The following is a 144179-nucleotide window of genomic DNA, read 5'->3' on the forward strand; positions in this document are numbered from 1 at the left end:
AGATAGACTCTGAATTTCGTGAGCAGACTGATAGAGGAACTAAGAAGATACCTGAGGAAAAACATAAATTGTTGGAGAAACTCAGCAGCTCTGGCAGAATCCGTGAAGAGAGAAATTAGATTTAACATTGCGAGTTTGGTTACTCTTGAACAAATGGTCACCGGACTTGAAACGTTACGTCTGCTTTCATTCTTGCTGAGTTTCAACAACAATTCCTTTTTTTTTGTGTTTTTATTGTTTCAGACATCACTCGCCATGCTTTCATTTAGTTTAAGCAAATGCTGGAAGCTTCAATGGGCATAAACATGGACAAGTCCACAGGTCCGTGTCAGCAGGTTGTTGTGGAAGACAAGGGAGGAAATTACAGTGGCCCCGACTCTTAAATGCCACCGCATTCAAGGCGACGGATCAAGTGTTACGAGGTGGAACTAGTGCAATTTTAACAGTACAAACACAATGGGCTAAAGAGGTTTTTATGTACTTTAAGAACGTACCATTCCATGACTCCCCACATTTATAGTGATGGAATCCTGCGGGAAATTTCTAGCCCTCACTTCCCCACTCTACTTCCCGTATTTCAACACGTGTCCCTTTTCGCTCTTTGCTCCCCCAGAGCACGGTCAAGAGGTGAAGCATCTTGCGTTTACAGCTTTTGACCTGTCCGACGAACAGGTGCAGACCCAGAAGAGAGCCACCCTTGTCTGCCTGGTCCATGACTTTTTTTCCCGGGCTATGTGAAGTTCTCCTGGACTCCGGTTGGCGAGTAGGTGACGGGAAAAGATGTGGTGACGGAGAGAGATGCTCAGGAATTGGCTAGTCACTACAATGCAACCAGCAGGGTGACCGTCCCAGCGGACGGATGGGGACAAGAGAAGTATCCATGCAAAGTGACCCATTATCACAAAGACAGCCAAGAGGTACAATGGGAGAAATCAATCAGCAGTAAGAGAGGTATGTTTCCCCAGTGTCGTTGACAAAGTTTCAGAAAAGATTTGCAATGATGTTGCCAGGTTGGAGGGTTTGAGTTACAGGGAGAGGCCGAAAATGCTGGGGTGCTATCCCTGGAGCGTCGGAGGCAGAGGAGTGACGTTATAAAAGTTTATAAAGTCAAGAGTAGCATGAATAGAGTGAAGACCGAAGGTCTTTTTCCACGAATGGGGGCAGTCCCAAACTGGGGGACATAGATTTAAGGTGAGGGTAAAGCTCTAAAATGGAATTAAGGGGAAACCGTTTTGGAGAGAAGGTAGTGAGTGTATGGAATGAGCTGACAGATGAAGTGGTGGAGGCTGGTACAATAACATTTAAATTTTTAAACATTTATAAGGCATCTGGATGGGTATATGAATAGAACAGATTAGAAGGGTTTGGGACAAATGGTAGAAAATGTAACTCGAATAATTTCGGATATCTCGTTGGCACGGACGAATTGGACCAAAGTTGTAATTGTGTTGTATGTCTATATGCCTCTAGTACTCTGTAACTCACAAAGATTGGCTCTGATCACGTCCTTCTATCCAAGCTGAGCCCAAATCCAAATGTTGCATAATTAAAATTTTGTACAGTTTTTCTTTATAATCATCTGTGGGATTTGGATGTCGCTGGCTGGCCAGCCTTTGTTTTTTTACCCTAGTTGTCCTCGTCGGTGTGAGCTGCCTTCTCGAATCTCAGCAGTCCACCTCTTGTGGGTTGACTCACAAAACTCTTAGGAAGGGAATTCCAGGATTTAGACCCAGTGGCAGTCAAGGAACGGCGATATTTTTCTAAGTCAGGATAGTGAGTGACTTAGAGGAAAACTTGCAGATTGTGTTATTCCCACGTGTCTGGACCCTTGTCCTTCTGGATCGAAGTGGTAGTGGGTATGGAAGGTGCTATGTTTAGTGAATATCTGCAGTGTAGCATGTAGATATTCTAGACTACTGCTGCTAACCATTGGTGGAGGAGGGAGTGGCTGTGTGTCGATGTAATGTCAATCAATCAGGATCCTTTTAGCTAGATGGTGTCAAGCTTCGTGAGTGTTGTTGCAGAATCCATCATCCACGCAGCTTCCTCATTATTCCAATCAAAATGTGTGACTTCACACATATTGCATTAAAATGTATCTAAAAACTGTGCACCTATTCCACCAACGTCTTCCTATTCTCTTGAGATAAATGACGGTCTTCTTGAGGTGGTTGTTATCGGTTCAACCATTGTTCATCTGACTGTGTGAATAGACTTCTCCTGCTTTGCGTTGCTCGCCTGAATGAAAGTCACATTTTATACATCAATAATCTTTTTTCTTATTTCTTATAGGACTCTGTGAAGGGATAGGGAAGTATTTCTTCTGTTCCAGAGATGCATGCAGATCGAAAGAAACACGTACACAGACACGCCCACATGCACAGAAAAAGATACAGGACACATTACACACATAGGCAGACAGATGCACACACAAGCATACGAACAAATATACACACAGAAAGCCATAAACACACGTACACACACCCGCACACACACGCGGACAGATACACGCATCTATCATATTAGGAAGCAAGGCCAAGGTCTTCGTAACTAAATTACTACTATAATAGATAAATACTACCCTTTTGAACTTTTGCAGTCTGTTTGACGTAGGTAAGAGTCCCGAGATTTTGATACAGATTGCAGATGGAAGAGTAATATTGTCAGGATTGTGAGTGTTTTGGAGAGGAGCTTGCAGATTCTGATGTTCCCATTCATCTGCTTCCTTTGTCCTTAAGATAACATTTGTGGTGTTACCAAGTGTTGTTCTGGAGAATTGTTAAATTTTTGCAGTCTAACTTGTAGATAGTACACATTGCTGGTAATGAGTGTCAGCGATGGAGGGAGTGGATGCTTGTGGATGTTGGGCCAATTAAGTAGACTGCTTTGAACTGGAGTCCAGTTGAGTTATTCAGTCACAGAGTCATAGAGGTGTACAACATGGAAACAGACCCTTTGGTCCAACTCTTCCTTGCAGACCAAATATTCCCAGCCCAATCTAGTCCCACCTGCCAGCACCCGGACCATATCCCTCCAAACCCTTCCTATTCATATACCATCCAAATGCCTCTTAAATGTTGCAATTGTACCAGCCTCCACCACTTCCTCTGGCAGCTCATTCCATACACGTACCACCCACTGTGTGAAAAAGTTGCCTATGAGGTCTCTTTTATATCTTTCCCCTCTCATCCTAAACCTATGCCTTCTAGTTCTAGACTCCCCGACCCCAGGGTAAATGCTTTGTCTATTTATCCTATCCATGCCCCTCATAACGTTCTAAACCTCTATTAGATCACCTCTCAGCCTCCGAAACTCCAGGCAAAACAGCCCCAGCCTGTTCAGCCTCTCCCTACAGCTCAAATCCTCCAACCTTGGCAGCATCCTTGTAAATCTTTTCTGAACTCTTTCAAATTTCACAACATAGGAAGGAGACTACATTTGCACGCAATATTCCAACAGTGGCCTAACCAATGTTCTCTACAGCCGGAACATAATCTTCCAACTCCTCTACTTAATACACTGACCAATAAAGGAAAGCATGCCAAACGCCTCCTTCACTCACCTATCTACCTGCGATTCCACTTTCAAGGAGCTATGAAACTGCACTCTAAGGTCTCTTTGTTCAGCAACAGTCTCTAGGACCTTACCATTAAATGTATAAATTATGCTAAGATTTGCTTTCCCAAAATGCAGCACCTCGCATTTGCTACTTCTCTGACCATTGGCCCATCTAGTCAAGATCCTGTTGTAATCTGAGGTAACCTTCTTCGCTGTACACTACACCTCCAATTTTGGGAGTGTCATCTGGAAATTCACTAACCGTACCTCTTATTGCTCGCATCCAAATCATTTCTGCAAATGACAAAAAGCAGAGGAGCCAGCACCAATCCTTGTGGCACTCCACTGGTCACAGGCCTCCAGTCTGAATACCATCCCTGCACCACTATCCTCTGTCTTCTACCTTTGAGACAGTTCTGTATAAAAATGGCTAGTTCTCCCGGTATTCCAAGGGATCTAACCTTGCTAATCAGTCGAACGCCATACTGAAGTCCATATAGATCACATCTACCGCTCTCACCTCCATCAATTGTCTTTGTTACTTCCTCAAAAAACTCAAGCGAGTTTATGAGACATGATTTCCCATGAACAAAGCCATATTGACTGTCCCTAATGAGTACGTGCCTCTCCAAATACATGTACATCCTGTCCCTCAGAATACCCTCCAACAACTTGCCCAGCACCGACGTCAGGCTCACTGGTCTAGAGTTCCCTGGCTAGTCCTTACAACCCTTCTTAAACAGTCTCACCTCGTTAGCCAACCTCCAATCTTCTGCCACCTCACCTGCGACTATTGATGCTACAAATGTCTCAGCAGGGGTGCCAGCAATCACTCATCTAGCTTCCCACAGAGTTCTAGGATACACCTGATCAGTTCCTGGGTATTTATCCATCTTTCTGCGTTTCAAGACCTCCAGCAATTCCTTCTCTGTAATTTGGACATTTTGCAGGGTGTCACCATCTATTTCCCTACAGTCTATATCTTCCATATTCTTTTACACAGTAAATACTGATGCAAATTGCTCATTTAGTATCTCCCTCATTTTCTGTGGCTCCACATAAAGGCGTCCTTGCTAATCTTTGAGGGCCCTATTTTCTCCATAGTTACTCTTTTGTCCTTACCGTATTTGTAAAAACTCTTTGGATTCTCCTTTATTTTATTTGCCAAAACTATCGCTGTCCCCTTTTTGCCCTCCTGATTTCGCTCTTAAGTATATTCCTACTGCCTATATCCTCTTCTAAGTATTCACTCGATCTATCCTGTCTATTCCTTACATATTCTTCCTTCTTTTTCTTAACCAAACCCTCAATTCCTTGAGTCATCCAGCATTCTCTGTACCTACCAGCCTTTCCTTTCACCCTAACAGGAATATACTTTCAATGGATTCTCGTTATCTCATTTCTGAGGGCTTCCCATTTTCCAGCCATATCTTTACCTGTGAACTACCCCCAACCAGCTATCGAAAGTTCTTGCCGAATATCGTCAAAATTGGCATTTCTCCAATTTAGAACTTCAACTTTTGGATCTGGTCATCCTTTTCCATCATTATTTTAAATCTAATAGAATTATGGTTGCTGGCCCAAAGTGCTCCCCCACTGACACCTCAGTCACCTGTCATGCCTTATTTCCCAAGAGTAGCTCTCAAGTTTAGCACCTTCTCTAGAAGGTCCATCCACATACTGAATCATAAAATCTTCTTGTACACACTTAACAAATTCTTCTCCATCTAAACCCTTAATACTATGGTGGTTCCAGTCTATGTTTGGAAATTTAAAATGGCCTACCATAATCACCCTATTATTCTTACAGATAACTGAGATCTCCTTATAAATTTGTATCTCAATTTCCCTCTGACTATTAGGAGGTCTATTATAAAATCCCAATGACGTGGTCATCCCTTCCTTATTTCTCAGTTCCACCCAAATAACTTCCCTGGATGTATTTCAGGAATATCCTCCTTCAGCACAGCTGTAATGATTTCCTGGACAATGATAAACACCAGTGTGTTGATAATGGGGATGCAGCAATGGTAACGCCACTGAATGCAAAAAGTTGTTGGTTCGATTATCTCTTCTTGGATTCTATCAAAATATGTTGGACTAGTGTGGTGAAAAAGCTTATTTAATAAATCATAATTTTAAAGCTTTTGTCATGGGACAAAGAAAGGTAAATGTCATGGGGTTAGTGATGCTGTTACCTGGCCTAATCTCAAAGAACGATGCCATGATTGTACACAAGTATTTGCATTGTCTCCTGTTTTTTGGCAAAGGCAGATTCATCAGAGATCTGCAGATACTTTGAATGTTCTGCTGCAGGAAACATTGGGTATTCAGTCGTTGTATGTATTCCAGGCTGATAGATTTAAGATAAACATAGAACCAATACAATTGGCATAAGAAAAGTTAGTATGGAAAGTACAACATGATCTTATTGAAATACAGGACATTTTGAAAACTTCACCGGATCACCTCACACTGTTTGTTTTTTTATTTCATTCTTTGATATTGATGGCAAGACCGGTGTTTATTACCTGATCCTAGCTATCCCGTGAGAAGATGGGGGTGAGCTGCCTTGTTGAACCGCTGCATTTCATGTGCTGTCAGTTGACCCACAATGCGCGTACTGGGAATTCTAGAATGTTGACCCTGCAACACTGAAGGAACGGCGATATATTTCCATGTCAGATGGTGAGTGGTTGAAAGGGGAATTTGCATGTGCTGGCATTACAATGCATCTGCTACTCTTATCCTTCTAAAAGGAGATGACCATACTTTTTTAAAGTGCTTTCGGAGAATCTTTGGTGAATGTCTGCAGTGCATCTTGTAGATAGTACACTCTGATGATATTGAGTAGCGGCAGTGGAGAAAGTGAATGTGTGTGGATGTCATAGCAATCAAGTGGGATACTTTCTCCTTGATGAGGTCAAGCTTCTTCAGTGTTGTTGGAGCTGCACCCTTCTCGGGCAATATTCACTCACAATCCTGACTTGTGCCTTGCAGATTTTGAACAGGCTTTGGCGAGTCAGGATGAGAGTTTCTTGCTGCCGAATTCCTCGTCTTTGACGGCCCTGTATTTACATGGAGAATTCGGTTGAGTTTCTGATTAATGGTTTCCCCCAGGTCATACTTTTTTACATTCGTACATTATTTCTCTGTCTCACATCTGTGTTCTTGAATTCCACCCACTCACTTAGCACTGCACGCATCCACTCCGATAGTCCAAGGGATGTGCTGTTATTAAAAACAGGCTATTGTTTTTGAATGTGAAACTTTACAATGTGTTGTTGCTGAAGCGAACTAGCTGTTGTGTGTTTGCTTCTTTTGCAGCAAAGAGGATACAGACACAACAGGGTTTTGATAAATCAACCTATACTTTCCTCATCTCCAAAAGCATCTTATACATGATCACAATCATTATCGTATTGTTCAAAATGAGGGTATGTATCAGAGAAGTTCTGAAAGGATGAATTATTCTGCATTCGTCGAAACCCAAATTCAACACCCTTCATGCTTTTAGACTCCGGTGAGAATTATTTTTTTCACATGTCACTGGACGTAATTGATTCGAATTCAACTATCTCTAGCAAAGTGAGATAGTAATTAATCAATAAGTTGCCAATCATGTGGGCTCCTCTGTATTGAAGAGATAAAACACAGACAGGGTGACCATTTGCAGATTACCGGTTTTCTGCCCGTAAAAATGTTTTACCTGCTACTTGAACATACCGTCGTGTTCCTGGGCCCACATTTCTGTCTCGAACCTGCTGCAATACTCCAGCAAGCTCAGAACAAGCTAGAGGAACAGCGTTAATGTTCCGCATTGGAACCTGCGGCCTTCAGAACTCGGTCTGAAGTCCAATTATTTTAAGGCCTGAACACCTTTTGCCAAAGAAAGAGAGGAGCAGAGACAAAATTCAAATGGAGGAGAGATAGGGGTACAGCAGGTAAGATAGTGATTGAAAGGTTGCAAGTCAGCTGGCGAGCTGTACATGTGAGATAAAAAAAGATATGGTGGGGAAATGGAAGTCAAGACTACGAGAGGAATAGACACAGAGTGGGATTTAGAACAGTGCTGAAGGATATACGAAAGGTTGGGAAATCACACAGAAATCCTATTCTTAACAAAAAGAAGGAAATATGAATAAACAGTTAAGGCGAGTCCATAAGAGAAAGAAATATGGAATTTGCGAAAGGAAAACAGTCTTATTTATGTGGAATATATTTCAGACTTTACACCAGAAAGTCAAACGAAATGTTATGTTTCATGGACCACCTGTATTGCCCTATTGCCCCACTCTTGCCTCATAATCCAGCAATATTTGTTCCAATAGGCTTCTCTCCAATTGTCCACTTGCGATTTACAGTTGAGTCCATTTCCATGCCAATTCTGTTAAATGGGTCCTTTTCAAAACTCACCGTAAGACATGAATCACTTACTCAGATTCTTTCAAGAATCACATCGACCTGTTCCTCTGGTTTCTGCGATTCCATTCCACTCCTGTTTCAATTTGTTTCTCGATCCCTTCTAGTCTTCGGGAAAACTGGCAAGAAGTTTTGATTAACTAAGCCGGGACAGGAAGAAAATAACGAAACAAATCATGGATCAAACCATATCCTTCAAAACTATTTGCAAGTAGGAGGAGAGAAAATCAAATGTATTTACAAAGTTGATACTCTGTCAGTTTCTATCATTGATAAATGTCTTGAAATGTTACGTTCGTGCAATGCCATCGAAATTAAAATAAACAGTTATTGAACACGTGGGATTGCAAAACATTAGTATTTCTTCTTTTATTTCCTCACTCGTTAACCTTTCAACAGAGCAGATTTAACTTTTGCACTTGTTCCTATCAGTTAATACTTTCCCTTTTGCTCACTAAGTAGTTATGGTTAGATTGAATTATTTGCACACCTATTTCCTTGCTTCGATCTTTGGTATTTCATCATTGGAATTGTTAACAAACAAAGGATTGATATACTTTAATGGTTTGCATTTTTGGTTTGTTGATACTTGTAATGATTACGCCCTGAATATTGCCATTCAAACATACAAGATAGTTGTTGGACAGTTTGATTGAAAACAAGATATTTTTTAATGAGGAAAGTATTAGTTATCTATCTCATTTTATCCATTAATTGACTCACTTACTAAGCCATCTTAGGGGTCAGCCAAGAATCCATCAATTACTATGCATCTGATATCCTCAGTATGGAATTCATTATTATATGAGTTATGTTTAAAGGGATTAGGACTCTACTCACTGGGGTTTAGAAGGCTGAAAGGTGATCTCATTGAAACATATAAGATTCTTAAGGAGCTTGAAATGATAAATGAAATGACTTTTTCCGTTCACAGAGGAGTCTGGGACTAGATGGCATTGTTGCAGATTAACGGCGCACCAAATTAGGAAAGAGAAAAAGAGAAATCTCTGCTCTCAGTGGTTTTGTGAGTCTTTGGAAATTTGCCACAAACAATTGTTGGGCTAGTGTCCTTATGAATATTTAAAGTTGATATGGATAGACTCTTGATCAGTCTGGGAATTAAGTGCTACAGGGAAAACGTTGTGTGGACGTGAGGAATATTGAATCAGCCCTGATGCTATTAAAAAGAGAACAGGCTCGAATAACCAAGTCCTCATTCTATTCAATATGGTCTTTTGGTCTTATTATCACATATAGGTCAGACCACATAAGGAAGGCAGTCTGTCTTGCCGGAAGGGGATAGAAAGATTTTTTTTTGTTTTAAATTATTCCTTAGATTTGCATTCTATTGGTTGGCAAGATTAAATTTGAATGCATTGTCCCAGGTGCAAATATTAGGCTCAGAAAGTTTAGCTCCAGTAACACCACAAGTATTGCATGGCAGAAATGGATGAAGGGCTCTGGAAGCTGTAAGGCTTAATGTCATTTATTAACGGAGGTATCGAAGATAAACATAGAACATAGGAGCAGGCGTAGGCCCTTCGGCCCTTTGAACTGCTCCACCATTTAATATGATCATTGCTGATTATCCAAACTTGATCCCGCTTTCTGACTATATGCTACGATCAATAAATCCACCTCCTGCTTGTAAATATAAGAACTGGGAGGTTAAGTTGGAATTGGAGAAAAGGCTGCAGTCAGAGTACTGCAAAGAAATTCAGATCACGGCAGTCCCAAAATTATGTCAGGAGGCGATCTCTAGTGGTATTACTGTCGGAGTGTTAATCCAGAGACCATAGTAATGTTCTGAGCACCCAGGTTTGAATCCTGCATGGAATTTTATATCAATAAAAATCTGGAATTAGAGTCTCATGGAACTATTGCTAAGTACTAGGAAACAATCATTTGGTTCAATAGTGTCCTTAAGGGAAGGCAACTGCCATCATTATGTCGTCTGGCCTACGTGTAATTCCAGATCAACAGCAATGTGCTCGACACTTAATTGCCCCCTGCAATTGGAACTAAAAGCTGACTCAGCAAGCGACACCCTCATCCCGTGAGCCAAATAACAACGCGAAACCAGAAAAGTTACAAAGACTATTGACAAGGCATTGACAAAGCTGAAAAAACTCAGTTTTGTGGAGAGATGGCATAGTCTGTGGCTATTTGACTTGAAATGAGAGACGAAAGGGCAGACCGGTTTGAATTGAACAAAACTATTTTGTTCTAAACATGACAATTGGATGTCCCGATTTTACTTATTTAGGAAACCAGGAGAGATAAACATAGGCTAACATTTAGGAGGTTTAGCAGCGTTTAGAGAAGAAATTATTTGCCTAAACAAATGTGAATCTTTCAGCCAGAAACAGTGGCAGCAGCAGATATAACACAATGTTTGGGACACATTTGGATCTGCACTAGAAATGCCATACACTAGACGTCTGTGAACCAGCTGAGTGGGAATTGGCTGAATGGCCACTTATCAGACAGCTGGGACATCACAGGTTACTGTCACAGAAATGGAACAAAATGTCATAGAATCCCTACATTGCAGAAAGAGACCATCAAGATTGTGCTAACGATCTGAACACCAACTTACCCAAAATGACACTTCACTCTGTACCCGTAACCCTGCATTTACTATGGCTAATCCACATAGGCTACATATCCTTGGACACTGCCATGGCCAATTGACTTATCCAGCATACCTTAGAACTGGGGGACACCCTTCATGTCCAAGACTCATGAAGGATCTGAGATCACATCGTGCTTAAATTTTTGCTTGTATATCATTAAAAGTGGAGACTGATAGAAAGGAGCGAGGGCAGAATTTAAAACAGACTGGCAATCAATTTTCCTAAAAAGTAGGACAGAAGCAGCCAGTGAACAGGGAAGTAAAAGTTAACGACATTCTTGAGTGCCTGGAGTCGCCAATAGGGGAAATCCTTATGATCCAGGCTTTTAGTTTGACAAATAACCAGGAATGTCCTCAGCACTGTTAATACTAATAGCTTTTGAAAAAGAACACTCGACATTTCTTTCTTCAATTGAATGTTAACTCTATCTCCTGGTATGCTTTGAAAATATTGTTCCAGATCATTACTAAAGGCTGCAAAATATGGAGATGGAAAGGCACGGCAGGTCATACAGCTTCGGAGGAGCAGGTTGTTTCGGGTCAGCACATCGACTTTTCTGCTCTTCCGATGCTGATTGATCTGCTGTGCCTTTCCAGATTGAATTGACTCAAGTTCCGGCATCTGCAGTCCTTACTCCCTCATTACTAGAGATTGTTTGCTTCATATTATATTTGCACGACAACATGGCAGTTTTGTCAGTTAGCCTATTTTGGTGCCTTGTGTCACACGAAAGGAAAAATCCAGTGCCTGTGGTTTTCTGCAAACGATGTTTGATTTGCTCAATGTTCAAACCACACACTGGTCTGTTTTTTCCGCTCTTATATCTTTGACCTACTTAAATGCTAGCAGCTGTACTCTGGTAACCACACTCACAGTCAGCGTGTTTTCTGTTTCTCAGTGTGACATGATGATGTTTCTGTGTTTCTGCAAGGACATCAAAAAGAATGTTGTTCTTGGAAGCAAGCAGAGACAGAATTTGATGAATTGAACTGACAGGGTAGACAGAAGAGTTTATGTCAAACTACTGTGCTCATGAAATAGTCCGATGACTTTATGTGTGATGTTCTCATTGAAATCTGGTTTCGTAGCTCTGCCCTGATAAGTCCAGTAAGAAAACGTTCATAGTAATGGGGGGCTTAGAGGGAAAATTCTGTGAAATTTAGTTCTTTGTGCTGTTTCTGCAATTCATCGGATAAGAATTCTGGAATTCATTCCCTAAGGGCATTGTTAATCTACCTACAGTACATGGACTGAAGGTAGTTCACTACCACCTTCTCAAGGGGGCAACTCGGGATCAGCAATAAATCCAGGGCAAGCCAATGTCCCAATGAACACATATATATAAAAAGGCATACTTGATTTCTTAGAGGTCCTAGCTCTACTTTCCTGCCCAGAACTTTAACTGTCTAATGTATCAAAATACAATCTAATTTGATTGTGAGTGCGTTAAAAAACCCAGCCCCGAATATCATCTGATGAAGACAATGCATTGTTAGACCGATTGTGCCTAATTGGTTCTTTAAGATCTGATCAAAATGAATACAAGATCTGATCAAAATGTATACAAGAAGACACGAGCACTTTGATACACAGCAAGTTTATTAATTTTATCTACTTTATACACATATAAACAAATTAACGAATCTGTTAGCTTAACCTACTTTATAGCCAAACTAATGAACAAATGTATTAGCTGAAGCTACTTTATATCAATGCAAACTAACAAATGAATCTACAAGCTTAATCTACTTTATATACAAATTAATAATTGAATCTACCTGGTATTAACCTAGTTTATACAGATACAAACTCATAATAAAATCTATTAGGCTTTTTATGCAATTAATGATTGAATCTATTAGTTTATTCTACTTTAAACAGATTCAAACTATTGCAGAGGCACTTGAAACGTTATGTCATATTCCATGACTCCGGTCTCATGAATCCCAACCCGATGGTGAAATTCCAACAATTGTGACAACACATCCGATGTCAATACTATTCTGAATGTAATGTTACATGTTGTATAATAATTTCCTACTATTTTCCTAAATTTTTGGTTGTGCGAAAAGAGGTTGAAAAATACGTCCAGGTGGGTCTGTGTCATTACAGATCGTGCACGCTGTGATACGTTCACCTCTTGGTCTCCGAAACTACAATGCGTATAGGCCATCTTAAAACTATACGGTCCTAGCATTTGGCATTCCACCCAGCAGTATAAAAGATTTCCACATCTGCTTCCTTCAGATTTCCTCCCTTCTTTCATCAATATCAACCCAATTTAATTCCTGCCACGTTTTATCTCTCAATACCATATTTCTTACTGATCGCAGGCTGATTCATAGAGGACTTGACCGTGTAGATGTAGGAAAGTTTTTACTGCTTATGGTAACGTCTTTTCTTCAGAAACGCTCATAATAATATTGAAATGCCCTCTGATTGAGAAATTGACATAGATCAAATGGGTTGATAGGGGATGAGACAGAAACTGCAACCAGAAGGGGAGGAGAGGACAATGCCTCAGCCTGATGTTAGGTTTAACACTCTGCTAATCATGAATAGAATCCTTAATGTGTAGCAGCAGGCCTTTCAGCCCATAGAGTCCGCACTGACTCTCCAAAGAGCACTCCAACATGCTGCACTCACCTATACTGTGACACTGCATCTCTAATTCATCTAACGTGCATATCTCCGGAAAACTTTGGCAATTTCAGCATAGCCAATCCATCCAACCTGTACATTTTTGGATTGTGAGAGGAAACCATAGCACCCGAAGCAAACCCATGCACGCTTGGGGAGAATTTGTAAACTTCACACAGAGAGTGGCCCGAGTGCCGATTGAAACCCGTGTCCCTGGCGCTCTGACTTATCTGTGCTAAACACTGAACCATTTTGCCATCCTGGATGACAACAAGAATAATGTTATCACTGAACAGTGGTTAATGTATACTCTGTTTTGAAAATGTAATGATACTTGCATTCTGGCGGTCAATGTAACACATTAATTTGGCAGGAGTGTTGTTGGAATCATTTAAACCAGCAGCAGGCTTCTTTTCCTGGAATAACAGGTCACAGACAAGAAACATTTGCAAAGACAGCACACAAGATTCATAGAGGACTTGACCATGTAGATGTAGGAAAGTTTTTACTGCTTATGGTAACGTCTAATACCTTAGGGCCTGCGATCAGTAAGAAATATGGTATTGAGAGATAAAACGTGGCAGGAATTAAATTGGGTTGATATTGATGAAAGAAGGGAGGAAATCTGAAGGAAGCAGATGTGGAAATCTTTTATACTGCTGGGTGGAATGCCAAATGCTAGGACCGTATAGTTTTAAGATGGGAAGGAGAAAGTTTGAAGTATTTGTACGAGTCAAGGCTTTTGCATATAGGCTGGCAGGTGCCGAGAACGCGCTATAAAGGGAAGTGGTAGAAGTTGAAATGATAGCAAAACTTAACAAGCAGTTTGACAGCAACAGGCAGGCAAAAGCAGACAATGTGCAGACAGACGGGATTAGTTTCGAATGGCATCATGGTCGGCACAGTTATGTAGGACTGAAGGGCCTGCCCCTGTGCTTTACTGGTCGATGTTTTAAGTTAAATTGACTTAGAAAAGGGAATAAGCTGGAGGAACGTGGCAATTGGAAAGAGAGACAGGAAAAAAAATGTGGGGAAAAATAAGAAGTAAAGAGGTGGAGAGAAGGAACATACACCAAAGAGCAATGTAAATTAATAAAAGTGTTAAAAGAAAGAGGAAGATAACTGTAAAATTAACAGAATGAGAAAAGATGCAAAGAATGATAGAATCAAATGATGTAAGATACGTGACAGTTTGTTTCGAGGGAAGGAAAGAATGGGCAACTCAACGACTAAAAAAGAGCAAGGAAATATTCATAAATGAGTGAAGACTAAGATAACTTGTCAATTAAGGCAGAAAGACTTGTTAAGAGAAATGGCAGGAATATCTCTGAAGAAAGATGTTTAGCTGCAGATATATAGATTGACATTACCGAATGCATCGAGCAGCGACAGTTGGCAGGTGTTGGAGTCACAGAGACATAATCACTGAAGAGGAAATCGGAGCAAAGCAGTTAGGTCAACTAATCGACAAACAGAAACTGCAGTTCAACAGATGTTACATTCAGTCCAACCAAAATTGCACTTGGAAACAATGAGTTACTTCACACAAACCTGAGACACTCATTAAAATGGAAAGTTTCAGTGCCTCACTCGAACGTTTCAAACCCACATCTTTCATCTGACCTCTCTGTGCAGCTGCAAAAATCTTTTCTTTTCACGTCGAGCCTTGTTTTGAATTGCTGTTTTTTCAGAAAGAGCGAAAAATAACAAAACAAAATGGCACAAGACATAAGTTTGAAAATCAATACACATTGTAATGTCAGCTCCAACAGTTCTTCAGCCAACGTCTTTCAGTGGAATTAGATTTAGAATTAAGTTTATTGTTCTCAAATGCAGGAACACATGAGTAAAATGAGAAGTGTTCAAAGTCGCCATTTCCGTGGCCATCTTAGATGCACAGATACCTCAGTGCAAATGCTTTGGCAGTAATCAGAAAAATGAAGAAATTAATTTTTAAAAATCAGCACCGCAGTCATTATAAAACGAGGCGCAAAGATACCCAAGTGCAATGTTTTAGGTATAAATCATAAAAGTCAATAGGTAAAGGTAAACGTTCAGCACTGCAGATATAAAGGTCTAAAATGGTGTGTGTGTGCTTGGCTTCACATCAAGGGTGCGGGTTCATCGAGTCTGTCCGAGGAATGAAGGTAAGTAGAGAGAAAAAGTAAAGACAAATAAAAGAGAAAAGAAAATGAAAAGAGGAAAAGGAAGACAAGGCTACTCCGTCGCTAGAAATTCAATTTCATTTTGTTAATATTTTGAACGACTTATCTTTCCATCTCTTACTGGAATTTTGTTTTTCTTTCTGACTCTTTATGTAAAATATTTTCAACCTATCAATGAAAAGTCAAAGGAATATTTAACTAATTTTGCATGGAATTGATTGACGGTGACTGATAGAGTGAGACAGCTAGACTGTGAGAGAGAAAGAGGTAGAGAGAGTGACACAAATGTAGAATCGTTAAACAGTGAAAACCGGGTAATAGGAAAGAGTGAAAGACAACATTGAGTTAATGGGAAAGCGTCAGAGTAGGAGGCAGAAGAGACACAATGACAGCGAGATTAAATCAATGAAAGCGAGATAGCAAATATTTGGACCATAGAGGAGAGAAAGTCAGATGGATCATTGCCGCTAAAAATGTGGAAGGAATGACTTATAGCTGACAGAAAGGCAGGGTGTGGCAGTGGATGGAGTGAAAGAGCGTCAGGGAATAGAAAGAAAAAACAAGCAAGAGACATGCAAAGATAATGTAGAGAATTAAAGATTAAGCAGTGATTGGCCTTGCTTGTTAAAATAAGTCAGCTTCATCAAAGGGATGTCATGCCTGGAAAGCCGTTAGTATACTTTGAGGAGAAAACGAGACAGTCAGACAAAGGAAAACCTGTGGATGTCGTTTATTTAAATTTCCTGAAAGTCTTTTAGAATGAAGATGGTAAAGGAAGTTAAGTAGTATTAGGAGTTAATGAGGCTGGTTGACTGGCAGTCGGTAGAGAGAGTGGGCCTGCTTTCGGATGTCAGTTAGTGGCTACTGGAGATTCATAGGTGTCAGGGTTGGAAACACAATTATTCACATTATGTACTAATAATCTGTGATAAGGAACTGAGGGCATTATTACTTAGCTTGCAGATGATACAAAGGAAGACCGAGAAGCAAGTAGTGTTCAGGAAATGGGCAGTCTGCAGAAGGACTTGGATGGACTCAGGAAGTGAGCAAAGAGGTGGCAGATGGAAAACAATATGGGGCAGTATGCGGTTATGCACTTTGGTCGAAAGAATAGAAGCATAGGTTATTTGCTTCCTGGAGAAAGACTTTGAATATCTGAAATAGAAAATAATTACAGAATCGCAGTTTAGGATACTCCTAAAGTTCATATGCAGGTTCATGTGGCAGTCATGAAGGCCAAAGCAATGTTAGCATCCATTTGGAGAAGACTAGAACACAAGAGCGTGTACTGATGTATAAGCCTCTGATCAGGCCGGATTTCGAATATTGTGAGAAATTTTAAGATCCATCTCTAAAACAGGATTTGTTCACTTTGCAGTCGGTACAGAGGTGGTTTACGAGATGATCCCAGAGATAAAGGGCTTGTCATTTGAGGAGCAGTTGAGAACCCTGGTCTCTACTCAAGAGAGCTTAGAAGCATTAAGGGTGGGGGTATCTGATTGAAACTTACAGAATGCTGAGAGGCTAGAACAGATTGGAGTTGGAGAAGATGCTTCCAGTAGTAGGAGAGAAGCGTTCCCGAGGGTAAAACCTCAAAATGAAGGGACTACTTTTTTGGAGTGTAATGAGACTAAATTTATTCAGTAAATCTGCTGAATCATTGTCACAAAATGCTGCGGAGGCCAACTCATGAAATGTATTGAAGACAGACATAGATAGTTTCCTCAATAGTACCGGGATCAAGGGTTAATGGGGCAAGAGAGGAGAATAGGGTTGAGAAGCCCCCATACTAACAATGATCAAATGATGGAGAAAACAGAATGGGCCAAATGGCCTAAATCAGCTCCTATATCTTATAGTCAGGAAGGTATGGTAATTGCACGCATGCATCTCATGTATTTGTCTGGTGAGGGAGAACATAGAGAAATTTAAACTATACAGGCCAAATGGCTTAATTCTGCTCCTATATCTTATAGTCTTATGGGTATGCTGATTGCACGCATGCATCTCACGTATTTATCTGTAGAGAGAGAACACAGAGAACGGTAGACAGTATAGACCAATTGGTGTGATTCTGCTCCTATATCTTGCAGTCTTATGGATGTTCGAACTACATGTACACATCTCTCATATTTGTCCATAGAGAGAGAACAGAGACAAAGGTAGTCTGATCGAATGAGCGATGAAGATATTAAAAAAAAACAGATCTGAGAGACCTAGCGTGACAGACAACTAATGTTCCAAAGATTAAGAACAGAGGGCACTGCCTGAAGAAGTCGTATGGATTAGGATGAGACAGAGAGTGATCATCTCTGTCAAGCCGAATATTCTGAGTCATCCAAACATGCAGGGCTTGTATTCTAAAACTGAATAAATAAATACATTGATTGTACTTGCTGCACGCAGTGCCAGTCTTATTTGTTACCTTCTTGTAATGAGAACGTGGCTGTTTTCCTGAACGCCGTGTTAGTTTGTATTATTAGTCATCATCAAGCCAAATATGCAGGGCAGGTACCTTCGTGCAAATGAAGAAAACAATTTGCATGATAACGCAGTGAAGGATTACAAAGGAATTTGAAAACTTGGTCAATAAGAAGGTGATTCAATTTGCTAGTATAGAATGCAATGGAGATCATAGCTGACACAAGTATAAACAATGGTTTTAACAAGTGCAGGCGGGGAAATTGCTTTGACCAGAGAGTGATGAGAAACTGAACTTCTCCCCAAGGGCTCTGACTACATATTCTTTGCTCATCAGGTTGGGTAGGGCAAGATAGGCTACATTTTATTATTTATCCCTAACTGGCATGAGGAAGGTTTTTTTGAGCTTCCTTCTTAACCCAGCGGACGCTTTGGTAGACAAGAAAACGCAGCAAGCTGCAGGGAATACAGACAAAGATTTTGCCGAAATGAGAATGAAGGAATGATTGCGTTATTCCAAGTCAGGAGCGGGCATGCCTTGAAGTGGAACATCAATTGGGTTTGTTTGCACTAAGCTGTAGCCAAAGTAACATAGTGGCTCAGTGGTTAGCTCTGCTCTTGAAAGCACGAGTGATGCTCTGTATGGGATTGTTATGTTCGCACCCTGTCTGTTCAGTTTGTCCTCGGAATGCTCTGATTTCCTCTGACAAACCAAAGACGGACAGCATGAGTGGATTAATCACCCTGCATTGTCTCATTGTGCCGAAGGGTGTGCTGGCTGGTAGTTTAGGCATAGAAAATGCAGGATGACAGATTGGGGACGTCTGGGTGTGATTCCCTTTCGAAAGTTGACGAACACTTGATAGTCTGAATGGCGTCTTCCTACATTGTAGGCAATTTTATGGTGTTCTGCCAATAGAGAATTCGGGTTTGGAAAATGTCAGACCAGTTTCTGGCGAATTACCTGCAATGCATCTTGTCGATGGCACACAGCTCTAACGCAGTGCTTAGGTGGGGAAGGAAGCAAATGTTAATAGTGATGGATAGTGTTGTAATCAAGCTGGATTCTTTGCCTTAAGCGGCCTCAAGGTTTGATATTGTTACTCTGGCTGCAATCATTCTCCGAAATATTGTATTAGAATCCCAACGGTTGCCATGTGGCAACGAAAAAATGTGTCACGCAGTCTGGGATTCCAAACCCATAGCAATTTCTTAAGAAACTCAGCAGACCTTGTGTCATCTGTGGAGAGAAATAAAATAGATTCGAGCCTCGTGATCTTTTATCAGAAGTGACTTTAGGAAATGGTGGCAATTGTGTTGTTGATGTGGAAGGAAGGAGGGACGGGTGGGAAGATAGGCGTAGTGAATCCAGCATGTGGAGATGAAGCCCACAGTGAGAGAGGCAACCAAAGCGACTACTGACCATAACCCAAGGGAGGGAAAAGAGCTGGGTAACGTGCAAACAAGAAATGCAAATGATTTATAATAGGTTGGCTTGCTGGGATCAACCCAACCAATTTATGATTAGCAGCATCAATGGGAGATTTTCATACTGGCAATTCAATGAACGATGAACTGGATCAGTGTTTCAAATCTATATTAATGAAGTGGATGAATATACAGACAATTCTGGATCCAGTTGTTCAATGGTACAAGGCTGTTTGCAAAAGAGAGTTACAGGCTAGGCATAAAGAGGCAGAGATACATGGTAGATTTAATGAATGGGCTTAAATACATCAGAGGAGTAAAACGGTGTGGTGTAATGTTATCGAGTCATAACGTCATACAGAACGGTAACAGACCCTTCAGTCCAAATTATCCATGCCGACCAGGTTTCCAAAACATTTGCTTGCATTTTGCCAATATCTCTCTAAACAAGTCATATTCATGTACCTGTCCAAATGTCTTTTTAAATAATGTAACTAAGATTTACTTTGCTCAAAATAATACAGAAACAGAATGTTTTTGAAAATGTAGAAAGCATATTAATGTTGATATTCAAAGCAAGGTCGAAATGCTCAGGCAAGGATCGTAAAAAGTGTTTGCACAAAATATTAGATGCAGCATGTATCATGTTTAAAGTGCATGATTGCAGAATTAGCTAAAATATACAGACTCATGATCATACCACATATAAAACACTGTGTACGGCTTTGGTTATTAGAATAGAATATTCTTACATTTGAGGTGATACAGAAAGATAACTAACTTGGTACTTCAGATAAGGAAGCATTCACAACGATTGGCTTAGCAAATTGGGCAGAGATTCTCTGGTGCTTAGAAAAGTGGCAGTTAGTTCATTTGGGATATACATTATTCTGAAGAAGCTATTTGGGTTTGTCTATTACAAACTATTTCTGCTGATTAAAGAAGCTAAAACATGAAGAAACGGTCATAGGTGAAAGAGGGAGATTTTAAGGAATTGCATATTGAAGACTGGGAGAGCAAATGCTTCACTCAAAATTGGTAACTGTAAACCAAACAGCATAAGAAGCAAGTGGCTGATGGAACTAAATGATCCCACAGTCAATGGTGCCGATCTAAGCCCTACAGTTTTGTCACATCCTGTCGTGAATGGCGGTGAGTAATTCAACAACTCACTGGAAAAAGGGGAATCATAAGTTTCTTGTTCTCAATATTGGGGAACTTAAGCAAAACAGTGCAAAAATGAAGAAAGCAGAAGTTTCTGGAGGAACTGTGCAGGATTATTTCTGATGAAAAGTTACTGGACCGAAAATGTTAACTCTCCACAGATGCTTCGGGACTTGTTGATTTCTCCAGCCTTTTCTGTTCTTGTTTCAGATTTCCAATGTACACAGTTCATTTATTGTATTTTACTGCAAAAGATGTGGCTGTAGGCCGCAGAAATCTTCAACCTAATGTGCTGAGTGCTCGAAGCCTCTCAGTGTATTCTGAAAGAGCCGAAATATCATTTTCAGCTATTCCAATTCGCTTCATGTAACACTGGCTATTACCATGTCTGTAAGTCACGAGAACATTCGGAGACTTTCACTGGAGACTTGCATTCCAGAAGTTGTCGCATTCCAGTCCAGCTGTAAAACTGGCAGCTTCCTGGCCATGACCATGAGAAAAATTGCCCAGGTACATTTTGTCAATGAAAAGCTGGACAAACCTAAACCATTCAATTGCACTTCCATAAGTCTACTCTTAGTCATCAGTAAAATGATGAAAAAGGTCAACAACAGTGCTGTGAAGCAACACACCCTTATCAACAACATATTCATCAACATCAGTTTGCGTCCAATTGGATGAGAAGAAATTATGAATTCTGTAACTGAGTATTGCATTAGTTGTAATTAAGGAACACAGGGCTCAAATCTTAACTCTGCTTCCTCTGCACAGATACTGCTGCATCTGCTTATTTTCTCCAGCAATATCTATATTCCATGCTTTGATATGGCTGAAAGGGATAGATTTTGTTTTTATTTTCTCTCAAGCAGTCAGGAAACTGGCTATAAGGTTGAGTGAAAGACACAGTTCAGCTGTGATCACACTGAACCGTGGATGGGTCTTGACAAGTAAAACAGTCTATACCTGCCCCTCTTATAATCATAGAGTCACAGAGATGTACAGCATGGACACTGACTCTTCTGTCCAACTCGGCCAAATCAACCAGATATCCCAACCTAATCTGTTCCCATTTGACAGCATTTGGCCCACATCCCTCCGAACACATCCTATTCATATACTCATCCAGATGCCTTGTACAGGTTTCCACCACTTCTTCTGGCAGTTAATTCCATACACGCACCAACTTCTGCCCCTTAAATCCGTTTTACATCTTTTTCCTCTGACGTGAACCTATGCCGTCTAGCTCTGGACTTCCCCACCCTCGCAAAATGACATTATTTATTTATCGCATCCATGACCCCCATAATTTTATAAACCTCTATAAGGTCACCCTTCACCCTCTGACGCTCCAGGAAAAACAGCCTCAACATAACAGTGCACAAAGTAACGAAAACCGAAATTGCTGGAGAAAGTTAGCAGAATTATTTTGATGAAGAGTAATGGATCAAAAACGTTGACTTTTGACAGACACTGTGTGTCTTCCGTTAAACTGGCTCCAGTGTTATCCTGAGGAATACCACGTTGCATTACCACAAGTAATCTGCTCTGCGTATTAATATGTACATTCATAATTAACCTGCGTTGTCACAACGGAAAATAGAAATGAGAACATCCCATTCAGGCCGTCAAGCCTGCTCTGTCATTCAATATGATCATGGCTGATCATCCAACTCAGTACCCTGATTTCTGCCAATCCCCTTTAAACCTGTTAGCTCTAATGACTATATCTAACTACTTCCTATATACAGTCAATGACTTAGCCTTAACCGCTTTCTGTGGCACAGAATTCAAAAGGCTCATCACTCTCGAAATGAAGAAATTTCTCATCATCTCCCTCATAATTGGATTGTTCTCTACCATTAGGCTGTGACCCCTGATTCTGGACTCTCCAGTCATTGGGAGCATTCATCCTGCATATACTCTATCTAATCTTGATTGATCACCCCCTCGTTCCCTTAAAGTCCAGTGAATGTAATCCTATTAACACAAGTCTTTTCATATATCAGGTCTGCAGAAATTAGCCTCGTACACATGCGTTGTCTTCACTCCATCGCAAGAATATCATTCCTCCGATATTATTACATCTTTTGTATCCACTAATATCTGCTGTGATAGGGGACCTTAAAGCATCTTGTTTATCGCAGTGACACAACGAAATAGGACATTAGTTGTGAAATTTTCTCGTGAAAGTGTCCCTGTCTCTGAGTCAGGACAACCGAGTCCAAGTACTACATGCATCAGAGATGTGCAGTAGCATTTCTTAACAGGTTAATCAATAAATACTTACTATGTAAACTTTCATGAGTTCATTGATTCCATGGACATCATATTTAGTTACATAAAAAAGACAGAAAACATTATTCCCTCTGATGCCTTTTGCATCAGAACATGCGCATATTAAACCAGTTACTTGCGTTTTGGTATTTAAAAAACGTTATGTCTGTTGTGAACGTTAATACTCTGAGCTACCTTTTCTGGGTATTCTTCGACTCTGTCATCCAAACAAATGATTTGAATACGTCATCATTGTTCAAACAAAACAATATATGGTCATGCTTTGTTTAGCTGAAATAACATTGAAAAACACATTGCTTTCAAACTTCATCAATTTATTTCTTCTAAGAAAAAAAACAAGAATGAAGGCTGCAGAAATTTTCAAACAGGTTGTCAATACTAGCTCCATCAAGGATACCATACCAAATAATGATTCCACAATATTGAATAAAATCCCGGAATGTCACTCAAAAACTCATAATTACATTGATACATGATTGGAAGCGAGATAAAATAACAGCTTGCTTTAAAAAAACATTTCAATCACTTTCAAAGTTCAACGTCTTAATAATATGCACATGATAATACAGAATGAAAGAGAGGGGTATAGAAGATAAAGTTAAGATTTAATACGAAACTGTTTTATTTTGTGCCTTGGAAATGCATAAAGCAAATTCTGACACTCAGAGGACGTTTTTGCATGATGGATCAAATTGACTTGTACTATTTAGTGATTGTATTGAAAGTTTCAAACGATCCAAAAACAAATTGGCTATCAGTGAAATATCTTGCATTCCTCAAAGCTGAAGCTTATTTATATAATAAAAAACGTAAATACGTGTCAAAATATAGACACCTGAAAGCAGAAAGGGCTCTAATTCTGCTCTATCACTTCACATGACCACATTGTTGAGGGTAGTGTCTTGATACACTGCTTGGGCAGCAGACGTAAGCAAGAGCAAACCACTGTCTTAGCATTCACAAATTGCATACTTCCTCCTTCCATGCTGTCTCATGTGTTCCCCCGTCTTCATTGTGTTCAGTCAAATCTTTTGCTGCGGGAGATCTGGCATGAAATGAAAAGAACTGCGTTTGAGTCGTATAGAGAAATAGATAATAATCCAGTACGAAAGGAACAACACATTCTGCATAGAGATTTACAGCAAGGAAAAAGACTCTTTGGTCCAACTCATCCATGCCAACCAGTTATCCCAACCAAATTTAGTCCACCTGCCAACAACTGGCTCATATCCCTCCAAAACCTTCCTATTCATATACACATCCAGATGCCTTTTAAATGTTGTAATTATACTAGCCTCCATCATATCGTCGGCTGCTAATTCCATACATGTGCCACGCTCTGCGTGAAAGAGTTGCCCCTTAGGCCTCTTTTAAATCTTCCCTTCTCACCTTAAACCTATGCCCTCTAGTTCTGGACTCCTCCACCCCAGGAAAAATACTTTGTCTATTTATCCTATCAATGCCCCTCATAATTGTATAAACTTCTATAAGGTCACCCCTCAGTCTCCGACTTCGAAAGACCTTTTCCTGTTCACTGCTCCTTCTTTGTATCTATGGTTCTGCAAAATCAAGGATTGACCTTCCACGGATTTTAATATTTGAATATTGCGCCAGTTTAAAGTAATGATTCAGATAGTAACATCCCAGAGAATAGCATCGCACAGCTATAAAATAATAGCAGAATGATTCTCTCTGCTCCTTTAGTCATTCTGTGCCCTTTACTCCCTGTCCTTCAGCCACAGGGAACGTTTTATCCTCATTTCGGATTTTATAAAATTTCGTAAAGTCAGAGTCATAGTCAAAGGGTCATACAGCACAGAAATGTATCCTTTGGTCGAACCAGTCTGTGCTGACCATAATCTCAAACTAAATCGTTCCCACCTGACTGTGCTTGACCCATATCTCTCCAAACATTTGTCATTCATGTAGTTATCTAAATGTATGTTAAGCATTGTAACGGTACCCACATCCACCACTTCATCCGGAAACGCATTCCTCACACTAACCACTCTCTATGTTAAAACAAAATGTCACTCATGTCTTCTTAAATTCTTTCTCCTTTCATCTTACAAATATGTCCCCGGTCTTTCCTGAAGAAAGACTCATGCCCGAAACGTCGATTCTCCTGCTCCTTGGATGCTGCCTGACCTGCCGCGCTTTTCCATAAACACATTTTCAGCTCTGATCTCCAGCATCTGCAGTCCTCACTTTCTCCCGGTCTTGAAAACCCCATCGTGAGAAAAACACACTTGCCCGTTCACCTTACCTATAGTCTGCATGGTTTTATAACTCTTTAAAAGTCAGCTCTCAATCTACTGCTTTCCACTGAAAGAAAGACCTAGCCTGCCCAACATTTCCTTATAACCCAAACTGTCTATTACTGGAAACATCCGAGTAAATTCCTTCAAATACTCTACCGGTAAATAATCCCATTCCTTCAAAAGGGAGACCATAACTGGTCACAGTCCTCCATAACAGACCTCATCAATGTACTGTACAACCTCCACATAACGTCTCAACTCGTACACTCAGCGGTCTGTGCAATGAAGACAAACATGCGATTTTTTTTCCTTAACAACCCTATCTGTATGTGATGCAACCGTCAAAGAATTATGTACCTGAACATATGGGGATCTCTGTTCTACAATATTACCAAAGGCCCTGTTTATGTCCTGCCTTGGTTTATTTTACCAAACTATTTTAGTTCACATTTTTCCAAATTAAGCTTCATCTAACACTGTTCAGTACATTGACCCAAATAATCAAATTTCTTTGAAATCTTCACTGCCCATTGCACCACAATCTTGGTGTCATCCATAAACGTACAAACTCCTTAATCTCGTTGATAAGCTAAAGAGTTTTAGTTTCTCCAGGCTTTGCAGAAAACTGAAATTCTATATCGGCGATGCTATTTAAGCACATCAATTCTCGCACCCTTTCTGAGTCTTAGATGATTAATATTGTCTCTCCTGATATTCTATTTCTATATACCACCATTAAATTGCATCTGTTGTCCATTTGTCTATTTCTCTGTACTATTCCGGGGTAGGTAACAGAGAGAGTACTGCTGCACTGTGACGATACTTCTCCCTGCTACAAATGAATAGAGTCTTCACTTCAAACTCGCCAATTGTCATAGCAATAGCCAACATGTGTCGCAATAACCAACATGAATCATAAAAAATACCACCCAATTCCTGGACATGTAGCATTGTTCAACAACGAAAAGTCTTTAATATCTGATAAATATTAATAAGTGACTCAAAAAGAAAGATAGTCAAGATCGAAATTTATTCTCATGGGCATTGATTTCTGCAGTGGTATCACAAAATTGAGAATGTAATGAAATGTGTCTTTTAAAAAATTCACTCACAGGTTATGAGTATCATGAACTACGTCAATATTTATTGCCTATATCTATTTGTCCAGAAGGCAGTTTAGAGTCAACCATTTTGCTATGCTTCTGAAGTCACATGTGGGCCAGACCAGGTTAGGACAGACGTTTCCTTCCTTCAAGGGCCTTAGTAATCCAGATTTGTTTTCTCCAACAGATAACAATGATTTCATAGTTATAAAAAAATACTCTTAATCCAAGATCAATTTGCAAAATGAATTCAAACTCCACCATCTGCCACACTAGGTCTTGAATACAGATTCATCAGACATTCCCTGGTTCTCTAAAGTAAGAGCCTGGCAGTAATACCACAAGACTGACATTTACCCAGCTCAGATACTTTTAACTAACAGAACGCCACCAGGACCAGTGCCTAGATATTAATTAGCTACAATTTATACCTATGACTTACATGAATGGACTCAATATAATGCAGCTACACTTCGGATGCTGTAAAGCAAGCTAGGATGTAAGATACCTAGCTGGGTCCCAAAAACTTAGCAAAACGTAGACAAACTGTAATATTTGATAAGACAGAACATGATGAAGAGAATTGTGAAACTTACTACTTTGGCCAAAATAAACTATATTTATCAGAAAGTTGGGAGCAACAATTGACTGCTTGATGAGTCTGGTCGGTTTCTTTTCACACAGATAACAGAAAGTTAAACTGTATTTCTCAGTGTGATGTCCCTAATGATGATGGTGTGAATTATCCTGGAGATGGTAATCTCAGTACAATTAAATGGCCTGTGAGGCCACTTCAGTGACGGGCCGAATACCTCACGTTTTGTCTGGAAGCACAGGTAGGCCAGGTTATATAAAAAGTGCGGAATGTCTTGTATAAACAACCATGGACTTCTATGAAAAGTAATGGTCTTTTCATGGTACCATTACAGGGACTAGCTTTGAATCATGCATCATTTACAAAGATCAAATGGCAGTACAACAACGGAAGAACCCCTTTGGTCCACCAAGACTGTGCTGACACGCGATACATTTCTATAATAAAAGCTTTCTTGTTTTTGTGTGGCCGGTCTCCATTTTGTACCCTGCCTATTTATATATCTGTCAAAAATTCTCCTAAGAGCTGCTCGTGTATTTGCCGCCACCACCTCTTCTGGTAGCGCATTCCAGGCACTTACCGCCTCTATGTAAAACACTTGCCTCTGACATCTCCTTCAAACTTGCCTCGTTTTACCTTAAGCCTATATTTCCCCCTGATATTGGCATACCTGTATGTGAAAAAGGGAGGAGAAAGTGAGGACTGCAGTTGCTGGAGTTTCAAGTCGAAGAGTGTGATTCCAGAATAACACAGCTGATTGGGCAACATTCGATGAGCATAAAAATAAACATTTCAGGCACAAGCCCTTCATCAGGAATGAGCCTGATTCCTGATGAACTGCTTATGCTCAAAACATTGTTTTTTCCTGTTCCTCGGATTCTGCCTGACTGGCTGCGCTTTCCCAGCACCACACTATTCGACTCATAACTGCTCAGGAAAAATACTGCAACTATCCCTTCTGACAATGATTCATAAGGTTTTTTTTACAATTCTGTTAGGTCTCCCCGCATCCTTCAACGTTCAAGTGAAAATAAACCAAGTTTATCCAATCTCTCATCATAGCTAATGCCCTCCAACCAAGCAACATCCTCGTAAGCCTTTTTTGCACCCATTCCAAAGCCTCACAACCTCTGGCAGTGTGAAGATAGATTTCCACACAATATTGCAATGTGGCCTTACTGAATTTCCATTTAATCTATGATTTAATTCATTGACTGACTACGCTGATGGGATTTGAATGGAATCCGCCTAGTCGGTGACTTATTAACTTTGTTTCATTCCAATTCTTGTAATAGATATTATATTTTGCTTGACTCTCCTCTCTGATGCCAGTAGATCTCCATACTATTACATCCCAAATGGAAGTTTCATTCACTTTGAATGTTTTGACTGAACCTCCCTTCATCATATACTCAGGAATGTCGCTCTCTCAAAGATTCACTGAAGTTCCAATCTTCTTTGATTTGTGTTTGATTTTTATGTACATCGTAAAATGAAGGAATGACGTGTGACAATACTAGCAGGAGTCATAAATGGAAGAAATTATTCATATCATAGTAGTTCTATGAATGAGCATGAACTAGCCAATAATATAATTTACATTGGCAGCTCTTGAATGAACGTGGAATAGATGAAATTTTATGGGAATGCATCTTTGCATAGACAACCAATGGGTGAATATAATTTATTTTGTTGGACATTTATTCAGGATCAAACTTTATCGATATAACACAGACTTTTGAGTACTAATGTCAGTTTAATCTTACCTTGGACTTCCAAACAATTATTGACACGAACAGTGCATACAAGATGCTTTTGCAAAACATCATAAGATATGTCAATTTTGCTGTCCCCATGCTCTGGACTTTGGCTTCTGTGAAGTGAATGGAATGAAAAAGGTTGGTATTCCTCTTTACTGGCAGGTTAAAAAAATTGCTAAATTTGCTGAAGAGGAACATTTCCAAGTCATGAATCCAGGGTTATGTTGGAATAAGCAGGTTGACATGATCAAGCCATCTTGATTGGTACCACATGTACAAACAACAATTACCTTCACCGCCGGTGCTAAGTAAGATTAGTCTGCCCTATAAAAAATTCATTGAAGCAATTCATCAAGGATTCTCAGATCGCACCTTAGAAATCACCAACCACTGTAATCTGGAAGGAAAAGGACATCAAGTATGTGGAAACACCACCACCTTCAATTTCCCTTCCAAGTCATCTGTAGAAATACAGTGCTGAAACTGTGTTGCTGGAAAAGCACAGCAGGTTTGGCAGCATCCAATGAACAGGAGAATCGACGTTTCGGGCATAAGCCCTTCTTCAGGTTTATGCCCGAAACGTCGATTCTCCTGTTCCTTGGATGCTGCCTGACCTGCTGCGCTTTTCCAGCAACAGTGTTTCAGCTCTGATCTCCAGCATCTGCAGTCCTCACTTTCTCCTTGTAGAAATACAGTGCCTTTCCATCACTTGTCACTATGTAAAAATCCTGAAAATACCTCCCTCAGGAGACTGTGTGTCAACCTCCAGCACATGAACTGCAGTGATTCAACAAGGTGGCTCAACTCTATGTTCTCAATAGCGACGAGGCACAGGCAATAAACTTAGACACAGCAACGAAGTCAACATCTCTCAAAAATCAATTTAAATATGATTGAGGAAAGACTTTGTCTTTGATCCAAGGAAGAACTACGGAAATATTTCATGCAGCATTTCCACTGTGACATTATACCCAACATAATCAGCCAGTGGTCCCTCTGGGGCACTCTCAGCGATGGTAAGTTTCACCGCACAGTACAAGACAATGGTTGAACTGGAAATTTGAGCAGAAAACCAGTTTGAGTAAGGTGAGTAAGATATGCGTCAAAGTATTTGAGTTCCATAATCGAAATTGATAGCCTGGAAACAGGGCTCTACGCATGTGTTATCTTTCAGATCAAATGCAAAACCAAGGAGATGGCTGCTTTGTTGTCCACACTTACGAAAACTGCAGCAGTATTGGTTCTCTATAGTGCCTGAGGCATACATGTATAAGCCTCAGTAAATATCAACCACAATGGTCTGGACAATTAATGCTCTGCTTGAGGGAAATTTCTCAGGCTTTGGTCCCACAGTGGCTTTCGGTAGACCAGCAAAATAAGTTCATGTTTTGTTTCTTTACTCCCATCGCATTGTTGCTGCAATTAGAAGGTGACTTGAAGAACTTAGAACTATGCTGCTTGGAGAGAAGACGGCTAATAGGTGATCCAGTGGAGGTTTTCAAAACGAAAACAGGACTGGATAGGATCGGGAAGAATTGTTTCCACTCAGCAGATGGATCAGGGTGAAGATGGAACAGACTGAAATGTGGCAAAAAGAAAAAAACAATATTTCGCAATGCCTGTAGTTAGGATAAGAGACCATGAACATCGGAGCTGAATTAAGTCATTCCATAAAGATTGCTCAGCCATTCGTTCATGGCTCATTTGTTTATCAATACCATTTCTTGCCTTCTCCCCGTGGCCCCTGATTTGCTTACGATTATGAACCTACCAATCCCTGTCTTACATGCATTCACTGACGTGGCCAGCAGAACCCCCGTGGGTGAAAAAATTCCTCCGAGTCTCAGTTCTAAATGGTTGTCTTTTAACTTTGAGGCGAGAGCCTTGGGTCATAATCTCTCCTATTAGTGAAAAAATCTTTTGCACGTTCACAATATGTAGGCTTCTCAGGATTCTGTAAGGTTCAAACAGATTTCCCCTCATCCTTCTAATCTTCATCGAGTTGAAACCCAAATTCCTCAACCATTTCTCATATGACAAGCACTCAATCGCGGGATCCTTCAAAGAGCCAATACATTATTTCTGAGATTTGGGGCCGAGAACTGCTCACAATTTTCCAAACAGGGCCTGACGAGAGCTTCAGTGGTACAAAGCTGTTTTTGTAGCCTAGCCAGCTTGATGTGAATGCAAACATCTTACTTATCTCCCTTACTGCTAAATGAACCTGCATGTTAACATTAGGACAGTCCTGAACTGGAATTCCAAAGTTGTTTTATTCTTTGGATTTCTTCACCCTTTCCCTGTTTATAAAATAGTTACACCTGTATTCTGCCTGCTTAAGTGCGCAATTTCACACACATTAAATATACCATTCGAGCTGCTAGTTCTCTGCCGTCTCCAAGCCTGGTAGAAAACCACTGCAGCTTCCATGTTTGTTCAACATGACCTCCAGCTGTGGAAATGTGGTGGAGACAGGCTTAATTGAGTCATTGCAAAGGGTATTAGATGAATATTCTGATAAAAATGGCATTTAAGGCACTGATCTCCAAACAGAACAACCCTAGATTCTCCACCTCAACCTTCCAGCTAACACCACACACACCCAGAGCGATCTGAGAAACCGTATAGGCAGGTAAAAGACTTTACATCACGGATCGCAAGCAGGTAGAAGTAATTTTGAGGCTCACCTTTACTCATGCCGCAGATTTCTGAAAGAAATGAGATATACAAGCAATTAACAACAGAATGTAGAATCAGAAAAGTATACAATGTTGTCGAGTCCCTTCGGTTCATCTTTTCTGTACTTTAAAAAGAAAAACTAATACCTATACCACCCCATTTTCCATTTCTTTTTCTCCCTTATTGTATCTCGGCATCTTTCCTGCCTTTAAAAACATGCATTCATTACAATTCACTATGCCTCGTTGAATTGTGGCTGGGATAATTTTTGCAATCATCAAATAAAAGGAAATTGAAAGCTGGAGGATGCATTAGCTTTGATATGCTCTGACTGTTGTAACTTTATATAAATATACACAATGGATATACTATAACATTTTTATTGTGTCCTGTTTATTGCAAAAAAAAACCCACTGAAATAATGAATGGTGGACTTGATCTGCATTTCATTTAAAAGTGCATCCAAGTTTTCCAAATTCAAGTTTTTGCTTTTTTGGAGTCCAAAGTACAGCATTTTATTTCCTAATCATGAACATACCAGCATTGACTTCAAACTCTGACGTGTACAAAGTAGGGTCCGATCCTTTTGCATAATGATGAACTCTGCATTCAACGTTCTTCATCTTGACCCATTCTTCATCTACGAATCTTATCCGACTGCTGACACTGTAAGATTTGCCCCCTTCCTCTGCGACTGATTCGGGGTCTGACTGAATTTTAGTTTCACTTTCCTCCTTCTTACTATCGACATACCAGTGGATCTGGATGTTGTCGGGGTAGAAGTTAGTAACAAGGCACACCACTGTCGCTTTTCCTTTCTCTCTCAGCTCTGCTGGTGACGGTTTGAGAATCGTGATTTTGGGCACTCGAACCGGGTGCTCTGCAGAACGAATAATCAAAGAAAATATCAATGTAGATGACATAGATGTCAATGATTGCCATCCAAGAATTCTCAGAATGAATCCTTATGGGAACATGTGCATGAAAGGAGCAGGAGTAGACCGCTCCAACAATTTAAATATTCTACTATACAATAAAAATCAACACCAGTCTGAATTCCATCTTTAAAAAAATCAAAAACTATGCTTGAAATGCTCTTTGAAGGATTGTTACAAAACTCATCATCTGTGTGCAATAAGAAAAAGTGCTGGAGGCTGGTAAAATTGCAGCATTTAAAAGACATCAAGATATGCACATGAATAGGAACGTTTTCGAGATATATGGGTCAAATGCTGGCAAATGGAAATAGATTAGGTTAGGATATCTGGTCAGCACGGATGAGTCGAAAAGAAGGGTGTGCTTCCATGTTGTGTTTTTCTGTGACTCTGTCCCTCAAAGTGTCTAATATCTCTGTTTTAACGGGGCTATCCGATTTGTCTTTCGTCGGTGAAGGTTAATTTTAGATTCCTTGACAAGAGGAAATCCCCACCATCTACCTTGCGAATACCCCTCAAAATCTTATATGTTTCTTTCTTGTTAGTTTTAAACTCCAGTGCATACAAACCCAACCTCAGCCTTTCCAGATGCTAGTCTCGTAAATAATATCTGAGCTCGTTATAATTCATTACATCCCTCTTTAACTATCAGGAATAAAGAATGACTAGAATAGAATTAGGGCCAATCAAGGACAGCAGTGGGATTGGCGTATGGAGTCCGAGGAGTTAGGAGAAACGCTAAATGAGTATTGTTCGTCATTATTCATGCTAGAAAAATGTAACGTTAACGAGGAGAATACCGAGAAACAGACTAGTAGACGAAACGGGATTAAGGTACACAAGGTCGAGGTATTAGTAATTCTGGAAACAGTGAAAATAGACATGTCCCCTGGGCCTGTTGGGATTTTTCCTGGGATTCTCTGAGAAGGCAGGGAGGAGATTCCAGACTTTGATTTTGATCTTTGTTACGTCATTGTCTACAGGAAAAGTGCGAGTAGACTGGAGGATGTCAAATGTTGCCCCATTGTTCAAGAAGCGGAGTTTAGGCAACCATGTTAATTATAGACCAGTGAGCCTTACTTCAGTGGTGGGTGAAGTCTTGGAAAAGATTATAAGCGATAGGATTTGTAAATATCTAGAAAGAAATAAGTTGATTAGGGATAGTCAACATAGTTTCGTGAAGAGTAGGTGTTGGCTCACAAGCCTTATTGAGTGCTCTGAGAAGGTGAACAAACAGGTGGATGAGGATAAAACAGTTGATGTGGTATAGATGGATTTCAATAAGGCGTATGATAAGGTTTCCCGTGGCAGGCTATTGCACAAAATACGGAAGATGGGATTGAGGGTAATTTACCGGTTTGGATCAGAAACTGACGAGCTGAAAGAAGACAGCCTGGAGTCCAGTTACTAACTTTGTACCACAAGGATGTGTTTTGGGGCCACTGCTGTTTGTCACTTTTATAAATGACCTGGATGTGGGCGGAGAAAAATGTGTTAGTAAATTTGCTGATGACAATAAAATTGTAGATAGTATTGCAGATTGTTGCAGGTTACATTAGGACTAAGATAGGTTGCAGAACTGGGCTGAGAGGTGGCAGATGGAGTTGAATGCAGAAGTTTCAAATGGTTCATTTTGAACGGAACATCAGGAGTAAAGAGTATTGGGCTAATGGTTCATGGATTCTTCATAGTGTAGATGAGCAGATAGATCTCGGTGTCCATGTACATAGATCCCTGAAAGTTGCCACCCAGGTTAATAGGGTTAGTAAGAAGGCATGCTGTGTTATCTTTTAATGGTAGACTGATTGAGTTTCAGAGCCACGAGGTCATGTTGCAGCTGTATAGAACACAGGCCATACTTGGAGTATTGCATACAGTTGTGTTCACTGCATTATAGGAACGATGAAGAAGCTTTGAAAAGATTCAGAGGAGATTTATTAGGATGTTACCTGGTACAGACTGAAGTTCTTTGGAGGAAAGACTGAGGAAATTGAGGCTGATTTCGTCAGAGAGAAGAAGGTTGAGAGTGACTTAATTGAGATATATAAGAAAATAAGAGGGTTAGGTAGGGTGGAGAGTGAGACTATCTTTCTTCGGATGGTGATAGCTAGCACGAGGTGACAGTTTTAAATAGAGGACATATATCAGAGGAAGAGTAGGGAGTGGAACGACTTGCCTGCAACAGTAATAGACTCACCAATTTTAATGGTATTTCAATGGTCATTGAATAAACATATGGATGAAAATGGAATAGTATAGATTTGATGGGCTTTAGATTGATTTCACAGGTCGGCACAACGTCGAGAGCTGAATAGCCAGTACTACGTTAAAATGTTCTATGCTATATGTTCTAAGTAACGGGAGAAATACGGAAATCTTCATGTTGATTGCTTTTGACCAGCACAGATTTGATGGACAAGACAGTTTTTTTTTGTTACCTGTCGACCTCGATAATTCAATGACTGCACTTGACGTGGTCTTAACGCTGCCCTATATAATAGCAATATAAGCTCCCCAATTTTAGTCAATTGTTCTTTTAATATGAAATAACGTTCTATAAGTTTTCCTAATTTTTGCTGCATCAATGGAGCAATCTTTTGCAATTTATGATCTTTGACTTCGAGATCATTATGCATCTCAGAGTTCTGTAATCGTTCACAGTTTAGATGATATGTTACTTTACTGTTCCTGTTGGTCTATCATTATTGTCCATTGTTAAATCTGAGCCCATACAATTTATCGACATCCATTCGCACCCTTTTTGTCCTTTACGTTGTTCATTTACCTGCCTTTTCTTACATTGCTCGTAAATCTAGAAATGACACCTTTCGTCTATTCACACATCAACATAATTCACTAAAATAAATACTATGAAGTCAGGTCCCAGTACTGATCAGTGTGGCAGAATAAAAAAAAAATTGGAGCTGGAAGTCTGACAGATTCTGAGGAGCAGAGAGTTGACGTTTTGGAAATAAACCCTTCTTCCTAATGAAGGGCTTCTGCCCTAAACGGCGACATTCCTGCTCCTTGGATGCTGCCAGAACTACTGTGCTTTTCTAGTCGATACAGTTTGACTCTGACGTTACAGCAACTGTAGTCCTCACTTTCTCCGGATCCCTGTGGCACCCCACTTTTCACTTGTTGCGTTGAAGAAAGTGGCTTCATTATATATATTCTATCCACCCTGTTAGGAACTCCATCTTCTATCTATTTGGATATGTTAAACACAATACCATGAATTCTAATTTCTGTACTAACATCTTATTAGGTAACCCATAACCTGCCTTCTGGAAATTTCAAGCACAATTCAATCACTGCTTCCCCTTGATCCAAAATGCTTACTACCTCCACAAAATAAATTATTTTGTTGAACATGATCTTTCTTTCACAAAATGATACGCTACTCCCAGATCTTTTCTAAGTGCATGGTTATAACATACTTAATGATCGTTTTTAACACCTCCTTTTTGACAGATATTAGGCTATCTGATCTGTATTCTCCTGTTTTACCCATTTCAGCACAAAGAAGTAGCATTGCCATTTTCCAATCTTCAGAATTTTCCAATCTAATGGACTCTTGCTATGTCAAGGGAGGTTTGATCCTTGAAACAGGAACCTCAATTGTCTCCCTAACCAGTTTTAAAATGCCCTAGGATGAAAGTCTTTTTATTTCTTCGGGGTACTACGTAGCAACACTGAAAAAAACAGCACACTGTCGTCACAAGTGACTTACTGGCTTTAAAACGTTCAATATTAATATAAATCACTTCTCCAATCACATTTTCAGAACTTAGATCATCCCGCATTATTGCATTAATGCGATCATTAATAAACAGAAACAAAACTGCATAATGTCCTAATATCCTGTCTTTCCAAATAATTGCATACTCTCCAGCATTCATTTGCCAGTCTATGGCCTCCTCTAGCTTTGTCTCTGTAAACGCCCAGGAAGACTATGTTTCGTTAGTATGAAACCTATCAAGAACACGATTCTGAATCTATTTGCAACTGTCAGCTTTTTATTTTGGTTTTAACTAAGAATGTTATAAGTTGTTAATCAGAACGTTTTTTGCTTATTGATTGAAATATGATCGTTTCATTCACCAGATTTTCCACTATCAGTTTTAAAAGCTTTACCTGAATTCAGGAAAAGTTATTTGTGTAGTTGAATTATATGTCTCGTGTCAGGTATTCATAGGGTCATAGAGTCATAGAGTCATAACACGGAAACATTGATCTCCTTTTTCAAATTCGGAAACTAACAAATAATTTAGGAAACTTATGCTGAACCTTTGAAAAACTCTGCAGGTTCATAAATTGCACAAAATTTCCGTTTCTTAACAGCTTGATTTATAAAGGATATAGGGTCCTTGAGAACAAGCAGAGGAGTTCAGTCCTAATAAATATTTTTTTACATGAGTCAAACAAAAGCTGCTCCCATTTGATGTCTTCATAACAGCCGAGGACCACAGATTTACGATTTGGACAAGGTACACATGGGGATGTATGAACTTTTTTTTTAGGCAGACTGACTCTTACGGACTTGGAATTTGGCTGCGTACAAGAATGGAGCAATTAGAGATCGTCAATGATTTTAGAAGGAAATTGAATGACCACTTGACTAAAGAAACTGGCAGAAGTACGGGATTATTATGGGAAATAGGAATAACTGGAAATCTGTACAGAAGCCAATATAGATTCAATGGGCGACATATTTACCTTCTCTGCCATAACAAGTCTATTGATTCAGGATTATCCCAATCTATACTTTTACACACAATGTAATCTAAAATGAAACCGTAGGAACTCATGTTACGGATGGCATGTTGGTTAAGTGCCTAGCTTTGCTTCCTCACAGTGCTGGGGCCCAGGTTCGATTCCAACCTCGGGGCACTGTCTGTGTGGAGTTTTCACGTTCTACCCGTGTTTGTGTGGTTTTCCTCTGGGTGCACCGGTTTCCTCCCACAATCCAAAGATGTGTAGGTTAGATCAATTGGCAATGCAAGATTACTCACAGTGTTCAGGGATATGTAGGCTTGGTGCCTTAGTCAGGGATAAATGAAGAGTAACAAGGGAGGGGAAAAGGTTTGGATGGGTTACTCTTCGGGGCCGGCGTGGGGGGTTGTTGATGGCTACTTGTTGGGCTGAAATGTCTGTTGACACATTGGAGGGGTTCTATGTATAATACCAAATAAGTGATGTATACTTAGCCCATTAAGCTGGCAATGGCTCTTCTGTTGCATTTTTCAATTAACCAACCCATCTTCATTAGCCCTTAAAGTTGCACATTTCAACTTTACCCAATTTGTGTCGTTACCATTTCTTATTTGTTTGCTTTCATCAACGCGACAGAATACATTTTGTGTTTCCACAATTCCCTCTTTACATGGTGTTTAAGTGTCATCTCACTGATTATTTTGGCAATCACTTTAAAGCTGTGTCGTATTGGTAACATTCTCTCCTACCATTGTAAACCTATTCAGCTGATTTACCAACATAAAACCAATTATTTTGAGCTCCTTAGCCGGGTAAAGGCGGCATATTTCCTTGCTAAAGCAGCTTAACAAGCTAGATGGGTTTTGATGACAATTGACAGCAGTTAAATGGTATGAATAGATCAGCTATATATATTCCCCTACACATCTGCACCCAAACCATGCACAATTGTCTTCTTACTTATTTCGATTTTATTAGGAGGAACAAAACTATGTCTAAATACTATTTTAATGGTACAACAGTGTCTGCACTTCATTGGCTCTAAAATCATGAAGCACGTTTGGGCATCCCAAATTACAAGACGACGAAAGCAATGCAATTCTCGCTGATTTCCTTTAAGTTCCAAAATTAAAACAATTCCAATTGGAAACAGTTATGCATGAACAGAATGATGAATTTCACTCTACACATTCTTTCCATATATATTACAGTTGTGTGTAATTGAATTAGATGTCGTTCAGAGAAGGTTCACGAGATTTATTCCAGAGATGAACGGCTTATTTCATTGCAGAGGTTGAGTAGTTTAGGCGGATAATCACTAGAGTTAAAAACAAAAATGAGAGGAGATTTAATTGAGGTATATGAGACGCTAAATGGGATGGACACAGAGGAGATGTTTACTTGTGTAAGGCAATCTGGAATGGGACGTCATTGTTATGTTATAAGACGTTAAAACAAGATCAGGTGGAATGATTTCTCTCAATGGTTGCGAATCTGCAGAATTTCCTAGTCCAGAGTGCTGTAGTTGCCGGGACATTGAGTAAATTAAAGGAAGAGAGAGGCGGATTTTTAATGAGTAAAGGGACAAAAAGGTTATGGAGTATGGGTAGAAAAGTGGACTTGAGGCCGAGATTGGATCAAACATGATCATATTGAATGGCGGAAACGGCTCGAAGGACTGAATAATCTACTCCTGCTTTTAGTTCAGATATTTAAATTGAAACCAGATAATTCGTTGAGAAACATTAGGAGCACATTGGAAAGTTCTGGCCGACATAACCATTGTTTTTAAAACACTCCAACAATGTTTATTTTTCCTATCTCGAATTACCTCATGAGCAACACACTTGGAACATGGAACTCAAATAAGCTGATATTTTCCAACTACTTTTCAAACTAAAATTAACGTGGTGATATTCTCACTCATAATGAAGTACTACATGATGACAGGTAGCTGAAGACTGTAAGATCATGCCATTAAAAGTTAGAATTCAACAAGACTTGAGAGGAAATATTCATGTTGTGGTAATGTCGCTGGACTAATCATCTAAACAATCGGGAGTAATATGCCATGATGTGAGAAGATAATGAAACTCTAGAAATCAAACCTGGATATAGGAGCGTATGAACAGCGGTTGCTACTCATTCCCTTGAGAGTGTTCCATCATGCTCATGAGATCCAGACAAATGTGAGGTGATGCATTTAGACAAGACTAATTCGAGAGCGAATTATGCAATGAATGGAAGAGCCTTGGGAAAAGTTGATGGGCAGAGAGATCTGGGAGTGCAGGATAACTGTACGCTAAAGGTTGCTGCACAGGTGGATAGAATGGTCAAGAAGGCAGACAGTATACTTGCCTTTATTGAATGGGGTATTGAGTTAAAGAGCTGTTAAGGCATGTTTAAATTGTACAAGACATTGGTCGGTCGCATTTAGAATGCTCTGTCAGTTCTGGTCGCCACATTACCAAAAGGATGTGGACGCTTTGGAGAGGGAGCAGAGAAGGTTTATGAGGATGTTGCCTGGTATGGAAGGTGCTGAATATGAAGAAAGATTGAGTAGGTTAGATTTGTTTTCATTAGAAAAAGGAGATTGAGGGCGGGGGGGGGGGGGGGGGGAGGTGGGGGCTGATTCAAGTTTACTAAACCATGAAGAATCAAGACAGGATGGATAGAGACAAGCTTTTTCCCAGGGTGAAGGATTCAATAACGAGAGTTCACGCTTTCAAGGTGAGAGGTGGAAAGTTTAAGTGGGATACACGCGGCAAGTACTTCACACAGAGGGTGGTGGGTGTTTGGAATGCATTGCAAGCAGAGGTGGGAGAGGTAGGTACTGTAGATTAATTTAAGACGTGGCTGGATAAATGCATGAGTAGGTGGGGAGTAGAGGGATACAAATGGTTAGGAATTGACTGACAGGCTTAGACATTACATTTTGGTCGGATCAGGCTTGGAGGGCCGAAGTGCCAGTTCCTGGGCCTTAAATTCTTTGTTTTTTGTTCCTTCTATACCCCCTTTGGGCCATACCTTTTGATACTCTTGCTTGGTTGTAATTCAATGCTGTCGTCAATACCACATGCAATGCCGTCCCAAGTTTATTATCACTAAGTTTGTATATTTGAAATTTTATACAGCTATCCAAGAATTAATGAATATTGAGAGCAATTCATGTCCCAACACTGATTCCTGCATAGACGCAGCAACAGTGATCATAAATCCATCATCAACTCTCATAAATACCCATATGGTTCAATTTCGGAAGGTTATCAACCACCTTACTTGGTCTGCCTCACATATGACTCCAGCCCCACAGCAATGTAGTTGACTCTCAATTATCATCACCAAAGTTATGGTTAAATGCTGGCCAAACCTGAGACATATACATCCTCTGAGCAAGTATATACAAATGATAGCCTAGCAAATATTTCTAAACTAACAACAGCGATAGCAGATTCAAAGTCTTGCAAACAACAACAAATATCTGATTTTGACGTTGTGATCATTCTTAATGCCAAATAATGTCACTGGGCATTGCTTTAACAAAAATAAACTAATAGTACCTCTCTGAAGAGACTTTCCTTTACGTAGCATTATCCATTTTCTCCCTCTTCATGTCTCTCTTTCTACATGATCTTGTTTTAATGTGGCTCCTGGCCATTAATGTAAAGTTGTTTAAAGAAACTTGGAACGTATCAGTTGAAGTTCCAGACTTCTCTATTTCCCTAATTGTATTGTTCCCAGCTCACACCTGCAGCAACGACTCATTTTCAAAATACGTGCAAAGAAATGATGCAAATAGAGAGCACAAATTGCAAAATGGCATGGTCAGAAATATTCTGAACTGTATGAAATGAAAAGTTAAAGAGATGTCTATCGTTTCCTCTTTACCTCTGAGAGAGCAACAGGCAGAAACACACAACAAATAAAGTCAAGACTTTGATCGTGAACAATGTTATTAATAGAATTAAAAATAGGTTGTCGTAGTAGGACGGACAATCTAAGGTGGGACTAATGTAATGTTTGAACAGGTCGCCAAATTGTTAACACTGAAAGAAACAAAGAACTCCTTTGAGGTAATGCTGGACAATAACTCAAACTATTTTCTACACCAACTCCCTTCTCACTGGAGGAAGTAAATATATACAGAATTGGTTACTCACCTGTAACCACTAATTTGGTGCCAATGCCAAATGTATAATCGTAGTTATTTCACCACAGTGGTACAGAATAGTACTACAACGCCCAAGAAGTTAAAACTCAAGATGGATCTTCAAAGAGAAATGTCACAACTCAAACTTATATACGCTTGCTTTCTGGTTAAAACGGGGGTCATGTGTTCCATAGTGTCTCGGATTTATAAAGATATTTGAATGCAATTGATAGACAAAATCCAAAGATGTTTCAGACTCAAGTCGCAGATGACATACTGAACCACAGGAGAGCACATTGAGATGCACGATCAAAAAATTGATAAATAATTGGGGCTTAAGAAGCATTTCAAGTTAGTAAAGAGAAAAAGTAACCAACGGAACAGGAGAACCAAATATTGATGCATTTAGTGGCTAAACACGTAAATTATATGAGTACAGACTTGATGGTTTGCAGAAGATGCAGGATGTTTGCAGAGCTGGTGAAGATGACAAAGATGAGTACGGAAAGAAGACTGCAAGAGTGTTAAAGACAAACATGATCGCTCTCTAAACTGGGACAGTCCACTATCTGTTAACATCATCTATGTTCTTGAGGTGATTGCAGCACCTCCCATGTATAAATGCACCCAAAAGACTTAAAACTCATCAACAAAATGAATTCAAATCTCAGCTCTGTTTTGATCTAAAATAAACAACCTTGTTCGTTTACCAAAGTCATGCTGATAAAATCCTGTTCATCGTATTACAGGGCTGCGATACAACTACGTGTTCGATGAAAAGAGCGAATTAGCTATTGCAAAGATTGGCCCATCATGTAACATTTTTAAATTTAAATATTCAATTGGAATTACATCTTGAGCAGTTCATCAGTAACCCCAAAAGGGGTTGATGCAGATGCCTAATTACAATACGTAGTGGGCTGAGGTTCATAGTGTTGATACTTTTAGGGAGAAGTTTTATGAACATTAGGGAAAAGCAAAATACAAGAAACTGTTCATGATTTGAGGTGAATAGCAAGTGGGGAAGTTGTCCCAGGGATAATGCACAGCAGCAGTAAACAATTATTTAACCATCATGCATTGCTTTGGCAATGTTTTTCTCCTTCATGGTGCAGGGGTACCAGGAGGAGAATGAAAGCAACTCAGGTTTGAATTTATGAAGGTTTTTAATATCACAAGTAGCATAAATAAGATGAACTCCCAATGTTACTTCTGCATGAAATGGAAGTCCAAAACTAGAGGACATAGGTTTAATATGAGAGGGGAAATAATTAAAAGTAGGTCGAGGGGTACTTTTTTCACACAGGGGGTAGTCCGTACATAGAATAAGCTGACAGAGGAAGTATTAGATGAAGATATAGTTATACTCTTTTACAGAATACCTGCAGCGTGGAAGCTGCCCATTCGCCCATTGCTCCAAAGCGATCATCTGAAGTGCATGCCATCCAAAACCACACTCCGATCCCATCCCTCTAACTCTGAATTTTCCATGGCCGTTCTACCTGGCATAAATATCTTTGGACACCATGAACAATTTACCATCACCAATCTAACCAGCACATCTCAGGCCTATGGGACGAAACCGCAAAGGGAACCCCAGCAGACACGTGGAGAACATAAGACCTCCACCAAGACAGTCACCCAAGGATAAAATCAAATTTGGGTTCCTGGCGTTGTGATGCAATTGTGAGCAACTTTATCAATATTATTAAGAATGAGTGAATCTCGCAGAGCAGAGAATCCAAATGATGATTATTAGAATGATTGAACAGGTTGTCAAGTTCTTAACACTGGGAAAAAAACTCGCAAGGCCAATGCTGGATAATGGCCAAACTTCCCTACTATTGGAGTAATTAAATTTAAAATTTTGTGCAATATATTAAGTGTTCACCTACCAGCAATCAGTAACTTGGTTCAGGTGACAAATATATACTCATAGCAAAAACATCACAATGGCAGTCTGCAGTGTTAAAACTACGAAAAAGTAAAAAAGAATAGATATGTGGGATCTTCAGTGAGAAATATTTGAACATGCATAATCTTACATTCCGGTTTAAAATAGGGATATTTGATTCGCAGTGTATTGGGTTTATATAGCAACTTAAATTCAAATAGATTTTCTATAGGTATTTCAGAGGCTAAGTGGCAGAATCATACTGACCCACATAAGTGTACGTTAGAATCAAAAGTCTGTTTAAGCATTTGGGATTTAAGAAGCAACTTCAAGATAATGTAAGAGATAAAGTTGCCAAGTGAAGTATTGAACCTCAGTGAAAGCAATTGAAGTATTTCGTGGTTGAGAGTTTGAGGGCATGGATGTCTGTAGTTAAGTTCAATCTTTATGAATGCAAAGTCGATGGCGTGCAGAAGATGAAAGAAGTTTATAAAACTAACAGGGAGAAAGTACCGAAAGAGGAAAAAGAGTATGTGAAAAATAAATATGGGAGTTCTCTAAACTAAGTTGGTACACTATCTGTCAACGTTTTTATATGTCCCTGAGATGATTAAATCTTCTGAAATATATAAGATTGCCCAACAATTTTAACGAGTCCTCATTAACGACATGAATTCAAACCCAGCTGTGTACCAACATAAAATGGAAACGTTAGCCCCTTACCAAAGTTACATTGATTATATTCTGCTTGCATTATTAGAACTATAGTTCTAAGATGAACAGAACAAATTCGCCGTTGCCAAATATGGTGCACAATCACCTTTTTTTTACATTTAACATTCAATGAGAAATTCATCTTGAGCAGTTTAGCAGTAATTTCCACTGAAGACTAGCTGTTGCAGGTATTTCGTTACCAGAAATGGTTGGTTGAGGATAATAGTGTTGATACATTTAAGTAGAAGTGTAGAAACAGGAGATTCAGCCGATAGATTCCACACTGACCTTCCGAAGAACATGTCACCAAGACTCCATCCAGCCTTCACATCCTGAACACTACGGCCAGATAATCTAACCCACACGTTTTCGGACTGTAGGACGAAACCCACACCAACTCAGGGATAATGTGCAAAAGCCATACAGACAGTAGCCCGAGGACGGAATCGAACCTGCGTCCCTGGCGCCAATAATCATTGGCCGCCATGCTGCCGTAAAGATGCATTGACACTTCACCAAAATGGACAGCCTCTATTCTTTACGATATACTTCATGACCCACGTTGAGTAAAGAGGCACACAATAATTAAATAGCTAAACAGACCTACAGAGCTAACATTTCCCATCGCAAGACAGACAAAGGTGGGGATAGACAGCCAGTCACAGCCGATAGACAAACGATGGATATTTATACAAGTAGACATCAACAAACTTACCAAAAACTGTCAACTTGGTGCCAGCGCCGAAGTAATACGTGCTAGCAGAACACAAAGCTAGACGCCTGTCTGAAAACCTTTCAGGTCTTTGTGAGTGTTGCCACTTGATGAAAAGGAAACCCATGGAATCACGCGACAATGCAGTGTGGGAATTGGAGTGGAGGCCATTTAGCCCTGTTTAGCGAACTCTTAACTAACATGACTTTTTTCTATACTATTGTTTCAGAGTCTATTATTATCAGAGTCGAGAGTTTCCATGGACAGGCACGTATTAGCCTCTCGTAGTTACTGAGTAAGGGTCCTAGACGTCCATCATTCCTGAATGGGCTACTTTAATTCTTAATATAACCACGACTCCCCGGATACCACCACCAGTGGAAATATTTTCTCTGATTATCATAATGACTCCTAATGAACTTAATTGAACAAAGTAATAAAGAATTCACCTTCAAAACTCTGTGAATCATTAGAAATATTACCAGTCTAATGAAATTATGGCAAAATTGAAACAAGAGGAGGCCTTTCAGCACCTCGAAGTTGTTCCACCATTTCATTGAATCGTGGCTGATCTTTGGTCTAAATCTATATAGCTGCCTTTGGCCATATCCATTAATATAGTGACAAAATAGCAACAACAAAAAAACTGCCTGAGATATAAACTGTGCAGCTGATCCAATCGTTTGTGGAAGAGACTTTCAAACATTTACCTCAGTGCAGAAGTGCTTTCTAATATGTTTCCTGCACGCTCTGGCCCAGTTCTCAGATTATGTCTCTTCCTTCTGGAATCTCCAATCAGTGCAAATAGTTCATTTTTATTTACCCTACCTTTTCCTATTTCTATCATCAAGACTTTGAGAAGATCAACTATTCACCTGTTCTTGGTATTTTATCAATGGGATTACACAGCAAATCTTCCCTTTAAACTCATCAGAAGTATTCCAGCCTTTTCAACATTCATAGCTAAACGTGGATAGATAAATCTACTTAAGAGAGAAATGGTTTTCATTTCAACATCTTTGTTCTGCCATTTACTTTCCACACACAGTCTCTTCCCAAATATTTTCACATAACCCCCTTCCGTCTTCACAGCTTTCACAATTTTCACACATTATATCAGCCATGTTATTCTCAACAATTTAATCTCATCTGTCACGCAGTTCTGTCACTGTTTTGGCACAGATCGTTCTCCCGAATAGAGGATTGAATCTCTTGCTGGTGTTCGTGCGCACATACACACATACATACGTATATGTATATATATATCTGTGTATGTATACATATACCTTCCTTAAGGGGATTGACATAGCTCCCTGAAAGATGCAACATAGTGGATAAAGAAGGTATACGATATGTTTACCTTCATAAGTCCGGCTTTGAGACTAAACGTTGTCAAGTCATGTTGCAGTTGCACAAGATTGAAATTAGGCAATCTTTGGGCTATCGTGGGCAGTTCCCGTCACCACACTGATATGGAGGTTTTGGAGAGATGTAATGGAGTTTTACCAGGATGTAACCTGGACTAGCTATAAAGTAAGTTTAGAAAGTGTTTTTCGGTTCTTTTCACGAGAGGGGCGACATGCAATGAGAGATAAGCGTAGGTTAGCTAATATTTTTACCAGGGTGTTACATAAAATAAGAGGGACATAGGTTTAAGGTGAAAGCAGGAAGGTTTTTCACACAGTGAGCGTTATGCACCTATACTGAACTGCCAGTGAAGGTGTTCGAAGCAGAAATAATAACAATGTTTAAGAAGCATTTAATCAGACACATATATAGGCAGGGAAGAGAGGGATAAAGACCAAGTGCAGGCAGATGGGATTACTATAGAATGGCACCGTAGTCAACACAGATATGGTGGGCCGAAGAACCTATTCCTGTACTATTTTATGAATGTTCCATCTCTGTTGATGTCTCTAATCTCTTGGTTCTGGAATCAGCGTTGTTAATTCCCCTCAATTGTTAGCAGAAAACCTTAGCCAGAGTCCCTGCAACTTATTCTATAAACTTTAGATTAGACTTGTGTACAACACAATTGAATGGAAGTAGTTTTCGGTCTATATTAATGCCAAGTCCGATATTTTCACACGTCCATGTTTGGGAATCTATTTGCACCTTCAGTTGATTTTACAGAATCTCCATTATGTTCCAACTTATTCCCTTATCCTACAATTGAATGGGTGCAGTCTGTCTCCACAAGTTGGAAGATCTAAATCATTCCCCTCAACTCCAGCACTTTTACTCCACCAATTCCATTTACTCCCCAAATCCTTCCACACATGGATCCACGATTTAAAACAAATTTTCTCTCATTACTAATCCATTTACTTACCCATAACGACCAGCCTTGTCCCAGTTCCGAAGTAAGCTTCGTTGTAACACAGCAGTACCACCCTGTCCCAAAATCCCCGTCACAACAGGCATTCTTCATCCATTCTGTTCAATTTGCATCTTTCCTAAGGACTGGCAAATCTCCTACAGCCATGCTGCCGTGAGGTGGCCAATCAGCCATTTTATCCCATTATTCAATTAGATAATAGTTACTTCACATCTCAACTTAATCTATTCTGCAACTACTTAACAAATATCCTTGCAAACAATTATTTTTACCGAACTGTAGACTTCAACTGATCATTTGTGTATGTATAAAAATTCAAGATTAGAGCGAAGACTTTATTTCTAAAATCAGCAGTGGACAACCTAGCTTTTACAATGGAACAGAAATAGTTGTGGAGAAACCCTCTAAATTTGTTTATATCTACCGACCATCATTTATTCAGCTTAAATTCTAAAAGCAAATACGAATTCAATTTAAAAACAAAATGAGTCGATGCAAAGAATCAACATCGCATAAACCATTTCCATCTGGCTATTATCTATTATCAATTCTCAATTTTGCTCACGTGTAAATAGCAACTTGTTTGGAGAAACAGACGTCAAACGCGGCTTTTATCTCCCTAGACCTTACGTTCTCCAATAGACCCTCAATTTAGACTCAATTTTGAAGATGGAATAATCCAAAACAACGCACCTTTCCAAAGGAAAGCATTTGAGGATTTTGCAGATTATGTTGAAATGACCAGATGTTGAAAGTCTGAACACCTTATTCCCCAGCAAACGATTCCTTACACGTAATGCAGATAAGAGAGAAAATCGACTTACCCAAAATTGTTAGTCTCGTGCCTTGACCGAAATAATTCACATTTGCATCACAGTGACACAACAAGTGGTTCAAAACACAAACGAGTGCCAAGACAGGCATATTCTGTTTTTGTATTATACAAACTTTGTGATTCTATTATGAGTTGCATGAATTCTATTCTATATTGTACTAATCGACCTGTTTTAACATACCACCTAGAGCAGGTATGAGAGACTTGAATGAGCGACTCCTGGCTCAGAAGTAGGGAAACTATCTCTGCACCACAAGACACTTCATGGATCGCATCTTAAACTGAAAAGGATAACTCTCACCTCAGCTGTCAGGTCCACTTTCACATCTGTGCATTGCGTAAAAATTTATATGGTCTTACCAGATTTGTATGAGTGCAATTATTGGAGTTTAGATGTATTGAATCAAATGTTTATTCCATTGCTAACTGCACTTAGCTGACACCAGGAGACTTATTTCCGCGAATAAATCACATTCTCTTGTAAAGCAGATCATACGCCTCAGTTTCCCTCGGGCTTTGATTAATACAGAAGAGACAGGTCAAGCACCGGCTGAGAAAACAGCCTTGTTTCTTGCCGTTGTCTAGATGATCTATAACAGACTGACGCTGCAGAATGACCGGGGCGATCATCAGGAACATTCAATGAAAAAGAAATACGGAGATGATATCGCCAAATTCCTTACCTAATACCATCAGTTTGGAGCCCGGTCCGAAGTGAACCTGTGTTCCAGCACACCACCAGATCACTTCACATCAACCCATTTATGGAAAGGGTCAAACCCTGTCCACCCTAAATATTAAGGAGAGCAGGTCAAAGTGCTTCCGAAGCAGTTTTCCAGAGAGTAAGCACATTCAAACGTAGTTCCCAACGAGGGGGACATCAACCATCGAATTTACTAAGAACTCACAGTTTGGGTCTTGAACATCTCACATTTTGGAATGTTAAACGTTGGCTCAGTATCCATCCAAGGGCTTAAGGTTCAACCGAAGCGAAGAAAGACACGTGTTCGAATTATTGCAACAAGAACTGTTCGTATTTCGAAAACCCAAAAGTCAGTGGAAGTTCCAACGACGTTTGAAGAAGCAAATGCCTTTGTTCCTACCATAACCCTTGTGCAACAGTGAAGAATTCATTGCCATTGATAATTTGCTTCACCTGATATTCTGCGGGGATTTTGTATGGGACCTGAATTGGATTGTATCATCGTGCCCCCCCTGTCCCCACGGTGATACATACTCGAACAAAAAAAGAGATGAAGTGGGTGGCTCCGCCTCTTCATGGGGTTTTGAGTCTTGTAGCTACTGCAGTTCTGTGGTTTTAGTCAAAGTTCAGCCCAAGCTTCTCCATGATGCAGGATTCTGCACTCTCGGGCATGTTCCCTGGAACACATTCCCAGAAGTGCACCAACGCCGCTTGGGTGGCCATTTACTTGGTGAAGGACGTCATTGGTCTTCCAGAAACTTGTGGTCTTACAGAGCAAGGAGTTGACCTCCATTTATTGTTGCAGATTGAGACATTGCGAGGTCCAGGATATCTTGGAGGCAGCTATCGCAAAGGCACAGTGGGGAAACACCACCTCTGACATATGTCTGCCAAAGTAAAAATGGGATTCCTTTCAGTTATTGGAGATTCCTGGTCTTACAATACATGCAAATATAATCTTATAAAAGGAAGAGCTGCCTTTCATTGGTTTGTTAGATAGAGTCCGTCTGCATTGTGTATTTGTACAGAACTGGAATTTACTGTAGTACATATGTATTTATATCAAGATATTTCACGAAAGAAATATATTTTTGAAATAAAAGAAATAAAAGTAACGTCAGTTTTGTTTGTGGAGATTGAGTCATTCGAAGCTGCCATTTTACCAAGTAAAGGTGGAATAAGTTTGGTTTATGGTGTGATTATTCAATCACCGACGCTGGCAATAATGAAACTGTGGAGGAGATCGTTCTACTCCTCAGGAGCCTGTTAAAACATTCAGTCCCTTCTCCAGCCTGGTGCATAGGAACAGGGGGAGGCCATTAACACCCTTCTCCAACTTGTTACAATTACACAGGAAGATAAGGACGCTGCTCACCCGCTCCTCCAGCCTGTTGCACAAAACAAGAAGAAGACCATTCTGAGAATTTAGTGTGCGTATAGTTGGCTGTTTGAATACAGTTAATAGGCTGTCTTAGTTTCGTTCTGTCTCCTTTATTTATTGATTTTTTTTTCTGTTCCTTCCCACTATTGAATCTTTCCTGTCTCATGGCGTGTCTGTTTCATTAACAAGGAAGGTTGCGTCTACAATCTCTTCAGACACAGCAGATTCGGTATAGCGAGCAATTTATGCAGTTTTGACCTCCCAACCTATTATTTAGAATCATTCTATGTTTGCGAAGTCAAGGGTGTTCAAGTTGCTTCAATACTTGATTGACAAGTGTTGCTTAAGACCGTTTGAACTGATCTCCTTTGGAAGCAGTTTGCATTGACACACACCTGCCCTGAAAGTCTGTAGCTTGGAGGATCAAACGGAACATTCGATTGAATACAAAGCTAATAAAGACAGAGTGAGTAATGAAACAAAGTAGCAAGGCATTTGCAAGGACAGACGAATGCAGGGTCAAGGAAGTAAGTGTCTTTCCCTTTCCCCATTTGAATTAAATGTCCAAGGTCCTGATACAGCGGTGTTCCTAAGTGTTAACAGCCATGATGAGTTCTCTTAGAAAATGCAGTACAAAAGTACAAGTACAGTCCTTTCCTGAAATTGGTTTTATCCCCCACATCGAATGTGGAGTACTGATTCCATATCAATTTTAATATGGCACATGACACTGAAGGAGGTACAAGTGAAAATAGTTCAGGAGAATTGGAGGACCAGAGTAGGAAATTATTCGTGCAACTGCACAAGGAGCTGGTGAGACCATGTAGAGTCATAATGTCTTACAGTACAGAAACACAACCAGCTGTCCAACCAGTCCATGTCGAACATAATCTCACACTTAAATCGTCCCACTTGATTGATCCTGTCCTGTCTTCCTCCAAATCTTTCCTGTTCGTGTACTTATTCTATTGCCTTTTGTATATTTTAATCCAACCCACATTTACTGAGCAGTTTTGGACCCTTTATTTCAGGAAAACATTGTTCCATTGAAAGAATTTCTGAGAAGTCTGATCGCTGGTCTGGAGGGATTATCGTATGAGCAAAGTTTAATATGTTGGGAATCTATTCACCGGAGTTTCGAGGGATGAAAAGTGATCTCAGTGAAATATATAGGTTTCTTAAGGAACTTGAGATGGTAAATGCTGAGAGTTTGCTTCCCCTCACAGGAGACTCCAGCAACAGAAGATATCGTCACAGAGTAAAGGGGACCCATTTAGACTGAGATGAGGAGGAATTTCTTGTCTCAAAGAGGTATCAGTCTTCGGGTCACGTTGCCACAGAGAACCTTGTGAGTTCCGAGTCATTATGTATGTTTAAGGCTGAGACAGATAGATTCTTAGTCAGTCAGGGATTCACGGGTTATGGGGAATGGACAGGAACGTGAACAGAAGAAATATTGGATGTGTATTGGAAATATAGAAATATTGGAAATATAGAAATATTGAATTCTATTGAATTGTAAAGGAGTCTCGAAGGGCCGAAATATCTACTCTGTTCTTACTATTTTTGCCATCTTGAAAGATCTCAGAATGGAATGCTATATCTTTTGGGGTGTTTGGACAGTCTGGAGATCCATTCCTTGGAAGAGAGAGCACTAATTGCAATATGAAATGAGATGCATAACATTGAACCGTGTGATCTGGTAGATCCCCTGAAGACTTAGTGGGATCCATAATTAGAGGTGAACAATATAAGAGACAAGTTCTGATGTTCTGAAATGCCTAATGAGAAAGTCTTGAGCATATGCTTTGTCTTTCTATTTGATAGCCATTGGGTGGTACAGCACTGAGGGAAAGCAACAGTATCAGATAGTCAGTGTTGAGGGAGTATTGCATGCCAGGAGATCAGTACTGACAAAGCCTTGAACTGTTGGAGGGGCAGCTCTTTGGGAGTGCTGCTCATTCGAAGGTTCGGTACTGATTGAGTGCTGCAGTGTTGGAGCGTCGCTACTTTGAGAATGCTATCCAGTACAGTTGCAGTATTGAATGAGTGTTCTTTTCTGCAGAGTCAGCACTTCCTCAGTGTTGCATCAGCACTGCCAGAATGCTCGTTAAGGATTCAGGTCAGGCACCAAAATATGTTTCAAGAAAATATTAGATGAGATTAGATTAGATTACTTACAGTGTGGAAACAGGCCCTTCGGCCCAACAAGTCCACACCGCCCCACCGAAGCGCAACCCACCCATACCCCTAACCTAACACTATGGGTAATTTAGCATGGCCAATTCACCTGACCTGCACATGTTTGGACTGTGGGAGGAAACCGGAGCACCCAGAGGAAACCCACGCAGACACGGGGAGAACGTGCAAACTCCACACAGTCAGTCGCCTGAGGCGGGAAATGAACCCGGGTCTCTGGCGCTGTGAGGCAGCAGTGCTAACCATTGTGCCATCGTGCCGCCCATAGACTCTAACTTTGCCATTGTTTTGGGCAGGTGCAACGTGGATAGTCCAGGAGGGATGCAGCATGTAAAACCAAATAGTTTTCAAGGAAACAAAAAATATTTACAAGATTATCAAATGAAACATAAACAAAAGAGAACAGAATATCGAATAACTTAACCTACCTGAAAACCCAACAGATCATGTCAAGTTAATAATGCTGTTCCTTATACTTGCAACAATCCCCACAAACATCCCTTGGCACCGAAAGTCAAATCAAACCCAGGGTCTTACACAAGAGAAGTCAGAGAGTGTGAGGAGGATCATTCTGGGTGTACTTCTTTTAGTCCAGCAGTTTTTTCAACTGCCTGATTGTTTTCAGAGAGAAAAAAACTAGAGGAAAAACTGAGCTGGGAGAACTGGCTATTTCCCTTTCAGGTACAAATGCTTTTCTTTTAAGTTAAACGTCTTTTGCCTGAGGCAATGTTTGCTAGTTATAATGAAATTGACACTAAGACGCTCCAACGCCAGATGTTTCAGAGTCTGTGCCTTTATGAACGCTCCAAAAAAAGATCAAAGGCAGCATAACTTTGTTTTCGGAACAGCATCGTCACATGCTGGCCTCTGAAACAACACTGTTGGAGTACTGCTCTGTGCAGGTTCAGCTCAATGGTATGTATTGAGTTTCAGCCGGACAGTACAGAGCGAGGGCAACCGTTTCTGAGCATGGATGTTGAGGAAAGATGGCAGAGTCTGATTACTACGGGAGCAGTGTAATCTGAGTGGGAAGTAAGGGAATTTTCACGCAAATTGAGCAAGGAATTATACAATCACTACTTGAAAGCGGGACGACAGATTTGCCTTACTGTCCTGACAATGCTATCACTCAATGATCTCCACTCTAACATGCTAGCATGATCAACTTAAAATCCCGTTTTGTGGGAGCCTTCTGTGCGTTCTTTGGCTATCTTGATTCATACATTAGGGTAGTGACTATATTTTAACGACATAATCTGGGGAGAAAACAAACTCACTGAGTTACTGAAGCTCGCAAAGGCAATTTAGAAATGATCACACTAAACCAATTTGATCTTTAAAAAGAATATTGAATTGGAATCAATAAATTCTGTCGTTTTGTCTTTTATAGCCCTGCCCATAACTACACTGAAATATCACTTAGACAGGGAGAAATAAATCATTGTGACTCCTAGACGTTTATTCATCAATGCATGCTCTCGTGTTGTAACATGCATTGTGATGGATACCTATCCGTGTTCATCACCATATACATGTACATCCATCTAGAGCAATAGAGTCAGTCAGTGATTGGCAATAACTGTTTGTTAATGAAGAGCAGCACATTCTTATTTGTTGTTCGGTGATTTTAAGAAGAAAAACAAAAAAAGTATGATCAATTCCCAATACTCTGTTAAGTTATGTAAATTGAAAGCTTAGTGACGTATTTCAATTTCATTTACTAAGATAACATTCTGAAGATGACGCAGCATACGGATTCCACTGGTTCATCGGATTGTACAAATTTGTCGTGCTACCCGAAAGGAGTACTCAAACATTTACTCAGGTACACTTCTTTTGCGTGACAGTTAAAAGGCAGGGACTGAGTCAAACTTTAATTAAAGAAAAGGTTTCTTATTTAACAAGTCAAATACCAATACCTCACAAATATCAATAAATGATTCAATAATCTACATAAGGAGCAAAAGAAAGCTGGAGAATGTCTTCCTTTAAACCATGATTCCTTAGTTTTATGTTCTTCAGCAAAGGGAAGCATCTTTTCCACATCTATCTGTTCCGTTTTCCTCAAGATCTTATTTGTATCAATTATGTCACTTCTGATCTAACTCGGAAGGCCTAGGTCATAGATCCAGAGATCATAGCTAAATGTAAGGGGCACAACTTGCAAAATAGAGATGAGTAAACGTTTTTATTTTCAAAGAAATTCGAGAGTTTTTGCAATTCCCTTCCTCAAAAGGCATTAAAAACAGAATTTTAAAATATTTCAAATGCAGACGTAGATAGATTCGTGAGTTACCAAGGGAATTAAAGATTATATGGGTTACACATGAACGTGGAGTGAGGTGAAAATCATAACAACTGTGATCTTATTGGATGGTGGAGTGGAGTCTCAGGGCTGAGTGGTGTACACTTGTTCCTTGTTTTTTTTTCATTCCAACATTCTTGCGTCTACCTTTTTTCTGAATAGGTGATGCACAATGTCTGTCTACATTGACCAACAAGGGAACTTGGAACTCGATCAGCTCGTGAACTGCTAACAGAAATGGTGAGCCTGTCCAGACTTTTCTGATAAGACAACAAACTCCTGACTCATATTAGTCAACCAAACGTTGTCTGAATTGCTTCCAACATATTAATATCCTTTTGAAGTACAGTGTCCACAGTGCTCCAGATATGACCTCACTAATGCCTCGGAAAACTAAAGCTTCACATCCTAACATTTTACAACACTTGCCTACACTTTCAGTCAACAGCAAATAACCATTATCGTCATAACCTTGTCTAAAAGTGAACTTGCTGAAGTAAACGTAAACGATTTGGGCTATCTTTATTGATAAAGCCAAAAGAAGCACCTAATGAAATGATTTTTATTTCAAAGGTAAGCTAGGTTCTACTGTATGTCGGCCTTAGTGGGCTTAATAACCAAATACTCCCCAACTTCCACAATGTTGTGGCGCCTTTGGCAATAATATAGAAAGTAAGCAACTTGGAATAGACAGATAATACACTCATGCTTTCGCCAATTGGAAAGACTTTTCGCAATTATGCTCTTCGTACTAGCTTTATAATATGAAATGATTCAAATTGATTATACCAGAAACATTTTTTAAACAAAATGCCATTTCATTACAAGAAAATGAAATGAACATCAAATGATCTGTCAGTTTTTTTTATTGGAAAAGGTGACTGCCCGTCAACAGAAATACATAATGATAGAGAAAAAAAAGACAAAGTCTCGTGTTGTCTTTATATCGTTTTGAATTTTGCATTAGTAACAGCTGAAAGGAAACTGTTAACTGCAAGGACCACTCTCACCTTATTTGAAAGAATCCAGGGAAAGTATATAAATGTTTCAGTACAGTTAACATACCGACGATACAATTCAGAAGAAAAGAAAATTTTGTCGCTGACACATTGGTTTAGAGCACATATGAAGAAAACCCATTTCTGTGATCAAAATGAACTTAGGAGAAATATAGTATATTGAAATCATCATCCTGGTACCAAAGAAAACACGTGTAACTACTATCCAGTGCTTTTAATCACCATAACTACAAAACAAAATGAACTCTCGCAGCCCAGCCTTTATTGAGTCCTTTCAACTTGTATATTGATGCAACAAGCCCACGGCTAACGCTATTTACCTCGCCTACACTTACCCTTGAAAAATCGGAATAATAAGGAGCGTATACCACACTCCCATTTATCGACTGCTGCTCTGCTTTTAACGTTATAATCTCAACTAATTTAATCTGCAAACTCCGAGACCTAAGTCTCTTTGCAACCAGATCATCAACTTCCTGACCCATACACCGCAATCAGGGAAGATAGGCAACGGTCCTCAACACTGGTGCCCCACCTACGCAGCCCCGCACCCCGCATATTGACGATGTTGACAAATTTCGTTGGACGAAGAAGGGCTTATGCCCGAAACATCGATTCTCCTGTTCCTTGGATGCTGCCTGACCTGCTGCGCTTTTACAGCAACACATTTTCAGCTGTGATCTCCAGCATCTGCAGCCCTCACTTTCTCCACGAAAATTTCGTTGAACAGGCAACCTTTGACAGGATCACCTATAGCAACTTTCAACTGACTCAGTCAAACACCTTGCTCAGGTCGACAAAAGCCTTCTCGAGTGGTTGGTTTTGCGGCCGATATTTCTATGAAGTTACCAAGCAGTAAATGCCATGTGCACAATACCATGCTTTGGTTGGAAGCCACACTGGATTTCAGAGAGGTTTTCCTCTAAGACTGGGAGAAGACGTTTTTTGAGAATCCGATTGTTGGCCTTCCTAGCGATGACTAGCATGAAGATTCATTGATCATTCTGACAGTCTACTTTCTCATTGACGAGGGTGGTGATGGTAGCATTCCCGAGACCAGCAGAGCAGGAATTTCTCTTTTATCTGATTTATTTATTGTCACATGCATCTTGTGTCAAACAACAGTGCAAATTGTTGTACATTGTTTCCATTCTCCGACACCATCTTATAAGATAGAGAAATAAACAAAAGACATATAGTATAAAGCAGAAAAATTATGAAATAAAGGAAGTGCCCAACTGTACAGTCCTTCTTGTTAAGTACTCCACCAATTGACCATTGGCCAGACACGAATTTCATTCGCTGTGCCATCGCTGTTGGAACAAAAGTCGCCATTCTTCAGCAGCAGCATCACTGCTAATGTAATCAGCGTAATCTTAGTTACACACTTGATTACAGAAACAGAATAATAAAAATAAATAAAAACCAAGGAAACAAATCCAAAATGAATGAGGAATGTCCAGACATTAAAGTTTTATTTCGGTTTCAACTTCATGCAGGAACCCAGACCAAGCCACAACCTGGACACTCAGTAAGAACTGAGCTCTTGCTGCTGCTGACGCTACAACTTCTGCTCTCCTCCGCTGCTGCATCCACCTCCGATTCTTTAGCTATTGGTGACGCTTTTTTCCAGACCTTCAGGAACTCTGAAGGTCTGCTCACCCAAGTTTGAAAATCTCCACTGAAGCCCAGCGCACTATGATTGAAGTAGTTAGGGAATAGGTTTTCCGCTGCGGGAATCGCAAGTACACAATTTTAATTGGCAAATCTGTTGGTGAACAGAGGACAAAGGTTTCTGCCTGTTGCTTCGATTTCCTTCCACAGCTCAAAGATGTGTACATTACGTGGATTGGTCATGCTAAGTATGCCCAAAGCAACAAGTGTTGCGCAGGTTAAGAGGATGAGGCTTCAGAAATATATGGCTCCAGGGATAGCATAGGGCGGATGGACCTGGGTGAGATAGTCTTCCGAGGTTCAAGGTGGACTTGATAGGTGAATGATATGCTTCCACACTGTAGGGTTTGTGATTCTCTAACCAAGTGACAAATAGGTTAACTCAAGGCCTAACGGACACTCCAGCCAGCAGTTGTGATATTCTGATGACAACGTATTCAACTGTTTAATGAAATGTCAATACACACTATGAATAATTTTATTATGAAAATGTTTATATATAAGGAGAATCTAACAATTTTTATACCAAGGGTACCCATTAAACATGCAAACATTTGAGCATGAACAGTTTGAAGAATGTTGATCTATCACGGATAAGAACAGATGTGTAATTTAAATTGATGTTAAGAGATTTTTCGGATTTCTTGTGCGTTTGAATACATTCACTGGGATGTCATATGTAATGGACGCATAATATTCTACATGTAATGGTGCTTTGTGGAATGGCGAGAGTGGAAATGGAGGAGAATGAGAAGGCAGGGTTGATGTGCATTCTTTCTTATTCCTTCACGGAATGTGGGTGTCATTTGCAAGACCAGCATTTATTGCCCATCCCTAATTGTCCAGATGGCAGTTAACAGTCAACAACATTGCTGCATACCTGTAGTCACATTTTGGTCAGATCATGTATAGAAGGCAGATTTCCTTCCCTATAGCAGGTTAAAGAACTGGATATGCCTTTTTCACCTGGTGGCCGACAATGGTTGCATGGATTTAATTATAGATGTTTTACTGAATATGATTTCCATCATGGTTGGATTTGAAACTGCATCGCAAAAGTAATACCAGCCTTTCTGGGTTATTCAATCGAGTGGCAATACCATTAGGTCATCGAATGCCTTGTACGATTCCCCCTGTCCCCCCTGGGGACAGTGACCACAATTCGGTGACCTTTACTCTAGTGATGGAGAGGGATAAGTGTGCACTACAGGGCAAGAGTTATAGATGGGGGCAGGGAAATTACGATGCTATGAGGCATGACTTAGGATGTGTGGCCTGGAAAAGTAAGCTTCAAGGCAAGGGTGTAATTGATATGTGGAGCTTGTTCAAGGAGCAACTATTGAGTGTCCTTGATAAGTATGTGCCCGTCAGGCAGGGAGGAAAGGGTCGTGTGAGGGAGCCGTGGTTTAATAAGGAATTGGAATCCCTTGTTAAATGGAAGAGGGCGGCCTATGTAAAGATGAGGCGTGAAGGTTCAATTGGGGCGATTGAGAGTTATAAGGTAGCCAGGAAGGACCTGAAGAGAGAGCTAAGAGCAGCAAGGAGGGGACATGAAAGGTCCTTAGTTGGTAGGATTAGGGAAAACCCTAAGGCTTTCTATAGGTATGTCAGGAATAAAAGAATGACTAGGGTAGGAATAGGTCCAGTCAAGGATAGTAGTGGGAAGTTGCGTGTGGAGGCTGAAGAGATTGGGGAGACACTGAATGAATACTTTTCGTCAGTATTCAATCAGGAACAGGACATTGTTGTCAATGTGAGTACTGAGTCACAATTAAGTAGAATGGATGGCTTTGAGGTATGTAGAGAAGAGGTGTTGGAAATTCTGGAAAGGGTGAAAATAGATAAGTCCCCTGGGCCTGATGGCATTTATCCTAGGATTCTCTGGGAAGCAAGGGAGGAGATTGCAGAGCCATTGGCCTTGACTTTTATGTCCTCGTTGTCTACAGGAGTAGTGCCAGAAGATTGGAGGCTAGCAAATGTGGTTCCCTTGTTCAAGAAGGGGAGTAGGGATAACCCTAATAACTATAGGCCGGTGAGTCTCACTTCTGTTGTGGGCAAAATCTTAGAGAGAATTGTAAGGGATAGGATTTATGAACATCAGGATAGGAATAATGTGATCAAGGATAGTCAGCATGGTTTTGTGAAGGGCAGGTCGTGCCTCACAAACCTTATTGAATTCTTTGAGAAGGTGACTAAGGAGGTGGACGAGGGGAAAGCAGTAGATGTGGTGTATATGGATTTTAGTAAGGCGTTTGATAAGGTTCCCCATGGTAGACTACTGCAAAAAATACGGAGGTATGGCATTGAGAGTGACTTGGAGGTTTGGATTAGGAGTTGGCTGGCTGGAAGAAGACAGAGGGTAGTAGTTGATGGCAAAGGTTCATCTTGGAGTGCCGTCACTAGCGGTGTTCCGCAAGGATCTGTTTTGGGACCATTGCAGTTTGTCATTTTTATAAATGACCTGGAGGAGGGGTTAGAAGGTTGGGTGAGCAAGTTTGCGGATGATACAAAAGTCGGAGGAGTTGTAGACAGTGAGGAAGGATGTGGCAGGTTACAGCGGGATATAGATAAGCTGCAGAACTGGGCAGAAAGGTGGCAAATGGAGTTCAATGTAGCTAAGTGTGAGGTGATTCACTTTGGTAAGAGTAATAAAAAGATGGGGTACTGGGCTAATGGTCGGATACTTGGTAGTGTTGATGAGCAGAGGGATCTTGGTGTCCATGTACACAAATCTTTGAAAGTTGCCACCCAGGTAAATAGTGCGGTGAAGAAGGCATATGGCGTACTGGCTTTTATTGGTAGAGGAATTGAGTTCCGGAGTACTGAGGTCATGTTGCAGTTGTATAAGACTCTGGTGCGGCCACATCTGGAGTATTGTGTGCAGTTTTGGTCGCCATACAATAGGAAGGATGTGGAGGCACTGGAACGGGTGCAGAGGAGATTTACCAGGATGTTGCCTGGTATGGTAGAAAGATCGTATGAGGAAAGGCTGAGGCACTTGGGGTTGTTTTCATTGGAGAAAAGAAGGTTTAGGGGTGACTTGATAGAGGTGTATAAGATGATTAGGGGTTTAGATAGGGTCGACAGTGAGAATCTTTTTCCTCGTATGGAGTCAGCTATTACAAGGGGGCATAGCTTTCAATTAAGGGGGGGTAGGTATAGGACAGATGTTAGGGGTAGGTTCTTTACTCAGCGAGTCGTGAGTTCATGGAATGCCGTGCCAGTAGCAGTGGTGGACTCTCCCTCATTATGGGCATTTAAGCGGGCATTGGATAGGCATATGGAGGATGGTGGGCTGGTGTAGGTTAGGTGGGCTTGGATCGGCGCAACATCGAGGGCCGAAGGGCCTGTACTGCGCTGTATTCTTCTATGTTCTATGTTCTATGTTCTATGTTCTGACCAGTTGCACTCCTCTACAGTGAAAATTTATAAATCAATGCCTTAATTGTTGCTTTGTCAAGCAGCTCCCTTCTGTTTTCAGGAATTATTTGCAAAATCTTGACAAACGTCACAGCAAACATTTTGATGCATAGATGCTGTCCCAATTGCTTGGCTCATAGCGCAAAAACTGATTAGCCTTTGACTCAGCTCTGAACCTGTTGAATCACTGTAATAATCAGCAGTACAATAATAAAGTGCAATGTCAGTCGGTTCCATGCTCAATATTTTCAGGCTGCACCACATCTAACTGGACTAGGAGAATAAACACCTCTCCTTGAAACCCTCTTCAGACATAGGATCAGAGATAAAAATAGAGATCATGAGGTACAGGAACCATGCCCTCCATGATGGCAGTACCAGCGCAAATAATTCTGTTTGGTGTCAATTCAGTCACAATGCAATTCCACTGTACCTCCCTGCACAAAGGACATTCACTTTATCCACTGGAACACGAGTGAACTTCTGCAGCCCTGCACGTGGAAGGGTGAGAAAAAAAATGTCGCTTCTCTCACATCTTGGTACAATCAAGATAAAACACCACAATTGCTAAACAACTGTGCCGCTTCGCCTGGTAGTTCTGCTTCGCAAATACCCATCAGTGTCTTACCATCGCGGCTGCCACTTCTGACTTTGTAACATTGGCTCTGAGGCTGATCATAGGCAGTCTGCACGGATGTGCTCACTGGACACAGAGACAGCAGCAAGAGAGAAACGAGCAAGAGCAAAACAAAGAGCTGTGGATGGCGGTAATCTGAAACAAAAATAGACATTGGCAGAGAAACTCAACAGGTCTAGCAGCATCCGTGGAGATAGCGAAACAGGGTTAACCTTTTGGAACCACGGACTGATTAAGCATCACTGGATACGAAACGTTTTGGTTTTTTTTTGCTCACCACTGATACTGCCACACCTGTTAAGTTTCTTTCCCAGTTTGAGATTTTGTTCAAGACATGTTTCGTTCAATATATCTTCAAAAGCAAAATGGCAAAAGGAAGGCATTTACAAACGTGTATTTTTTGAGAAAAGTAAAAGAAGTGGAGATTGATGTAGCTCAGAAGACGTGTCAACGAATTGAGCCTGTCTGAGTGGGATCAGTTGGAGCTGTGCAATCAATCCTCTACTTACATCAAAGATTATAGCTCATTTTGTAGCATTTCAGGTAATCACTCTTCTTCAATAAGAATGAGTTTTATAAGTAGTGCAATTTTATAAAGTGGTGCAATTGCTTGAAGTATTTCTGTAGTACATAAAAAAGGTACTCACACTGATTAAGCATTTGCCAAATTGCTTGAAAAAGATCAATCATTACGTGGGAACAACAGGAGCAGAAGATGAAAGCAAACAATACGGAGCATAATGTAACCTGTCCATTCAAACATTCAGCTCTCTCTGGCTCTCATGGAATTAGAATCCTGTTGCTCATGTGTCTGGCTTTTCCTCTTAAGTGCAGAAATGGCATGACTGCAAGGCTACCAAATAGACATAAAACGAGAAAAACTGACGAAGCTGTTGGTGTTTAGATGTAAGGGTTTGGTGCACAAGACCTGACCAAATCGGTCATTGATACATGAAGACGGCGTTTGGTAATCTTGCTTTTAATTGTCAGTACATTGAATGGAGGAGTTGTGAGGCTATGTTACGGCTGTTAGGCCATTTTCAGGTTAATCTGCTAGGCCAAATTTAGAATAATCTGTAAATTCTAATGTCCATGTTATTGGAAATATGCGTTTAACTTTGAAAAGAATCGAAAAAAAAACATCAAACAAGAATGTTGCCCGATTTGGAGAGTTGAACTATCAAGAGAGGTTGAATAGGCTTGGGTTATTTTCTCTGGTGAATCGGAGGGCGAAGGCTGACTGTATAGAGATTTCTAATAACATGAGGTACAAGGAAAGAATAAAAAGACAAGGTGTTTCCTTTCCTAGAGTAACGATCCCAAATGTACAAGGGATATGTTTAAGGTGGAGAAAGTGAGGGCTGCAGATGCTGGAGATCAGAGCTGAAAATGTGTTGCTGGAAAAGCGCAGCAGGTCAGGCAGCATCCAAGGAACAGGAGAATCGACGTTTCGGGCATAAGCCCTTCTTCAGGAACCTTAAATATGTTTAAGGTGAGAGAGTTAAGATTTAAAATAGACCTAAGGGGCATCGTTTTCACGCAGAAGGTGGTGTCTGTGTGGAATGAGTTGCCAGCGAAAGTAGTGGAGGTGGGTGCAATTACAACATTTAAAAGGCATCTGGATGTTTATATGAATAGGAAAGGCTGGCAAGAAAATGGGCAAAACACTGATAAAGGAGAATAGGTCAGTTTAGGATATCTGGTCAATATGGACGAGCTGGACCAAATGGTTTGTTTGAGTGCTCCATAAGTTTATCAGTCTAAATCATCTGTACAACATGAACTCAAAGGTCCAGGCAACAGCCACTGTATATGGTCATAGCTGCCAACTGCCTGCACACCTTCTGTGGCTACCATCGTGTCTGGTATCTTTAGAGAGGGAGCTCGTCAGGCCCACTAACCCTCTCCACTTCGACACACTGCTGTGTCCCCTGCCCAACATCTTTGTCGCAGTTCTCCAGTGAAGATCACCACACGCTGGAGGAACAGCACCTCAATTTCCACTTGGTAACCCCATGGTCCTTGGGACTCAATATCAAGTTCAATAATTTTACAATCAACATACCTTCTTCCACGACATTTACCATGCTCCCAAAGATTCTGGCCTGTCGGCATATAGGTTGTTTCCCGCAGAGCCAATCCATTTTCACTCAAACATTGCCACTTTTCTTTCTCTCTGACTTAATGTTAATCTTTGCCCAACTGGCTTTCTCAGTCTGGACTCTTTCCTCACGTTAGAACTTAATCTTTTCCTTCTCCAATCAACATATGTAACAACATTGTTCTTGCTAGTTCTGATGAAGAGTCACTCTGTTTTCGATCTACAGATTATGGCAGCCCTACTGTTGTACTTCAGAAATGTTTATTTTTGTTTCAGATTTCTAGCACCAGCAGTTCTTTGGTTCATCTCATTCCACCAACACTCTTGACGCTTTCGAAGATCTGATGAGCACCATACCGTGAGGAGAATGCCTTACCTGATCTTTGTCCTCGATCTAACTATTGAAAGATGCTGCAACATTCGACTTGAGTAGGTATGACATGAATTGGAGCATCCTGAATCAGAGGGAGGGTCATAACAGCAACATCACCGGACCGATTTATCTTTGGTGTTATGAGTCTGCCCTTAATGTGCATTAATTCAACAATTGGAAACACAAGAAATTTAATTCTCGGGATTAATGGGTGAAAATTGTCACGGTGTTTGATGGTGGAAAGGGTGAAATCTTCAATAAGGTGCGGATGCATTTGTGAGCGTTGCCCACTCGTGCTTCCCAATCTGGCTGCTTACAGTTGAGCCACTTGTGAGGGTTTTGCAAATGCCCTGCACTTGTTTGTGTCTCTGTGATCACCGGCAGCACAGAAATAAAGCGCAGTATCGGACACTTGCAGCTGCAGAATTTTCACGCTGCATGACTTCGTATTGCGCATCATAATTTTCAACCTTGCCTTGAAATCCTCTTCGAATGTATGCTCTGAGGTAGCAGCGGAGGTTGCTATGAGCTGCAGACTTGCTGCTCTGTACTGGCTTGTGTCGTTTTGGTAGCAGTGCATCTCCACTGTCTTCCCTTTTCCAACAGAGAAGCGGTTCCCCCACTGTTGGATCAGAGCGATCTTGCAGCCAGCTGAGGAGAATGGAAGAATCGGCATGGTCAAACTTCAACTATATGAATAACTACAGATATCCTTAGACAGGGCTGCGTTTCTCTGATCACACAGTCATGGCCGTGAAACACTGGGGCACACTCCACTTCGCTACGTTTGGCTGAAATGGTATTTGTTGTGGAATCCTAGATGTGTTCTCCGGTTTCCCACATTCTAACCTGATCAAAATCTGCCAGCCTCAGCAACACATGGAATTTCTCATTGTGGACAGAAAGAATGGAGTGGGCATTGCGCCCTGTTATTTGAAAGTTAAGCGTGGACACTTTCATTTCGCAACAAGACAGTTCTGCGTTTGTTTTAAGAAAGTAAGCAAGAACGAAACTTTCAAATGATCCGACTGGATAAAGTTTGTCGGCGACACCAAATACAGATTAAGATTGGCTCAATTCGTTCGCTGGGAGGCGACCTGGGAGCAGCAAAAGCAGGAGATGCAGAGAAAGAGCACTGAACATTCTCCGTCCCAACTTTGGTACAGCCCGATGCAGTGCAAACCGTCTCGCCCTGTTGCCGTATTTAATGCTTAGCTAAGGATGTGACATAATTGTGAGAACTTTTGATGGACCTACCCCATTCCCATCTAAGGAAAAGTAGATATCCTGCCGATGAAAACGCTGAAAACTGACTCACAAAGTCGTCATGCAAGTCGGACGATCTTATTGACACCCTGGAGGTTCTTCCCACAGATTGGAATGATTCATCTTTGTTTGTTTCTTTTCGGGAGGGAAAGCAAGTCACTTCATATAAAACGATTGCAGAATTGTTTAGAAGCCGCTACATCGTTCAACTTTGCATATCAGAATGGACACAGACAAGAACGTCAAACTAGTTAGGCTGTCTCGACCAGCGCTCAATGGAATTCGTGCTGAATGCAGCATTAGAATTGTGGGCAACTGCCGACAAGGCGCACTGGTGAAGTCTAATTTCATTTCAACCAGAGTGCAATGAGGATACATTCTGTTATCGAACCCTTTCAGTGCCTCAAAAAAATATTAATAATACCTTGTATAAAGAAGAAATGCCTTTGGATATTTTGCAACTGCGGAGAAAATCAAATTCTAACGTTTCTTTGTTTCTCCATACGCAAATATTGTACAGTATTGAATGGCTCTAGTCAATATGGATCTATGCAAAGATTTTGAATGAATAAAGTTTAGTTTTGAAACAAATAAAAGCCAATTCCTAAGAGTGGTACATTCTTTTCTCAACCCCGCAACTCCGCCCCCCGTTGCATCAAAATGAATGGAAATCTTCCTGCAAGCGTGGAAAATGCCTCCATTAAAAAATGCAAGGGTGCTACCAGAAATGACAAAATCCAATGTCTTTTTATCTTCTCACGGCAAAAAAATCTGAAACAATATACAACCTTTTGTACGCCTATTTTTCATGGATAATATATTGTTTGCCAACGTTCCTCTAAAACAATAGTTGCTGTTGCGATGCCAAATAAATACAGTATTTTATTGAGGCGAACGAATGAACCTGTTCAAAGACGTCAAAACACAACTCTGGTACAGGTGTATTGAACTCAGACCTCATGGTTCTGAGGTATGAACACTACCATAAGAGGCATCTTCATTTATTACAGGTGAAATCTAATCAACCCGATGGGATATGTCGTGACAGAATCCTGGACACGGTGGATGTTCAATGCTCTTCTCCTAGCTCGAGGTAATGCCACCAGTATTGATTCGCAACAACATCCCTGGTATATAGATGACGTCCAACCAGTCTGTGGACAGATATTGCCAATATTTGCAGAATATGTGGGAGTTGAAATCAGGCCTGCTGGTTTATACGTAGAGACATTAGTCAACTCTCCACAAAAGTGAACATTATGATAACAGAAAAGCATTTTCATTGTCCGCAAATGACTCTGATTCAAGGTGATTTTCAAAAAAAAAAACATTAATTAAGTTTTGTTTTCTCTGTGTATTCCATCAGTTACTGGGAGCTGCCGTGAAGCTTCTCTGGCAGAAGCAATAATATTGTTAATCTTGAGAAGACAGGTCAGATCTTTTTTTACTCCGCAAACAATTGTTGCGTTTGGAGAGAGAGAGGTGAAGACATGAGAGAGATAGGATAAACAGACGTGACATTTAGCTCATACAATTTAATGGGATTCATTTTACTGTAAAACTATTTTGACAAACAAACATGCTCTTCCGGGCTAACATGTCGAGCATGCCATTCTGTATAAGTGCAGAAGTAACTTTGACCATGCCGAAGAGATTATCACAAACAATTGCAAAGTTATCAGGAACAGCAGCCGGCAAATGAATGCTCGATTTGAAGATTGGCACCTCAGTTGTCCAATTGCTGCTTCAGAAAGAAGATAAGAAAGTGAATGGGAGGCGAGCATTTATGACTGGATGAATAAAAAGAAGGATGTCATGAAGAAATAATAGGTAGACTCAGGGTCATCTTCCTCAGAGCCGAAGAGGATCACAATGAACAAGATTGAGACGTATAAACTAATGAAGTAATGACAAAAATAGATAAGAGTGAATGGTTCCCCTGGATGGAGGAATCAATGACAAGGATCAAACTTTAAGAGAAGGGCCACGAGCTTTGGTGGAGTTGTTAAGAAAACCTTTTTTTTTTCACAAAGAGATTGAAGGGACTAAGGAAGTGACTGTCTGTAATTGCAGTAGGATAGAAAGATCCATCACATTGAATAAGCATTTAGATGTATGCTTGAGCTGCCAGGGCATACAACAGTATGGGTAAAGTGCTGGAGAATGGGCTCAGAATAATTAGGTTACTGTTATTGACCACCGTGAGTACAATGTACTGAAGTTTCTTCTTCTGTGTTGTCAATCACCATGACTCTATTTTTCGCTCCTTACAGACTGGGAAATTATTTTCTCCACTCAGAAAGTCATGTTGGTTGGCATGGAAGCAAAACCAACAACAATCTTATTGAAAACTGACAGCAGCTCTTTCCCTATCACTCGGCTTATGGTATAATAAGCCAATAGGTTTTCGACCCAGCTCCGAGCCTGGTGGTAACACTGTGATCACTAGCAGCGCAGAAATAGACTGCAGTATCAGTCGGCACTAAGCTCTGTATTTTCAGGCTGCACGACTTCTGACTAGCTCTAGTGACTTCAAACCTCTTCTTGAAACTCTCTTCAAGCGTGGGATCAGAACCGAAAATGGAGGTTACTATGAGCTCCAGACCTGCTCCTCTCTGATTTCGGTACCAGTACATATAGCTTTCGTTAGTGTCATTTTGGTAACAGTGCATCTCCGCCATTTTCCCTTCTCCAACAGACAAGTGGTTCTCCAGTTGGGAGACGAGGGCGCTCATGCAGCTAGCTGAGGAGAAACGGGAGAACAGATAGGATCAAGTTTCAAATATTTGCAGACAGTACTGAGAGGCAATTTAGAATAAACCGATACAGGAACTTTTCCCTCAGAGCTGTTTGACACAGACATCCTCAGACAGAGCCGCACTTTCCTGGACACACAGTAACAGAGGAGAAAAAGTGCTGCAAGCTCTTCATTTTCAAGTTTAGCTGCAATGCCGATTGCTTGCGGGGACGCAGGTGTGCCTTCATGTCTCCACATTGCACAAACTTCAACATCCTCCCACTTTAATAAGATATGGCATATCCCCATTACTGTGAGAGAGTTTGTGATCTCAGCCGCTCACTAGTGTGGGCATTGTGCGTCATTATTTGGAAGCTGGGCACTGTCACTTCCATTCTGTTATCAGACCGTTCTATTTCTTTGCCATCGAGAGAGTGAACAGTAAGAAACGAAAGTTTGCAAATCATCTGTCTGACAGAAATTCGGCATCAACAGCGAATAAACGACTGACTCAAAGTGTTCGCCAAGGTTTCAAGGTTACCTGGGAGCAGCAGTAACAGGATATGCAGAGAATAAGCACCGAACATCATTTCTTACAACTTCATACAGCTCTCACATACTGCAAATTATCTCGCCCTGTTGCCGGATTTAATACTCAGCTCTGGATATGACATCATCGTAAGATAGTCCAATAGACCTCCTTCATTTCCATCTGGAGGAAAGCACATGTCATTGAATACATCGGTAAGTGACCCACAAGTTCGTCATGGAAGTTGAACGCTATTGCTGAACCTGCAGGTTTTTTTTTTCAATTGGAATGATTCACATGTGCCCAGTTTTATTTGGGGGAAAGTGAATCATCTCATCTAAAAAGAACTGAGTAATTGTTTTTAAGAAGCCGCATCACTCCGTTTTGCATTTCAGAAAGTTAGTTTCGGCGAACTGTTCTGAAGAGGGTCTACTCAGTTATCAACCCCATTCTTTTCCCACCTGCACGTGCGAAAATGCGTCTGTTTGCAAAACTGCAGGGGCAGTCTGAGAGACGTCAAATTGTAATGAGTTCCTAATAGTTTCCCTCTGTACAAAAACGTATAGAATTATTTGAGAACTATTTATACGCATATGGCCTTTATGAATAATATATATTTTGGTAACATAACTTATCCATTGAGAGGAAACCTTGTTTTTGGCAATAGCACATGGTCGTCCTTGTGGCTGAATCTACAGATTTTCAGATGCATATCGTTTTTTGATTGGTTTAAAGTTATGTTACGCTGACAGATGGCATTGCAGAGCTCTGGAGCAGGTGTGTGATGACCTCAGTGTTTCTCAGTGAGAGATAGGGACATGAACACAGCTTCACAGGGGTACTCCTCATTCATTCCGTCTAATCAACCTGCTGAAAGATGTCATGACACACTTCTGAGTAATGTAAACCTTGAAAGCTGGCTCAGAGGTTGGGATACAGTTGTTTCTCTAAAAGAGTCATCAGTGTGCTGAAGAAGCAACATATATTTTTATTGTTCTCTGCTCACTCTGAATCAAGACAATTAACAATGAATATTGACAAAGTTTTTTTTTTCATTGATTCACCCAGACACTAAGAGCAAGACTGCAACTTCTCAGTGATGAATTGAGAAAATTGATTGTCTTGAGAAGACGGGTCAAAAGTGTATGATCAGCAAGCATTTACCACCGTTGGGGCGTGCGAGGACGTGGGATAAAATGGAGAAAGTAATCAGAATCGAGTTTTCAATAATAAACATATTTTTCTGCATGTGCTGTCACTTCGAAACTACTTTATGACAAACACACATGTTCTTCTCAGCTAATGTGTCATTCTGCATAAGCGCACGAACTACACTGGCCATTACACATGAGCAACCTCAACATAATTCCGAAGTTATCAAGAGCAGGAGCCAGCACATTAATGCTTAATTGTAAGACTGGCACCTCAATTGCCCAAGTGCTGTAACAAGGAGGAGATAAGAGAGCTGAATCGAGAATAACATTTACTACCGGAGGAATAAAAGGAAGGATGTTTTGAAAAAACAATGGGTAGACTGTGAACGGACAGGACTGAGATGTATACGTTAATGAGTGGCACAGACAGCACAGACAGGGAGGCGCTTTCCCGAAATGGAGGGTTCATAAAAGCGGCCAAAATTTAAAGGGAAGTGCAGGAGATTTAGTGGAGATGTGAAGAAACGTTTCTTTCATACAATTGGTGAGGGGAGTAAGGAGATCATTGGCTGTAAGGTTTCCCCATTACATTAAACAATTATTTGGTGCGCACTTGAGATATCAAGAAATGCGAAGCTAATGGAAAAGTGCTGGAAAATGAAGTAAGACCGAATAGACTGAGTTCGTCTTCCTCAGAATACTTAGGTGTTTGTTTTTTGACTGGCGTGTGCACAATGTGTTGAAGAGTCTTCCATGCTGTCGATCTCCATGACACGATCAATTCCTCCTGAGAATTTATTTTGTCCCCTTATGACGTCATGTTGGACGGCATAGATGTCTGTATCAATGACAAGCTCATTAAAACCAGCCAGCGGCTCTCACCCAATCACTCGAGGCGAGGAGCTTTTTGATCCAGCTGTATGCCTGTTCGAATCACTGTGATCACTAGCAGCGCAGTAATAGATTGCAGTATCATTTGGCACCAAGCTCTGAATTTTCAGGCTGCACGACTTTTGACTGGTTCTGGTGACTTCAAACCTCTTCTTGAAGCCCTCTTCAGGCGTGGGTTCAGTGCCGAAAGCGGAGGTAATTATGAGCTGCAGGCCTGCTCCTTTGTAACGGCGGTACCAGTACATGTAGCTATTGCTCGTACCTTCTTGGAAACAATGCATTTCCACCATCTTCCCTTTTCCAACAGACAAGTGTTTTTCCAATTGGGAGACGATAGTACTTCTGCATCCAGCTGAGGAGAGACGGGACAGCAGACAGGATTAAATTTCAATTGTTTACTATCAATACTGAGGGGCAATTTCTACCAAAAGAACTAGGAACTTCCCCACACAAACGGTCAACTTTTTGACACCCTCATACAAAGGGAAAAAGTGAGGACTGCAGATGCTGGAGATCAGAGCTGAAACATGTGTTGCTGGAAAAGCGCAGCAGGTCAGGCAGATCCAAGGAGCAGGAGAATTGACATTCCAGGCATAAACCCTTCTTCCTGAAGAAGGGCTTATGCCAGAAACGTCGATCCTCCTGCTCCTTGGATGCTGGCTGACCTGCTGCGCTTTCCCAGCAACACATTATTCAACACTCATACAGAGCTGCAGTTTTCTGCACACCCAATTACAGCAGAGCAACACTGGCGCAGATTCTTCATTGCCAAGTTTGGCTGCAATGCTGATTGCTTGCGGGGACGCAGGTGTAGCTTTCGATTTCCCAAATTTTACACACATTGAATTCCGCCCGCTTTACTGAGACAGGACATTTTCCTGTTACGGAGAGAGAGTGAATGACCTCAGCCACTCACTGGTGTCGGCATAGTGCCTGCTTATTAGAAAATTTACATTGCTACTTTCATTCTAATATCAGACCAACCTGTGTTCTTTTATAAAAAGAATACACAAGAAGGAAACTTTCAAAGACCTGACTGTCAGAAATTCATCTCTTGCCCCAAAAGCGGCTTAAGACAAACTTAAATAGATCACCGAGTCAGGAAGGTTACCTGGGAGCAGCAATAACAGGAGATGCAGCGAACAAGCTGCAAACATTGTCCCTTCCAACTTGGTGCAGCATTCACACACTGCAAACTGTGTTCCCCAATCACTGGAGTTAATGCTTAGCTATAGATATGACATCATCACAGATTTTGAATAAACCACCCCCGTTCCCACCTCACGAAAAGTAGTTTGTGAATACGCTGATAAACTGACCCACACTACCATCAGGCAAATTTAACAATATTGCAGAACCACATAGTTTCATACAGACGGAAAAGATTCACATGTGTCTGATTCTATTTGGCGGAAAGCAAGTCACCTCATGTCAGAGTATTGTAATTGTTTAGAAGTTGCACCTTTGCTCCGTTTTGCAGCTCAGAAACGGCACGGAGAAGCAAGTAAAACTGGGCAATCTGTTGAGAATAGGATCTCTTCAGTTCTCAAATCTAACCTGTTACCTCGAAATGAATTTAAGCAGTTTCCTGCACGGGCGAAACTGCAGGCATGATATTAAATATGTCAAATTACAATCTACCCTTTGGCAGATTTTTTTTTCTCTCTGCAGAAACTCTATAGAACTACTTGATGACTTTTGCAGGCACACAAAACTGGTCAGGATATTACGCCTGGAGGACCAGTCCTTTTTTGAAAGCCGCTCTTCGGTAAGCATTGAACCTATTGGCCTTCTAGAACAAGGAATTGTCCTGGAAAGGATATTGCAGATCAGCACATTCCAACGTATACGACGACGCCCACAGGGACGCATGCATGTCAGGGGCCACTGCCACCAAGGTGCAGTGCGAAAAGACAACTGTTTGAGAACTTACTGCTGAAGTTAAATAGTGGTCCATTCGGATTTTAGACGTACCTGGTGCCTCAACTGCATGCAAGTATAGAGTGTAGTGTCTGAAAAGCACAGCAGGTCAGGCAGCATCAGATGTTCAGGAGAATTGACGTTTTGGACATAAGCCCTTCATCAGGAATCTCATGTAAATATAGTCTGGTTAAATTAAGTCATGCCTTTGCTTTGTTTGCTGGATTCGAGTCAAACTCCAATGTTTCTTTGTTTTGTTAATTTGCTGTTGTACAAAGCGGATTGGTGTTTATAACTATATAGGTAGAAAGACTTTTTTAAATGAATGAAATGTATTTTGAAATGATAAAAGGGTTGTACCTACCAGCGTCCGTTCAGTTCTCTAATCACTCTGTTGGCTCAATATGAAATTAAATAGTTCCCTGCATGGGCAGAAAATGTCTCTGCTTTCACACTGCAAGGGTAATCTCAAAAATATCAAATTCTAATGTTTTGTTTGACATTTTATTCTCTCTCGCAGGTGCTGACTAGAACTGTTTGAGGACCTTTAGGATGCACTTTCTTTTATGAATGAAATTTATTTTTGAAACATACAACCTATTCCTCTTTGGGAAAATTGTTGTTGCAATGCCACAGGCTCTCCGGATGCCTGCGAAGACAGAGATCAACTAGATGCAGTAATTTGATGGGGTACAAACTGAGATATTAGATACTACCCAACATACCCATTCAGAGATGAAATTATAGAGGTCTGGAGCAAGTATGTATTCACATCGGGCTTTATTGCTTAGAGATAGTGGCACTACCAGTGCCTCACAGGAGTCCGGGTATGATTATGGAGAAAAAAGTGTCACTGTTGAAGGCAGCTAACTCTGATTCAAATGTTTATCAAAGAGCATTGATGACATTTTGTTTTTTTCTGTTGATTTTCTCAGTTACTGAGCGCTACCGTGCAGTTTCTTAGGGTTTCAGAAAGCCGACTGGTAATCCAGAGAAAACATTTCAGAAAATATTTGATCGGCAGGCAATTGATCCTAGGTCCCAACCTTTTCTTGATATGACGTGGAGAAGTACAATCAGTTGAAGATTGGCATGTGTACTGCTAGGCACCACTCAACTAGTCCAAGATGGATCATCCAGTCAGTATTTCTGACTGAATATGGCTGAGTTCTTCAGCCTTACCTATGGCACTAATGTGCTGTGCTTTTCCTTCATTAGCGATGGAGATATTTGTGGAGCCTCCTCTTCTCGTGCATTGTTTAATTGTCCATTATAATTAACGGCTCGATATGTTCGAACTGCAGATCTTAAATCTGCTCTGCTGATTGTGGAATTGCTTAGCCCTCTCTGTCGCTTGCAGATTAAGTGGCTTGGCATTCATGAAGACCCGTGTGTAGAGTCACAATATTGACACCTAATTCTCAGGTATGTCTCGTGCTGCTTCTGGCACAATTTCCTGCACTCTCCATTGAACTCGTGTTTATCCCTTGTCTCAGTGGTAATGGTTGAATGGTGGACATGCTGGATCGTGAGGTTGCAGATTGTGTTTGAAGACAACACTGAAGCTGTTGATAGCATACAGTGCGTCATGGTTGCGAGACCTGTTCAATATTTTTAAAATGTAACATATTGATAGCATCACACAACCAATTGGAGGTTAGTTGCAATGTGAAGGCAGGACTTTGTATCTACTAAGACTGTTAGTGGTCACTCTAACTAATACTTTTATGGACGCAAGCATTTGTAATCGGTAGATTGATAACAATGATTTCAAGTTTATTTTGTTTTCCTCTTGTTGGTTACTTCACAACTTGTTTCGGACCCAACCTAGCAGCTATATATTTTATTCTATATTTTCTTTTATATGTTAGAACTGCTGCCGAACAACTCTTGTTGATGCTAATTGCAAACCCGCATCCAGAGTACATCTTACGCCTTTGCTATCCTCAGCGTATTGTTCATGTGTTCTCGGACATTGATAAGCACTGATATATCAGCCGAGGGAGAATGGTATGTTGTACCTGCAAGACGTTTCTTTGTCCATAGTTAACCCAAAGTCATGAGATTTCATGGGGTCGAGAGCTGAAGTCAAGAAATTCTAGTGCATCTTCCTCATACCACTGAATACCACTGAATACCACTGTTATGTTAAGGTAGTAGGATCTGTTCTACCAGTGAAAAGGACAAATTCAGGAATGGCGATGTGGTGGTTGTGGCAATGATTATGTCTCTGCAAAGTTATTGACTAGTCTGTGAGACAGCTCTCCCAATTTTAATGCTATCACCCAGATATCAGAATGCAGAAATTTGCAGGTTCAACAGGGATGTTTCTGCAGGGTTTGTTTTTAGGTCAGAGCAGGTGATCCATCTGTTTCCATTTCTTTGAGACTTTGTAGCGATTGCTCGAACACAATGGCTCACTCAGTAATTACAGGCTTCAATTGAGAGCAACAACATTTCTGTAGCTCTGGTATCACGTGAAGGCCAGATGAAATAATGAAGGGAGAACTGAATCGAACCCAGGTCCCCAGAACAACAGTTTATTTCTAGATTAATAATCTAGAAATAATATGACTGGGCCATTGAGTCGCTTTATTGCTGCTTGGGGAACTGAATCTTGGTCATCACGAACTGAGACGAGCCACATCGATAAACAAGTTGTTCGTTTTGAAAGCTGCAAGTGCACCAAGCCACTTTTGGTCTTTGGGATCAGCAACAGTTTAGTAATGAAAGGAAGCAACCGCTGCCTCAGACCTTCCAAAGTTCAGCCATTTCTTCAGGCCCTAATTCCAATTCAAAGCTTAAACCAGTCATTGAAACCATCCTAAAAGGCAGATGGCAGAGGTAGTAAAGGAGCTTACAGCGAGCCGCAACTGTTCGGATGCTGTCTGAGCGACTGTAATTTTCCAGCGACACGCACTTAGACCATGATCTGCAGTCCTCACGTTTTCCTAGCTGCGACTCTGCTAAAACATGAGCAAGACAAGAACATGATTTAGTCATAAGTGTCCTTCAGTTACATACCACTCCAGGGCTTCTGTTTTCGAAACCATTGGAGAGGCCAGTACAGAGGAAGACTGAGAAACAGACTGATCAAACAAGTACTGCTACAACGAGGACGGTGAAACATTTCCTTTCAGTATACATGAAAAATACGACACGTGTTCAGCTTGCTTTGTCATGGCTAAACACCCAACAGTTGCTGAGTTCCTATGCCAAAGGAATGCAGCTGGCCTCAGAGGCTGTATCTCGGTCGGTTTTTCACACTCTACGCCAACAACTCTACCGCAGTTGCATCATTTTCCAGTCCAGTGAGACTGCCTGGTGTACCTCATTGAGTTGGGCTATCACAGTGCCATGCCAAAGCACTTGAACCATTCCATGAGAAAGAGGGAACAGATTGACTGGGTCAATACATATGTGTGGGTGTATGCACAATGTTAATTTGATGCTATCAGACAGGAAGTACAGACTGGGAGCAATTGTACCACAGAAAGGGCAGAGCAGATAGGGGAAGCCCTAAATGAGGCTTTTGCTTCGGTTTTCACTAAGTAAAGAGACCTTGTTGTGAATGAAAACTTTGAGGAGCTGGATACAGGCTTGACCAAATCAAGACTGATGAAGTTGATGTGCTGGAAATTTGGAAAACATTTAGTTTAATAAGTCCATAGTGCCAAATTAGATTTATCCTAGGCTTCTCTGGGAAGCGAGAAAGTAGGTTGCTAAGCCGCTGGTGAGGATCATTGCCTCCTCACTCTCGATGGGAGTCGTACCAGAGGATTAGAAGGAGGCAAAAGTTGTTTGTTTCTTTTTATCGAAGGTTAATAGGGAAATACCTGGCAATTACAGACAAGTCTGTCTTACGTCTGTAGTCAGCAAAGCTTTGGAAAGAATTCTTAGGGACAAGATTTATGATTATTTGGCAAAGCTTAGTGTGATTACAAGTAGTCAGTATGGCTTAGTGAGAGGCAGGTCAGACCTCACAAATCTTATTGAGTTCTTTGAGGAGGTGACAAGATAGGCCGACGAAGTTCGAGTAGTGGATGGGGTGTATATGGACTTAATCGAGGCATTTGATAAGGTTTCACATGGTAGGCTCATCCATAAAGTCAGGAAGTACTGGATATAAGGAGATTTGGCTATCTGGATTCCGAATTGGACATAGGGAGATTTGGCTATCTGGATTCAGAAGGCAGACAGTGCATGTAAATGGAAAGTATTCTGCCTGAAGGTAAGTGTTGAGTGGGGCCCGAAGGGCTCTGTTCTTGGGCCTCTGCTCTTTGTAGGTTTTATAAATGACTTCGATGAGGAGGTTGAGGGAAGGGTTAGTAAATTTGCAGATGACACAAAGATTGGAGGTGTCGTCAATACTATCGAGGGCTACTGCAGGCTGCAGAGTGACATAGCCAGGATGCAGAGCAGGGCTGAGAAATGGCAGATGGAGTTCAACCTGGATAAATGCGAAGTGATGTATTTTGGAAGGTCGAACTCAAATGCTGAACATAGGATTAAAGACAGGATTCTTGGCACTGTGGAGGAACAGAGGGACCTGGGTTTGCAATTACATGGATCCATCAAAGTTGCCACCCAAGTTGATGGGGTTGTTAAGGAAGCATATGGTGTTTTGCCTCTAATTAACAGGGGTCGAGTTTAAGAGCCGTGAGGGTTTTACTATAGCTCTATAAGCCCGTGGTGAAACCACACTTGGAATACTGTGTCCAGGTTTCGTCACCCTACTCTACGAAAGATACAGAGGCTTTCGAGAGGGTGCAAAGAAAGTTTACCAGGATGCTGCCTGGACTGGTGGGCTTACCTTATGAAGAAAGATTGAATAAGCTCGGACTTTTCTCTCTGGAGAGAAAGAGGAATAGTGGAGACCTGATCGAGGTATACAACATAGTAAGTGGAATAGATAGAGTCAATGGCCAGAGACTTTTCCCAGGGCAAGATTGACTGGTATGAGGGGTCATAGTTTTAAGATATTAGGAGATAGATACAGAGGAGTCATCAGAGGCAGGTTCTTTACGTAGAGATTTATGAATGCATTGAATGCCTTGCTGGGGTGGTGGTGGAAGCAAAGTCATTAGAGACGTTTAAGCGACTGTTGGACATGCACATGGATAGCAGTGAGTTGCAGGTGGCATAGGTTAAGTTGTTACATTATACATTAGGATTAATCCTCGGCGTAACATCGTGGGCCAATGGGCCTGTTCTGTGCTTTTCGATTTTCCATGTTCTATGCCTGGCAGAAAAGGGCATTCTGCAAATTGTGCCTTCGAGACTTTCCCGAAGGCGCTCCAAACATTCCTGCTCCTGCATTCTTTATGATGTGAAGGTAAGGTGAATTAGTATGCTAAACATTACCGTGGTGTCCTGAAATGTGCCTGTGGGCGGCCATTGGAAATGCGGAGTTATAGGAATAAAGTGGGTTTCATGGTCTCGGCTGGGATGGTCTTTCAAGCGTCAGTACAGCTCGACAGGCCGAATGGTCTATTTCCTCACTGCATGGGAGCTCAGAATCCGCTGTGTCACATGAGCATTAAATATATTTGGAACACGTTAACATTAGCAGGTCCCTCAGAACTGATAATTTGCAAAATGAAACAGGAAGCATTTTAGAAAATAATACATTTCCCCCAATGGAACCCTTTGTCCTCTACAATTAGCGGAACTTTGAGCATCTGAAGGACATGGGGGGAGTATTTCGTTTGGTTAATCCAATTCCGGAAAATGGAATACCGGATAACATAGTTTAGCCAAACTTCGGGACCTTGCATTGCTGTCAGATGAATAGATATTTGCATTACCCGAATGCTGAATAATCGAGGTCCCTTTACTCTACATAACACTATGTCTTCTGCTCAGCTGTTGCTGGAGAGGGGCACTTGATCTTCGATTGGACAGTGAAGAGCATCTAAATGGGTAAATGGATGCTTGTAAGAACGCGTGCAAACATCAGCAAGGAGCGGCTGTAATTTGAAGCGTTGTTCACTCGAGCTTTCCAATTGATCTGCTCACAGTTTAACTGCTCGCTATGTTTTTTCATGAACAGTAGAAGTGTTTGCAGAAAAAACGACAGTATCAGATAACTCCAGCTTTTTTCAGGATTTTCAAGTTGTACGATTCAAGTTTGAACCTGTTGCCTCCAAATGTTGCCTTGAAATCATACTCGAACATAAGTGCTGAAGTCCCAATCGAGGTTGTTATGAGCTGTAGGCCTGCTCCACTGCGCTAGCAGTTGCCGTACATGTTGTTATTGCCAGTATCATTTTGATAGCAGTTCAGTTCTTCTGTATTCCTTTTTTGCAGAGACAAATGCTCTGGCCACTGGGAGATGAGGACACTTTTTCAAGTCGCTAAAGAACGAAGATGGAAAGACAAAGAATTGGTTTGAGATGCAACATCAATTACACCGGAGACCCGGGTGTAACCTCTGATTTCACATGTTCCACACACTTTTAAATGTCCCCTGCTTCACAAAGGCACGAAATCCACCCATTATGGAGACAGAAAGATTGTGCCAGGCTATTTGGACGCTTGGCATTTGCCACTTCCAGTCTCTGAGCAAGAGACAGGGACTTAAAAATGCTGATCAAAAACAAAAGGAAGACACTTGCAAAAGAGAACAATGCAGCTTCAAACGGACTATTTGCCCAATTGCTGCTGCTCTCTGTGCAATTTTGAGACAATTTCCTATTTGAATGCCCTCTGTATTATCACAGATCCTACAAATAATGCAAATTTGAACATTTATCTACATCCCTTTCATAAGGGACAATTATAGATTCTTCGCTGGCCATGCAAAACATTCCCCAAAAAGGCAATACCTTTTTTTCCGATGATAAACAAGAACAAAACTTGCATGTGGTCTGACTGATCGAAGTTCATCTATGACACTAAAAGTGGATTAAGACAGGCTCACATATTTCAGCAAGGCTGTAAGTTTACTTGGACGCAGCAGTAACAGGGATTGCAGAAAAGAGCATCAAACATTGTCCCTGCAAAGTTGGTACAGCTTTCACACATTGCAAACCCACTAGCCCTGGAGTTGGATTTAACACTTAGCACTGAACATGACATAATCATGAGAACGCCCAATAAACCTCCCTTGATCCAATTTATGTAAAAAACAGACACTTGTTTTTAAATTTTGTACAAAAGTAACTGACAACAAGGTAGTCACGAAACGTTAGTGATATATCCAAACTAACTTTGGTTATTTCAAATTGAAACGATTTACATGTGTCTATTTTCTTCCAAGTTTTGGTCAATATTGAGGAGCACCAATTCATCAGCCTAGTGAGGACAGTATGGGGTAATCATCGGGAGATATCCTTGGTCATATTTTACTCAAAGCCTGGAGAATGCATGCCGTCCAGAGCTAACGTCAAGGACACCAAGAGCAACTCCCTGTGGACTGTGTATCACTGTGCGTGCAACTCTGGTGGGCCTGTCTTGCAAGTGGGACAGGTCCTATCCACAGAAAATGATGGTAGTTTCTGCGATATTGTCGGTAAGGATTGATCCAAGGAGCATTATTATATCACCTGTCGATTAGGCTGTGAGACATCTCTCGCAATTTTTGCACTCACCCCAAATGTGTAGAACCGCAGGAGATGGGGGACAGAGTAAATGAATATTTTGCATCAGTGTTTACTGTGGAGAAGGACATGGAAGAAATAAAATATGGCTAAATAGGTAGTGACATCTTAAAAATTGACAGTACTACACATAAGGAGATGCTGGATTTCTTAAAACGCATAAAGATGGATAAATTCTCAGGAACTGATCGGATGTATCCTAGAGCTCTCTGTAAAGCTAGAAAATTGATTGCTGGGCCCCTTGTTGAGATATCTATTTCATCAATGGTCACAGCTGAGGTGCCGGATGACTGGAGGTTGGCTCATGTGTTGTCACTATTTAAGGAAGGTGGTAAGAAAATGCCAGGGAAATGTTGCCAACATGGCTTTGTGCGTGTGACATCATATCGCACTAACTCGATTGAGACTTTTTAAGAAGTAACAAAGAGGATTGATGAGGGCAGACCGGTGGACGTGATTTTTGCAGACTTCAGTAAGGCATTTCACAAGGTTCGTCTTGGTAAATTGGCGAGCAAGGTTAGATCACCTGTAATATAGGGAGAACTAGCCACTTGGATGCAAAATTGGTTCGAAGGCAGACAGTGGTGGTGGAGGGTTACCTTCCAGTCAGGAGGCCTATGACTAGTAGTGTACTACAATGATCAGAGCTGGGTTTACTACTTTTCGTTATTTGTTAAACAATTATTTGGATGTGAATATAGGAGGTATAGTTAGTAATTTTGCAGATGACACCAAAATTGGAGGTGCAATGGACAGCGAAGAAGGTTAACTTAGATTAGATTACAGTGTAGAAACAGGCCCTTCGGCCAAACAAGTCCGCACCGACCCGCCGAAGCGAAACCCACCCATACCCCTACATTTACCCTTTACCTAACACTACGGGCAATTTAGTATGGCCAATTCACCTGACCCTGCACATCTTTGTGATGTGGGAGGAAACCGGAGCACCCGGAGGAAACCCACGCAGACACGGGGAGAACGTGCAAACTCCACACAGTCAGTCGCCTGAGGCGGGAATTGAACCCGGGTCTCTGGCGCTGTGAGGCAGCAGTGCTAACCACTGTGCCACCGTGCCGCCCACAAAGGGTCCAAAGGGATTTTGATCGAGTAGGCCAATGGACCGAGGAGTGGCAGATGGTCTTTAATTTTGATAAATATGAGGTGTTGCATTTTGAAAGGCAAATCATGGCAGGACTTAATGGTAAGGTCCTGGGTATCGTTGCTGAGAAAAGAGACCTTGCACTCCAGGTTCATATTTCCTTGAAAGTGGACACGCAGGATAGTGATTAAGGCGGTCGGTGTGCTTTCATTTATTGTTCAGAGCTTTGAGAATACGAGTTAGGAGTTCATGTTGCAGCTGTACATGACATTGGTTCAGCAACCTTCGGAAATTTGTGTGCACTTCTCGTTTCCCTCCGTCTGAAAGGACGTTATAAAATTTAAAAAGGCTCAGAATGGATTTACAAGGATTGGATTGAAGGGTTTGAGCTGCAAGAAGACGCTGAAATGGCTGGGGCTGTTTTCTACGGAAATCCAGAGGTGGAATGGTGACCTTGTAGAGATCTAGAAAGTTCTGATGAGAGTGAATAGAGTAAAGAAATAAAATGCTTTCCCTGGAATATCGGATTCCCGAACTGGAGGAAATGCGTTTTGAGTGAAAGATTAAACATGGACCTAAGGGGCAACTTTGTCACACGGAAGGTGGAGCGTGTATTGAATGAGATGTTAGAGGTGGAGGCTGACATAATGACTGCATTTAAATACATCTGGATGATAATTTGAATATGATGATTTAGAGGGATATAAAGTCGTGAGTGTGGTTTTGGTAAAGCATAGCAGGTCAGGCAGCATTCGAAGAGCAGGAAGAGCAGAAGTCGATATTTCAGGCTTAATTCACCAAGATCCTGATAAACGACTTATGCTCGAAATGTCGACTCTCCTGCTCCTCGGCTGGGCCTTGACCTGTTTTGCTCTTCCATCACGGCACTCTTGACTCAGATCTCCAGCATCTGCAGTCCTTACTTTCTACTTTGAGGGATATGGACCAACTGCTGGCAAATTGGACTAGCTTAATTTTTGGATATCTTATCGCCACTGTCGAGTTGGACTTTCGACAGGACGATTATTGCAGTTTTTCAGTCCTTATTTCAGTGCAAGGTGATTCGTCCAGTTTCACTTCTTTCAGACTCCGTAACGATTGATAAAAGTGCTTTCAAGGCCATTTCAGGCAACTGAGATTCATTGGTCTTGAGGGCAGTTTTCCCGTCCTGAAGAACATTAGAGAAACATATGTTTTTTTTTCCAGACAAAGAAGAGTAGATTTATGTTTATCCGTTATTTAAGGTTTATGACTGTAATCAAATTACCTGAGCTGCTGTGGTGGGATTCTAACCTTTTTTTAAAGAACATTGACTAAACATCTGGATTAATCATCAAACAATAAGACCACGAGGCAATTGCCTTGTCACATTGCTGCTTCATCACTGGGTCCTGCGAGAATTTAATTTTAAAGGTGCAAATTGAAGTTTTGCCATGATTTCTCCTCACAACATGACTTTGCAGAAGGCTTTGGCACTGCTCGGGGTCTGTTTTGAACATTGTGATAGCGATCAGTTTTAAAATGAACCAAGGTCTGAGACTTCTCCACGTTCAGCCTTTTGTTCAGACTTCAGATCTTCTTTCCTGCTAAAACCTGTCCTTGATCCATTCAAAAGAGCAAGTCCCAGAGGCCGTAAGAGATTTCACTGTCAGCTGCTAATCGTTGTCACTGCACTAGCAGCAAAAATAAAAGCTTAAATTATTGGTGGCCTTCATCTAACATGCACATACAACTGTTCTCATTTCCAAATCACTTTGGAAATAATTCCTTCGTGAAAGCAGTACTGAGGAAGACTGACAAACAGACCGATCAATGAAGATAAGGAGACATTACCTGTCAACGCACATGATGAATACCACACTGATTCAGCTTGCTTTGTTAACGAAAAGAGCAGTCGTGAATGGACACCCAGTTATCAGCAGATGTAATAGGTCCCATACCAATGGAGTACACTTGGCTACGATACCAATTGGTAACAGAGATGGAATTTCGTTCAGTTTCCAACACTTCGTGCCATCAATTCTGCCGCAGTTGCATGTAAACTCGTCCAGCGAGATCAACTGGTGTCCCTCACTGAGCTGGAGCGTGAAGACAGCTCCATTCGGAAGCCCTGGAGCCACAACGTTATAAAAAGCGAAAAGGCTGGCTGGGTCAATACATATTCAAAAAGGAAACATCAGCAAACTCATCTGGGGAGAGGTGGACTGCTCAGTTGATACCTGGCAGAAGTGGTTTATTGCGCGAATCGTGCCCTGTCGAGATCATCCAGAAGGGTTTCAATTATTCCTAGTCCTGTATTGTTTATTGCATGCAGGTTAAGTGAATTGACCGTGCGAAATTACCGAATACTGCACAGAAATGAGCAGGTGAGTTAGCCATTATAAATGCGCGGTGATTGGAATAGGAGAGCGGATCTCTGGTGAGACAGTGTTCAGTGATTCAGTGCAGATTCGATGGGTCGAATGGTCTATTTCCGCATCATTTGGGTTCTATTGTTATACTGTGCCAAATGAGCGTTAGCTATATATTTGAACATGATTAAATTCGCGGTTCGATTAAAAAGGATAAATTGTAAACTCAAACAGACAGTAGTTTCGTAAAACACAACAGTCGGTCATAATGGAATCTCTGCCCCCTACAAATTATTATTTTACATGAGACTATCTACCCGGCTCGGCGAGAAATGAACAGGGTCCCTTATTCTTTGATTGGATTGTAAATCGCTGCTATTACTTCGACAACATTTTTATGCCAATACAGTTTGTATGAAAGGGTGCAATTATCAGTGAGGAATGGATGCAATTATGAACGTTGTGAACTCGAGGTTTCCAATCCATCTGCTTGCATCTGCTCACTCGGTTTTAGCAACAGACCTGCACTTGTTTGTATTGCTGTGATCACTGGCAGCACAGTAATAAAGTGCAGTATCAGACGTCTGCAGCTGAAGGATTTTTAAACTGCATGATTTAAGATCATGTCTGGTGCCTTCAAACCTTGCCTTGAAATCCTCTTCGAACGTGGGTGCTGCTGTATTAATCGAGGTTGCTATGAGCTGCAGGCGTGCTCCCCTTAGCTGGCGGTACCAGTACATGTAGCTATGGCTAGTATCGTTTTGGGAACAGTGCATCTCCGCCGTCCTCCCTTCTCCAACAGACAATATGTTCTCCGACTGGAGTATAAAGGTGCTCCTGCAGCCAGCTGAGGAGGAACAGGAAAACAGATGTGGTCATTTTCCAACTGCTTGCTATTATAACGAGGAGGTTATTTTTACAGATGACACCACCACCCTCATAAAAGCCACTCATAAAAGCTCGAGTCGTTGACATTCTCAGTCAAAGCAACAGATCTCTGGGCACCCAGTCACGGTAGAGCAATACTGAAACACAAACCATATTGTCACGATTGGCTGCAATGCCGATTGCTTGCGGAGATCTAAGTACATCATCCTGTTTCCCACATTTCACAGGCTTCAAAATCCATCTGCTGCAAAAGAATAACACATCTTTCCACTATAGAGAGAAAGACTAAGTTACCGCAGCCCCTCACTGTTTTGGGTACTGTGCCGCGTTTTATTTGGAAACTTCATGCCACTGCAACATGTATTATTTTTAAGAAATTAAACAAGAACGAAACTTGCAAATGATCTGACTGACCTAAGTTCATCTCACAGCATGAAAAGCGGATAAGGAATGTCTCAAATAGGTAAACAAGCCTGGAAGGATACCTGCGAGCAGCAGTAACAGGAGATACAGAGAAACAGCATCGAACATTATCCTTCCCAACTTGGTACTGCTTTGCACACTGCAAAACCTCTTACCTTGTTGCCGGATTTAATGCTTTGCTCTGAATGTGACATCATTGCGAAAGCGTCCAATAGTCCTCCCCGTTCCCATCCAATGAAAAGCAGATATCCTGTCTATGAGTACGTTGGTAACTGACCCACGAGGCAATCTCACAAGTTTAAGTATATAGTCCACCCCCTGCATTTTGTATAGATTGAAACAATTCACTAATCTTTTTTTTTTCTAGGGAGGTCACGTCACGTCATGTCAAACGATTGAAGGTTCTGTTAGATGTTGCAACATTGGTCCAGTTTGCATCTCAGGATGGATACGGAGAAGAAAGTCAAACTGGGCAAGATGTTCCAGTGTCCATTCAGGTCTTAAACCACAATCTTGCTAAAATATTTTGCTGCAGTGGGGAAAGTGCCTGTATTTTCACAAATGCAAGGACGAATTAAAAGATGTTAAATTCCATTGTGTTGTTCGGACAATTTTCTTTCTGAAGAATCCGTAGAGAACACTTTGTGTAGCTTTTGTATGGGCATTCTTTTTATGAACACGATTTGTTTTTGCACTGTAAAGACTTCACCTAACATATTGTTGTTGCAATACAATAAATGCAATCCCTCCTCTGCGTGGGCAGAGAGATTTTCAAACTGATATAATGTTCTGACGGGGTAACACAAATATTTTAAATATTTTGTAGTGAAACTATTCTGAAATGTCATTATTTAACTTTGCAGCAGGTGCATAATGAACTGCGGCCTCAGGTTCTAAGGTAGGGAAACTACCAGTGCATCAAAAGTACCCTCCTTATTCATTCCAGAATCAACTTGCTCAGATATATTACCCTATATCTCTGTAGAATGTGGAAATGGAATCCGTTTCTCCTGGCCCAGAGGTACGTCCACTATCACAGATCCACATGACCCCAGGTATGATTACAAAAGAAGTATGTTCCTTATCCGCAGCTGACTGTGTTTAAAGATGATCATCAAAGAATATTGATGAACTTTTATTGACTCTTTTGATTCACTCATTTACTGAAAGCTACTGCGCAGCTTTTCAGGACTGGAGCAAGAAGATTGCTAACCTTGAGAAAACATTTCGGCACATATTTTATCAGCAAACAGTTGCCATGCCTTGGGAAGAGAGAGGTGGTGATAATCAAGAGATATGATAATCAGACGTGAGATTTCGCTAATAAAGTTTACATTCCTTCACCTGTTCTTACTTAGAAACTTATTATGACGCACACATATATTCTTTTAGTTTAGCATGACTAATGTGCCATTCTGTATGAATGCGGGTGCTATTTTGTCCATGCCACACGAAGAGTCCCAAAACAATTAAAAAGTTGTCAGGAACAGCAGCCAGCACATTAATGCTCAATTGGAAGAATCAGCTTCACGAAAAAGAATAAAGTGAATGGGAGCCTATCAGTTTAGACAGGAGCAACAAAAGGTTGGTTGTTGTTATGATGAGCGATTGAACAGATTGGGGTTATTTTCCGAAGAAAACAAAAGCTGATGGAGATACAATTGAGATGCATGAAATCATGTGGGTCATAAACAGGGTACTCAGCAAGAAACGTGTATTGTTGGCAGAGAATCAATGAAAAGGAGACATCAATTTAGGGAAGGCGTTCCCATTTAAACTGTTATCCCAGGCAGTACTTTCCAGATCCCCAACCACACTCTGAATGAAAATGTTTTTCATCAGATCCGTGCAAAACTGCCGACCTTCCGATTCTTTGTCAAGATGTGAGGAGTATATTGAGTCTTTTAGAAATAACACAATTTCTGCACCATCATGGTAAACAGGGTACAAGGGGAATGCAGTGTCCATGACAATAAGACAAGGCTGGGAGGACGAAAGGACTGTTAAAATACCAACTTCATGAGGTATATAAATGACGAGAGGAGGGTGCATGTGTTCTGGAAAATGACAGGTGAGTGTGGACATTTATATAAGCTCAGGAGTTGGAGGTTTGAAGAAGCTACCAGGAACAAATTTACACCCAGAATGTTTATGCAACCTGGAATTCACTGTCTGTAAAGGTAATAGAAGCAGAAACTCTCATTACATTGAAGAAATGTTTCGATGTTCAAAAGAGCTGCCAAGGCAGAAAAAGGTTTTGAGCCAAGTGATAATATTGGACGGCAAGGGATTCTACAACAATGACAAACATGTTGAAACATGACCCCCGTGCTTTCAAAATAGTTCTGATCCTGGTATAATAGACAGGTATGTTTTTGGATAATCTCTCCGCCTGCTTGAATCTCTGTGATCACTGTCAGTGTAGTAATAGACTGCTGAATCTGTTGGCCGCAAGCTCAGTATTTTCAAGCTACCTTTTGTTTCACGACTTTTGACTGGGTCCGTCGAATCCTTTTCAGGGTGTGATCAGAGCTAGTAACAGGTTGCTATGAGTTGCAGACCTGCTCTTCTGGGCTGGCGGTACCAGTGAATGTAAATCTCGCTAGTGTGGTTTTGGTAACGGTGTATTTCTGCCTTCTTCCTCTTTTGTGAAGCCAACTCCTCCGGCCATGGGGAGATGAAGGCACTTTTATAACTCGCTAAGGGAAAAAAAGACAGGAAAATGTCACGGTTTGGGATTAAATCGGGATCAACACAATGTGGACTGAGAGAGAAAAGCCAAACAATTCCTGTCAAAATTTCACAAACTCAATCGCTGTGCGTACGAAAACAGTGTGCATTCCTGGATCACGACTGAACTCAATCCAGTTGCTGTTGTCCCAACGTATTTGGCACTTTGAATGTCTTACATAGTGCATGAGATTTGTCCAATCCGCCAACCCCTCACGTAGGTGAACGTATGTCTGGAGTCCGTTCCCAGCTTATTCAGGTTTAAAACAGTTTTCGTTTTGCAATGTCAGCGGGAGACAGTCACCAGTTACTGGGGCCCATGAAAAGCATCAGTTCCCAAAGAGTTGACAAGATCAATCTTGTCTCTTTCACCTCCCGCGATGAAAATTCCAAGTTGTACTCTCTGACCCTTACTTTGTCTCCAAACAAAAGCAAAAATTCCTGGAGAAACTCAGCAGCATCTGTCCAGAGAGAAAGCAGTGCTAACATTTAGGGTCCGGTGACAATCCTTCAGAACATATTTATAGTCTTGTAGATTTTTCTATATAAAAGTGCCCCCAGTCAACCAGCACATGAATTTTACAGCACAACTCTGGAACATGATGTGACTTGAACCCGATCTGTCTGCTCAGAGATAGGAATACTACCACGATACCACCCTTTTCAACTGTATTGTAAGGGTTGCCATTTGAGGTATTACTTATGCGGCTTCCATCGTAACTGTACACAGCAAGTTACAACACTACCAAAAACAATTGATAATCCTTGAACTGATCTCGTTGTTCCTTTAACAACCAGAACTTATATTGCTCAATAATTGTATACAGTTACTAGCAGCATGAGTATCAGTGGATACACGCAGACAGACCACAGCATGATACAGCAATCCAATGCCATCTCAAAACACTGGAGATCAGCTCCTGTTTTACTCGCTGCATTGTGGCTGAATGCGGAAATTGTACCGTTGCAAGCTCTGCCGTTGGCAGAGCTCTAATCGACGCAGCTGGCTGTTTCTTTCTGTGCACAGTGATAGTATTTGACAGGTACCTTGCAACTTGTTGTGTAATTTGTAAAGCCATGTATCGGCCTTGTGGAAATGCGAATGTTTCTAAGGCAGGACTGCACAGATCAGAGTCGATGAATGTAATGTCTAATTCAAGACTTCCAAAGTACGAGGTGTTCGACACACTTGTGTTTCATTTATTCTTGGGATTTTGTTTGCCCAGCGTTAATTACACATTCGTCAAGAACCTTGCAAATGGTTTAGCCATAGGATATAGCAAGGTAGGAACGGGAGTGGGCCATTCAACATTTCGACCCTGTTGCACCAAGCATTGAGATAATGGCTGATCTCTGTTCTAACTCGACAGATCTACTTTTGACACTTATCCCAAATGCGTTTGCTTCATAAGCATTTATCTACATCAGAGTATAAGTTAACAAATGATTGTTAACAAGTGATCGTCATAACTGTCATTTGTGGAATAGAGATCCAAACATCTGCCAGTTTTTTTTTTGCATCAAAGTCCTTTCTCACCAATCTCTTCACGATCTAGCCCTAATTCTCAAAAGAAGCCCCGGGCTTTAGAAACTCTAACCAGTGCAAATAATTTACCGCCTAACGACCCTGCCTTTTCTTGCTAATATCATGAAGACTTTGTCTTTTTACTGTGAAGAAAAGATCATTGATGAAAGAGGTGATGATGGTTGGGCCTAAAAGACTTCCCTCAGGAAGTTCTACTGAGCTGAGATATCCGACCTATAATTGTCTTCCTCCAGCTCACCTAATTCCACTCTTATTAGTGCCCTTTGATGACACAATAGGTCGTTTGCTGCCTTGATGTCACAAACTGTCACCCATTACTTACCCTCTTGTGTTCAAGTTTTAAGTCCATGATTGGAGCAAAAGCGTAATGAGGTCAAATGTGAGTGTACTTCTTAGATTTCAACTGAGTGTGTATTAACTGGGTATTCTTTGAATGTGTCGTTTGGTAGCACTGACATAGAGTCATTACGTTAAACTTCACAGAAACAGATCTGTCAGTGCAACTCGTCCACACTGAAAAGGCATCCTAAACTGCTCTCGTCATATTGCCCTATTTTCCTTTAAATCCTTACTACATATGGACCCACAATGATGCATTTTAAAAGTATTTTAATTGTACCCACCTCTACCATCTCCTTCGGCAGCTCATTCCAATTCGCACCACCCTCTGTTCGTAAAAGCGACCCCCAGGTCCCTTTTAACTATTTCCACTCCTATCTTAAACTTCTGTCATCTAGTTTTTGACTCACTCATCCTGAGAAAAAGACCTTGGCTACTCACCCTATTCATGTCAATAGCACCTTCTTTCAATTTAGGTAAAGTTGAGGGTTGATGGATGAGGTGACATGTAGTCTCAATAGAATAGTCCTTCATTTTGTGGACAGAATAAAATTAGGCAATTTTCCAGATTGCCTTGTAAATGCCAGGGTTGTTACTGTGTGGAACAGCTTGCTTTGCTTCCAATGCTGGAAATCAGAATAATAGCAACACCACAAGCCTGTATAGTATCATTGCATGCAGCCGTTTCCTGATATCATATGTAGTGAATTCAATGGATTGAAGAAAGACGTCTGAGATGTATGAACTCTCAGAGGAAACAGAGATGGGTCGTTCACTCACGTCTTCTGATTGTTGGTACTTCCAAATGCTTCTGTTTTGCAATGAGGTACCGTGCATCTTTACAATTGAGGTTGAGACTTGTCCCCGCCCCGGTCTCTAGTCACTGATATGCTCAGCGCCTGATCACTGATGTCCCCGCCCCGTCCCTGGTCACTCATGCCCCCGCCCCAGACCCTGATCACTGATGTGCCCGGCTAATTGTACATCACCGTACACAAATTGACGTGTAAGATGATTGCTGAATTTTGATGCGATGTCTTGGTTGTGGGACTTTTTCTGTTAATTCCATGCTGTTTCCTATAGGAGTAGGTATTTGTATTAATCTTAACTGGTTTAAACCTCATTTTCAGCAGGTACTGTGCTGGTCCTGATTTGCTGACCTGCAATATTCATTGAACAAATAATGATCTCATAGGTTGATTGCAATGTTAGACAAAGTGATATGCTGGGCCCTGAAGTTCACATTATGGTTGAATACAATTCTGGTTATTCTGCAGGTCCATAATATAGTACCGGACCAGCTGCGTAAGTGCAACGGCTACCAGAGCAGGTTAAAGGCTAGAGATCCTTGAGAGAATAACATGCTTCCTGAGTCCCCAAAGCCTGCATATTATCTGCGAGATGCAACGAAGTCCACCCTGAATGAGGGCAACGTCAAAAAGAACCAATAGTCTCGATACCATTCTGATTATTCAATCCAAATTCGCATCCATAAATTAAACATTCACCTTCAACAACATGCTGTATTGGTAAAGATCATATGCAGATCAAACTGAAATCAAAGTCTACCCACAACCCATGTTCACCATAAATACTAATCATTTTCTAGTTGCTTTCACTTCTGAAAAAGCGCCTCTGGAACAAAAAGTTAACTCGGATTGTCTTGACAGATGCTGTCAGATCTGTTGACTTCCAGCAACAAATTGTTCTTCTTTTTGTTTAAGATTCCAGCTTCCACCGGTCTTGGATTTTTTTTTTGATCCATCAACACTGTCGTTGTTTTCAGAGAAGGGTGAAGACAACCGGTGGTGAAGCATGCCTTATCTCCTCATTTCAACTCCACTTAGATTCATCCCTCCACCTCTCTCTCCATCACCTTTAAATTTCCCCTCCTCCAATCTCGTTGTTCATCGATTGTGTTGCCCACGTCTGGAGAAAAATTAGGTATGAGCTTTGGCTTTCTGGATATGAGTTCGGGACAATACTACAGCATCACAAGAGCCCTTTACGTTTTATTTTGTTGCATTGCCCTCAATACGTGCAAATAGAACAATGGGAAACTACCGAAATTTATTAATGGTCATTAATGGGTGCGATTTGTTATGGTGATTTGATGGTGGAAAGACTATTTCGTGCGTGATAGCGAATCCACATGTGGGCAATAATTGAAAAAAAAAAACACACACACAACATTGTCTTGTAATGTGCAATCAATGGTCCATAGATCCTTTAAAGTTGACATGCAAGTTGATCGTGGTGTAAAGAAGACAAATTTGTGTGGGCTTTCATTAGCAGTTTAAGAGCTGCGAGGTTGTTCTGCAGTTCTACACACCCCTGTTTAGACAACACATGGAATATTTTGTTCAGTTTTGGTCGCTTCATTGCAGGAAGGATTTGGAAGCTTGAAAGGTGATGCAGAGGAAATTTACCAGTATGCTACTTAGGCTACATGGCATGTCTTCTGAAGTAATGGTCGGGGAGCTACGGCTTTTCACATTGGAGCGAAGAAAGGTGAGAGCCAATTTGACAGAGGTGTGCAAGATGATTGGAGACATATATACAGTGCATAACCAGGGATTTTTTTTCCCAAGATGAAAATGGCTAGGACAGAGGGGTAAATAAGGTGATTGGAGGAGAGTTTTCGGGAAGATATGACATCCAGGTTCTTTACAGAGAGATAGGTGGGTGCGTGAATGCACTGGCAGAAGTGGTCGTAGAGTTAGATACATTAGGGACATTTAAAAGATTCTTAGATAGGCACATTGAAGATAATACAATGGAGGCTAAGCAAGTTTGTTTGATCTTAGAGTAGTATAAAAGGTCGGCACAACATCGAGGGCTGAAGGACCTGCACTGTGTTGCACTGTCCTGTGTTCTATCTTCTGTGTTCTATATCACGTGGGCTAAATGGAATTGAATCAAGATTGGTATCTGTAATGCTGGGGACCACTGTAGGAGGCCAAAATGGATCATCCACTTTACAGTTCTGACTGAAGATTGCTGCGAAAGCTTCAACCTTAACTTTTGAACTAATGTGCTTGGCTCTTCCATCCGTGACGATGGGGATAGCTGTGGGTATGTTTCAAATTACGATAATGTTACATGTATCAATATCTTTTGGAGAACAGGAGAGAGACATTATATACAACAGTGGCACTGCCTGAATTAGCATCTGAAGGTTGGTTGAAGACCTGATAGTTCTGAACAATAGGCTTAACATTTGAATTTGGGAATGTGTCAATGTCTCCCTTGGCAGTAATATTGATGGCACATATTTGCTGCTGCTCTAACACAACCTGATATCACTTTGTTTATTTATTGATATTTTTTAAAAATCTCAGCTTGAATGGCTTTCGATTTTGGAGGCGGGGCAGTGTCCCTGTATCAGAGCTGAAAGACCTTTGTCAAAACCCACTTGCTCCGGAATTTTATCGTAAATTGACAGAACCGTTTCAATAAAGTCTGTAAGAGATAATATGAACAGGATTTTTAAGTGCAGATGTCGACATACTAAAAGCTGAGACGTAAGTCCTTACTAGACAACATTGTTGAGGTAAGGGATAAAATTTGGATATATGTATTTAGAGGATATCTTAGCTGTTCATTGAAAAGAGGAGGATCATGAGCTATGAAACAGACTCAGAGAGGTACTTTAAAACTAAATGATCTGCTGCACAACATCCCCGTATTTCCCCAGGATTGCCCCTCTGCTGTGATATGACTGTGATTAGTGCTCTTCACTTAATATAAATTTCAACATCTTCCGTTTTTCAAAACACTGGGCAACAAGGACCATCCTGAAGCCAGGACAAATAAAGACTCAGAAACAGTCTGATCAAGCAATTGCAGCTGCACTGAGGATAGAGAGATGTTATCTGTCAGTGCACATGATGAATGCCACATGTGCTCAGCTGGCTTTGTCAACAAAAAAACGCATTAATGGTCGAATACACAGTTACCAGTGAGTGTAACAATTCTCGTGCCAATGGAATATGCTTGTCTTCATTACAACTGGTCAATGAGGCTAAATTTCGGTAAGTTTCTCATTCGGTGCCACCAACTCTGCTGCAGTTGCATCGTGTGCTAGTCTAGAAAAACCAAATGGGGTTCCTCACTGAGCTTGGCCGTGTACTCAGTTCCATTCCTAAGCACTGGAACCATCGGGTGAAAAAATGATCATGCTGATAAGGTGAATATGTTATCAAACAAAATCGAGGAAAACCAAAGAAAATTGTCTGGTAATATGCGGAGTATTCTGATGCTGTCTGACAGAAGAGGTCATTTACTGAATTATGTATTGTCCAGATCATTCAGAGTACTACCTATTAGTCATGCTCCTGTATTTTGTACTGTGCACATAGTAGGTTTTTTTGACCATGAAAAATTTCTGTCTTTTCTTATACATGGATAACCGATAATAAATTCAGGATTATGGAGATAGTGTAGTGGTCTAAGTATGAGATGTAAAGCTCTTAAGAGGTTCGATGCAGACCCGATGGGCCTAATGGTCTCTTGTAAGAGGAATTTATAGTCTAGCTGTGCTGTATTAGCGTTTATATTTACTGTTCCTTCACAAAGGATAGGACTTAAAATCAAACAGGAATCTGTTTAGAAAAGTGACAGGTTGGCCCTGATGGAACACTCCATCGTCGACAAATTATTATTCTAAATGATACCATCTTCTCTGCTCTGCGATTACAGAAGAGCGTCCCTTGGCATTTGATCGGGTAGTGGAATACATGTTCGAGGCTTTTATCCGTTTGGGTGATGACAGGAATGGGTGCAATCATCAGCCATGGGCAATTGTATTTATGCGCATTTTCCACTAAAGCTTTCCAATGCCCCTGCCAACAGTATAACAACTCGATAGGTTTTTGCAACAGCCTCGCCCTCGATTGTATCGCTGTTATCTCTGGCCGCACAGAAATAAATTGCAGTATCAGACAACTGCAGCTGCAGAATTTTCAGGCTACACGACTTTAGATCACTCCTGTTACCTTCGAATCTTGCCTTGGAATCTTCTTCGAACGTGGGCTCTGAGGTACCAATCGAAGTTGCCATGAGCTGCAGGCTTGCTCCCCTTAGCTGGCAATACCAGTACATGTTGCTTTCGCTAGTATCGTTTTGGTAACAGTGCATCTCTGCTGTGTTCTCCTTTTGTAGAGATAAATCCTCCGGCCATTGGGTGATGATGGCGCTTTTTCAACTCCCTAATGGAAAACGATGAAAAAAAAAACGATTTGTCTGTTGTTTAAGGAGAAGAGGTATATCCTCTGGTTTCCCACATTCCACACACTTCAAAATTTGGCTTTCTCACGAAAATATATAATCTCTCAATGATGGAGAGAGAGCGAGAAAGAGCGAGACAGAGAGACAGAGAAATAGAAAGAGACAGAAAGCGACCTTATCCGCCTGTTTATTTAGGTCTTCGGTGTTGCCACTTCTCGTCGATGAGAATGAAAAGGGTTTTCGTCAGAGATGAAAACAAAGCAATAGCAGACGGATACTTTTGAAGTATCTTTCAAGAAATTTCCAGTTCAATTGCACTCTGTAGTATCACAAATCCTGGACATAATACCGATTTGAACATTTATCCATGACCCGTTCATAAGTTACAATTGTAGCTACTTCTCTGGTCTTAAAGTACATTCGGAAACAAAACGTTTTTTTAACGAGTGAACAAGAACGAAAATTGCAACTGATCTTACTGAGCGAAGCACCAAAAGTGGGTAAGAACTGGATGAAACAGTTCAGTAAGGTAGGCAGGTTACCTGGGAGCAGCAGTAAAAGGAAATGCAGATAAACAGCATCAAACATTATCCCTCCTAATCTGGTATAGCTCTCACATACTGTAAAGCTTCTCGGGGTGCGGGATTTAATCCTTAGCTATGGATATGACATCATCACAAGAGTTTGCAGTGGACCTCCCCCGTTCCCATTTACGGAAAATTAGACTTCCTGTCTTTGAATACGTTGGTAACTGACTCACAAAATCTGCACGCAAGTATAAAGATATTGCCGAACCCTTGCAGATTCCTAGAGATTGGAAGGTGCAGCGTGTATGGATTTTTCTTGAGGGGGTAGTGGAATGCAAATAATCTGACGTCAAGTGACTGGAGACTATTTTGAAAGTCGCATCATTGCTCCATTTTGCATCTCAGGATATACACTGAGAAGAAAGTAAAACTGGTCATGCTGTTCTTAACAGGTTCCAGTCATTTCTTAAAAAACCTTGTTAATTCAAAATGAATGTAAATGGTTTCTGCACGGTGCAAAGTGCCTCTCTTGTCAAAGCTACAAGGATGATTTGAGCGTTGTCAAATTCCACTGTAGCGTTTCCTTTTTTCTTACTTTCCGCAAAAAAAGTTATAAGATTGTTTGACGATCTTTTGGATCCACATTTTAAAAATGCATGTGATGTATTTTTGCGATATGTATACACGATTCCTTTTCTTGGATAGTTGCTTTTGTAATACCTCAGGGCCCTCCATCTGCATAAGAAGGCATTTTTTTTATCTGTATACAGTATTCTGATGCAGTGAAAACGAAGAGATATTAGATATTTTCAATGTCTTCGTTGAGAGATGTTATTTCACAGATCTGCATCAGGTGCGTTTCGATCCCAGGTTTACTGGCTCAGAGATATGACTGCAACATTGCCTCACAAGAATCCTGTTCATTCATTCTACGTATCCTCCTCCTCAGAGTTGTTACCTTTGAAGAACGTGGGAGTGAATCCCCGTTTCTGTCTCAGAGATAGGAACATTAACACGGCACAAGAGTCTGGATGCAATTGTAGAGAAAAATGTGTTAACGTTTTCCTCAGCTGACGTTGATTCAATACGATTATCAAAGAGTATTGACGAGATTTCATTCTGTCTGTTCATTCACTCAGATACTGAGTGCTAGCATTCAGTTGCACAAGGACTTAATCTTGAAAAATATTTCAGAATATATTTGATCAGCAAACAATTGACTCAGAGACTCCGAACGTTTATTTCACATGAAGCGAATCAGACTGGCTGAAGACTGGTACTTGTAATGCTGGGCACTACTGCACGAAACCGAAATAGATCATCTACACAACAATTCTGGTTGACGATCGTTGTGAATGCTCCAGCCTTACGTTTTATACTGATGTGCTGGACCATTCCATCATTGAGAATGGGGAATTTGTGGATCGAGTGAGATGTTTAATTGTCAACCACCATTCACGATTGGACATAGCAGCACTGCTGTGCTTAGATCTGATCACTTAGCTCTGTTTATCATTTATCACTAACGCTGTTTGACATGCAGGTAGACCTGCTTGGTGTCTTCACCAGGTTGGCAATTCGTTTTCAGATTCAAGTATGCCATTTTGCTCTTTCCATTGAACCAATGGGGCGGCACGGTGGCACAGTGGTTAGCACTGCTGCCTCACAGCGCCAGAGACCCGGGTTCAATTCCCACCTCAGGTGACTGACGGTGTGGAGTTTGCACGTTCTCCCCGTGTCTGCGTGGGTTTCCTCCGGCTGCTCCGGTTTCCTCCCACAGTCCAAAGATGTGCAGGGTCAGGTGAATTGGCCATGCTAAATTGCCAGTAGTGTTAGGTAAGGGGTAGATGTAGGGGTATGGGTGGGTTGCGCTTCGGCGGGTCGGTGTGGACTTGTTGGGCCGAAGGGCCTGTTTCCACACTGTAAGTAATCTAATCTAATCTAATCTAATCAATGTTTTCAACCTGGTTTGATGGCAATGGTTCAGTTGGGGATATACTGTGTCATTAGATTACTTACAGTGTGGAAACAGGCCCTTCAGATCAACAAGTCTACACCGACCCCACAAAGAGCAACCCACCCAGACCCATTCCCCTACATTTACCCCTAAACTTAACACTACAGTAAATTTAGCATGGCCAATTCAACTAACCTGCACATCGTTAGACTGTGGGAGGAAACCGGAGTACCCGGAGGAACCCCACGCAGACACGGGGTGAATTACCGTTAGAGTGCGACCAGTTCCATCTGTAGTACTGCTCCTGAACCACTCTTAGTGGGAAAACATTGAAATCCCTTACCCAGAGTATATTCTGTGCCCTTGCATTCTCAGTGTTTCCTCCAAGTGCTGCTCAACATGGAGGAATACCAATTCCTCATCCGAAGGAAGAAAGTGCATGGTAATCAGCATGAGGTTTCCTTGCCTATGCTTAACCCAAAACCGTGAAACTTCATGGAGTCCGGCGCTAATGTTGTGACCCTCAGGTAAAATCCATCCCAAGTGTACACCTCTGTGCCACCACCGCTGCTGGATCTGTTCTGTCGGTGGGCCAGGAGTTATCCAGCGATGGTGATGCTGGTATCTGGGACATTATCAGGAATCATTCCTTGACTAGACTGTGAGACGGCTCTCTCAATATTGTCACCAGCCCAGAGATGTTAGAAAGGCACACTTTGCAGGATTGGCAGGGCAGTTTCACGGTCTCTACCATGTATTTTTTTTTATCTGATACTTAGGTCGATGTCAGATGATTCATCTAGTTCCATTTCTTTGCGTTCTTATGGCAATGCATATAGCTGATTGGCTTTCTTATCCATTTTAGAGAACAATTGAGAGTCAATCACATTTCAACTCTGGACATGCATGCAGGTCAGACCAGATAAGAATGGCAGATTTCCTTCCATGAAAAACCCATCTGATAATCAGCAATAGTTTCATGGTCATCCAGATTTATTTTTGTATCATAAAATTAAAATTCCACTATCTGAGGTAGTGTGTTTCTAAGCCAGGACCCCAGGATATTAGCAGAGTTTCTAAATTAATAGTCTTGCAATAATGCCTTCCCAAATTGTTGTTTGATTGTTGGGAACCGAGACAAGCCACATCAATGAAGAGGATGTTAATTTTGAAGACGGCTCATTTGAGGTTTGTCATGTTTTTGTCTCACAGGGTGACAGTATAGAAGATAATGACGGTGATCTGAGTCTATTTTGATAATTGTGATCACCAACAGTTTAGTAATGAACTGCAGTCTCAGAATATCTGCATTCTGTCTTTTCTTCAGGCTTCAGGCCTTCTTCCTGGCTTAAACCTCTCCCTGTAACTGTCTGAAAGAATGGTATCAGAGGCGGTAAAGGATTTTCCTGTGAGCTTCTACTCTTTATCGCCCCAGTAGCAATACCAGCACATGTTCAAGTTATCAGTGTCCTTGAGTTAATATATATTTCCATCTCTTTCGTTTCTCAACACACTGGGAAACACGAGTCTTCCTGATGTCAGTACAGAGGAAGATTGAGAATGAGGCTGATCAAACAAATATTGGCACAATAAAAATAGAGATATAATATCTGTCAACACACATGACACATGCCGCATGTGCTCAGTTTACTTTTTCAACAAAGAAAGCACTCATGGCATAACAACGAGTTACTGGTGAGTGAAAGTGATTTCATGCCAGCAGAGGACAATTGACCTCAAATATGATTGCTAAAAGTGGCAGACCCTCACAGTCCTTGCCACCAACCCTGCCGCAATTGGACTTAGTGAGACAAACTAGCATATGCCCAATCCATGCCCAAGTACTACTACTATCAGTTGATAAAACTGGAGCAGGCTTGCAGGGTAAAGAGAGAGAGAGAGAGAGAGAGAGAGAGAGAGAGAAGAACAAAGAAACATTCAGTGTATGTGCAGAGTATTCAGATGATGCCTGGCAGAAGTCAATGAATCGTGGCATGTTAAAGAAACTTGTCAATTATTCCGGAACCTGCATTCTTCACTGCGAGGTCAGGTGCATTGTCAGTGCTCAATTGTCCTGTATTGTACAGAAAAATGTGGTTGGGTTAGCATCAGTGAATGGGAGGCTGCGGTGAAAAGGTAGGGGAGCAGAACTGGCGGGATACCCTTCAGACGCTCAGTCCAGACTCGATGGGCTTAATGGCCTCTTTTCGCATAGTCGGGGTTCTATGATTCTGCTGTCCTACAAGAGCATGAAATGCACGTTTAAACGCGATTATAGTCGCTTTCCTTGAGAAAGGATAAGTCGCAAAATTAAATAGGAAGAATTTTATCGAAAACAACAGTTTGCCAGGAATGGAATCTCTGTCCTCGACGAATTATTATTGGGCATGATACTGTGAGCTCCACTGAGCAATTATTAAATAGGGGCTGTTGGCCTTGATTTGTATAAGGAAGAACTCCTTAAAAGTATAATGCATTTATCCATTTAAGAGGTTTTTGGGAAACGATGCAAACATCAGTGAGGAGCGGGTCTATTCGTAAATGTTGTCCACTCCAGTTTCCAATCGAACTGCTAACCGTCTTAACACTCGTGAGGTTTTTGAAACAGCTCTACACGTGTTTGTATCGCTGTGATCACTGGCAGCACAATAATAAACCACAGTATCAGATAGCTCCAGCTTCAGAATTTTCAGGCTGCACGATTCAAGATCGCTCCTGGTGCCTTTGAACCTTGTCTTGAAATCCTTTTCAAACGTTGGTTCTGATGTACCAATCGAGGTTGCTATGAGCTGAAGGCCTGCTCCTCTTAACTGGCGGTACCAGTACATGTTGGTATTACTCGTGCCATTTTGGTAACAGTGCATCTCTGCCGTCTTCTCCTTTTGTATAGACAAATGCTGCGGCCACTGAGAGAGGAGGGAACATATACAACTCCCTAAGTAAAGAAGATGGAGAGAAAAAACAACGATTTGTGATGAAATGTCAATTTCTTGCAGAGACCTAGGTCTGTCCTCCAGCTGCAAAATATGTGTTTGTTGAATTGCAAGCCCTCTCTGAACATCTTTCAACCAATTTACAGTTCCAATGCCCTCCGCAATTTGTTTTTTGATCAAAGTCCCTTTCATGAGGGACAATTATAGCTGCTTCTCTAGGTGTACAGAACATTCCGCAAACATTTCGCTCATTTATATGACAGTAGAGAAGAATGAAACTTGCAAGTGATTTGACTGACCAATGTTTCATTCTGGTACTAAAACCAGATTAAGACAAGCTCGAATACTATACCAAGCCTGGAATGTTACCTGGAAGCAGGAGGAACAGGAGATGCACAGAAATAAAACCGAACATTTCCGCCCCCTCCCCAACTTGATACAGCTCTCACACACGGTGCAACCTCTCGCCCTGGCTCCGGATTTAATGCTTATCTATGGAAATGACATCATCGCGAGAACTACCAATAGACTTCCCCCGCTTCTCTGTACAAACTATACATGACAGACTGTGCATAGATCAGTAACAAACCCACAATATCGTTATGCAAGTTTAAAATTATAACTCACCCTCTGCAGATTCATGTGGACTGCGAAGATTCACATATCTGGTTTATTGTCTGGGGGGCGGGCTGCAGAAGTAAGTCACTTCTCTTGAAAGGACGGGAAAATCAGTTAGACGTCGCAGCATTATTCAATTCTGTACATCAGAATGGACACAGAGAAGCAAATAGAACTGGGGAGGACGATTAGCTCGGTGAAAGACCCTCTTTGGTCAGCCCAAACCTTGCTGGTTTTGCAAAACAAAACTCTAATAATTACGTGTGTGGCGGCATGGTGGCTCAGTCGTTAACACTACTGCCACACAACGCCAGAGACCTGATTTCAATTCTTAACTCGGGTGTCTGTCTGCGTGGAGTTTCCACATTCTCTCCATGACTCCAATTCCCCCCCCCCCACCCCAAATGTAAATATATGCAGGTCAGGTGAATTGGCCATCCTGAATTGTCCATGCTATTTGATGCATCATTCAGAGGGAATTGCATCTGAGTGATTTACTCTTCAGACGGTCGGTGTGGACTTGTAGGGCCAAATCGCCTGCTTCCACACTGGAGGGCATCTAATTTAAACAAGGATTTGATCTTGATCAGTTGTTGCGAACTGGCACATACCAAGGCGCAGAACAATGTGCTGAGTGACGAACTAAAGGTTGGAGCAGTTGCTGCCAAGGTGGTGTTGATAAACACCGGTGACTGTGGTCTTCCTGCAGAAGTGAAACTGGGGTCTATTCAATTATCGTCAAGATTAGAATGGTGCTGGAAAAGCACAACAGGTCAAGCAGCATCCGAGGAGCAGGAAACATCGATGTTTCAGGCAAACGCCCTTCATCTGGAATTCATCATTCATAAAGAACGGGTTTTGCCCGAAAGCTCGATTTTTCCTGCTCCTCGGATTCTGCCTGACCTGCTGTGCTTTTCGAGCACCACTCTGATCTTGACCCTAATCTCCAGCATCTGCAGTACCCACTTCTGCCTCAATTCAATTCTCAGACATTTCTGGTCTCTCAACGCATGCAAATATAGTCTAGTTCAAATGAGAATTGCGTTTGGTTTCTTTATTGGATAGAGTCAAACTCCAATGATTGCTTGCTTTGTTCACATGCAATTATGCAGAATGCGTGTGTTTTATTTTATATGCACATGTAATTTATAATATACACACACACAAACATATGTGCATGTATGTGTATATATATATATATATATATATATATATATATATATAAACGTATGTATAACTTGGAAGAATGGCAACAGTTTCCTGCACGGTGGAAAACGCTGTTTTTTTCAAAACTGCAGGACGATCTGAGAACTGTTAAATTGCAATATATTACCTGCCATTTCTTTTCTCTGCAAAATCTGTAAAGAATTCTTTGCAAAATGAAATCTATTCCTCTCATAGGTGATTTGTGACCACATTAGACCACATTGCATGGCGATCTAAAATCTTTCTGCCAAAGAACAATGAGGATCTTCCAGGTGGTTAAAATGTATGCGAATAATAACTTCAATTAGTAATAAACACCTCTGGGCAGCTGTGAGGAAATCAATTTTCAATGTTTACCTAATTCTCCATACGCAAAGACAGCATAGAATTCAATGATTCCTGAGAGATTTGGTATGTGTGCAACGATTTTGTATGATTACTTTATATATTTTGATACAAAAGGACGTATGTTCCTTAGAGTGATCCGTTCAGGTTTGAAAACCCTTTCTTGCCTCAAAATGAATGGAAATGATTGACTGTGCATTTGAAAAATGCCACTCTTTCTAGAAGTGCAAGGATGATCTGAGGGATGCGGAATTCTGAGATGTACTAAATTTCTTTCTCTCAGTAAAGACAGTCTAGTACTGTTTTTGAACATGTTTCATGTGCATTTTGTATGAATAAAGTACATTTTTGCATTTAAACGTGGTTCTTCTTCTTCGATAGCTTTTGCTACAATACTAGAGTCCTCCCTGAGCACGAGAAGAATGATTATACTTGATTAATGTTGTGAAAATGAACCGCATAGACTTTTTGATATGTATGTAATCACATATCATTACACAGCTCTGGAGCATGAGGATTTTGAACTCTGGCCTCCTTGCTCACAGGTAGAAAAACGTCATGACTGCATTATAAGATGTCTCCTTAGTTATTTAAGATTCTCTCTAATCAACCTGACGAGAGATGACATTAAATACCCTCTGTTTCAACATATTCTATTGATTTTGGAAATTCAACATTGGTCCCAATGGGGAACCTTTCACAGTTTGGGTACGTTTAAAACCCAGTTTATTCTTTAGAAAGTAGACCGTGCATGGTCGGCATTTGTTGCGAACCACGAAAAGCACCAGTTCCCAAAGATGTGGCGAAGTCAATCTTGCTTCTGTCACCACTTGGGATGAGTTTTCCGAGTTGAACTTCTCCACCCTCTATTATTCTGTATTTAACCAAAAGCAGACATTACTGAAGAAACTCAGCAACATTTGTGGCAAAATAAAGTAGGGTTATCGTTTTGGGTCCAATGGCCCTCTTTCATAATGAAACAATTGTCTTGTAGATACTTCCTCAAAAATGTTTTACCCGTTTTTCCTATCTGTTTTCTCAAGGATGTTTTGACAACCTCTGGAGCTGATGGGTTTGGGATCAGGATCTTCCGACTCAGACGAAGGACATTATTACTGTGTCACAAGAACTCCTCAACTGATTTATTATCCGAATTGCAATTTGGGTAATTAATTCAGATGCTTCGATTGTTATGGGCCATAACAACTACACTACGGCAGAATAACAAGTGGTAATCTTCCGAACGATCTCTTTGTTCCTTTAGCAGTAAAAATGTATATTTTTAGACGATTATGAACGGCAACCTGGGAGCATAAGAAACAGTAGACAGACGCAGACGGTTCCCAACTTGATTCCACAATCCTGCACTGTATCCAATCACCCCGCATAGTAACTGCTGCTGTCGTTCACTTCATGATTGAATTTGGGAGTTGCATCATTGCAAGTGCCACCAATAGCATAGTTCAAGTCTGTTTCTTTCTTATCCGTACAGATGGAAGCGATATACTTGATGGTTACATTGCATTCTATTGTATAAGTTTGTTAAACCATGTATTTGCCTTGGGAAATGTAAATAATTCGAAGGCAGCATTGCATAGATCCGAGAATTTGAATGCAATTTTAATGCATGTGCTCCAAATTATAAGGTGCTTGACACACGATTAGACTTAAAATTAACAAATGGCCGTCACAATTTCCGATTTGTGGAAGGGAGGTCTAAGTATCTACAACACCTTGTAGGTATAAGTGCTTCCAAACATCTCTCCAAGATCGTCTGCCCTAATTCGTAGACAATGTCTCCGTTATCGAATTGCCCATTGGTGGTGTCAGTTATCACAATACTTATTACCGGATTTGTCAATGGCATAAACATTCAAACATCCAAATTTGCTGACGAAATAAATTAGGCTGTGTTGGTAGATAATATTGATGACAGTTCAAAATTCCAACAGTATATTAATAGATTAGGTGAATGGGTAAAAACTGGCAGACGGATTTTTCAAAAAAAAAACACGTGTGAGGTTATGCATTTCAGACCGAACATAGGATAGATCAGGGTATTTTTGATAAGGCGCGAATTGAAGTACGGTGGATGGTCAACAAGAATTGGGAGTTCAGGACATTGCTTTTTAAAATGCCACAAACAGGTGTGGACATAGGCAAGAGGATAGGAGAATGCTGGCCTTCATTTCTAAAGGATTGGAGTATATGGATTCAAATGATTTGTTGCAGTTGCACGAAGCCCTTGTTAGATCTCACTTGGAGTACGGCAAGCAGATTTGTGGACCTCACCTTAGGGAGGATGTTTTGGTCCTGACAGGAGTTCACTGCAGTTTTACAAGGATGAAACCTGGATTTTAGGATTTCAGTTAAGAGGAGAGATTAGAAAAATAGAACTTTATCATCAAGAACTTAGAATTTTAAGTTGATCATCGAATTGAAGTTTTCAGGATATCGACAGGGAAAGACATGTTAAATAAAGACAATCAATTTCCACTGGAGCAATTAAAGACTTAAAGCCAGACCGTTCAGGGGAGATGTTAGGAAGTCTTCTGCATGCAAAGAGTAGTGGCAACGATGGATGTGGAGGTTGATTATTAAAGTAGAGAAGGAATTTAAGCAGAGACAAGAGAAATATCCTCCGAAAGAATGCAACTTTTAGGAAAGGAATGCATGGTAGAGTCGAGCACAGAATTTAGGATCTAGAGCAGTAGCTCTTTATGGCCCTGCACCTTCTAATACAAACACAAGTAATCTCCATCTTAATGTCCCCACTTCGCTCACATCCACAGACCGACACGAACTCACGTTACATATTTCATGCCACTTTGGATCACAACAATCTAAGACACAGATACAAAATTAACTATTCATTTTTCATCAGTTTCCATCAATGGAAACCACTATCTGATCTTCCCTCAGCCTTCTTCTGTCCAAAGAGTACAGTCCCAAATTCTTTAATCGATCCACGTCACTGACATTTCTCATTGTTGGAAGCAGTTTTGATTTGTTTTGTTTTTATTAAGGAAAAAGCCCCTTATAGCTTTAAGTCAAAATGTAGCTGATTCAAATTAGATAACTGGAAATGAAGGAAGCAGACCTGGGTTGATTAATTGCAGTTGTTGTCTTTTTTGTCAAGGTGCCAGATGAGTTTGTCATTGTGTGCGCTATCCCCAGTCCCACAGTGATAGACCGCCATGTCCGTTAGCTGCACTGTCTCCACCGTTAGCTTTGACATTCTGTCATTTCTGGTCCTGCTAATGTCAAATCGATTTTTGAACCCCTCTCCATACTCAGGTTTTCCACCGCTGTAAAAGTACCCAATTAAAATGATTGCCTGTCTGGGTCTCTGTAGGTACCAGAGCATGTTATCCTGGACTGTCCTATTTTGATAGCAGTGGATCTCGACCGATTTCCCTTTCTCCGTGATGACCTGGCGAGGCCATTGGTACACGAGATCTCCCCAGACATTGCCTGCTAATGTCAGATAAGCAGAAGCAATTGATCCATCGACAGACAGACACAAATACTCATCCCACTTTGAAAACTCGGACAGTGTATTAACAGTTAATAAATACAAAAATGACCTTGTCAATGTCTACAAGCTACCAAGTGGTTCAGAAACATTTTCATGCCAAATGCGCCTTCATCACGTGAAAAAATATAATTTTGAAAGAATATCTTAATGCAGACTGTATATTAAGCCAGCCTATCAATTTACATAAAATATAGATATATAATTCTAATATACAATAATGTCGAGGCAATTACACTGCAAATGCTTCAATTCTTGCATTTTATCTCAATGTAAAAGTAAGTTGTTTTTTATAAGCTAAGGATATTGCAAGTTTATTGTACTCAATGATCAATTCTTACATGAAATTAACGAGAGGACTGTAAACTGCAGTAAACTCGAAAACATCCTGGCAGCAACGTTTATTCGAACAATCATTCCCTTTGCATTTCAAGATTGAATCTTGTCCTGATTTTGTTCATGTAAGCTGTTTTATGAGGAAGGCAAGAAACGTAAATGATTCTGCACGTTGCAACCACTCTAGGAGCTCGTCTCAATGTAACTAACACGCCCCCCCCCCCCCCCCCCCCGCCTTCCGTCTGCACCACACCCCGAACTCCAATCCAGGAAGTGGCATCATATGAAGATAATTCTCATTTTGCTGTTCCAGCAATATTCACCAAATGTCAAGAAATTCCGATTTTCCCAAAGGGAGGATCTAACCACGGCTCCTTGATATTTAAAATTAAGTATCTTTTCTGGTTATTATTTTGCAGGCTTCTATTGACCAAGGTTGGGAATCCTACAGTGCAGTAAGCTCCCGCCTCCACAATTGCATTTCACATCTGAAAAGCACAAGGTAGGACGGTTTTGGAATATTCCACCTTTTTCTGGATCAGTGCACCATCTACAAGTTTCAGGTTGCTCCATCTACAAAGTGCATTGTAGATTATATGCAAGATGAAGTAAGCACGATATACAAAACACGATGTGAATCATTCACACGTTGCACTGGGGCAGGATTTCGCAACATCTGAAAAAATGCAGTGTGCACAATTTACAAGGTCCAGTGTGCATCATATGCAAAATGTCACATGCATCGTTTAAAGGGTAAAGTTTGCACAATACACAAGATCCAGTGAGCACTATGTACAACGTTCAGTCTTCACTATCTACAGCATGCACTAGAATAGGAGTGTGCACAATTTCGAAGTGGACTGGTGTAGGAGTGTGCAACCTAGACAAAGTGTAAATGTCGACAAGGAGTCTGCATTGTCTATGAGGTAATTCCAATCTTCTGGTATATATGTCTCTGTCATGGACTTAGAAAAGATATTCAATTTAGACTCATTCAGGCTGACAATACGCTATGTCTTTGATAGGAGTGCAAATATGCTAGGAATTAATTATGTATCTTCTGCAGATAAATCGATAATTTTTACTCTCACACCTTTCCTCGCCCACCAATCTCCCAATTATCTTTCATTTTTTGGTGTCCTCTTCAATTCTAACCTATCGTCTATTGTAGTCAATCACAAGAAAGGCATGTACCATGGCCCGGTATATAAGTAGCCTTAAGACACTTGTGGAAATAACCAAAGCAAAAAAAAAATAATTGAAAAGGCACCACATTTGCATCATGGGACGGCTAGAGCTGGTCTTGTGTTGTCAACCTCGATCTAAGGGTCTAGCTGTTCAATCGTCTCTAAGCCTCCAGCGCCTCCTACTGATACAACTTGCAATTTCCCATTTATAAAATGAAAATATACCACAGAATCAATTTGAAGTTGTGGTATGAATTTGATGTAGAAGCACACAGTCCGTAAGACATAGAAACATATATAGGCCATTCAGCCCATTGAATTTATCCTGCCATTAAAGGTAGATCTGACAATTATCGACCCGAATTTCCTGATTTTCCCCACAACCTTTGATACTGAATTAAAATCTGTTCATCCCAATCCAGTATACACTTAATGATTCAGACTGAGTCAAAGATTCATAGAGACGTACAGCATGGAAACAGACCCCTCGGTCCAACTTATTCATGCAGAACAGGTATGCTGACCTGATCACGCCCCATTTGAAAAACCTTGGGCCATTTCCCTCTAAACCCTTCATTTCATGTACCCATCCAAATGCATTCTAAAAGATGTAATTGTACCAGCCTCAACCACTTCCTGTGGCAGCTCACTCCACACAACACCACCCTCTGTGTGAGAAATATTTGCCCCTTAGCTCACTTATATATCTTTCACTTCTCACCCTGTACCGATGCTCTCGAGCTCTGGACTCCCCCACCTCAGAGAAAAGACCTTGTCTATTTATCCTACTCATGTCCCTCATGATTTTAATAAAACTTTATAAGTTCACCTCGTATGCCTTAATAAGGACGCTCTCAATATTCTAAGTTGAAATGCGTGAACGTGCAGTTCACTTAACCCCTCATTAGAAGACAATCCCTCCTGGCTTGGAATCAGCCTCGTGAAAATTCTCTGAACGACCTTAAATGCCAGTCTGTTTCCTTACAGAAACGACCTAAAACTGTGCACAGAAATCCAAGTTGAGTTCTGGGCTGACAACACAGCATCTCTGAAGGAACAACAATATAATTCCAAGTCAGGGTGCTGCATGAATACAGAGGAACTTGCAAGGAGTGGTGTTTCCATGAATCTGCTGCCGTTGTCCTTCGAGATGATAAAGGTCAACAGACTCGCACTTCAGTATCTCTTGCCTTTTCCCCGTTTGCCTGCATACCATTTATCACCAAATCAATATTCATTATCCCTCTTTAACGCTTCTATGTCGACTCTGCCTCTCCCATTTTTCAGGCTGTGCACTGCATAGCCTAGTTAATTGTAGTGTGAACAAGCTTTATTTCTCACATCCCCCTTCTCTTCACATGCACGTCATTGTAAACATATTCCCACTTTGCTGTAACGATTATTTTCCGCTGTCTGAAGTATCCAACAATCATTTATACAGTGTATGATGGAGTGAATAAGCTTGATGAAACAAGTGTATATGATTGGGTTCACTACTCTAAGGAGTTATTGCAGTGATTCTTTACCGTTGCACTGGTTGTTTTCCAACAGAATCATAGAGATGTACACAATGGAAACAGATCCTTGGGTCGAACTCGTCTATGCTGACCAGGTTTCCTACACGAATCTGATCTCGTTTGCCAGCTCTTAGCCATATCCTTCCAAACTGTTACTATTCATAAACCCATCCAGATATCTTTTAAAAGTTAAAATTGTACCAGCCTACATCCCATCCTCCGTTAGCTTATTTCTTATATGCAATAACGTCTGCTTGAAATAATTGCCCCGAGGTCACTTTTATTATTATCCCTCTCACCTGAAACCTATGCCCTCCAATTCTGGACTCTCCCACTACAAGGAAAATAACTTGTTTATTTTTATGCCCCTCAAGATTGTATCAACCTTTATAAGGTCACCCTTGAGCCTCCAGCGCCTCGGGGAAACGAGCCTCTCCATGTAGCTCAAATACTCCTGCTCTGGCAATATGCTTATAAATCGTTTCTGAACCCTTTGAAGTTTCACACCGTCCTTCCTATACGAAAGGGACCTGAATTGCACGCAATATTCCAAAAGTGGCCGAGCTAATGTTCTGAGCAACTGCAACATAATCTTGCATGTCCTACACTTGATACACTCACCAGTCCAGGAAAGCATAGCAAGCGCCTTTTTCCCCTATATCGTCATAGTATGACTCCAATCAGCGCAGACTTTTGCCCCTAGATTCACTCGGGGTCAACATTTTTAAGGCTCTTTTGTGCCGAGCTCAAATGCTGTCTTGATGTACGAGGGCATCAAATTAGCTAATGTTTAGATTTCAGCTCTTTTTCCTATATTTGGAACAATGCTGCATGTGTCTGATGAATAAGTTTAATCTTTGCAATATCATCCTGCGTTCAATCTTGATGACACCTTTCAGTATTTGCTACTGATAGAGAATATACGATTTGGTGCTGCATAGCAAAATTGAATTAGTCCTTTTTTTTGTTTAGTGAACAAAGCATAACTGACGAGATTTCCATATCATGAGGAAGAGTTGCAGGACTCCAAGTGTCAACTGTGATTTCTCTTCACAAATGCTGCCAGACCTGCTAGCTTTTCCAAAAATTCCGTTTTTGTTTTACTTTTCCACATTGTTGGCTATATGCCCAAATTGTAACTGTACAAGTTAAGCTTGGTCAGGGTGCAAATTCTTCTGAGCACAGGTCCTCAGTCATATTGTTCGAGTGTTGTCAAAGTCTAGTGATGTGTTCCATTGCTAGCAGTGCAACTTGCGTAGGGAATTCACAGTATTCTGTCTTCTGCACAGATATCTAAGTCCGGTTTAACTGCAGTTAGTGGAAGCCAGAACTGAATACAATGTTACAGGTGTTTCATAACCAATAGATATGGAAATCAAAACTGGACACAGAATGGAATCATAATCGCGTTAAACTCTTTGGAGCGAGGTTGTTTCCAAAATGCTGGTTAAATGGTTGCAAATGGATACCAAGTCCTGTGGTTTATAAAGGTTACCAGGGGTAAGACAAGAAATTACACGCATCTTAAGCCTCTCATCAGTGGTAATGACATGTTTGGAAAACATTCTCACTGACAAGATCCATAAAAATGTTGAAGCAAATGGACTGGTTAGCGACAAATAGCATGGTTTTCTGTAGGGAAGGTCGGGCCTCAGCAACTTGATCGAGTTTTTTTAAGGAGTTTTTGCAGATGATTGATAAGGGAAAAGTGGTAGATGTTGACTATATGGAATGTAATAAAAATTTTGACAAAGTCCCTCATGGCAGACTGGTACAAAACGTGAAGTCACATGGTATCAGGGGGTACCTGTCAAAATAAATACACAACTGGCTTAGTCATAGGAGATAGAGGGTAGTGGTGGAAGATGCTTTTCATAATGGACGGCTGTAAATAGTGCTGTTCCATAGGATCAGTGTTTGGACATCTGCTGTTGGAGATCTATGTAAATGATTTGCCGAGAGGTGCGTGGCAGGAGTGAAGGACTTCTGGGTAGGCGAGTCTAACGGTTTAAAACACTTACTTCAGGCGTCGGGGCCTCCATTTGCCGAGAGGTTCGAGGGAGGAGCGAAGGGCTTCTGGGAAGGTGAGTCTAACGGTTTAAAACACTCACTACAGGTGTCGGGGCCTCCATTTGCTGAGAGGTACGAGGGAGGAGTGAAGAACTTCTAGGAAGGTTTTAAGTGGGTGAGATCTAAACTGGAGACGCTACACCGTAGGTCCACCCTCCCAGCCACCTCCTCTAACCTTACTAAGAGTCTGTAAACGAGGTAAGTTTTCATGTTTCTATTTTGTTTCTTCTCTTCCTTTGTTTATTTCTGTGTGGGCTTTCACAGTAGAAGGATATGGATGTAAGGGCAGTTGCATGTTGCTCATGCAGAATGTGGCAGGTGAGAGACACTTCACATGTCTCTGCCGAATACATCTGCAGTAAGTGCACCCAACTCCATCTCCTCGAAAACAGGTTTAGGGCACTGGAGTTTGATGAACTGCGGATCATTCAGGAGGCTCAGGGGGAAATTGAGCGGATGCACAGGGAGGTGGACACTCCCCGGACACAGGATAAGGACAGCTGGGTTACAATCGGGGGAGGAAAGAGAACCAACGGTCAGAGCAGGGATCCTCTGGGGCCGTTCCCCTCAACAATAAATATACTGTTTTGGATACTGCTGCTCGGAACGGCCTACCAAGGGAAAGCCATAGTGGCCAGATCTCTGGCACTGAGCCTGGCGCTGTGGCTCAGAAGGGAAGGGGAGAAAGTAGAAAAGTGCTAGTGGTAGGGGACCAAATAGATGGATTTACAGCAGGCTTTGTGTAAAGGAACTGGACTCCCGAGTGGTATGTTGCTTCCTGGTGCTTCCCTGGTCCGGGATGTCGCCAATCAAGTTTACAAGATTCTGAAGGGGGAGGGTGAGCAGCCAGAAATCGTGGTACATATTGGCACCAATGATATAGCCAGGAAAGTGGGCGGCACGGTGGCACAGTGGTTAGCACTGCTGCCTCATAGCGCCAGAGACCCGGGTTCAATTCCCGCCTCAGGCGACTTACTGTGTGGAGTTTGCACATTCTCCCCGTGTCTGCGTGGGTTTCCTCCGGGTGCTCCGGTTTCCTCCCACAACCCAAAGATGTGCAGGTCAGGTGAATTGGCCATGCTAAATTGCCCGTGGTGTTAGGTAAGGGGTAAATGTAGGGGTATGGGTGGGTTGCGCTTCGGCGGGTCGGTGTGGACTTGTTGGGCCGAAGGGCCTGTTTCCACACTGTAAATAATCTAATCTAATCTAATCTAATCTAAAGGGATTGAGGATCTGAAAAGTGACTACAGAGAGTTAGGTTGGAAACTGAAGAGCAGGACGAATTGAGTAGTGATCTCAGGTTTGCTACCGGTGCCACGAGATAGTGAGATGAGCAATAGTCAGTGAATGCAGCTTAACACGTGGAGGAGGCAGGGCTTTAGATACCTAGACCATTGGGATACGTTCTGGGGAAGGTGGGACCTGCACATGAAGGACGGGTTGCACCTGAACGGGAGGGGTACAAATGTCCTGGGTGGGAGATTTGCTCGTGCGACTCTGGAGGGTTTAAACTCGTTTGGCAGGAGGGTGGGAATCATAGCCACATGTCTGGTAGGGGGTCAGTTGCACACAAGAAAGTGACAGGATATATTGAATCTATCAGGAAGGTTTCTCACGCGATGAAACATAGGGATTGGTTAAAGTGTCTGCTTTATTGCATGGCGTGTCTGGAATAAAAGTGATGAATTTAGAGCATGGATCTGTACTTGGGGCTATGATGTTGTGGTCATAACGGAGACATGGGTTCCACAGGAGCAGGAATGGTTGCTTGATGTTCCAGGGTTTAGAACGTTTAAAAAGAACAGGGAGGGTGGAAAAAGAGGAGGGGGTGTCGCTTTGCTAATCAGAGAGTGCATCACAGCTACAGAAACGAAGGTTGTTGAATAAGATTTGTCTACTGAGTCAGTATGGGTGGAAGTTAGGAACAGCAAGAGAATAGCCTATGCATTGGGGGTTTTCTACAGACTACAGTAGAGCATTAGAGAGATAGAAGATCTCATAGGCAGGCAGATTCTGGAAAAATGCAAAAGTAGCAGGGTTGTTGTTGTGGGTGATTTTAATTTTCCCAATATCGACTAGAACCTCCTAAGTGCAGATGATTTGGAAGGAGCCGTTTTTGTCAGGTGTATTCAGGAGGGTTTTCTTACTCAGTATGTAGAGGGGAGAGGCCATTTTGGAGTTGGTGCTCAGCAACGAGCCAGGACAGGTGTCAGATCTCGCACGGGGAGAGCACTTTGGTGAAAGTGATCGCAACTACCTCAAATTTAGCATAGCCTTGGAGAGTGAAAGGAACAGTTACCGAAGGAAGATATTTAATTGGGGAAAAGAAAATTATGACACTATCAGACAGGAGTTGGGAAGTATAGGTTGGGAGCAACTGTTCCACAGAAAGGGCACAACAGACATGTGGACACTATCTAAGGAGCGGTTGTTGCGATTTATGCTCAAATTTGTTCCCAAGAAGCAGGTAAGAAGGGTAAGACTAAGGAACCTTGGATGACGAGAAGAGAGGCATTTTTCATCAAAAGGAAGAAGGCAGCTTACGTAAGGTGGAGGAAGCAAGGATCTAGCACAGCGTTAGACGATTGCACGCTTGCGAGAAAGGAGCTCAAAAATGGATTGAGGAGAGCCAGGAGGGGGCAGGAAAAAGGCTTGACAAGACATATTCGGGAGAAGCCAAAGGCATTTTACTCATACGTGAGAAACAATAGAATGATCAGGGAGAAGGTCGGGCCGATCTGGGATAGCGGAGGGAACTTGTGCGTGGAGTCTGAGCAGATAGGGGAAGCCCTCAATGAGCTTTTTCCTTCGGTTTTCACCAAGGAAGGGAACTTGTCGTAAATGAAAACTTAGAGGTGCTGGGATACAGTCTTTACCAGATCAAGACTGATGAAGTTGAGGTGCTAGTAATTTTGGAAAACGTTAAGATTGAAATGTCCCCAGACTTTCCTAGGCTGCTACGGGAAGTGAAAAAGGAGGTTACTAAGCCGCTCGTGAGGATATTTGCCTCCTCACACTCCACGGGAGTCGGACTGGAGGATTGGAAGGAGGCAAATGTTGTTCCACTTTTCAAGAAGGGTAATATGGAAATCCCTGGCAATAACAGACCAGTCAGTCTTACATCTGTGGTCAGCAAAGTTATGGAAAGAATTCGCTGGGATAGAATTTATGTCTATTTGGCAAAGCATAGTGTGATTAAAGGCAGTCAGCATGGCTTTGTGAGGGATGGGCCGTGCTTCACAAATCTTATAAAGTTATTTGAGGAGGTGTCAAGGCAGGTCGCCGACGGTCGAGCAGTGGATGTGGTGTATATGGATTTCAGCAAGGCATTTGATAGGGTTCCACATGGTAGGCTCATTCATAAAGTGAGGAAGTATATTATACAGGGAGATTTGGCTATCTGGATTCAGAATTAGCTGGCTGACAGAAGGCAGAGAGTGGTTGTAGATGGGAAGTGTTCTGCCTGGAGGACAATGTTGAGTGGTGTCCCGCAGGGCTCTGTTCTTGGGCCTCTGCTCTTTATAGTTTTTACAAATGACTTGGATGAGGAGGTTGAGGGGTGGGTTAGTAAATGTGCAGATGACACAAATGTTGGAGGTATCGTCGATAGTATAGAGGGCTACTGCAGGCTGCAGCGCGGCATAGAAAGGATGCAGAGCTGGGCTGAGAAATGGCAGATGTAGTTCAAACTGGATCATTGATGGTCGAACTCGAAAGCTGAATATGGGATTAAAGACAGAATACTTGGCAGAGTGGAGGAACAGAGGGATCTGAGTGTGCAAGTACATAGATCCCTCAAAGTTGCCAGCCAAGTGGGTAGAGTTGTTAAGAAAGCATATGGTGTCTTGGCTTTCATTAACAGAAGGATCGTGTTTAAGAGCCGTGAGGTTTTGCTGCAGCTCTGCAAGTCCCTGGTGAGACCACACTTGAAATATTGTGCCCAGTTCTGGTCGTCCTATTATAAGAAAGATGCAGAGGCTTTGGAGAGGTTACAAAGATAGTTTACCAGGATACTGCCTCGACTGGAGCACTTGCCTTATGAAGAAAGGTTGAATGAGCTCGGACTTCTCTTTCTGTAGAGAAGAGGAAGAGAGGAGACATGATCGAGGTGTACAAAACTATGAGAGGAATAGTTAGAGTCAATGGCCAGCGACTTTTCCCCAGGGCAGGATTGACTGGTACAAGTAGTCATAGTTTGCAGATATTAGGAGGAATGTATAAAGGAGACATCGGAGGTAGATTCTTTGCGCAGAGTTGTGAATGCATGGAATGCATTGCCAGTTGAGGTGGTGCAAGCAAAGGCATTGGTGACATTTAAGCGACTGCTGGACATGCATATTGATAGCAGTGAGTTGAGGGGTGCGCAGGTTAAGTTACTATATTTTACATTTGGATTAAGTCTCGGAACAACATCGTGGGCCTAAGGGCCTGTTCTGTGCTGTACCTTTCTGTGTTCTATGTTTTATGAAAGGGTAGATGGTCTAATTAACAAGATTGCAGATGATACAATTATTGGTGGAGCTCCGGATCGTGAGGAGGATTGTCAGAGGATGCAGCAGGATAGAGATCAGTTGGAGGTAAGGGAAGAAGAATAGAAAATGGAGTTTAATCCAGATAAATTTGAGGTGATGCAGTTTGGAAGGTCAAGAACAGGTGAACATTATACAGTGATTAGTAGACATTTAGGAGTATTGATATACATAGATCTGGGTGCGCCGGTAGACAGATCACTGAAGGTGGTAGTGCAGGTATATAATGATTTTACAAAGGTCTATGGCATGGTTACCTTCATTGAAAGCGATATTTGATAAAAGGATAGCAAAGTTATGCAGAAGCTTTCCTGAGATTTAGTTAAGCCACACTTGGTGTATTGCGCAAATTTCTGATCACCACAATTCCAAAAGGATGTGCATGTTTTGGAGAGGGTACAGAAAGTGCTTGCAAGGATACTGCATGTTGTGGGAGATTTCAGATATGAGGAAAGAATAGATAGAGAGGGTTTGTTTTCACTGGAACGCAGGAGTTTGGGGGATGACGTAAGAGAGTGGTTATACCAACGTGACTGGCATAGATATATTGGAAAGTAAGAGGTTTCTTCCCATGGTGGAGGGGTTAATTACTAATGAACACACCTTCAAACTGCGCGAGGGGCAATTTAATGGAGGTGTGCGAGGCAGCATTTTCACACAATGGAAGATAATTACCTTGAAGGTGTTACCAGAGCAGGTGACAGAAACAGACGCAGTACCAACTTGCAAGAGCCACATGGACAAATACCTGAACAAGAAGGAAATAGAAGGATACAGATCCCCTCTTTGAGAACATTGTAAGTATGGAAGGGTAACGTGCCGATTCAGGCTTGAAAGGATCTGTTCCTGTGCTTTACTGTTCTTCATTCGTTTCTTCGAGCTAGGTGAAAAGTGCTCCAGATTTTATCAAGTTAAGACGTATGAAGACCATTTTGAAGGAGAGTCATACCATTCTGAAAACATTAACTGTGTCTGTCTCTCCACAGACGTTTTCGGACCTGGTGAGTTTCTCCAGCATTACCTGTCTTGTTTTAAATATGCAGATTCTCACTTTATGTTGATTTTAAGGAGGACCATAATTAGAATCAATGCTCCTGATGTATTATCACCAACCTATCTGAACATTATATGATGCAGTCTCATGAAAGTATCTGCACATTAGACTGCGCACAGTGCTCTAACAGGAGGCATTGGTGACGCATTAGTGTTGACTCTATCTGTGAACCAGGAAATCCATCTGATCCAGAGGCGTGGAAGAGCAGTTCTGACCCGATTGATTAAGAATTATATAAGAAAAGAACTGTGGATCATGTGCCATTGATCAAGAGTGCCACTGAACTGGAGGGACTTTGGCAATTGAGCTGTTACTGGCGATCCAGTGAGCTCACCGTTGTGGGAATCAGAGATGAGCTTTATATAATTCGAACAGCTTTCACCCCCTTGAAATCGGTGAAGCCCAGTTGGCGATTGTGTACACCAGATCCCTTCGTTTCTGCTGTTGGTCAAACTCGGCACTTGAACGAAAGGTAATACTGGCAAAACTAAGGAACAATGGATAAATAAAGATATTGAGGCTCTAGTCAAGAAAAAAAAGACAACTTGTTCAACTGAATCTCTTAATCAATATAAAGACTGGAAGCACGTTCTCAAGAAAGAAATCAGGACTACAACCAGGATATACGAGCTAGCATTTCATAGATCATGTTAAGGATATTCCAAAGAGATTGTATAAATTGAAAGAAAAAGGGTAGCATCCTGTACTCATCAAGGAGGTCATCTTTGTTTCGAACTGCAGGAGATGGGAGAGGTACTGCATGAATATTTCGCCATATGTTTTTACTCTGGAGACAGAAATTGAATCTAGAGAATACAGAGAAATACATTTTTACATTTTCTAAACTGTTAAAAAAACAGAAGAGGACGTTCTGGAGGTCTTAGAGAATATCAAGTAGTATACAGTTTTGGGACCTGACTTAATGTGTCACAGAACGTTGGGAAATCAGGGAGGAAATTGAAGCTCGAAATATTTCCATCATCTATTACTATGGATGAGGTGATTGATGACTGGGTAATCTTTTATCTTTGTTTCAGAAATGTTAGAAGGAAAAAATAGGGAACAAGAGACCTTTGTGTCTAACTTGTGAGTAAATCGTTGAAGGTAATGCTCAAAGGTAGGAGATTTGGACATTTAGAGAGATAAAAAAAATGATTAGGAATAGTGAGCATGGATTTTGCGAGGAAAGTTATGTCTCACAAAAGTGAATGAGATTTTTGAGGAAGTTACCAAAATATTGATGATTGCAAAACAGTAGGCGGTGTCTACTTGGACTTTAGCAACGCCTTCGACAAAATTCCACATGCTACGTTAATTAGTAAAGTTAAGTCATGTGAGATTTGGGATGAGCTTGCCTCATGGACATAAAAATATCTTGAGACAGAGGGTAATGTTGGAGTTTTGCTTTTCATAAAGGAGGCCAGTCATCAATGATGGTCCAGCGGGATCAGTTCCAGGTATTCTTTGTCATTTATATAAGTGATTTGGATAAGGATATAGAATGCATGGAAAGTAAGGTTGTGGACAACATCAAGATTGGTGTGAGTTTAGACAATGTAGAGATTTGTTTAAGATTACAAAAAGATCTCGATGAAATGAGTCAATTGGATGAAGAATTGCAGAGTTAGTTCAATCTGGATAAATGCGAGGCATTGCATTTTGGTACACCAAACAAAGATATGGCTTGCATAACCAATGGTAGGGCCTTCGGTAATGTTGTATAACAGAGGGACTGCGGGGTAGAGGTACGTTGTTCTTGAAATAAAGATTTGAAAAAGAAGGAGGGGATAACTTATTTGTACATATGTGCATCTCATAGGAAATGAGAATACCAAGGAACTGGCGGATGTATATACAACTACACCATGAAAACCATGATCAGTTCTTTAGTTTTACCACCACTGAGAAATCTGTTGGCAAAATTGCACTACGGTACCAAACCCTCTAACTCCTTTCAGTATTCGGACTCATCGTTGGTGGATATCCTTCTTACCACAATAGTGCCAACAGCAACGTTGTAGGTGGTGTTCATTAAGAATTTGGCTACATAGTTTTGGGTATGCAGAGGTTGTATTAAGGATGTAAGAACGCAACCTTGGAGGGTTCCAGTGTTGTGTGTTAACGTGGAGGAGGTTTAGTTGTATATTTTCATTGATTGTGGTCAAAGGGTTTAATGTCTGAGGATCCAGTTGCAGAGGATGGAGCCAAGTTCTATGTCTCAGATTTTTAAAATCTGTTTATAGAGGATAATGGTGTTAAAGATGGAGGTTTAGTCGATGAGAAGGAGTCCGACCTAGGCGTCCTTACTGTCCAGATGTTACAGGAATGCGTGCAGGGACACAGAAACGACATCTGCTATGCACCTGTTGCGGCTGTTGGCAAATTGCAGGGGATCAAGGCTGTCTTGGAAACTAGAGTTGAAGTGGACAATTAACAGCCTCTCAAAGCACTGTATGGTTATGGAGGTCAGAAAGACAGTCTCGCAGTCATTAAGGGTCGTTGCATGGGCTTACTTAGGTACTGTCATGATTGTCGTCTGAATTGGACATGCAATATTTCCTGCCCGGTGTGATGGTGCAGGGCATCTGCGACCGGCTGGAAAAGACATTGGAGCGGGAGGGAGAGGATCCAGCTGTTGTGATCCACGTTGGCACAAACAACATAGTCAAGTGTAGGAAAGAGGGCCTGTTTGGGGAGTATCAAGCACTGGAAAGGAAATTGAAGAGATTCTCGAGGGTCAGAATCTCTAGATTACTGCCCGAGTCACGTGCTAATTGGCAGAGGGAGAAGAAAATTAGGGAAATGAACACGTGGCTAAGAGATATGTCTGGGAAAGAGGTATTCCATTTCATGGGACATTGGCAGTAGGTTTTGAAAAGGGGCGATCTGTACCATTGGGACTATCTGCACCTGAACCAGTCTGGAACCAATTTCTGGTGAAAGGATAAATAGAGTGGTCTGTAAACTTGTGAGTCAGGGAAAGGGAAAGGGAGCAACAGGGAGTATGGAGTCAAGTGGAAAGATAAGCAGCAGGCTAACATTTGAGCATGTCTTACGTTCGAGGCCGACGAGGAATGAAGCAATAAAGGAAGAATAGCTTAGGACATACTACTAGAGGTGTTAGAAATCATGAGGATAAGAAAATTAACATTAATGTGCTTGGCCTGAATGCTCGGAATATTTTAACAAAGCAGATAGATTTACAGCACAAATCATTGTGAATGATTATGATGTGATAGGCGTCACAGAGACGTAGTTACAGGGGGTCCAGGACTGGCATTTAAATATTGAAGCATTAAGTCAGGGAGCTAGGCAGAGGGGTCGGGGCTGCCTTGTTAGTTAAGAATGAAATTAAACCTGTGGCACTAAATGGCATAGGGTCAGATGATGTGGAGTCTGGGTGAGTGGAGTTGAGGAACCACAAACGCAAAAATAATCACTATGGGAGTTATGTCCAGACCTCTCAGCAGTGGCCAGGACCAGGGGTGCAAGATGTAACAGAAAATAGATCGGGCATGTCAGAAAGGCAAGATAATCGCGACCATGACTTCAATATGCCAATAGTCTGGGTGAATAATGTTGCCGATGGATCCAACGAAGGGGAATTCATGGAATGCTTACAAGACGGCATTTTGGAGCAACTTGTAATGGAGGCTACAATGGAATGAGTAGACTTCATTAAAGATCTTAAAGTAAGGGAACACTTAGGAGGCGGCGATCATAATATGGTAGAGTTCAGTCTGCAATTGAAAGATAGAAGGCAAAATCGGATGTAATAGTGTTACTGTTAAATAAAGGTAATTACAATGGTATGACAGAGGAACTGACGTATATCGAATGGAAGCAATGCCTAGTGAGGAAGACAATAGAGCAACAATGGCAAGAGTTTCTGGGTGTAAAGGAAGACACAATACAGAGGTTTATCTCAAAGAAAACAAATATTATCTGGGGGAGGTATTAGACAGCCATGGCTGACAAAATAAGTCAGGAAGTGTATCATAGAAAAAGAGAGAGCCTCTCAAGTGGCCAAGAGCACTGGGAAATCAGAAGATTGGGAAGACTACAAAAATCAAACAGAGTATAAAAAAAGAGAAAAATAAGGAAGGAGAGGATCGAATATGAAGGTAAGCTAGCCAGTTATATTAGAAATTACAGTAAAAGTTTATTTCAATACATAATAAACAGACGAGAGGCAAAAGTGGACAGCTCTAAATTGATGCAGGAAGGCAAGTGATGGAAGATAAGGGAATAGCTGAAGAACTTAATAAATACTTTGTGTCAGTCTTCACTGTGGAAAGCATGAGTAATATACCAATAATTTAGGAGTGTCAAGGGGCAGAGTTAGGTACGGTAGCCATTACAAAAGAGGAAGTGCTAGAAAATCTATAAAGGTCTAAACATTGATAAATATCCTGGCCCCGATGGGCTACTTCCTAGAGTTCTGAGGGGGGTGGCTTAAGAAATAGCGGAGGAGTCGGTTGTAATCTTTCAAAAATCACTGGAGCCAATAGAATGAAGTAGCCAGTTGAGGAGAGTTTGGCAAGACATGACTGATGAAATTCAATGTGAGCAAATGTCAGGTCTTGCACCTTGGATTAAAAAACAATACAGGCATGGACTATTTTCTAAACGGTGATATAATTCGTAAAGCCAAACTACAAAGAGATCTGGGAGTGTTAGTACAGGATTCTCTAAAGTTTGACTTGAAGGTTGACTCTTTGATTAAGAAAGCAAATGTAACGGTGTCATTTATCTCAAAAGGGTTGAATGTAAAAACAGCGATGTGTTACTGAGACTTTATAAAAATCTGGTTAGGCCCCATTTAGAATACTGTGTTCCAGATGGGCCCCACATCTCAGGAAGGACATACTGGTACTGGAACGTGTTCAGCGGAGATTCGCACAGATGATCCCTGGAGTGGCAGGTCTACTATGCGATGAAAGGCTGAGGATCCTGGGATTGTCTTCATTAGCATTTACCAGGGTGAGGGGAGGTCCCATAGAAACTTACAAGAAAATACATGGCTGAGAAAGGGTGATGCTAGTAATTTCTTTCCATCAGGTGGTGATACTAGGACCCGTGGGCACAGCTTTAGAATTAGACGTGTTCAAATTAGGACGAAAATGAGGAGACATTTCTTCATCCAGAAAAATAGTGGGCTTGTGGAATTCATTTCCATGGACTGCAGTGGAGACTGGGACGTTAAATGTCTTCAAGGCAGAGATTGATAAATTCTTAATCTCGCAATGACTTAAAGGATACGGGGAGAGCGTGGGGAAGGGGCGCTGATTGAATTGTGGAGTGGACTCCATGGGCCGAATGGCCTTACTTTTCCTATGTCTTATGATCTTATGAATATGCCTGTCTCAACCACTTCCTCTGGCATCTCATTCCACATACATACCTATCTATGTGTACAATAAGTTGTCCCTTGGGTTACGTTTTATTCTTTTCCCTCTGACCTACAATAGATACTCTCCAGTCCTTGACTCACCAACTCTGGGAGAAACACTCAATGCATTAGCCTTACCCACGCCTCTCCTGATGTTATACACTTGCATTAGGTACTCCCTCAGTCATCTGCGCTGTAAAAGAAAATCCTCGCTGGTTCAATCTCTCCCTAGAACTCAAACCTTTGAGTCCTGGCAGCATCTTTGTAAATTTTGTGTAAAGTCTTTCCTGTTTATTAGCCTCCTTCCTATAGTAAACTGACCAAAACTGAACACAATACACCAAGTGCAGCCTCATCAAAGTTCTGCACAACTGTAACATTGTTTCCCAACTTCTATACTCAATGCCCTGACAAAATGGTGGCCACTTCTTCACTACCCTGTCACTACCTGTGACTCCACTTCAGAGAACTGTGCGACTGAGAGCCTGTTCCACAACAGTCCTAAGGCTATACCGTTCACAATGGAACTCCTGCCTTGATTTGACTTTACAAAATGCAAGACATCACACTCATTTATATTAGACTTCATTTCCCATTCTCGGGTACGATTCCCCAGCTGATGAAGTTCATGCAGCAATTCCTGATAACCTTCCTCATTGTTCACGATGGCTTATATTTTTGTATTATCTGTAAACTTACAAATTGTGCTTTGTTATTCTCATCCAAATCATTGATCCAGATAACAAACAGCAACATGCCCAGCTCTGACCTTTCAGGCACTTCAAGAGTTATAGACCTCCAGTCCGACAAGCATCCTTCCACTATTACGCTCTGCTTTCTATCATCAAGCCAATTGTTCACTGTTTTGCCAGCTCTCCCTGGATTCTTTGGGATCTAATCTTCTATAGCTACTAATCACGTGGAATCTTATCAAAGATCTTCCTGAAATCCGTATTGACTACGCCGTTCGCCCAAACCTCGTCAACCGTCTTGGTCACTTCATCAAAGAATTCCAACAAATTTATGAGACATGATCTCCCACGCACAAAGCCAAGCTACCTATTCCTTATCAAACACTGTCTTTTGAAATGCACGTTATCTCTCAAGTGGGTTGGAATCTTCCAAAATTGAATGTTTAATGCTTGTTTATTGTTACTCTGCCAATTTTTCTATTCCAGGCTGGTAATTCCCACGTGAATGGTGATAATCTGGCATTTGTTTTAGAAGTGCAAAGGAAACTTTATTTCCTCAAAACAGTAGTAACAGCGATTTCTCCCTCTAACTTCACAGTTTCAGGAGCACTTATTCTTTCTCTGATGAGTCCACTACGCTGATCAGTGAAAATTGTCAATCTTTCCTGATGCAAGTTTGGAAAATACATGTTGCCAGTGATTGAGTGGTTTAATAAAGAAGAAGAATATGTTTTGAAATTTGCTCAAAGCAATTTGAATCTATACTTAATCGTAAATGCTTTTGATTCACCAGTAGCTCACTGAAAGCACTGTTTGATTTGACTTATATTATCACACACAACTAGATAAAGTGAAAAGCAATGCAAATCATATCTTACATTAGAACATCAGAATAAAATAACAGAATGCAGCCACAGAGAAGATACAGAGAAATAACAGGTTCAAAAGACAGGAAGTTTGTTCAAAACTCATATAATAACAGGGAAGAATCTATTATTAAATCTGCTCGTAATTGTCTTCAAACTGTTGCATCTTGTGACAAGAGGAAGAAGGTGAAGAGAGTATAACAAAATGCTTATGAAAATGAAAGCCGTGATTGCAGTTGGGGAGTTGGCCGGGGTGGGGAGCGGGGAACGGGGTGGTATTGGATTGTGATTAACTGAAGAATCCACAGAACGCGCTGAGAGTGAAAGAATTGGTTGAAGTCTATTTCTCTGTCCTCACCATTCTATGATTCTTTACCTGATCACAAAACATGTACTTTTAACAACTTCTGGTCAAGGTAGATTCGAAGTTGGATGCTCCAATTGGAGCTCTTCTGCTCCTTCTGTTTATTTCTCGCTTCCATATATTTGTACTGTTTTTCTCTCTTTTCGTTCCCCTTTTGGTGTTTTCTGCGTCTTGATGTTGATCTCCCCATTGGCAGGTTTTGGCAGGTCTCTGGGTGACTCATGGTGTGGACGAGCCTAGTCTGTCAGTGTCACATGCATGTTACAACCTGGTCTCGTCACGGCACTGATCCTCGGCCTCTCGGCAGTTCATAACAGTATCTCAGCATGTCATTCTATGGATCCTGATAGGGAATGTTCCGATTCTCCGGGGCAGATCGGGAAGGTGGCAGCGTCAGCTATAGTGGCGATTCCTGTGTGCCTGAAGAGCGAGACTGGCTAAAAACTGTCGAATTTTCAAAGATTCCTTTATTCTCCTAGTTTCAACTACAAAGAATTTCAATGTTAAATGTCACTTAATTTCTTTCTTTCCTTATTTCCATTAAGCAATGCTTAACTTTTTGAGGTTTGCTTCTCTTGCTGCTTTGTACTTAAGTTTTATTTTTTGTACCTAGGTGGAGGTGTAGATGTATCTGAAATGACACCATGGCGCTTTCTGCACTTTTCTTCACCTGTACTTCTGCACTTGAGTACAAGTGACAATAACATCTATATAATAACAACAGAATTATCTGACCACAGCTGCTGGTGGAGAATGAGTAATCGACGTCGTAAATGTGATCGGACGCAGGTTTTTGTAACTGCAAGGATACTTGATCAAATGCTGTGCGCTCCTACACGCACAGAAATAGACAGCCGTGTGAGGTGCAGAGGTGCCTCTCAGCTCTAAAGTTAACAGCGTTTCACTGTGTCTTTTCGCCTGGTAAGGCTCTGATGTGTAATTTGTAACTAACCCTTTTCCAACAGAGTGGAATAAAGCTTCTATTTCCCTTCCTGGTTGCTTTCTATACCAGTACATGTAGCTGTAAGCTGTATCCTTCAGCATGCATCTGAGTTCAGGCGAGTCTCCTCTTGAAATCGAAATGATGTTTGGAGACTGCTCCACGTACGAGGCCAGAATTCCTGTCGAACGTAAATTGGAGCAGATTCAAATTTCTGACAATATGTCACGAGGGCAATGATTGAATTTAAACTAAGAATATTCAGTAATATAAAATCTATCAAAATAAAAGCATTTTTTAAAGCAAATTACAAGAATTTTGTTCTTTTTTAACTGAATTATCAGGTGAATTTTAAAATTCATCCAATCCGTTTTCAGCAAACCCAGATATAACCACAACAATGTTTAATGGACAGTACAGATGTAATTTTTAAAGCGTCGTTTTATGTTGCAATTTAGGAGTAGGGAATGCGTTTTTCTGAAGAAGAATCATGATCTCAATGTGAAGAATGCAGTTCTCTTCAACACAATATCTTCCCTATGAACCTTGTAAAACTGCAGAGCTTCCTCAGTAATGAAAGCCATGATATCAAGCTTCAGGATCTGGAGTAAGAATCGGACCTCTAACTTTGTAAATAAGATGATATAATGCTAACCAGTGAACTACTGTTTGACAATGCATTGTACTTTCCATCGTCTGACTTTGACTAACCTTGCGGTAATGCAAACATCCAGATGAGGTAGTAGACTTCATATGGCATGGTGCTGTCATTCAGCACTGGCTCCCTCTGTTAAAGAAATGCAGTGCATGACACCTGTGAAGGCAATTTCTCTGCTCCATCCAATGAAATATACCACATCCGGTTCCTATCTCTCTCCCCGTCATTGTTTGCTGTGAAACATAAGCTCTATTGTGCTACATTTTTCAGTGACCAATTGTATTGCAAAACGACAGGGCAGTGTCAATAATATGGCTCAAATTTCAACAAGGAGGAGATAGTTTGGATAATCAGAGATCTTTTTAAAATTGAGTTATCAGCAACAAGATTCCAAGCATGAAAGGTGATGGAAGATAAAAGTGCAAGTTGGAGATGAAGGGAGTTTTTCGTGTGTCGACATGCTATGATCTGAAACGCATTGTCTGCAAGTGTGGTTTTAGTGGAATAATACCACATTTCAAAACGACTAAAATAAATAAACGTAAGGAGAAATATCAGGAATGAGGAAGAGAGCAGGTGGAGAGAGATGAAATAAATACCGTGATAATGTCGAGACTCTACCAATGAATGTGCAACTGATAAACTGGAGTTTCAGGGAGAAATAACTTTTACAAGAAATTGGAGACCAATTCTTTAATTATTTTTTGGCAAGTCTATGTCCGGGCTGGGCTAACATTGATTGTACATGCCTTTTTTTATATAAAAGTCATTCATGAAATGAAAGCATCGCCAGAAAAGTCAATATTTACTGCCTATATCGAATTGCCAAGACGACAGTTCGGAGCTAAGCACTTCGTTGAGTGTCTGGAGTCACATGTAAGCGAGAACAGGTAACGATATTTGTGAACATATTTATCCCAGGTCCGTAGACTATTCCTGTATCTCAGGATGAACAGGCCACCAATAATAACACTTGGACTTTGCTGGCACTTTTCCTTGAGAAGAAAATCCTTGAGATGCCTTCTTGCATTTTCCTTTTCTGTTCACCCCCGGTTTTGCTGGAACATTCCAGAAGCCCTTCAGAGTCAGCCCTATTGAAGTGGGCAGGACATTAGATCGCTTTCCCAAAAGGACATTCGTGAAACAGATACGAGTATCTGTATTTTAAACACAGTTTCGTGATCACAATTATTTGGAACAAGCTTTGAATTATTTCATTTTAATGTGCAAATATTTCCTCGAAACGTCACTTATTGATACAGACTTTGTTTAAGAAAAGATTGCAATGAAAATAAGGGGGACTGTAGACCTGTGAGTCTGACTTCGATTGTTGTTGGAGGCGACCATACTAGCGAGGAATTATGGGCATTTAGAGAGGCAAGGATAGATTCCGGATAGTTATGATGGTTTTGGGTGAGGAACGTCATTTTTCACAAACTTGGTAGTGTTTTTTTGAGTAAGTTACCAAAAAGATTGATGATGGCAGAACGATAGGCATCCTGATTTGGATGTTTGTAAAGCCTTTGATGAGCGTCTACATAATAGATGAATTAGTAAAGTTAGGTCACATGGGATTCAGTGTGAGGTTGCGAATTGGATTCATAATTGCTTAACCGGCAGGAGACGGAGTGTGATGGTGGAGGGTTACTTTTCAGACTGGTGACCTGTCACCAGCTGTGTTCCACAAGGATATGTTCCGGGTCCTCTTTTGCTTTTATTTTATTTATATAAGTGATTCGAATGCGAATAGCGAAAGCACGTTCGTAAGTTATTGTAGAATGCAAAATTTGGTGGCATAGTAGACAGTACAGAATGTTTCCTAAATTAAATAGCGATCTTGATAAAACGGGTCCATGGACAGAGAAATACGGGAGTGAGGTCAATCTCGATAAATGTGTGGCATTGCATTTTGATAATCAAACAAAAGTAGGGCTTACACACTTCCTTGTAGGTCCTTAGGTAGTATTGTGGAACAGGGGGACAGTGGTGTGCAGACACATAATTCTTTGAAGGTTGCATCAAATATCGACAGGGTGTTTAAGAGAATTTTTTTTGACGCTGGCGTGCTTGCCATTGTTGCCCAATCCTTTGAGTATAGGAGTTCGAAGTCCTTTTGAAGTTATAAAAGACACTCCTGAGTCCTCTTCTTAAATATTGCATCAGGTACTGATCACCCATTTATAGGAAGGATATCAGTAAGTTGCAAAGGGCTCAGAACGGATGTACAAGGATGTGGCTTGGCATGGAATGATTGAGTTATAAGGAAAGACTGTATAGGCTGGGACTTCTTTCACTGATGCAAAGGAAATTGAGAGATGACCTCACAAAAGTTTATGAAAAATTGAGAGGTATTGGTAGAGTTAATGGTCTTTTCCAATGGATGGGGAATTTAAAGACTGAAGCTACATTTTGAAGGCGAGAGGACAGAGACTTAAAAAAAAAAGGACACGAGATACAAACGTTTTACACAGTGGTTTGTTCGTGTGAGGAATGAACCTCCTTAAGAAGTGGTGGATGAGGATACAGTCACAATGTTTAAAAGACACTTGGATAGATGCATGAACAAGAAAGGTTTTGAGGGATATTCGCCAGGAGCAGGTAGGTGGGACGAGCTTATTTTGGGATTATGTTTGGCATTGACTGATTGGACTTGAGGGTCTGTCTCGGTGTTGTGTAACTCTTTGACTTCATTTCAAAAGACACTGTATTCTGGCATTTGGAGGGCACTACTGGGTGTGTTCACTGGGCAGATTGGACGTAGTGATCTAATTTAAAGAGCTAAATTTCTCAGAATCAACCTTATGGTCGTCGTTAGTTCAGTCGGATCCTGTGCTTTCATGAAACATGCAAAGTTCCAGGCCTAAGCCCTCCTTTCTTTAATAGAGTGAGGCTGATTCCAACAGCGTGTGACTCTTTTTTTTTCAATCCACTTCAGAGAATTATGGCTGATGGGCCGATGCACTGAGGGAGAAGAAAAGGAGAGAAAGTGCTGCTGCACTCTTTGAAAGGTGATGTTGAAATGAGTCATCTCTCAAATCATCAATTTCAATGCTTGAGAGTTGCAACTGCATTTGTGCTCAATTATAGGATTGGACTCTGATAAAACTCGTCGATGAATACCACTGAGTGTTTCACTCACCATTTTCAAGGAAAGATTATTAAGGAACAACCGTGACACGCGACTGGATTTATCTGCAAACGTTTCGTCCCCTGGCTAGGCGACATCATCAGTGCTTGGGAGCCTCCTGCGAAGCGTTTCTTTGATGTTTCCTCCTGTATATATTGTGGTCTGTCCCTGCCGCTTCCGGTTATCAGTTTCAGCTGTCCGCTGTAGTGATTGGTATATTGGGTCCAGGTCGATTTGTTTGTTGATGGAGTTTGTGGATGAATGCCATGCCTCCAGGAATTCCCTGGCTGTTCTCTGTCTGGCTTGCCCTATGATAGTAGTGTTGTCCCAGTCGAATTCATGTTGCTTGTTGTCTGCGTGTGTGGCTACTAAGGATAGCTGGTCGTGTCGTTTCGTGGCTAGTTGATGTTCATGTATGCGGATTGTTAGCTGTCTTCCTGTTTGTCCTTTATAGTGTTTTGTGCAGTCCTTGCAAGGTATTTTGTACACTACATTAGTTTTGCTCATGTTGGGTATCGTGTCCTTCGTTCTGGTGTTATTAACGTCTCCACTAGAAGGATTCAGGAGAGGACAGTGAGGTTTTGACGTTGAAAATATACCCCGAACATCAATAGTCTCTCCCTGCCTACTAATGTGAAATGAGCCTTGAGTGTCCCTGGGGGCTGATGCAGGTTTTTTGTGGCTGCAAAGTCACTTTCTCAAACGCTGTGAGTTACTGCATGATAGAAGTAGAATGTTGTGTGAGACGGTGAGGCACTTCTTAATTCGAAAATGAACATCCGTTTGACTGTCTTTCAGCCTGGTAGGTCTCAGATGTAACATCTCGTGCTCCATTTCCCGATCTTGTTGCCGTCTGTACCAATACATTAGGAGATCGCCGATGTGCTTCAGTGTGGATTTTAATGTAGCCAACTCTCCTTCTGCAATCGACATGACATGGAGAGACCGCTCCACAGAGGAGGCCAAGATCACTGTTCAACGTAAATTTAAAGAAAAAAACTCTCAACGTTATGACAATAATTCATTAGAATAAGGATTGCATTTAAAGAAAAGGTTTACATTCACATGCAAAATGCCGCAATCTAGAAACGTATTTTAGCACATTAAATAAAGTGAAATAATTTTACTGAAACATCTAGTCACTATGAATATATTATTTCCAGCAAAGCAAGGTTCCATAACAACTGCGTGACAATGACAACTACATATGCCATTTGAAAGGGTTGCCTCGGTTTGATATTTTTGGGGCAGGCATGCTTTTCGCTGAAGAGGTCACTATGATTATTGTCACCAATGGAAAAGAACAATTCTGTTCAGCATTATCTGTTGCCTTTGAAACTTCTGAGAGTGCATAGAAACTTGAAGAATGATGCATCGAGTGTCAGTGTTGACTTCCAACTCAAGGATCCGGAGTTAGATGCGGGCCTGTGACTGTCTAACACAGATGTGAATGAGCTACCGTGTGCTGCATCTCATTTGACAATGCATTATTGTATTCACGGTGTAACTTTTCATAATCTGGCGATAGTGCAAATATCCAGAGGAGATTATAGACTTTGTGCACCACAATCTTGTCATTTAACATTAATCACATGTTAACATGGTGCAGTCTAATAACACCTTTGAAGGAGATTTCTCTGCACCATTTGCTTAAATACACCACATTCTGTTGCTAACGCATTCATGCCACACCATTTACTTCGAAACATAAGCTCTACCTCATCATATTTCTTAATGACGCATAGATGGCAGGACGATGTCAACAGAAGAGCACAAATTTCATGAGGCTTGGATAATTCAGGCAAGCAAAGACAATTATTCCTTTCGCCGGCCATTACCAACAATGCAGACATTAAAATTGAGCAACATAATTAACCAAAAGTGAAAAATTAAAGATGAAGTGACAGTTTCATACATTGAGACCTTCTGATCAGAACTGCATTGTCTGAAAGCGTGATTTGAGCAGAATAAATTTAATTTGTGAAATGGACTTTGATAAATGCCCGTCATGACATGTGCCTGGAATGGGGGAAAATAAAAGCAGATCGACAGGGATACATGTGCAAAATCTCGTTTTTATGAATATAAATAGACATTCCTAAAACAGAGATTTCAGTGAAGCAGCGTAGTAACAATTTGTTTCCTGAGATGCATGTGTCACGATTTGTGCTAATGCTTATTACTAGCACATTCGGCTTTGAGAAGGTGGCTGTGAGGTGACATCGCGAATCTTTGCGCTCTATTCTATCACCTTGCTATTTGATTATTTGCCTGGGCCTTCTCAGAAGGCACTTCAGAGTCATCTCTATTGAACAGGACCTGAAGTTAAATGTACTCCAGACCAGGTCAAGTTGGCGGATTTCCTTACCTGAAGGGCAAATAGCATGTTTTTGAAAGACAATGGCAGTTTCTTGGTCACTGTGATGATAACAACCTTTGAATTGAAACCTTTTTAAAACGGGAAATGTAAAATGCCTTACTTGACATGAATATCTCTGACACTTTTTCATGGACATTTTACAATGACTTGAGGAAGATAAGATGGGGAGAGCTTTGTTGAAAGAAATAAGGCACTATGCTGATTCCATCTAAATTGTTGGCATTGATGGCAAAAATAACCTCATGGGCCCATTCTGTTCTATTTTAATCCTGTGGTTTTGTGCAACACGCAATAATGTTAGGCTAAAGTGCTCCCTTGTTCCATGCACAGAATCGTTTTCCACGAATGTCTAACTGTTTTGTTTCTTCAACTTAATTCACTGGGCATGGCGTAACTGAAAGATGCACTGTCAGACAAGCAACACACAGAGAGTGCTGATCCTCCAATACTGCACTCTTCGCGGGTTGATGTCAGAATTCCTTATAGATTCCTTATAATCACAAAGCTTGAGATTTGAGCTTTCTCTTTGGTTTGACGGCACTACAGTATTGAAAAGCCTTCAAGAATACTATTGAGTGGCTTACTTGTCCATTTCAGAGAGGGCTAATGGTCTACAGCGTTGCTGTGCGTCCGTTGTCGCATATGAATGAGATCACCATAAGATAGGAAAATTTGGACGTGAACCTGCAGGGAAAGAGATTTTCATTTGAATCCCAATGTGTTGAACGATAGATTAAATTGACTAGTAAGAGATACACTGGAATTGAGCGAAGTATGAGTGATTTCCAACGTTTTAATAATGCAATCACTTTTCATCAAATATAGCATTGCTTGCCTACCATTAACATTTGACTTTGATACCCGATTTCCTGGTCCCATCAGATTGGGACATGGTTTATTCATCTCTCTCTGGAGAGAATGACGAAAATGTATTTAAGTTACACAGTGACTCTGCTTCTTTGCCTGTCAGATACTGAAGTCACCTGAATCTCAGAAGTATAAATAAGAAGGAGAACTGTATTGGCATGGATGCATTGAAGCAGATGGGAACCAATGAGAGTTTGGTGAGTTGAAGAGATCAGTATTGGGAGAGGGGGACACACAACTTGCACACTTGTGTAACTTTATGTATTGGCGCATCCAGAACACCACTAAATGGAAATTTTCTCAAGGGGCTTGATTACAAACAAAAACAGAAGAGTCTCAACAAACAGTGGTTGCACTGTTTGGTGTGACAGATCTGCCAGAGAGATGAGATGCACTGGTATCCTGGGTGCAGAGTATTAATTATTTGGTTCTCTTTGGAATGTCTGGCTAATTTGCAGATTTTGAGAACAATACGGGAGGCTTCAGGGGAGATATGATTGAGTTTCTCAGAAAAAATGAAATGCTTTGTTGGTGAGAAAAGAGGAAATGTGTCCATTTGAACAACACTTTGCAAAGATCTTTAAGGCGTGGTTGACTGAGTGAAAAGTTTGGAATCGGGTTTAATCATGTCATTAGAACAAACCTTTGATGACACATGAGAAGGGAAACGATTCACTGTTTGATAGGTTAAGAACAAAGTGATATTGAGATTGAGAGAAGAATCTTCGCAAAGCAGTGAGAAAAAAAAAGCCCAAGTCCCATTTTATTTCCTTCCCATTCTCTAACTCCTAACTGAAAATGTACCCTGCACATCAATTGTCTGTCCCCATCTCTTGATGCGAAATGAGTCCTGAACGTCCTTGGAGTCGGATGCAGGTTTTATAGCTGCAAAGATACTTTCTCAAACGCTGTGCACTGATGCACGTACAGAAGTAGGCACCTGTGTGTGATGGATAAGCCCCTCTCAGTTCCAACTTATAAAACAATTCACTGTGTATTTTGGCCTGATAAGACTCAGCTGTGTAATTTACAACAGCTCCTGTCGCAGCAGAGGAGAATGCAATTTCTATTGTTCGATTAGGTTGCTGTCTGCACCAGTAAAGTTCACTGTAAACTGTATCCTTGAGCATACATTTGAGAGTTACCGAGTCCCCTCCTGTAACCAACATGATGGAAGTAGATTGCTCCACGTAGGATGCCAGATTCCCTGTCGAATATAAAAGGGACTTGATTCAAACTTCTATAAAGAATTCATAAGAACAACGACTGTACTTAAACAGAAAATTTGTAATCATATAAAACCTGCCGCAAAGGAAGAAAATTCTAAAACACATTACGAGCATTTTGCTTTTTCTTTAAACTTGATTGTCAGATTACTGTTGAAATTCATCACGACCTGTTTTGAGCAAAGCCAAATACAATCAAAGCAACGTGTAATGACCAGTGCAACGTGTAATGGAGCAGGAAGAAGTGGTTGAGCATATTAGACTAGCAGATTCGAAGCTAACTTCGCCCATCCTTCCCCGGGGGATATGTGCAGCACCAGTTCAGCAGGATTTACCAGTCATCTCTAATTGACAAGAGCGCATTTCGGAGGTGATTATTTTGTATTGGGCCTGGAGTCACATAGAAGCTTGACCAGACAATGACATTTGTGAAACATTCGAGTTTTACCAAAAATCGATAATTCCTTCATGGTCATCATTAGACTCATAATTCCACATTCCTAATTATTGAATCCAAATTCCATCATTTGCCACAGTAGCATTAAACCCGTGACCTGTAAAGTTCCTGCTTCCTCCAGACAGTCCACCAATAATACTATGAGACCATTGTCTGCCATGACACTTGAGGGAGTGGTGGTGAGATGCCCTTTTGAATTCTAGTATTATGATGTTTACTGGACCATTTCAAATATCGTTTCAGTGATTGCAATATTGATATGGGTCTGGTGTTGCACTTATTCCAGATCTGCTGACCTGATTATTTCTCGTCAGGACAGCAGATCTCCTTCCTAAAAAGGCATAATTGAAACGGATACATTTCAATTTACTTCAATGTTCTTTTGAAATTTACTCATGCTTTCGTGATCACAATTGTTTGAACTCAGTTGAAGTGTTTCTTTTTAATGTACAATTAGCTACTGGAAACGGATTTCAATGATACATTTTAAAAGACACGATATATTGACACAAGAGAGGTAATACTGTGAGGATGTCTTCAAAGGGTAAATTAACTATGCTGATATCATCTAAACAGCTGGTATTGACAGAGCGCCGTCAAGGTATTCTTCTGATCTGAAGAATTGCGTGCTGTTGTAAAATGTGCGACACTCTTGCATCAAATTTCTCCCTTGTTTCATGCTGTGAGTGGTATTCCGAAAATTTATGATTATTCTGTCAAATTAATTCTCTGCGCATGGGCTAAGGGGACGATGAATTGCCAGAGAAGCAGTGCACAGGGAGTGATACTGATCTATTTGACAGTTGATTAGAGGAGACTTCTCTAAAACAAAACATTTCATAGCTTGAGTGCATCTGAACTTTTGCATAAAAGTGTGATTGGATTGTAATGACACACATCTGTGAATATTACTGAGCGCTTTATTCTCAGCTTTCAGTTAAAAGTAATACTGAACAACATTGCTGTGGTGCTCTATTTACATATTGATGAGACTGGGGAAGGATGTGCGAAGTTAGCTTCGAATCTGCTCGTCTAATATGCTCAACCTGGCCTCAGTTTGTAGAAAGGGGATATAAATTAAACAGTAGGGTGTGCTTTTGGAAAAAATGAAATTCCTGTGAGTTTTCAGAGTATTTGATTTCCAGATATTTTGCTAGTGAGTTTCATTTCAATAAACCCTGCAATGACTGCTGGAAATTCATACATTACTGTGATATGCGGTTTTTGATGGTCTTTCAGAATCATTCCTGAATATGACTCTTTCTGCTGGAAAGAACAAAGATGGGATACTAATTTATTGAGGAAATTTGGTTCTTTACCGGTCTCATGGTGAAGTCATTTCCGTCGATATAGAAAATGTGTCCTGAACATCAATATTTTGGATCCACCTGCTCGTGGGAGATGAGTTATGAGCGTCCCTGGAGTCGAGTGTGGGTCTTTACAATGCAAAGACAACTGCTCAAACACTGTGTGGTACTATACGCACAGAAATAGAGAGCCATTTGAGATGGAGAGGCACCATTCAGTTCCAAAGTTAACAGTGTTTGGCTGTGTCCTTTGGCCTGATAAGACTCAGATGTGTAGTTTGTAACAGCTCCTGTCGCAGCAGAGTAGAAAAATGTTTCTACTGGTTGTACGAGGACATTTGGAAAATGCTAGATCCTTCAGTGTGCATCTGAGTGTCTCTGAGTCTCCTTCTGCAATGGAGACGATATGTAGAGACTGCTCCAAGTATGAGGACAGAATTCCTGTCGAATGTAAAATAGAATCTATTCAATTTTTTTTTAAAAAGTTCATTAAAGTGAAGGCTGTATTTGAGCAAAGGGTTTGTATTTACATAGAACCTATTATAATCCAGAACATCTCTCAGAACATTTCAAGCAATAAAATAATCTTACTTAAATATCTCATCGCGCTTCAAATTCATGCTGGTAATTTTGAGATAAGTACGATCTAATAACATAATTGTGGTGATGACCAGTGCATCAGTTTGATATTTTGAAGCTGGACGACATTTTCTTTTTACAGGCCATTGTGATCATTGTGCCCAATACAGAGGACAAATCTTTTGGATATTATGTGTTTACTATGAACCTTGTAAAATGTAGCACTCTCTCAATATGACATTTGGATTACCGATCTTGAATTCCAACTGCAGGATCTGAGTGTAAATTGGTCCTATGATTTTCTAACAAAGTTAGGAGAATGTTACCGAATAAACTAACGCTCATTTGACAACACATTGTCACAACTATTCAGGGTATCTTTGACTCATTTGGAGATAGTACAAACATCCTTATGAAATAGTAGACCTCATGCAGTATGATTCTGTTATGTAACACTTGTTCACTCTGTGCAAGAGTTACACTTTTAAACCCCCAATAAGGCAGTTTCTCTGTGCCATCTGATTAATTATACCATATCCGGTGGCTATCTGCATGCCCAGGGACTATTTGCTGTGAAACCGAAGCTCCACCTCATCCGATTCCTCAGCAACGCATTGGACTCTTAGGTGACAGGTCAGTGCGAATAATGTGGCTGAAACTGCGAGAGCGAATATATATTTCAACTGAGCAAAGGTATTGGTTTGTTAATTATAAGAATCCAGACGTTGAAGATCATGCAAGATATTTGATTGAAACTGTAAGTGGGAGATGAGGAGAACACATGATACATTCAATGGCCAAATTTAAATGCATTGTCTGCAAATGTGGTCTGAGAGGGATTACAACAACTTTGAAAACATATTTGAATCCCTGTCTTTAAAAGAGAAACGGCGCAAATGAGGGAAATCGCACGTCAGGATGATTGGACGAACACACTGTAGAGACGTCACGTGATTATATTTGATTATGCCAGTTATCGTGCAGAGACTTCAGGGAAACAATCTTTGACTGGAGAGTAGTAGCTCTTTCATATGCTCTTTCGAGTGTTGCGGATGTCGCTGGATGGAATAATAATTATTGTCCATTTTTAACGCGTGATTAAGAATAATAGAATAATATTGACGATTTTGAAATATTTTGTGTAATTTTTATTTGAATTCAGTTGAAGTGAGGTCGACATAGTTTGCCTTATTTTCCTTACAGTATAATATTGCTCGTATGTACGGAGCAGTGACGCACTAATAAAACAAAGAACAATACAGAGAGAAACATGCCATTTGACCCTCCAAGCATGCATTAACACATTTTGCCCTTCCTTTCTAAACCTGTCTTTCCTTGCAGGCTGCGACAGAATATGTGTATGTGTGTGAGTGCGAAGGAGTAAAAGTCTGTGAGAGTGTGCGTGTATGAGTGTGGGAGTGCATGTGTGAGCATATGAGAGGGGGTCTACCAGAATATATGTGACTGTAGAAGTGTGTGTGCATGTGTATGTGTTGGAGTGAGTCTGTGCCTGATTCTGTGTGTGCATCTGTCTGTGTGTGTGTGTGTACAGTGTAATGGGGTGACCTGTAGTGTGACATGAACCCAAGGTTCCGGTTGAGGCCATCCCCATTGGTACCAAACTGAATGAGTTTGGTACCCATGGTGATGGCCTCAACCAGGACCTTGAGTTTAAGTCACACCACAGGTGACCCCATTGCATATAGGTTTGTGGAGTGACTTTGTACTTGCAGAATTACATTTTATTTTGCTTAAGAACTGCATGCATCCATGTAAGATTCTGTATTTTTTTAAGATTAGAATCAATCTGAGCATTGTGGCACAGGCAGTCTCATATAGGGCAGCCTACACCTTCAATGCATTACCTGGGCCGACATGACATCAATTGTGAAAGTTCTCTTGAGAATGTAACTTTAAGAAAAGGCTTTGTGATTTACATATGAAAGAACTGAAACCAACATGGTCATTCTGAAAGATAAAAGACGTAACAAAGAAACAGCTTTTTCAATGCATAATTTCAGTTACATCACACTGAAAAACTTTTGCTGTAAATTCTGTGCCTTACAATCTGATACTCCACAACCACCCGATGAAGGAGCAGTGCTCTGAAAGCTAATGCTTCCAAATAAACCTGTTGGACTATAATCTGGTGTTTTGCGATTTTTAAATTTGTACACCCCAGTCCAACACCGGCTTTTCCAAATCATGCCGAACAATGTCGATTGAAGTCAACACACGCATCCTTGCAAAGCGCTCGGATAGAAATGACGTTCTGAATTTCATCTTCTGCCCGTCACATTCTCTGGTTCTTAATATGGGCACAGAAATCGTCTCCAGAACATACTGGAGAGATTCTTCGTGCGTTTTGTGAGCAATTGATTCCTACACACACCAATCAGTTTTTATTTCATTAAACACAGAAATACCTGCCAGGAATTCGTACATGAATGAAATTTGCTGTTTTTGGCATTTGTTCAGACTTGTTCTGGAATTATCACTCTCTACGCTGGAGAGAATGAGGATAAAATATTGAATTTAATGTCAAAATCTGGCTCTTTACCTAACAGATAGTGAAGTCATCTTTCTTCTCACAGAAAATATGCTCTGAACGTCAATAGTCTGTTCCTCCCTGTTTGTGGTGATGAGTCATGAAAGTCCTTATTATCGAATACAGGCTTCTGCAGCTGCAAATAAACTGTATCAAACAATTTGTGGTGCTACATATACAGATTTAGACAGCCTTGTGAGACTGAGAAGCGCCTCTCGTTTGCAATGTAAACAGCTTTTCACTGAGTCTTTTAGCCTGGTAAGATTTGATGTCAAATAAACCTTCTATTGTTCATTTTGGTTGCTGCTCGTGACAGAACCAATAACTGTGTGCTGTCTTCTTCAGTGTGCATTTGAGTGTATCCGAGTCCTCTCTTCTAATTGACACAATGGAAGAAGGGTGCTCTATGTAGAAAGACAAATTTCTATCGAATGTAAAATGGAAAAGACTTAAATTTCTGACATGCATTCCTCAGCACAATGGCTGCATTTAAACAAAATAATTATGGGAATATAAAACTTGTTGCAATACAACAACAATTTACTACATGTTACGAGCATTTTTTTTAGAAAATGTCAGATTACTTTTAAGTTTTGAGCAAAGGAAGAGCCAATAAAAGCAATATCTAATGGCCAGTGCATATGTCTCTTTCCAAACATTGTTCCAGTTTCGAATTTTGGAGGATGACCTGAAGCCGGCTGAAGAGGACTTTGCAATCTTTATACATTCATTATGAATCTTGTAAAAGTGCAGTGCTGCCCAGCAATGAGTAGTGGAGTAGTCTGCCTTGATTTCCAACTCCAGGACATGGAGTGCAACTCAGGCCGAAGACTTTCCAACCCAGATGGGCGAGTGCTATTGAGTGATCTACAGCATATGTAACATTGTATTGTTGCATTCATTGCGTACGTTCGAATAACCTGGGATAGTGCAAAAATCCAAACGAGATAAGGAAGATCATATAATATGATACTGTCACTTCGCACTGGTTCCCTGAGAAAGGAGTGCAGTAAAGTAATGCCTGTGAAGGCGGTTCCTCTGTTTCATCTGATTAGATACACAATATGAAGGTACTATCTTATTTCTCAATACCATTTGCTGTGAAGTGTAGATTCCATCTCTCTGCATTTCTAATCGTCTAATTGCATTTATAGATGACATTGCGGTTTTAATAGCAGGGCCCAAATTTAAGAAGGGGTTATATTGTCTGGATAAGAAAAGGCAAATTGGATCGTCATTAACTGGATAAGAGCAGAAATATTTAATACATCAAGATGCAGATCTAAAATGCATTGTCACCAAGAGTGGTCTGTGTGGAATAACAAGAAACTTCCAAACAGGCTTTCATAAATACATGAAAAGAGAAATAGTAGAAACGAGGTAAAAACATGTGGCCAGATTTGGAAAGAATACTGTAAGAATATTCAGGAACTATAAATATACACCGAAACAGATAAACCAGAGATTTAAGGGAGAAGTAATCCTTCTCGAGAGAGAATTCCTTCTTGGAATGCTGGTGGCTTGGCTGGCCTACATTTAGGTATTTTGGCTTTTATTCAATCATAGGATGAGGCTCCATCATCTGAGCAACATTTATTTCCCAACCCTAATTGCCCAGACATCAGTTCAGAAGCAATTATATTACTGTGGGTTTGGAGTCACATTGGATGCCAGATGAAGTAAGGACATTCGTACGTGAGTACTTTTTTTCAAAAAAATCGACAATTGTTTCATTATCATTAGACTCTTAATTCTACATTCCTGTTTATTGAATTCAAGCTGCAGCATTTGCTGCGGCAGGTTTGAACATTTGTGCCAGGAACAGTATTCGTTTTCCCAGAACAGTTCAGCTATAATCAGACTAGGCCATCTCCCCCAGCTGTCTTTGTACTTGAGGAGGTGGTTAAGAGATGTCTTTTTGAATTTTCATGATCTACTGTTCGTGTCACTATTTTGCAGAAGTGTTGGTTTGCTGGGCTATTTCAAAGTCAGAATTATTGTTACTTGTCTGGTGTTACATTGACTCCAGACCTGGTTGGAATGGCAGATTTCATTCTCAAAAGGGTATCAGTCAAAGAGATTTATTTAGCACTTAAACACACTTTCATGATCACAATGAGTTGAACAGGATTTGAACTGTTCCTTTTAATGCACAATTAGTTACTTGAAACGGATTTCAATGACACATTTTAAAAGACACTTTAGTCTGACACCAGGAACATGTGACAGGCAGAGTTTGATCACAGCGCACAACTGTGCTGATCCCATCTGTAGAAATGATGTTGCCAGGAGCACCTTTATAGTTATAGTCTGTTCCATAGGATCCTGCACTTTGGTGAAATATGCAACAGGAGAAAGTGAGGTCTGCAGATGCTGGAGATCAGAGATGGAAATGTGTTGCTGGAAAAGCGCAGCAGGTCAGGCAGCATCTAGGGAACAGGAGAATCGACGTTTCGGGCATTAGCCCTTCTTAGCCCTTGTCCTGAAGAAGGGCTAATGCCCGAAACGTCGATTCTCCTGTTCCCTACATGCTGCCTGACCTGCTGCGCTTTTCCAGCAACACATTTCCATATCTGAAATATGCAACAGTCTTGTGTCAAAGTTCTTCCTTGTTTCATGCCGTGAGACTGATGCCACCAACTTGTGACTGTGCGTTTTTTCGAATTACTTTACTGTGATGGACTGAGGGAACATGCACTGTCAAAGAAAGATGAGAGCAGGAGGGGCTGTTCTGATGTTTCACAGGTGACGTGAAAGAATCTTCAGTCATAAGAATGATCCAATAATGGAGAGTTGTGTTTGCACTTTTGTTTAATATAGGATTGGACTGTGGTGCGATGCACCTGTCAATGTTGTTGAGTAGATTACTCGCCTATTTCAGTGGAATGAGAGTGGTGAACAACATTGCTTTTTGAGTGGAGGTACGTCTCGACCATGTTGTGGAAGAAGCTCTGAACCTGCCTTTTAAAGATTTCAACTGAACCTCAGTTTGTAAAAAGGGGAGACTAGTTGCTGGAAGAATTTTTGATAGTTTTGCAAGCAGGTGGTTTCCAAACATTTTGACAGCCAATTACATTTTATTAAACACAGCCTGCAAGAAATCCGCACATCAATAAAGTTTGACGTTTTTTTGGGGATCATTCAGATTGTTTCTGGAATTATCACTCTCTCTACTGGCGAGAATGAAGCTAGTATAGTGAACTTACTCATTAAATCTGGCTCGTTCGCTACCAGAGAGCGAAGTCTTCTCTCTTGTCACAGAAAATGTGCTCTGAACATCAATCGTCTGTCCCCACCTGTTGGTGGGAAAAAGAGTCCTGAACATCCCTGTTCTCGAATACAGGTTTTTGTAGTTGCAAAGATAATATCTCTAACACTGTGCACTACTACATGCACAGAAATAGACAGCCGTGTGAGATGGAGAGGTGCCTTTCAGTTCCAAACTAAACAGAGTTTCACTGGGCCTTTTAGCACGATAAGATTCGGATGTGTAATTTGTAATTGACTTTTCACCAACAGAGTAGAATAAAACTTCTATTGGCCGGTTGGGTTGCTGTCGGTACCAGTACATATAGCTGTAAGCTGATTTCTTCAGCATGCAGTTGATTGTGTCCGAGTCCCCTGCTGCAATCGACACAATCGATGGAGACTGCTCCACGTAAGAGGCCAGACGTCCTGCAAAATGTAAAGTGGAATAAATTAAAATTTCTGACAAGAATTCATCAGCACAACGATTGCATTTAAGCAAGGCATTCCCGGTCACCAAAAAAAAAAATACTGTCACAAGATAAGATCATTTTAGACTATGTTACAAGCATTTTTTTTTACTTAATTGTCAGGTTACTGTTCAATTTCATCCTAATTGTTTTGACTGAAGGAAGATCCACTAACAGGAATGTTTAATGATAAGTTTGCATGCACTTCTTAAAGCGTTCATCCAACTTGAAATTTTGGAGCAGGAACTGCTTTTCTCTGACACAGTAATCACTGTGTCAAACTAAAGTGTACAGTTCTGTTTAGAATTAAGTATGCGCTATGGATCTTCTAAAAGTCTACAGCTTCCTTAAAACCTGAAAATGGAGTTTTAGCCTTTACTTCCAGTTTCAGGATCAAGAGTGAGAGACGGGACTCACACTTTCCACTCAGATCACAGAGTGCTACCGAGTTAGCTAACACATTTGACAATCTATTATTTTATTTAATGTGTGACTTTGACTAACCTGGGGACAGTGCAAACATCCAGATGAGACAAAAGACTTCATGGAGCATGATGCTTTCATTTAGAGCTGGCTCCTTCACTGAATGCAATGCAGTCCACTGACAGCTGTGAAGGCAGTTTATGGTTAAATACACCACATCCGGTTGCTATCCCATTGCCCCTACACTATTTGCTGTGTAACGTAAGCTCCACATCGCTATACTTCTCAGTGACGTATTGAAATGATAAATGACACGGCGGTGTTGCTAGCAGGCTTCACATTTTAAGAGGGACTGGACAGTTTGGATAATCAAAGACAATTCTTAAATTAGGTTGGCAGTAACAAGATTCCAGACAGTGCAGGTGATGGAAGATTATTTGTTTTCTGTGTAAACTGGAGACGATGAGAGCTTTTTCTACATCGACTATCTTATGATCGGGAGTGTACTGTCTGAAAGAGTGGTCTGAGTGGAATAAGAGCAAATTTCAAAACACATTTGGATAAGTAAATGAAAGAGCAAGGGCAGGACTGAGGAATAGAGCAGTCGTGCCAAATTTGGAATGAATGCTGCAGTAATATCCAGGGTGTACAAGTGCATACCTAAACAGTAGTCATGATTTGGAGATGCTGGTGTTGGACTGGGGTGTACAAAGTTAAAAATCACGCAACATAAGGTTATAGTCCAACAGGTTTAATTGGAAGCACTAGCTTTCGGAGTGGCGCTCCTTCATCAGGTGGCTGTCCAAGGTTGTGTTGTGTGATTTTACCTTTATACCTAAACAGAGAAACCAAAAATTTCAGGGAGAAACAATTCTTCAGAAGACAGTAGTAATTGCTAGTTTAATTATTTCCTATCCAGACTGGGCTAAAATTTATTGCAGTCCAGATGTGTTTCCAATTTATTAATTAACAGTAGTTAAGCATCGCAAGTAGAACCGCATTTATTGCTCATGTCTAATTGGGAGAGGACGTTTCAGAGGCAATCACATTGCGGTGGGTCTGGAATTTCTGCATTTCTCATGGACCCAGTGGATTGATAAATGATACGGTGATATTAATAGCAAGGCTCAAATTTCAAGAAGGATTTTATACTTTAGAGAAGCTAAGACAATTGATCAAATGGGTTGCAATTAAGAAGAGGTCATACATTGAAGATGATGGAAGATAAGTGATTGAAAGTGTAAATGGGAGATGGAGGGATAGTATTAGACATCGAGATGTTCTTATCTGAAATGTATAGGTTGGCCTGAATGGAAGAGCAGCAAATTTCAATACAGACTTGCATCAATACCTCAAAAGTGAAAAAACAAAAATCACAAAACACTTGTTTATAGTCCAGCATTCTTATTGGGAAGAACTACCTTTCTCGGTGCTGCTTCTTCATTAGGTGGTTGTGGAGCAGAATGATAAGACACAGACGGTTTATCAACAGGATTGCAATGTCAAGGAATGTAATATTAAACAAATATAGCTTAAGAGTTTCATCTTTTTGAATGACCATGTTAGTTTTGGTTCTGTCATATGTAAATTGCAAAACATTTTAAAATTTAAAATAGCTTTTAACAATAGGTGTCATCTGAGCTCAGATAATGCATTGGAGTGTGGAGATAAAGTCTGTCTGTGTCCCAATGTTATGTCAATCTGATTCTATTTCGAAAGTGGGAGCTACAGAATCTTACATGGACTTTTGCAGTTTTTGAGCAAAATAAAATGCAATTCTGGAAGCATAAGTTAACCCGACAAATTGTTATGTTTGTGTGCAAGAGAGGCCGAGTGAATGTGTGTGGTTGGGGGTGGGGGGAGTTTCAGTGTCTGTGAGACTTAGTGTGTATCTGTGTGTGATTGTAATTGGGTATAAGTCTGGACAGGATGCGTGTGTAGGTGTCATGTGAACGATGTGTGTGTGAGCATATGAGAGAGAGCTTGTGCATGAGAAAGGGTCTGCCTGAGTATGTGGTTCTGGAGGAGTGTGTGTGTGTGTGTGTGTGTGTGTGTATCGTGTAATGGGGCTACCTATAGTATCACATGAACCCAAAGTCCCAGTTGAGGCCATTCCCATGGTTTACAAATTTGGCTATCAGTCTCTGCTCAGCCACTTCCCGTAATTGCTTTTTCCGTAGTCTGCCTTGGAGGATGGTCACCCAAAGGTGACTATCTCATGCAGTACAGGCAGGGATGCCCTGAGGCATGTTACATTATCGAGACCGAGCTGAGTCTATGGCAATGGATGAATGGACATCGCACACGAATCACCAGGCAGGAATGATCCCTTTCTTTCATGGAACACTTCAATGGTCCGCGACATTCAGCTTCAGACATTCGGGTAATCATCCACGAAGAATATGTTGAAACTTGTTCAAGAATCCAAGAGATGCCACGATATATAAATTTATTTCATGTTAATGCGTGTTTCCAGTAGAAATGCGCATTTTAATTTGACGAGCCTAATAGTCTCTTCCATGGTGTTTTTGCCTTAGAAAAGATTGAGCTATAACTATGTACTTTCCCTTCAATTAAAATTAGAAGATGGATTTCGGGACAGGCAACAAGTCAAAGTGGCCGAGCAGAGGCTGATAGCTACGTTTGGTACCAATGGGGATGGCCTGAACTGTGACCTTGGGTTCAATATCTCACTACTGGTGACCCCACTCGACTATAAACTCTCTCTCTCGCAATCTCTCTCTCTCTCAAACACACACACAAAGACAAACACCTACAGACCCACACACTCAGGCAAACCCTCTCTTATACATAATCTCTCTCATTTGCTCCAACACACTCACCCCACACTCACAACCACACACGCACACTCTCACAGATCCGTACC

At 41.0% G+C, this 144179-nt stretch overlaps 2 long non-coding RNA genes and 1 gene segment (V, D, J or C); 2 read left to right on the plus strand and 1 right to left on the minus strand.

Annotated features, from left to right (window-relative positions):
- The first annotated feature begins 297 nt into the window (after window positions 1-297).
- LOC148138396 (uncharacterized) lies at window positions 298-8319 on the plus strand. 4 transcript variants are annotated; one of them, XR_015753944.1, is made up of 3 exons: window positions 298-951; window positions 6100-6246; window positions 6886-8319. It is a non-coding gene; the product is annotated as an uncharacterized LOC148138396 (long non-coding RNA). The 4 variants fall into 4 exon arrangements; XR_015753943.1 differs by having other exon boundaries at window positions 299-951; window positions 6075-6246; XR_015753945.1 differs by lacking the exon at window positions 298-951 and having other exon boundaries at window positions 2139-6246; window positions 6559-8319.
- Window positions 8320-23026: 14707 nt separating this feature from the next.
- Window positions 23027-67870, minus strand: LOC122544078 (M1-specific T cell receptor beta chain-like). The segment is given in 7 exon segments: window positions 23027-23774; window positions 28455-28561; window positions 31136-31156; window positions 31666-32007; window positions 44252-44308; window positions 66937-67242; window positions 67778-67870. Coding segments are annotated over 7 exon segments (909 nt in total).
- A 3257-nt stretch (window positions 67871-71127) lies between these two features.
- Window positions 71128-84861, plus strand: LOC122544079 (uncharacterized). 3 transcript variants are annotated; one of them, XR_015753951.1, is made up of 4 exons: window positions 71128-71905; window positions 73091-73155; window positions 78040-79243; window positions 84460-84861. It is a non-coding gene; the product is annotated as an uncharacterized LOC122544079 (long non-coding RNA). The 3 variants fall into 3 exon arrangements; XR_006310261.2 differs by lacking the exon at window positions 73091-73155 and having other exon boundaries at window positions 84460-84860; XR_015753950.1 differs by lacking the exon at window positions 71128-71905 and having other exon boundaries at window positions 72891-73155; window positions 84460-84860.
- Window positions 84862-144179: the final 59318 nt, after the last annotated feature.

The sequence above is a fragment of the Chiloscyllium plagiosum genome, unplaced genomic scaffold (assembly GCF_037043375.1).
Source record: "Chiloscyllium plagiosum isolate Xiang-an unplaced genomic scaffold, Cpla_swu_hap1 HiC_scaffold_40, whole genome shotgun sequence".
NCBI lineage: Eukaryota > Metazoa > Chordata > Chondrichthyes > Orectolobiformes > Hemiscylliidae > Chiloscyllium > Chiloscyllium plagiosum.